The sequence below is a fragment of the Pleurodeles waltl genome, chromosome 5, assembly GCF_031143425.1.
Source record: "Pleurodeles waltl isolate 20211129_DDA chromosome 5, aPleWal1.hap1.20221129, whole genome shotgun sequence".
In the NCBI taxonomy this organism is placed as follows: domain Eukaryota; kingdom Metazoa; phylum Chordata; class Amphibia; order Caudata; family Salamandridae; genus Pleurodeles; species Pleurodeles waltl.
Genome location: NC_090444.1, coordinates 773,094,997 through 773,239,175, shown reverse-complemented (window position 1 = coordinate 773,239,175; position 144,179 = coordinate 773,094,997). Strand labels below are relative to the sequence as shown.

The following is a 144,179-nucleotide window of genomic DNA, read 5'->3' as shown; positions in this document are numbered from 1 at the left end:
TTCCTTGAGGTTGATATCAGAGTGGGTTTCATCTCCTTGCTCGCTGGGTGGTTTGTTGGTTGAAGGTTCTTGTTCCACAAGGTGAGTGGGGCGTTGGCTCGCAAAGGAGAGTTTGTGTTGACGTGCGTCATGCTTGTCCATGTTCGTTGCAAGAGAGAGTCCCATCATGGGGGAGAGGGGAGGCTGATGTTTGGCCTATATGGCAGGTGGGCTGGGCAACAGTTAATAGGGCCACTATGGTCCAGATCATGTGAAAAGAGGACAGAAAACCGCCAGTTGCACCCTCAGTGCCAATCTAGTGCCATGGCCCTGCTACGCCCGGTCACGGGGGGGCCATGCAGACCAGGGACAGTTGAGGTCCCACGGAGGAGAGGCAGAGTCTGAAGAGCGGCAGCGAGGCATACTTAAGGCAGTGTTAGGGGTGCATATGCAAGGGCTAAGCCCAACATGAGCTGCTGCTTTTGGCACTAGTAGTCCGAACAAAAAGGCCTGCGAGCCGGGCAGCAGGCAATAGGGCCACAGTAGTGCAGTTCTGCAAAGACTGGTAGAAGACTAGTTCACTGCAGCCCTGTAACAAGTCTGTTGCCCTGACACCCTGAGCAGGGACTCAGCGCGTGGGGCTTGAGCAGGCCAGGGGCAAATGTGGCCCAGCAGAGATAAGGCAGAGGTCAAAGAGCAACCACATGAGTCCCCAAAGGCTTCTGCAAATAGAAAGGGCCAGGCTTGACGATGTCTATATGCCTAGGCACTAGGGCAGGTGGTGCCGATCCTCCAAGGTGGGGACCCAGGTCTCACACTAGGAGGTCGCAGGGAGCAGCAAGGGGGCCTGCGTGCTAGGGGAGTAGTCCCAGTGTTTGGTGGTTGCAACAGGCAGTGATTGGCAGCAAAACAATATTCAGGGAGCACAATATAGGGACGCTGCACTCACCGACAGCAGAGCTTGGGGACCCATTTCAGTGTGTTGCAACCGGTCCGACGGTCAAGTGCAACTCAGCGATTCCTCAGTTGCACACAGCGCACCCACAGGAAAGGTTAGGCATGACAGGGTGGAGGGCAAGCTGGGTATCAGCAGTTCAGGGGTAATCCACGCCCACGTCCCCACCACTGTGCACACTCTTTGTACGACTCCCACAGCCTAAGTGGATGCAGGGGTTGTGCGGCTAGAGGTATCATCCTTCGACCACCATTCCTCCAAAGGGCCCCAATCCCTGTGTCATTCGAAGTGCCTGGGAGCTCAATGAGCCATAGAAAGTACCAAGTGTGGTCCCAGGAGGGGCGCGATCTTGCCGTGACTCACAGGAAGTTCCAAAGTTCTCGAAAGGCTCTTTACTCTATCCAATTTTTAAAAAAGGAGATACAGGACCCAGCTAATTATTGTGTTATTGCTCTCTTGGATGTTGAGGCAAAAGGCTTTGTCTCAACAGTCTTGGAAGAACTAGAAAAATGGACAGAGGCTAAGGAAATAGTGCCATTAAACCAAACCAGCTTCAGAGAAAATTCCGCAACCATGGATAATAATATCACCCTCTCTTATTTCACTCGAGATCTTTGCCAAAAAATCACTACCATTATTTGCCTGCTTTGTCGACTACACAACAGCATTCGACTCAGTGGACAGGAATTTACTATTGAGCAAGCTAAGAAACTGGGACATCCCAAACAGGCTATTAAGGGCAATAATCCTATTATATTCATCCACTTGGGTAAGGGTAAAGCAGCCGAATTCCACCATTAGCAAGGAGATTCCTACTGACAAAGGGCGTAAACAAGGACGTGTTCTAACTCCGTTACTATTTAATTTATATACAGCAGATATGTCACTGACGTTGATACAAGCAAACCTGATTCTCTTAAAAATCAGAAATCAAAAACTGACCTTGCTTCAATATGCTGATGACATTGTCTTATTGCACCATTCTACAACTGGCCTACAAAAAGCTCTAACTGCTCCGCACAGTTATAACACGACAAACCAAATGAAGACGAATGCTACAAAAACTAAAGTTATGTTTGGTGGGTCATCGAGGCATCAGCACCTTCACTGGAAGACGGGGCCACTTATCAGCACCACGGATATGTATAACTATTTAGGCGTTCAATTAAAAGCTAAGGAAACACCAAAAGCCCAACTTATGCATTTGAAGACAAAGGCTGCCTTTATAACAACAAGAATGTGTTAGCTAAACAAATTAATAGCCACCCTTTCAGCAGCCTTAATGCTTCAAACAATCAGTGCAGTTTTTTGCCAGCTCTGAACTATGGTTATGAAGCCTTCCCAGTCAGATTCTCAGCTCCGACTGATCAACTTCAGGTCAAAATGTACAAACGAGTATTTAAATTACCGCAATACATCAGAAGTCATCTGATAAGACTAGAATTTGAAAGGCCAGCAATGGGCTCTGATGGGGGATTTCCTGAAATACTATCACAGGATAGTTATGGCGCCTCCTAACACCTTGAAATCAGTTTTGCTTTTTATTTTTTAAACAAAAACAAATCCCTGGTCACAGCATCTTGAAACCGCTCTAAAGAAACTACAAATTGACCAGGCAGCATTGATTAAAATAGCACAGTTACACATCAACATTAAACCTACTCTGAAAAGACAGATAATAAATTGAGCAGCTCCCCAGTGCAGTCATCGCTGGTGCAGTTGAATACAAATACCACTCAATATTTGGCTCCACAGTCATACCTCAAAGTACCATCAGGAAAGCCTGCGTATCGTAAATAGCCTTTGCAAGACTTCTGGGTTTAAGGCTAAAGTAGCTAAACCCGAAATGGACTTATTTAGCCAACACAAAAGGCTGCAAGCTCTGCAACTACAAACTTGAGTCCTTTATCCATCTATTATGTTGCTGCCTGTCTCTGCAGAACGCACGACGCACTTTATTAGGACCTTTCTTTTGTCGTCATGGCATAAGAACCTGTACTGAGACCAGATTACTGGTGTTCTCTCTAAAGGAACCAGGGGACCTGGCTAAATTTGGGAAGTTTACTATGCTACTTCAAGCGCAGTTGAACAATCGTCTGACAAGGATTTAGATTTTTCTAAAAAATACTGTCATTCTATTTTTTAAATCCAATATGTTTACATGAATCTTAGCTTTAATTCTCTTATGGCCTTCTGTACGGTTACGGTTTGCACTCAGGCAAAGCTCCATTAACAATTTTAAGCACATTTTACTTGCATAGAACTTGACAGGGACGATCGCCTTTTTGTGCAACACTATTTTAACATATGCCTTTTTTTTAACACTTTCATACTCATATTGTGTTTCTTTCTTTTTTGCAATGGTTTTAAGCAATCTCGCAATTAAATAAAAGAAATGAACACACCTTTTCGTATTTTTGTTTTTTATTTTGAGAGCCCATTAAAATTAATGAGAACACCTACAGTGGGGCGAATCCCAGAATCAGCAGGAGAGTGCAAGCAGCTGGTTAATGTCAGGCAGGCAGGTTTGGTATTCATTCCTTGATGCGTCTCTCTCTCTCTCTTCCTCCTCCACCCTCTTGTATCTTGATTAATTTTAGCTGAATAGCAAAGGTAGGAAACATCAAGCACCTGCTTTTTACACATCTAAATAGAAAGTGAATATGTGAACTTTGTCATGCCCTCGAGGAAAGTATAATTTGTTCACCATTCAGTTAAAGTTTTTCTCTCTTTCGTCTACATTGTTTATTCTAAGTTATGGAAAACTAGGCCGAAGCAGCAATAGTGTCAGTGTGCCAGACAGTAAATGAGTGTAAAAGACAGATCTGATTAAAGTATGTAGTGAATAATAAATAGCAAAAGAATAAGAAAACAAGAGAATATGAGTGTAACAAGGAGGTTGTGTATGAAAAGAGCGAGCATTGAGGATAACAAAGAAGAGAATTACAGTGAGAGGGAGTGACCACGAATGTGTTTGTGCTGTCTCTATTTTCGCCGCTCTGCTTTCCTCATCAAACTCTTACTTCCACACAGAGACCGATGCATCGAGGAAGAAGGCATGACTATAGTGCCCTAGCAATGTTTGCTCAATCATCCAGTGCCCCATTAACTAGTGGACAGGAATCCTGTGAACCACTCATTTATGGCAGACATTAGGTAGCCCTGAAAGTGATGGGAAGAAACCTTGTGATCCAGTAACCTAGGGAAGCCAGAATGCAGACACTCTATGGCATAATGACTGATAAACACCTAGTATATGCCCTAGAAAAGTATAGGCAGGTGAGATAAATCCTTGTTTTAACTAGGGACTCAGCAGTTGGCCCAATTGCTAAAAGGCAAGGAATATATGCACTGGTACCTGATGCATTAGGATTGTGTGGCCCAGTAACCGATATTATATGGCCCAGTATCTGATAGTAGCCATTATGTGACCTGCTACCTCAAGTGCAGGCATTTTATATCTCAGTAACTTGCACACCTTTCATGGCTCATATTGTGTGACCAATAACAGATGAACACTGTGTTCTGTTCAGAGTTATCAATGATCAGGTATTCTGTAGCACAGTGGCTATTAGACAAGAAAAGACTGAAGTGCTTGCCCTCTGTGTAAAGTGTAATCACAGAACATCATTATATATTATCATCTACATATTTAAAGTTTGGCTATATTCTAAACACCAGCAGATAGTATGACTGCACTGTTCTTCCATATTCTTTTGATTGCTTTATTAAGAAACATATTTTGCTAGTAATTACCTGTGACTGAATAAAAGATGCTTTATTTTTTAGCTGGCATATACATTTTGATGGTCAATATTCTGGCTGTGGCACTTTTTACCTGGGCATAGTACCTGTTGTTGCATACATTTTTTGTGTGTTTAGATACGATGTGTAGTTTATTACATATAAAAAAAGGAATGCTTTGGACTATTATATGATTTTTTGTGCCAGACAAATTATGTGTACAGTGGCTATTACTGAAGTGTTGGGACACTTTTGTGAGTTACCAATTTCAACAGCATTTAAACCTAGCATCATTAAGCCAACATCATTAAGAGAATGTGCTCTAAAATGTTCACTTTAAAAAAACTTAGGTAGCTAGGAAATGGATGATCCTAAAGGGGGATTCCCTGCTTCTACACCTGTCTTTAAGCACTAGATGGTTCACCTGCATAGTTGCATATCACATCACTCTGTTGCCCTTACAGCCGAAAAAAGTGTGCGCACAAACATTACCCAGCTGCACATGGGGAAGAATAATTAGAGGGAACATTGCTTATAAGTCCCTAGTATATGGTGCAGGATTGTACTGAGTGATAGTAAGTTAAATGTCAGTAGGGGGTGATAACAATCATTTGTGCCACTACCACAGTGACACAGGGAAATCGACTCTAGGCCTGCTACTGCAGCTTTAAATCTGCAAACTGTGCATGGCAAAATAATTCCTTTTTAGGCAGGGCTCGAAAAATCATAAAAATGTTACTAGACCTGCACTGTCGAGTGACTTAAATAATCTACTCAACCTAACTGTAATGTACGTGACCCGTAAACGGGTCTCTAATTGTGTGATCCTAGGCAAATAGTTTACAGAGTTGCAGTTTTCTTAATTCTCAAAAATGATTGCACCTTCAAATATGCAAGCTCAGCATTTCTGCAGTACAAAAAAAACCTATTTTGTTTGATTGAGTAGACTAAAGTTTGCTGCATGCATCACAAGAATCTAGTCCACATACCCATGAGGTCTAGCCCACATAACCTAGGACTTCTTTTAGTTTACTAACAACGTTGCCATCAGGGCAGGAGTGTTTCTCAGTTTCTTTAACCCCTTCTGTGCCGCGGACGTAGTGGTTACGTCCTGCGGCACAGTGCTGCTGTGCCGAGGACGTAACCACTACGTCCTCGGCACACAGCCCAGAGGGAGCGCTCTCGCTCCCTCTGTGGGGTTCCCCCCCACCCCCCCAAGTCAGGGATGGAAGGGGAAGCCCTTCCCCTCCCACCCCCGACCCCCCCCCCCCCAACCCCCCCCCTGTGACGTCAGCGCGCGAGCGCGCGCTGATTAGTCACAGGGTCTCCCCCATCGCGCTGGAAGCAGAGCTTCCAGCGCGATTGAAAAAGAAATGCTTTTGCATTTCTTTTTCAATCCCATGGGGGAGGCCCCGAGAGGCTTCAAAGGGAAGGAAATGTATTTCCTTCCCTTTGAAGTCTCTCACAGGTTTCAAAAGCTGGATTGCTTGCAATCCGGCTTTTGAAACCCCACTAGACACCAGGGATTTTTTTTTTTTTCTTGAAATTGGCAAAAGGGAGCGACCCCTTGGGCAAGGGTCGCTCCCAGGGGGGCATTTTTTTAGGAAGGCCTTTTCTGCCCCCCCTGGGGGCAGATTGGCCTATTATTAGGCCGATCTGCCCCCAGGGGGGGCAGAAACCTCTAGGCACCAGGGACCATTTTTTTTTTTTTTTTTTTTGTGATGAATTCTTTTTTTTTAGGTGGGGAGCGATCCCTTAGGCAAGGGTCGCTCCCCTACGGGGCAATATATATTTAGGCCATTTCTGCCCCCCTTGGGGGCAGATTGGCCTATTTTGATAAGGCCAATCTGCCCCCAAGGGGGGCAGAAACCATTAGACACCAGGGAGTTTGTTTTTGCGCGCGAATGTCACGCAACAAAGCGATCCCTTTGGCAAGGGTCGCTCCCAGGGGGGGCAATTTTTTGGGAAGGCCTTTTCTGCCCCCCCTGGGGGCAGATCGGCCTATTATTAGGCCGATCTGCCCCCAGGGGGGGAAGAAACCTCTAGGCGCCAGGGCAAATTTTTTTTGTGTGTTTTTTTTTTTTTGTTCTTTTTTTTTTTTTTAGAGATGGGGAGCGACCCATCAGGCAAGGGTCGCTCCCCTGGGGGGCAAATTGTATTTAGACCATTTCTGCCCCCCTGGGGGCAGATTGGCCGATTTTAGGTCAATCTGCCCCCAAGGGGGCAGAAACCACTAGGCACCGGGGATTTGTTTTTTGGCGCCAATGTCACGCAGGGGGAGCGACCCCGTAGGCAAGGGTCGCTCCCGGGGGGGGGTGGGGGGGCAAATTTATTTTAGGCCATTTCTGCCCCCCCGGGGGACAGATCGGCCTATTATTAGGCCGAACTGCCCCCGGGGGGGGGCAGAACACTAGGCGCCAGGGCAATTTTTTTTTTGTGTTTTTTTTTTTTTGTTGTTTCTTTTTTTAGAGATGGGGAGCGACCCATCAGGCAAGGGTCGCTCCCCTGGGGGGGCAAATTGTATTTAGACCATTTCTGCCCCCCTGGGGGCAGATTGGCCAATTTTAGGTCAATCTGCCCCCAAGGGGGCAGAAACCACAAGGCACCGGGGATTTGTTTTTTGGCGCCAATGTCACGCAGGGGGAGCGACCCCGTAGGCAAGGGTCGCTCCCGGGGGGGGGGGGTGCCGGTTGGGGGGGCAAATTTATTTTAGGCCATTTCTGCCCCCCCGGGGGACAGATCGGCCTATTTTTCGGCCGAACTGCCCCCGGGGGGGGGCAGAACACTCTAGGCGCCAGGGCAATTTTTTTTTTGTGTTTTTTTTTTTTGTTGTTTCTTTTTTTAGAGATGGGGAGCGACCCATCAGGCAAGGGTCGCTCCCCTGGGGGGGCAAATTGTATTTAGACCATTTCTGCCCCCCTGGGGGCAGATTGGCCAATTTTAGGTCAATCTGCCCCCTAGGGGGCAGAAACCACTAGGCACCGGGGATTTGTTTTTTGGCGCCAATGTCACGCAGGGGGAGCGACCCCGTAGGCAAGGGTCGCTCCCGGGGTGGGGGTGTGGGGGTTGGGGGGGCAAATTTATTTTAGGCCATTTCTGCCCCCCCGGGGGACAGATCGGCCTATTATTAGGCCGAACTGCCCCCGGGGGGGGGGCAGAACACTCTAGGCGCCAGGGCAATTTTTTTTTTTGTGTTTTTTTTTTTGTTGTTTCTTTTTTTAGAGATGGGGAGCGACCCATCAGGCAAGGGTCGCTCCCCTGGGGGGGCAAATTGTATTTAGACCATTTCTGCCCCCCTGGGGGCAGATTGGCCAATTTTGGGTCAATCTGCCCCCAAGGGGCAGAAACCACAAGGCACCGGGGATTTGTTTTTTGGCGCCAATGTCACGCAGGGGGAGCGACCCCGTAGGCAAGGGTCGCTCCCGGGGGGGGGGTGTGGGGGTTGGGGGGGCAAATTTATTTTAGGCCATTTCTGCCCCCCCGGGGGACAGATCGGCCTATTTTTAGGCCGAACTGCCCCCGGGGGGGGGGGGGCAGAACACTCTAGGCGCCAGGGCAATTTTTTTTTTGTGTTTTTTTTTTTTTGTTGTTTCTTTTTTTAGAGATGGGGAGCGACCCATCAGGCAAGGGTCGCTCCCCTGGGGGGGGCAAATTGTATTTAGACCATTTCTGCCCCCCTGGGGGCAGATTGGCCAATTTTAGGTCAATCTTCCCCCTAGGGGGCAGAAACCACTAGGCACCGGGGATTTGTTTTTTGGCGCCAATGTCACGCAGGGGGAGCGACCCCGTAGGCAAGGGTCGCTCCCGGGGGGGGGTGGAGGTTGGGGGGGCAAATTTATTTTAGGCCATTTCTGCCCCCCCAGGGGACATATCGGCCTATTATTAGGCTGAACTGCCCCCGGGGGGGGGGGCAGAACACTCTAGGCACCAGGGCAATTTATTTTTTGTGTTTTTTTTTTTTGTTGTTTCTTTTTTTAGAGATGGGGAGCGACCCATCAGGCAAGGGTCGCTCCCCTGGGGGGGGCAAATTGTATTTAGACCATTTCTGCCCCCCTGGGGGCAGATTGGCCAATTTTAAGTCAATCTGCCCCCAAGGGGGCAGAAACCACTAGGCACCGGGGATTTGTTTTTTGGCGCCAATGTCACGCAGGGGGAGCGACCCCGTAGGCAAGGGTCGCTCCCGGGGGGGGGGGGGGGTGGGGGTTGGGGGGACAAATTTATTTTAGGCCATTTCTGCCCCCCCGGGGGACAGATCGGCCTATTATTAGGCTGAACTGCCCCCGGGGGGGGGGGGGGGCAGAACACTCTAGGCACCAGGGCAATTTTTTTTTTGTGTTTTTTTTTTGTTGTTGTTTCTTTTTTTAGAGATGGGGAGCGACCCATCAGGCAAGGGTCGCTCCCCTGGGGGGGGGCAAATTGTATTTAGACCATTTCTGCCCCCCTGGGGGCAGATTGGCCAATTTTAAGTCAATCTGCCCCCAAGGGGGCAGAAACCACTAGGCACCGGGGATTTGTTTTTTGGCGCCAATGTCACGCAGGGGGAGCGACCCCGTAGGCAAGGGTCGCTCCCGGGGGGGGGGGGGGTTGGGGGGACAAATTTATTTTAGGCCATTTCTGCCCCCCCGGGGGACAGATCGGCCTATTATTAGGCCGAACTGCCCCCGGGGGGGGGCAGAACACTCTAGGCGCCAGGGCAATTTTTTTTTTGTGTTTTTTTTTTTTGTTGTTTCTTTTTTTAGAGATGGGGAGCGACCCATCAGGCAAGGGTCGCTCCCCTGGGGGGGGCAAATTGTATTTAGACCATTTCGGCCCCCCTGGGGGCAGATTGGCCAATTTTAGGTCAATCTTCCCCCTAGGGGGCAGAAACCACTAGGCACCGGGGATTTGTTTTTTGGCGCCAATGTCACGCAGGGGGAGCGACCCCGTAGGCAAGGGTCGCTCCCGGGGGGGGGTGGAGGTTGGGGGGGCAAATTTATTTTAGGCCATTTCTGCCCCCCCGGGGGACAGATCGGCCTATTATTAGGCTGAACTGCCCCCGGGGGGGGGGGGGCAGAACACTCTAGGCACCAGGGCAATTTTTTTTTTGTGTGTTTTTTTTTTGTTGTTTCTTTTTTTAGAGATGGGGAGCGACCCATCAGGCAAGGGTCGCTCCCCTGGGGGGGGCAAATTGTATTTAGACCATTTCTGCCCAAAGGGGGCAGAAACCACTAGGCACCGGGGATTTGTTTTTTGGCGCCAATGTCACGCAGGGGGAGCGACCCCGTAGGCAAGGGTCGCTCCCGGGGGGGGGTGGAGGTTGGGGGGGCAAATTTATTTTAGGCCATTTCTGCCCCCCCGGGGGACAGATCGGCCTATTATTAGGCTGAACTGCCCCCGGGGGGGGGGGGGCAGAACACTCTAGGCACCAGGGCAATTTTTTTTTTGTGTTTTTTTTTTGTTGTTTCTTTTTTTAGAGATGGGGAGCGACCCATCAGGCAAGGGTCGCTCCCCTGGGGGGGGCAGAAACCACTAGGCACCGGGGATTTGTTTTTTGCCGCCAATGTCACGCAGGGGGAGCGACCCCGTAGGCAAGGGTCGCTCCCGGGGGGGGGGGGGGTGGGGGTTGGGGGGACAAATTTATTTTAGGCCATTTCTGCCCCCCCGGGGGACAGATCGGCCTATTATTAGGCCGAACTGCCCCCGGGGGGGGGCAGAACACTCTAGGCGCCAGGGCAATTTTTTTTTTTTATTTTTTTTTTTTGTTTCTTTTTTTAGAGATGGGGAGCGACCCATCAGGCAAGGGTCGCTCCCCTGGGGGGGGCAAATTGTATTTAGACCATTTCTGCCCCCCTGGGGGCAGATTGGCCAATTTTAGGTCAATCTTCCCCCTAGGGGGCAGAAACCACTAGGCACCGGGGATTTGTTTTTTGGCGCCAATGTCACGCAGGGGGAGCGACCCCGTAGGCAAGGGTCGCTCCCGGGGGGGGGTGGAGGTTGGGGGGGCAAATTTATTTTAGGCCATTTCTGCCCCCCCGGGGGACAGATCGGCCTATTATTAGGCCGAACTGCCCCCGGGGGGGGGGGGGGGCAGAACACTCTAGGCACCAGGGCAATTTTTTTTTTGTGTTTTTTTTTTTTGTTGTTTCTTTTTTTAGAGATGGGGAGCGACCCATCAGGCAAGGGTCGCTCCCCTGGGGGGGGCAAATTGTATTTAGACCATTTCTGCCCCCCTGGGGGCAGATTGGCCAATTTTAAGTCAATCTGCCCCCAAGGGGGCAGAAACCACTAGGCACCGGGGATTTGTTTTTTGGCGCCAATGTCACGCAGGGGGAGCGACCCCGTAGGCAAGGGTCGCTCCCGGGGGGGGGGTGGGGGGACAAATTTATTTTAGGCCATTTCTGCCCCCCCGGGGGACAGATCGGCCTATTATTAGGCCGAACTGCCCCCGGGGGGGGGCAGAACACTCTAGGCGCCAGGGCAATTTTTTTTTTTGTTTTTTTTTTTGTTGTTTCTTTTTTTAGAGATGGGGAGCGACCCATCAGGCAAGGGTCGCTCCCCTGGGGGGGGCAAATTGTATTTAGACCATTTCTGCCCCCCTGGGGGCAGATTGGCCAATTTTAGGTCAATCTTCCCCCTAGGGGGCAGAAACCACTAGGCACCGGGGATTTGTTTTTTGGCGCCAATGTCACGCAGGGGGAGTGACCCCGTAGGCAAGGGTCGCTCCCGGGGGGGGGGGGGGTGGAGGTTGGGGGGGCAAATTTATTTTAGGCCATTTCTGCCCCCCCGGGGGACAGATCGGCCTATTATTAGGCCGAACTGCCCCCGGGGGGGGGGGGCAGAACACTCTAGGCGCCAGGGCAATTTTTTTTGTGTGTTTTTTTTTTTTGTTGTTTCTTTTTTTAGAGATGGGGAGCGACCCATCAGGCAAGGGTCGCTCCCCTGGGGGGGGCAAATTGTATTTAGACCATTTCTGCCCCCCTGGGGGCAGATTGGCCAATTTTAAGTCAATCTGCCCCCAAGGGGGCAGAAACCACTAGGCACCGGGGATTTGTTTTTTGGCGCCAATGTCACGCAGGGGGAGCGACCCCGTAGGCAAGGGTCGCTCCCGGGGGGGGGGGTGGGGGTTGGGGGGGCAAATTTATTTTAGGCCATTTCTGCCCCCCGGGGGACAGATCGGCCTATTATTAGGCCAAACTGCCCCCGGGGGGGGGGGGGGGCAGAAACCTCTAGGCGCCAGGGGAATTTTTCTTTTTTTTTTTCTTTGTTTTTTTTTTTTAGAGATGGGGAGCGACCCATCAGGCAAAAGTCGCTCCCCTGGGGGACAAATTGTATTTAGGCCATTTCTGCCCCCCTTGGGGGCAGATTGGCTGAGTTTAGGTCAACCTGCCCCCAAGGGGGCAGAAACCACTAGCACCGGGGATTTGTTTTTTGGTGCCAATGTCACGCAGGGGGAGCGACCCCGTAGGCAAGGGTCGCTCCCGGCGGGGGAGGGTGGGGGTTGGGGGGGCAAATTTATTTTAGGGCATTTCTGCCCCCCCCCCCCCTGGGGCCGGCTGAGCTACAGGCCAAACACCACAGGTAGGCACCTTGCAAAAAACACCTCTGTTTTCTGTGAAAAAATATGTTGTGTCCACGTTGTGTTTTGGGCCATTTCCTTTTGTGGGCGCTAGGCCTACCCACAGAAGTGATGTACCATTTTTATCGAGAGACTTAGGGGAACGCTGGGTGGAAGGAAATTTGTGGCTCCTCTCAGATTCCAGAACTTTCTGTCACCGAAATGAGAGGAAAAAGTGTTTTTTGGGCCAAATTTTGATGTTTGCAAAGGATTCTGGGTAACATAACCTGGTCAGAGCCCCGCAAGTCACCCCATCTTGGATTCCCCTGGGTTTCTAGTTTTCAAAAATGCACTGGTTTGCTAGGTTTCCTCAGGTGTCGGCTGAGCTACAGGCCAAAATCCACAGGTAGGCACTGCTTTTTATAAAAAAAATGTGATGTGTCCACGTTGTGTTTTGGGCCCTTTCCTTTCGTGGGCGCTAGTCCTACCCACACAAGTGAGGTATCATTTTTATCGGGAGACTTGGGGGAACGCTGGGTAGAAGGAAATTTGTGGCTCCTCTCAGATTCCAGAACTTTCTGCCACAGAAATGTGAGTAACATGTGTATTTTTAGCCAAATTTTGAGGTTTGCAAAGGATTCTGGGTAACAGAACCTGGTCCGAGCCCCGCAAGTCACCCCTCCTTGGATTCCCCTAGGTCTCTAGTTTTCAGAAATGCACAGGTTTGGTAGGTTTCCCTAGGTGGCGGCTGAGCTAGAGGCCAAAATCTACAGGTAGTCACTTTGCTAAAAACAGCTCTGTTTTCTGTGATATGTCCACGTTGTGTTTTGGGGCATATCCTGTCGCGGGCGCTAGGCCTACCCACACAAGTGAGGTATCATTTTTATCGGGAGACTTGGGGGAACGCTGGGTAGAAGGAAATTAGTGGCTCCTCTCAGATTCCAGAACTTTCTGCCACAGAAATGTGAGTAACATGTGTATTTTTAGCGAAATTTTGAGGTTTGCAAAGGATTCTGGGTAACAGAACCTGGTCCGAGCCCCGCAAGTCACCCCTCCTTGGATTCCCCTAGGTCTCTAGTTTTCAGAAATGCACAGGTTTGGTAGGTTTCCCTAGGTGCTGGCTGAGCTAGAGGCCAAAATCTACAGGTAGGCACTTTGCAAAAAACACCTCTGTTTTTTTCCAAAATTTAGGATGTGTCCACGTTGCGCTTTGGGGTGTTTCCTGTCGCCGGCGCTAGGCCTACCCACGCAAGTGAGGTATCATTTTTATCGGGAGACTTGGGGGAACGCTGGGTGGAAGGAAATTTGTAGCTCCTCTCAGATTCCAGAACTTTCTGCCACAGAAATGTGAGGGACATGTGTTTTTTTAGCCAAATTTTGAGGTTTGCAAAGGATTCTGGGTAACATAACCTGGTCAGAGCCCCGCAAGTCACCCCATCTTGGATTCCCCTGGGTTTCTAGTTTTCAAAAATGCACTGGTTTGCTAGGTTTCCTCAGGTGTCGGCTGAGCTACAGGCCAAAATCCACAGGTAGGCACTGCTTTTTATAAAAAAATGTGATGTGTCCACGTTGTGTTTTGGGCCCTTTCCTTTCGTGGGCGCTAGTCCTACCCACACAAGTGAGGTATCATTTTTATCGGGAGACTTGGGGGAACGCTGGGTAGAAGGAAATTTGTGGCTCCTCTCAGATTCCAGAACTTTCTGCCACAGAAATGTGAGTAACATGTGTATTTTTAGCCAAATTTTGAGGTTTGCAAAGGATTCTGGGTAACAGAACCTGGTCCGAGCCCCGCAAGTCACCCCTCCTTGGATTCCCCTAGGTCTCTAGTTTTCAGAAATGCACAGGTTTGGTAGGTTTCCCTAGGTGGCGGCTGAGCTAGAGGCCAAAATCTACAGGTAGTCACTTTGCTAAAAACAGCTCTGTTTTCTGTGATATGTCCACGTTGTGTTTTGGGGCATATCCTGTCGCGGGCGCTAGGCCTACCCACACAAGTGAGGTATCATTTTTATCGGGAGACTTGGGGGAACGCTGGGTAGAAGGAAATTAGTGGCTCCTCTCAGATTCCAGAACTTTCTGCCACAGAAATGTGAGTAACATGTGTATTTTTAGCGAAATTTTGAGGTTTGCAAAGGATTCTGGGTAACAGAACCTGGTCCGAGCCCCGCAAGTCACCCCTCCTTGGATTCCCCTAGGTCTCTAGTTTTCAGAAATGCACAGGTTTGGTAGGTTTCCCTAGGTGCTGGCTGAGCTAGAGGCCAAAATCTACAGGTAGGCACTTTGCAAAAAACACCTCTGTTTTTTTCCAAAATTTAGGATGTGTCCACGTTGCGCTTTGGGGTGTTTCCTGTCGCCGGCGCTAGGCCTACCCACGCAAGTGAGGTATCATTTTTATCGGGAGACTTGGGGGAACGCTGGGTGGAAGGAAATTTGTAGCTCCTCTCAGATTCCAGAACTTTCTGCCACAGAAATGTGAGGGACATGTGTTTTTTTAGCCAAATTTTGAGGTTTGCAAAGGATTCTGGGTAACATAACCTGGTCAGAGCCCCGCAAGTCACCCCATCTTGGATTCCCCTGGGTTTCTAGTTTTCAAAAATGCACTGGTTTGCTAGGTTTCCTCAGGTGTCGGCTGAGCTACAGGCCAAAATCCACAGGTAGGCACTGCTTTTTATAAAAAAATGTGATGTGTCCACGTTGTGTTTTGGGCCCTTTCCTTTCGTGGGCGCTAGTCCTACCCACACAAGTGAGGTATCATTTTTATCGGGAGACTTGGGGGAACGCTGGGTAGAAGGAAATTTGTGGCTCCTCTCAGATTCCAGAACTTTCTGCCACAGAAATGTGAGTAACATGTGTATTTTTAGCCAAATTTTGAGGTTTGCAAAGGATTCTGGGTAACAGAACCTGGTCCGAGCCCCGCAAGTCACCCCTCCTTGGATTCCCCTAGGTCTCTAGTTTTCAGAAATGCACAGGTTTGGTAGGTTTCCCTAGGTGGCGGCTGAGCTAGAGGCCAAAATCTACAGGTAGTCACTTTGCTAAAAACAGCTGTTTTCTGTGATATGTCCACGTTGTGTTTTGGGGCATATCCTGTCGCGGGCGCTAGGCCTACCCACACAAGTGAGGTATCATTTTTATCGGGAGACTTGGGGGAACGCTGGGTAGAAGGAAATTAGTGGCTCCTCTCAGATTCCAGAACTTTCTGCCACAGAAATGTGAGTAACATGTGTATTTTTAGCAAAATGTTGAGGTTTGCAAAGGATTCTGGGTAACAGAACCTGGTCCGAGCCCCGCAAGTCACCCCTCCTTGGATTCCCCTAGGTCTCTAGTTTTCAGAAATGCACAGGTTTGGTAGGTTTCCCTAGGTGCTGGCTGAGCTAGAGGCCAAAATCTACAGGTAGGCACTTTGCAAAAAACACCTCTGTTTTTTTCCAAAATTTAGGATGTGTCCACGTTGCGCTTTGGGGTGTTTCCTGTCGCCGGCGCTAGGCCTACCCACGCAAGTGAGGTATCATTTTTATCGGAAGACTTGGGGGAACGCTGGGTGGAAGGAAATTTGTGGCTCCTCTCAGATTCCAGAACTTTCTGCCACAGAAATGTGAGGAACATGTGTTTTTTTAGCCAAATTTTGAGATTTGCAAAGGATTCTGGGTAACAGAACCTGGTCCGAGCCCCGCAAGTCACCCCTCCTTGGATTCCCCTAGGTCTCTAGTTTTCAGAAATGCACAGGTTTGGTAGGTTTCCCTAGGTGGCGGCTGAGCTAGAGGCCAAAATCTACAGGTAGTCACTTTGCTAAAAACAGCTCTGTTTTCTGTGATATGTCCACGTTGTGTTTTGGGGCATATCCTGTCGCGGGCGCTAGGCCTACCCACACAAGTGAGGTATCATTTTTATCGGGAGACGTGGGGGAACGCTGGGTGGAAGGAAATTTGTGGCTCCTCTCAGATTCCAGAACTTTCTGCCACAGAAATGTGAGGAACATGTGTTTTTTTAGCCAAATTTTGAGATTTGCAAAGGATTCTGGGTAACAGAACCTGGTCCGAGCCCCGCAAGTCACCCCTCCTTGGATTCTCCTAGGTCTCTAGTTTTTAGAAATGCACAGGTTTGGTAGGTTTCCCTAGGTGGCGGCTGAGCTAGAGGCCAAAATCTACAGGTAGTCACTTTGCTAAAAACAGCTCTGTTTTCTGTGATATGTCCACGTTGTGTTTTGGGGCATATCCTGTCGCGGGCGCTAGGCCTACCCACACAAGTGAGGTATCATTTTTATCGGGAGACATGGGGGAACGCTGGGTGGAAGGAAATTTGTGGCTCCTCTCAGATTCCAGAACTTTCTGCCACAGAAATGTGAGGAACATGTGTTTTTTTAGCCAAATTTTGAGGTTTGCAAAGGATTCTGGGTAACAGAACCTGGTCCGAGCCCCGCAAGTCACCCCTCCTTGGATTCCCCTAGGTCTCTAGTTTTCAGAAATGCACAGGTTTGGTAGGTTTCCATAGGTGGCGGCTGAGCTAGAGGCCAAAATCTACAGGTAGTCACTTTGCTAAAAACAGCTCTGTTTTCTGTGATATGTCCACGTTGTGTTTTGGGGCATATCCTGTCGCGGGCGCTAGGCCTACCCACACAAGTGAGGTATCATTTTTATCGGGAGACGTGGGGGAACGCTGGGTGGAAGGAAATTTGTGGCTCCTCTCAGATTCCAGAACTTTCTGCCACAGAAATGTGAGGAACATGTGTTTTTTTAGCGAAATGTTGAGGTTTGCAAAGGATTCTGGGTAACAGAACCTGGTCCGAGCCCCGCAAGTCACCCCTCCTTGGATTCCCCTAGGTCTCTAGTTTTTAGAAATGCACAGGTTTGGTAGGTTTCCCTAGGTGGCGGCTGAGCTAGAGGCCAAAATCTACAGGTAGTCACTTTGCTAAAAACAGCTCTGTTTTCTGTGATATGTCCACGTTGTGTTTTGGGGCATATCCTGTCGCGGGCGCTAGGCCTACCCACACAAGTGAGGTATCATTTTTATCGGGAGACATGGGGGAACGCTGGGTGGAAGGAAATTTGTGGCTCCTCTCAGATTCCAGAACTTTCTGCCACAGAAATGTGAGGAACATGTGTTTTTTTAGCCAAATTTTGAGGTTTGCAAAGGATTCTGGGTAACAGAACCTGGTCCGAGCCCCGCAAGTCACCCCTCCTTGGATTCCCCTAGGTCTCTAGTTTTCAGAAATGCACAGGTTTGGTAGGTTTCCATAGGTGGCGGCTGAGCTAGAGGCCAAAATCTACAGGTAGTCACTTTGCTAAAAACAGCTCTGTTTTCTGTGATATGTCCACGTTGTGTTTTGGGGCATATCCTGTCGCGGGCGCTAGGCCTACCCACACAAGTGAGGTATCATTTTTATCGGGAGACGTGGGGGAACGCTGGGTGGAAGGAAATTTGTGGCTTCTCTCAGATTCCAGAACTTTCTGCCACAGAAATGTGAGGAACATGTGTTTTTTTTAGCCAAATTTTGAGGTTTGCAAAGGATTCTGGGTAACAGAACCTGGTCCGAGCCACACAAGTCACCCCTCCTTGGATTCCCCTAGGTCTCTAGTTTTCAGAAATGCACAGGTTTGGTAGGTTTCCCTAGGTGGCGGCTGAGCTAGAGGCCAAAATCTACAGGTAGTCACTTTGCTAAAAACAGCTCTGTTTTCTGTGATGTGTCCACGTTGTGTTTTGGGGCATATCCTGTCGCGGGTGCTAGGCCTACCCACACAAGTGAGGTATCATTTTTATCGGGAGACGTGGGGGAACGCTGGGTGGAAGGAAATTTGTGGCTCCTCTCAGATTCCATAACTTTCTGCCACAGAAATGTGAGGAACATGTGTTTTTTTAGCCAAATTTTGAGGTTTGCAAAGGATTCTGGGTAACAGAACCTGGTCCGAGCCACACAAGTCACCCCTCCTTGGATTCCCCTAGGTCTCTAGTTTTCAGAAATGCACAGGTTTGGTAGGTTTCCCTAGGTGGCGGCTGAGCTAGAGGCCAAAATCTACAGGTAGTCACTTTGCTAAAAACAGCTCTGTTTTCTGTGATGTGTCCATGTTGTGTTTTGGGGCATATCCTGTCGCGGGTGCTAGGCCTACCCACACAAGTGAGGTACCATTTTTATCGGGAGACTTGGGGGAACATAGATTAGCAAAACAAGTACTATTGCCCCTTGTCTTTCTCTACATTTTTTCCTTCCAAATATAGGAGTGTGTGTAAAAAAGACATCTATTTGAGAAATTCCCTGTAATTCACGTGCTACTATGGTCACCCCGGAATTCAGAGATGTGCAAATAACCACTGCTCCTCAACACCTTATCTTGTGCCCTTTTTGGAAATGCAAAGGTTTTCTTGATAGCAATTTTTTACTCCTTATATTTCAGCAAATGAATTGCTGTATACCCGGTATAGAATGAAAACGCACTGCAGGGTGCAGCTCATTTATTGGCTCTGGGTTCCTCGGGTTCTTAATGAACCTACAAGCCCTATATATCCCCGCAACCAGAGGAGTCCAGCAGACGTAACGGTATATTGCTTTCGATAATCTGACATTGCAGGGAAAAGTTACAGAGTAAAACGTAGAGAAAAATTGATGGTTTTTTCACCTCAATTTCAATATTTTTCTTTTTCAGCTGTTATTTTCTGTAGGAAACCCTTGTAGGATCTACACAAATGACCCCTTGCTGAATTCAGAATTTTGTCTACTTTTCAGAAATGTTTAGGTTTCTGGGATCCAGCATTGGTTTCATGACCATTCCTGTCACTGACTGGAAGGAGGCTGAAAGCACAAAAAATTGCACAAATGGGGTATGCCCCAGTAAAATGCCAAAATTGTGTTGAAAAATTGGGTTTTCTGATTCAAGTCTGCCTGTTCCTGAAAGCTGGGAAGCTGCTGAGTTTAGCACCGCAAACCCTTTGTTGATGCCATTTTCAGGGGAAAAACCACAAGCCTTCTTCTGCAGCCACTTTTTCCAATTTTTTTGAAAAAAACGAAATTTTCACTGTATTTTGGCCAATTTCTTGGCCTCCTTCAAGGGAACCCACAAAGTCTGGGTACCTCTAGAATCCCTAGGATGTTGGAAAAAAAGGACGCAAATTTGGCTTGGTTAGCTTATGTGGACAAAAAGTTATGAGGGCCTAAGCGCGAACTGCCCCAAATAGGCAAAAAAAGGCCCGGCACAGGAGGGGGAAAAGGCCTGGCAGCGAAGGGGTTAAACACTCAATTTTAATATATTTCTAAACCATGAAGTGGTAACATATTGTCACCTACACACAGTAACTTTCCACGACATGTCCAAAAACCTCTCCACTGACTTGCAGCTTTAATGATAAAACTAACAATCTGAGAAAATTGGGTTTCAGAAAACATATCCTTTGCACATCAACATATAAAGTATTCTGGTTTGTTTTCATCCTATCAAAATATTTTGTCATCACACAGAAATATGAAAAAGGGTTTTCACAACTACTGAAATGTATTTTGAAATGTTTGCACTGTTGACTTAGTCATTTAAATGTTGTGTGTCAGGAAAATCCTGACACTCTATATCCTTTTATTTTACATCCTAAGCATCAGGTCAAACAGTTCACCTTACAAAGTCCTGAAACTACAGTCAGAAGGAAAATTAATTATAAGAAAAACTGACATTTGACGTCTGTGAACACAAAGCAAATGTGACATAAGAACAAGATTTAAAGGCATCTTTTATTGCCCTCGACTTTTCAACTAACAGAACACCTGTTCAGTGTCAACTCGCCAGAAGGGACGAGTAAGTATTAAAAATAGCTTGACCTGATCAAATAAGACTCACCAATGCGAGTGGTCGAGTGGATTTTTTTTTAGCCCTGTTAGGTCTGTGGGCTTTTAACCATACCCATCACTATCACTCGTTCATGTGCTTGCCTTTCAAAAATCCTTTGCCATTGGTAAATGCTTTGTTTGTCCCTCCTTGGGGCAGTTTTGTTACTGCCTTGGCCATCGACCCTGTTACATGGATAATTGCACGTTTGCTGATACTTTTGACTGCAAGCGAACTTCTTTTTCCTCCTGTGTCTGTTCTTTGCACTCATGGTGGCTGTAGCACTTTGAATTGACTTGCTTATGTCAACTGTTTTACTTTTTACTTTCAATTTATAGGGCAAGAAAAGTCCAGTTAGGAATTTACAACACTAATAGCTCTAACCCGAGCAAACGCAAGACCCATTGCTTTGCAAATGCTTGTTAATAATGTCTTCAGGTTAAAACCTTCTTTTTTTTTTTTAATATTAGTAAGCCACCTCAAGGGAAGGCCTGGATAGCCCACCAGCCAGGCTGCTTAACAGGGCATGTTTCTTTTGTATCTAACACACCATGAAAGCATCTTGGCTGATTTCACTGTAGCAAGCCTAGTGGTACCATTGGCTAACATGGAGTTTTACTAGCCACCACACTGAGTGCTAACTTCCATTTGGGACCACCAAAGATATTTTTCCAACATATCTAGTTAACTGTTGTATTGAACAAGCATTGCTGAAATTAGATTAGGCAACTTTTAATGAAATGGTGACTTTAGAAAATCACCACTCTTGCCCAAACATTTAGTAGCCTTCCCTGTTTTTTTTGCAGCACTTTTCACTTGAGACAGCATGCTTTCTCCAAGAATGTGTGAAGTGCTCCCAGGAACAGAAAACAAAGAGTATTGCGAAAGAGAGAAGATATGACTTCCTCCAGCAAGAAGACTACTGGGCGGTGGACACAGATGGCCCAGCTCGAAAGAGGCTACTGCATCAGTGAAGCAAATGACAATCAGACCTTCTCCTGCCTGCTTCTGTGTGTAGATCGACAGACTGGCATCTCATCGAAAGGGAAAACCCTGTTGCAGAACTAGGTACCTAGGGGGAGTGACTCATTATGCTGGGTACATCCCAGGGGTGTGCAGAGAACTCCTTCCAAGAGAAGAAAGTTTTGCCATCGTGGTTTAGGGTAGAGAGGGGTATCCTGGGATTGTCTGTGGGTCAACCCCCCTGCCCCCCAGGAAAAAACAAAGTAGGAAGGGTAGCTTTGTGGGAACTACTGCCCCATTGACTAGTGAGACCTCCCCCTTGCATTGCTTCACACTTGAAACAACAGGACACAATGCTAAAGAAACTCAGCACTCTTAATACGAAGTAATGTATTTATAAAGGCACTTCCCAAACATCAAATGAAAGACAAACATATAGAAATAAGTATATAAATCAAGTGATCAAGACTTAAGATATCCCAGCAGAAGAAATGTATGATACATCAACAGCACATATTTACATGAACCAAATTAATAAGACTTAGAATACATCACAGATTGAGTTGCAGTCAACATCCTTGCCAGCGACTGGGGAGTCCTCAGCAGTTGGGCAGCAAGTCTCTGTAGGGACCACCAAAAGACCCCTGAGCAAGGTGTCCATTCCACAGGTGCGCTCCTGTCCGAGATTCAATTCTCACCGCCTTTTATACCTTAAACAACTCATGGAAAGAGTTCTAGAAACCCCCTCCCTTCTGTTATGAAATTAAAGCAGGCTGTACTTGTCTGCCTCAAAATCACTTGCAGGAGCTGGCCAGGCTCCTGTGTTTGCTCTGAGGAGAAAGAGTTGTCCATTCCTCTGGCAAACACAAACTCAACCTTGTGCATGTTGTTAAATGTGCATCCCAAATACCATGTTCCAGCTCTGTACTTCCGAAGAGAAAAACAGCTGCTGCAGGACACAAAATGTAGTTTGATCCACATAGCATCACACCCTACCACAAACAAGAAACCAGTATAAAAGTGGCAACTGACAACAACTGTCCTCAGATCATTGCTCAACTGGTAAGAAGACAGGAGGAGGACTGTCCTGCTGCTCTGGACCCAGCAAAGACAGGCTTCACCTAGCAAGCACTGCACCTGTTGAACTCAAGGGGCTAGGAAAGAAGACTGTGTCTGATGTGCCCACTTGTGGAAGATCTTCATTTGTGCCCAGAATTGAGGGGCAACTGCCCTGCTGCTCCTACAGAAGCTGCACCAAAGACTGAACAGCACCTGCTGAACCGAAGGCACTTGCCAAGAGGACTGTTCCCTCGGTGGGCAGTTGTGGAAAAAGGATCCACTAGTACCAGGTCTGAAGAAATGACTCCAGGAGCTAAGTGGCTAGCCCCTCTTCAACACTAGGAACACAGAAGCTGAGGGAAGCCTGCACTTGAGGGCGCACCTGCCCACCGCTGGATGCTGAAATGCCTGCTGGGAGACTGAGTCCTAACCGGCACAAGGTGTCCCCAAGTCCATAAAACTCGTGGTCATTGTAAAAGTGAACCGTGTTCATCCTGTAAGAAAAATACTCTCACCTGTAGACAGTGGCGGTTACTGGACAGCAGTTAACCAGTGGCAACTGGACTTCAAGGGGACATAGTAGGAGAGGAAGTCCTGTTGCTGGAGAGGACAGCTCACATTTGTGGACTCTTAGGTGGCCCCAGAAATACTCATCCCATCTTGTCCGCAGCTTCAGCATCTTCTCTACATGCCCAGCATCAGGATCAATTCTTTGATGCAACCACAATCCTGGTGAAATCTTCTGTGAGGACTCTGAGGCTGCTGAACCAACAGTTAACTGTCCCCCTAGGCCTGAGTGGTCTTCATGATTAGCTCCCAGCCTGTTGTAGCCAGTCCAAGAGAGGACTGATAGTTGTCCTGGCCAGTGGTTCGTGAACTACTATGCAGATCACAACGATTTGTTGGAACTTAGAAGAATTTACTTACCTTTTAAAAATCATATCTTTGGTTCTCCTTAATAGATTTTTGTCATCTTGGTACCTAAATTAAGATAAAAACACACTATTTTTATAAACTCGGTTTGGATTTTTATTGTATTGTGTTTTTTTCCTGGTGTTTTGGTATCTCTAAATGCTTTATACTTGTTCCTTTGACTAAGCCTGACTGCTCAGGGTCACAGCTGCCAGGACTAAACTATGTGTTCAATTAAAGAAACCTGACTGGGCCTGATAAGAGATTGTGATATTATTACTTGGTGAGGTCTCACAACCACACAACATTACCAACTTACCTACACCAATCCTGGTTGGATCGGTAACAAAACAAATAAAAGCTCTGCATGATGTGCACAATTACAAACTGACAGCCGTGCAAAGGTTTTTTAAAAATTATTATTTATCCATGCTACATAGCATCAGGGCTAAAAAAAACATTGGCAAAGCCAGTAAGTCCTAAAGACAAGACCTATTGGCTTTGCCAATTTTTGTTTTCAAAGCTTTCTCCAGTCGGAAAACATATATGGTCCCGCTGGAGAAGATCAGGATCACTTGTTTGCCTGCAGTCTCAATGGCATTTCAGCAGAGAATGTATGCTTCACATAGTTGAAAATTTACTAGCCACCACTGTTGATGATCTGTTAGTTGAAGGAAAGCACTTACAGGGAATAAGGAAGAATAGATGTACTTGACTCCTCTCGGCTCAAATTGTATATGATTTTCATATTTAGGTATTGATTTAATCTGTGCATTTCTATAGGACAGATGAATGGATATGTTTTTGAACTCTACCCAGAGGTACTCATTAGGAAATATGTTGTGGGCAATGGTTTGAAATGTAAAATTATAAATACTCAGACGATCTTTCTAAGCCCTGCAGACATATTTGCTTATCCTGCTGTTGTTGTATATCATGTTATTCAATTGTTGCCAACCCGCCTAAGTTACTGTGAGTAAATTGTAAATATGAAATGGAAATACATATATAAAATTACCTTTATTCCTTCATTGCTTGTTCTGTTTCTCATAAAGCATAACTCCTGCTAATTATGTAATTTTTATGTGTACAAAAAATAAAGCATTATATTTCCTCCTAGGTGTTCGATGACTGCCATGAAGGTGGTGACATTTCTCCTTCAAACTGTATCTACATGACTGAGTGGTTTGAATTTTAATTCTGAAAACCGCCTGAGCTGCCCCAAGGAAATCGAGGCGAGTTGTTAGTTTTCACCGCGAGCTGCAACACCATCTAACTCTTGGGAAAAAGAAAAAACTTGCACATGCTTTGGGTTTGTGGAGTATAATGTGACTGCGGTTTCGGCTATTTATTTTACGTTGGACACACCGGAAACAATTTTACCCTTTCAGAGCTGAACCTTTAAATACGTGAACAGCTTCAGTTAGAAAAACTTCAGGGTGCAGATAACCCTCAAAGAACGGAATGGATTCCTATATGAACTGATTATAACACTGCAAACACATTGTTGATGGGGTTGAGATATGAGCTCACTGGCCACAGTTCGAATTTTTAACCGTACCTCCAAATGAATTGTGTGTTGCCTCAGTGTTAAAGACCTTCTGTTAGAGCGTTTTATGTTGATTACTGAATGGTGTTAATTAATAAAATCTGGAGATGAATAGGAGGCAATTATGAAATGTGCATGAATGGATTGGCAGCCGAGTGTAATGTTTTTGAGGGAGATGATTTTAACTGTCTTTCAGAAGTGCCTTCCATCTTTTAAAAGCCTTAGCGTATTTAGACATCCATACTGGGCCTGCAAGATTGGTTTGTAATCAAGTGCTTCATCTGACCAGGCCGATAACCAAACCGTTTTTTTTTATAGTGAAAAAAAGACTGTTCTGATTTGAATAGGAGAGGTTTATTCTCTGGCTGCAGAACCAGCATTGAGGTGTTCCAGACAGTGGATCTGGCTGAGGCTTTGCAATCGCAAACCATCCTCTCCATCCACAAGTGAAAAAGATCCGGACAGGAGACAGGTCTTTTTCCTACCTTGCCCTCTTATATTGGAATAGATTACCTCTTCGTATCGAATATGTCCAGGTCACTCTACATTTCGCCAATGACTCAAAACAGTCCCATTCTGATTCTATTTTCGTAGCTTTATCTGCGATTCTTGCTCCGTGCCGAGATACCCCTTTCAGGAATGATTTGTTCATCCTAAAAGTTATATTAACATGACATAACATAACCCCCATGCACCTCTAAATGAGGCACGGCTACGATTTTTGCAGATTCCTAGGAGCCAACATCCTCTAATTGACCCACTACATTTTGATAGATTAACTTCCTTAAAATGAGTAACTTTCTTGGTTTTAAATGGAGTGGCCCAACAGTGAATCGGCCATGCATTCACTTCTCTGAAACACACTGGCTGTTAGGAGTCATGTGGGTTTCATTGATAGGGACTTGCTGACTTCACCTCTTGGTCAATGAGAGCCCACTGACATGTAGAAGCCATACTCATGTGCATGTGACATTTCCAACCCTCAGTGTGGGATACAAATGCAATTCAGTAGGAAATTGATGAAAGCTTGCCTTTGCAGTATGCTATGTGGGACCTGATTCAGTGGCGGTGGAAATAGGGCCGTGGGAGATGTTGCAGTGCCCCCATAACACTTTTAAAAGTTTAGCTACAGAATGAACAATGCAGGTGTCCTTTAAATGTGTTTGTCTTAGCAGCATTTATTGTGTTTTAAAGACAGCCTGTCACTTAACCACTATGTTTTTAGTGAGATCATGTTATTGGCCAGTACCCTCACTCTAAAAAATTGTACCAGCACCACTGCCTGGAATACAGGCAGCAGTCATTTGTCACCCCTGGGCAGTGGCGTAGCGTGGGGGGTGCAGGGGGGGCCGGGCGCAACATCTTGGAAGAGACTAAATCCACGGGTTAGGGGGCGCAAATTACTTGCCTTGCCCCGGGTTAGGGGGCGCAAATTACTTGCCTTGCCCCGGGTGCTGACAACCCACGCTACGCCACTGCCCCTGGGGCAACCTTGTACATACCCCTGAGCCAATACAGGGCTGTTAAAAGGAAATTATTTTATGAAGTGGGGATGTAAGATATATCTGCTACTTCAAAAAAAAAAAAAAAAAAATCACACTCACCCCAACCCCCACCCACCCTCATTCCCTCCTCTTTCTATCTCTCTCTCTCACACATTCCCCAGGGACAGTGCAGGTGTGTTTGCATAATGCCTACTCACAATGGTGTTTGCGGCTAACCCTCAGCAGCACTAGCCTCACACCTATGGAGACTATGTTTGTGTGAATCTGGTCCAAAAATATGATTTCACTATTCCCTCTACCCTGCAGTTACTTTCTCGCACATTCACCTACACAGCGAATGACAAATTTGACAGATGACATATGTTTTAGCAAAACAACCTTCATCATTTGCGTTCGTACTTTATTTAAGAATTGTGCAATTTCAAAGGAAGTTTGTGAATTATTAAAACAGGCAACATGGTTTTACCTCTCGACCTGCTAGAAACAGAATGAATGTTTGTGATCTATCTACTCCAAATATTTATAAATGCGGCTGAAAACATACGTTTTCGGCCAGTATTTGAAAATTCAGGCAGCGATTCAAAGAATTCAATCACATTGTTTAAGCAGTTTTTGAACTGCACTGACTAATTCATGGAATTCAGTATTTTGAAAGTGGCCACGGTCCACATATTTATACAATTCAGATCCAAGTTCATCGGCAACTTCCTGTTGTTCTCTCCATGGAAGGAAAGGATCGTCTGTTGAACCGAACTGCACAATGTGACGGCAGTTCGACTTTATCTTCTCCCACTGCCATGGACGATTAAAGTATCCTGAAATGGAACAAAACATACAATTTGAGGTCCAAATAAGTTATGCAATACTGATGTGTTGTACTTAGTGCAGCAAGTAACATCAAATGGAAGCTAGAACACTTCATTGTCAACTGTATTTCCACAATCTAATGCAGATTAGGCAATCTGCCATTTAAATGCGTAAAACAAAAGACAGCCACCATACAAGCACTGGCAAGACCAATAATGTATGCAGAAATGCATACCACACATTTTTAAGAAGAGGAAGGCATGTGGTGCAGTAGTGCAATAGCATTCTCTTCTTCCGACTCGCCCTTGTCAGATTGTGGTGCATTAGTCTGACATGACTTGTAGCAGCCTACTTAAAAATACCTGGCAAACGTCAGAAAAATGGTTTAACAGATTACAGCCTACAAACACATAACTTTTACAAGTCAGAAAGCCAGATATATTTTGTTGGATACTTATAAAAGCAGATCCCTTGTGAACTTCCCCAGGCAGCAAACTGGATCTGGAAAATTTGCAACACCACCTGCACACTGGCCTCTGTTGTGACCCTGTCCCACCTCTGGACTTAATACAGAGCAGCGTTAAGTAATCATTCATGATGCTCATTTCTTTTTTCCACACCCTCTCATGCAGATCTGAAACTCTGCTCCTGACATTTTCGGTTCTTTACTAGATTTTTCCAAACTCCAAATGATAGTGTAGAGGGTTTAAAACCATGCCATTCTTCTTATAACTCCACAATGTCTGCCTCTAGTGCCTCGGCGGCAACTCCACTTCAAGTCCTGCAGCAAAGGCTCCCTGGTGCATCTAAAGGCCATCAGGGAGTTAGAAGCCAAACTTTACTTCATCTAACACAAGAAGCAAGGCGGTCCCTTTCCAGCAAGTGAAGTTGTGCCTAGACCAATTCCTGGTTGCCATCTTCAGGTAAGTTAAGGATACGTCCAAAAGAAAGCACAGACATCTATGCAAGGCACCTCTAGTCCACAAGAAATCACAAATTCTGTGCACTAAAGGGACCAACCCGGCTCTGACATACGATCCAGAGACAGTTCTACAGCTGATGCACCCTGAAATCCCTGGCCACACAAAAACAGAGGCCCTCAAGGCAGCCATCATAAACTTCCATGATAATTGTGGATCCCTGTATCATGATCTAGGGCCCCGTAGATCTGTTAGAGCATCCAGTTTTCCTCCAATGAGGAATGGTTGGATTCTTCCCCTGTACCAACTGATTTTGTTTGGCTTCATTCTTTCATGCCTCTGGACTTTCGCTCTACATCAAACCTTTTAATGCAAGATCTGCTGGTTGTTCCAGGACCTGTGCAAGTTCTGGCTCCAGTTCCAGATTACACTCTTACTCTGTTAGTAGGTCTGGAGCAACAGTGGCCAGTGCACTTCTTATATAGCACTCTATTACCAGGGCTCAGTGCCATGTTGAGGATAATTCTCCAACCTGTATAATTGCGTTGGTAGCAATATTTCAAGAGGATGGAAGCCCTACTTTACTCTGACCAATGCTCTGGAAGAACTGCAGCATGTTCCTCATAATGATGAGTTGAAGGCTGATTAACTTGATCCACCTAGATAACAATAATGCTGACCTATAATTTGAATTACAAAAAGCCAATGACTTAGACACATCACTGGAAACATAACTGACTACATTCTAAGGGGTCCCAACTGGGAAGAGTGCAATTTTGCATCTGCAGGTGCCCACTGTGGAGGCAAAGGGTAATCTTTTGGCAGAAATCCTGCAGTCTCAGCAGTTAAATTCAGAGTTTTGTGCTTACATTTAACAATGCTCGATTGAGCCTCTCATGGTAGCCCGGTCCAGAGGTCGCTCAGCCATGCTAGTGAGTCGCCTCATTAGTCAGTTACACAGACCTGCACTAGGTGATCTAGGCTTTATGACACAGCAGACAACTTCCAAGAGTCTTATAGTTCACACCCCTAAAGTAATGTTAATCCAGTTCCCCCTGCACTACTGGACAGGTAGTTCCAGAAAACTGCCTTTGTGGGCATAGGAATATTTTCTTCAGCTAGCTTTGCACTCCAATCATTAAATGTTGTGTGCCTCTTGGATCGCTACACCCATGCCTTCTGAGTGAAAATTAGCCTGCCTTTTTTTAGAGGATTTATGAGCCTGGATTTTCAGACCTCCTTCACCAAACTGTGCACAGTGGCTAGGATGCTACACAGCATATTTTGAGGTCGAGACAAGACTACGGAAAACCAATTGTAAAGAAAAGTTCAAAATTATGACAATGGCCAAGGTCTTGGTAGACTTCAAAGAATGAACGGGGTCCTTGGATGTACAGGACACGTAACTGGTGTACCCATCCTGCAGTACCGCCACTTTGTAATAGAGGCATACTATTTACAGTTCACTGACCTCAGCCCTTCATGTGCTCACAAAGATTTTGTCAGTAGTTGTGGCACAGCTTCTTAGGTCGGAGATACATGTAGTCCAATAACTCAAATGGCTCCTGAAGGTGAGCTCGCCTTATCTGGTCTTAGACCACATGCAGTTAAGTTTTGTTGTGTCTTCCTTGGGTTTCTCAATCAGCGAACAAAATCCTACCTTCAGCCTGTCCGGAAAATTATATTTCTTCAGACCATCAGGGACAAAGAGGCTTTAATGGCCTTTCTGCCCTTGCAACGAATACAGGAAATTGTCTATGATCTAGATGTTTCAAGAGCAAACACTTGTTCTGGCCTTGATGGTTCTAAGGCTTTCTAGCCATATGGCACACAGACGGGCTCTCACCTTCAGTAGGCCCAGCCCTGCAGGTAGGGGGCATTTGGACAAGATCCGCATTAAGGACAAAGCAGCCCAGGCTCTGTAGAGGCGGATGATGAATGCCCACTGGATATGTGGCAAACCAGTCTCCTTACCCAAGTCAGACCTTATAGTAGTGTCAGAAGCGTCATTTCTGGGCTGGCAGAGCATATGGAATAGGTGCTGATTGGGAGCTTCTGGTTGCCAATGAAGTCACAAAATCACATCAGTCTTTTAGAGGAGCCTGCAAACTGTTTTCCATCAAGAGCAGGGTAGTCCCAGTCCTGACCAGTAATACAAATGCCATGTGGTACTAAAACAAGCAAGGCAGAGTTGAGTCCTGTGCACTGTCTAGAAACTCAGGGACATATTTATCAAACAGTTGTGTCGCCCTTGCGCCACGCAATGGGGCACAAGAGGGACGCAACTTTAAGTTAGATTTATCAATCTACAAAAGGCCACCTTGCGTGGCCTTGCCTGGCTTGATACATCTCAAACAACGCAGCACAAAATGCTGCATTGTACTCTGCCCTGGGAAAGTGTTACAAGGGTGGATTGTGGGTGTTAGTACACAACCACTCAGGGATTTTGGCACATTCCTAATTTACCATTACTGGTAGACCTAGGGATGTACCAAAACATTAATCCTCCCCAGGTGAGACGTAACGTGAAGAAATATAATTATTTCTTCTTGTTACTTCCTCTTTCTATGTGTGCTGCACTCTGCAGCACACCTAGCAAGAGAAAGATGAATCTCAGAATTGTTTTTGTGCAGGAAGGTCCCCCTTTCTGCACAAAAACAATCCTGCTTACAACGCAGGCATCCTTCCACATGGTGCAAGGGTGCCTGCATTGGTGCTGAGCAGCATATTGTGTGCCAGCTCGGGGAAAAGACAGGAAAGTGCTGCATAATGTTAGATTATGGTGCATTCCTGCCCTTTCCCTATCATACAGCACAGCGACTCGCTGCGCTGCATGATTTTTTAAAAATAAATATGTCCCTCAGAGTCTGCGGCAGGGGCCAGAACCTCGCAGGATTTCCAGGCACGCTATCTCAACATCGGGCAGGCTAACTCAACAGGCATCTGTGTCCAGAGGCGGTACAAGACAATTTCACCAAATGGGGTGCACCCTGAGGAGATAGGTTAGCTATTGCTGAGAAAGCTGTATGCTCAGACCTCTGTATCCTAGAGTCTCCTATTTAATGAAACTCCTCATGAGCTGTGTTTTGCCTTCGGTGGGTTCAGGCCTCTTTTACGCTTTTCATCCACCACCGCCTAACCTACTGCTTTTGAATAAGCTTTGGCTGGACCCGGCTCAGTTCATTCTGATAGGCCTGGAGGATCCAGGGCTCTGGACTCCTGTATTCAAGAATATGCTTTGGGAGGACCTGGTGTCCTAGCAATTGAGGAGTGTCCTGCATCCTAGTTGCCACAATCTACCAACAATTTAATGCATGGAGGTTGAGCAGAATCAGCTATGAAGTTTTGATCTTTCGTTAGAGATGTTGGATGTAATTTTGGTTCCTTTCATCCACTAAGCTAATTTATTGTAGCTGTCCGTCTAAATTTGTCACCTGATGCAAGGTGAAGCAGGTTGATCCTCTATAAGCTAAGCTGTATGATGTTATTCGCCTCCTTTTGCTTCAGGCAATGTTAAAGGCTACTTATTGGTCTTTTTTTTGTTTGCTGTATCCGCCCTCTTTGTGCAAGTCACTCCTTGGAATGTGTTTTAAGTGCTTTTACGGGTTTCCCCCGCCTCTTTCATTGTGCCACCAAGTGCTTGGAATTTGGTCTTTAATTTTCTGATGTGTGCTCCCTTCAGGCTGCTGCACAGTTGTACCCTGAGGCTCTATAACATGTTCCTCACTGCTATTACTTCTGTTCATTAAGTGAGTTGCTGGCAATGTTGTAGTGGCCTCCGTGTACCACCTTTTTCCACTGATAGATTTGTGTTTCAGATGTGTGCCTGTTAGCGTCACCTTTTCTTTTGGGTGAGTCCTTCATGGTCTTCTCTCAGTCACGTACCTCTAAGGAGGAGGTCAGGCCGCAAAGGTTGGATCCTATGTGGTTCCTTAGTTTTAACATAAATCGTACTATGAAGTGCCTAGAGGATGCTAAAGAGGGATTTGGGGTGGGGGGTGTAATTGATGTCCAGAAAAGGACCTTGCTGTGTTGGAATGTCCTCTGGGTGCAGTTGGTCCTAAAGATATCTGCCTGAAGGCCTTTGGCACGACTTTCTCAGCACCACGGACACTACTACTGTTCTGGCTCATGCTGTTCCTATTTTGGATATTCATCAGACTGCCAATATGGCCATCCTTACTTTCACCAAATATTATTGCATCACCTCTAGTGCCCATTCAGTTGTGCACGATTTCCTGGTGCTTTGGGATCAACTCACATGGTGAGGAATCTATGGTAAGACAAAACCAACAAAACAAATTATTTACTTTTAATAAGTAGTGGAGAATACTCTAACTGCAGATTCTTCATCACCCACCCTCCGTCATGTTATGTAGAGATGCCTTCTAGACGTTATAACTTTGTCAGTTAGGGTTTACACACTGTAGAGTCAGCCATGCTCATGTCAGCTGGCATGCAGGAGATACTGCAGAGTTTTCTGTATCAAGTCTTGCACATAAAGACCTTCACAAGGTGAGGAATCTGCATTCAAGAACAGTATCCACCAGAAAGTGCTTTTCAAAAGACAATAAAAGTGGCTTTGTGTTTTATGTGTAATCATCAAATTCTTATCACATACTACTACCTAAGTGGTTGATTAAACATTCACAGAATCACAGACATAACACTGCAGTGAAGCATGTGTAACTTGTCATATTACTGAACACTCCATGCTTTCAAGTAACTTTAACAATAAACAAGGTTGCGTCAAAAGTGACTGGAACACCAGTTTACTAATCATTATTTCCTTTTTTTGCCAAAGTGTAATTAGGCCTACACTTCCAGGAAACACATGAACCAGGAGGAAAATGTGTCACGTTTGATTTCATATAAACATTCTGTTTGGTATAAATCTAAAACCTAAGTTAATGTCGCAGTTTCAATTAGACCATCCCCGGCCTCCTTATATTTGGGGGCAGGGTAGGTTCCAGGGAGGCATGTTCCATCATCATCATCAGCTAGAACCCTCTCTTTGAATGTGTATTATTGGTACTCTCACTGAAAATAAAAATATCCTCCACCCTGTCAAGTGAGGGTGCTACATACCTTGTTGAGCAGGTAATTAAAGGAAGTCACAGGTTTCTCTTAAAGAAAGCAAGTTTGGGGCCCCCAGCAATAAATGCCCACGATACTTAGGCACAGATTTATCAAATGTTTATGCAACACAGCAAGACACTTTGCTGCGCTGTATGAAAGGCAGAGGACAGGAATGTGCCATATTTAATATTATATGGTGCATTCATGTCCTCTCCCTGCACTGGCTCACAATGTACTGCCTTGCGCCAATGCAGGCACCCTTGCGTCATGGTGCCTGCATTATAGGCAGGATTGCTTTTATGCAGGAAGGCAAGCGTTCCTGCACAAATCCACTGAGGATTTTCCTTCATTCTATGTGTGCTGCAATTATCATCAATATGCAGCATTCCTCATTACACCCCTCTTGAGCAGGCTCAGCATTTTGACATATTCTCAGGTCTACCACTCATGATAAGTCTGGAAATGCGTCAAAATCCATCAATGAACGCGTGGAACACCCATACTGTACCCATAGAAGGCATCGCTGCTTTGTGGTACTCCAGAGTTACCAAGATCTCCGGGCCACACAAGATGGCCCTGCATTGCTAGGTAAATCTGACTTTAGTGTTGCTTTACCTTGCGTGATACAAAGGCGACACCAGCACTGTGATAAATCTAAGCCCTGAGTCTCCCACATTTCACTGATATGCATTGGCCTTGGGGTGAATAGGGAGTGGGGGGGAGAGGAGACTTAAGGTTTGCCACCCCCACCTAACACACAACCCCCTTGCCTCCCCCCCCCCCCCCAGTCAGCAACAGGACAAGCATGCAAAAAGCCTCTGTATCACCCCATGCTCAGCCGTGGCTAGGAGGAAGTGGATAGCACACAGGCTTTACCTTCAGCAAGAAGGCCCTCAGTCTAAAATAATTGTCGTGGAGTTTCATTTAGGACAACTGTGGCTTATAATTCAAAAGCTGAGCAGTTTGGCAGACGCCCTTTGAAAAAATTGCCCAATCTCAAGGCTAAGCCAAGTCAATCAATCAATCAGTTTTTGTAAAGCGTAGCTACTCACCTGTGAGTGACGCAAGGTGTGGTGGTAGGAGGGGGGGGGGGGGGGGGGGCCTCATCCGAAAAGCCATGTCGGATGGTGAGTGATGGGCTTTGTCTGAGGTGCAGGGGGAGGTTGTTCCAGCTCTTTGCTGTGATGTCGGTGAAGTATCTTCTTCCGGCGGTGTTTTTCGAATGCGAGGGATGGTGACCAGGGGCATCTGGGTGGAGCAGAGGGATCTGGCGGGGGTGTGGAAGGAGACACAGTGGTTCAGATAGGCTTGTCCTGTGTTGTATATGGCCTTGTACGTGTGGGTGAGTAGCTTGAAGGTGATTTGTTTCTCGACCAGAAGCCAGTGGATGGTCCTCAGGTTTTGGGAGATGTGTTCTTGACGTGGTAGGTCCAGGATGAGTCTGGCAGTGGTGTTCTGGATGAGCTGTAGTTTTTTTTAAATGTTTCTAGTCGAGATGCCGGCATACAGGGCATTGCTGTAGTCGAGCTTGCTTGTGAATATGGCGTGGGTGACTGTCCTGCGACAGTCTGCTGGGATCCATCTGAATATCTTCCGAAGTTTGCATAGTGTGTGCCAGCAGAAGGAGGCGACTGAGTTTACCTGACAGGTCATGGATAGGGAGGAGGCTGGAGCTCCTTGTTCTTCTTCAGAAAGGAGTCTTTGGATAGCAGGTCCTTGTGTAGAGGCTGTCCTCTGGCAGGAACAAAGTGTATCCAAATCCCCCCTCCAAACAAATAAGAAGATACCACTGCAGGAAGAAGTTGGAATGGTGTTATCACAATGCTTGCATTTATGCACCCCCATAACACAAGTGTACCAGCAATATTCACAAAGCCTTTTATAGCTCTCTATTCTTTCTAATGTATGCAAATGATTACATCAAAATTAGCTGCACATGAAGTTTACAAACATTACATTCCTTATTCCAGAACTTTCTTGTGCCACTGCAACAAAAAGGTGGGTTGGTCCACTTTTGATGTTGAAATAAACATTTTGCACCACATATCATCCCATCAGGCATATTTTACTTTTATGCAGAGGAGTAAGGCAGTTCTGGGATTGGAGAAGAGTTTGGCGGCCCCCCCAGTAGCCAGCTGGCATGCGCCACGTATGGGGAGGCATTATGTTATAAATATTTATCTAAAAAAAAAAACAGAGTCCCCCACCACCCCACCCCCAACCAGAGCATCTGAATTACAATCTACACTGAGAAGCCAGTAAGCAGCGCTGATGGGTGGACCTGGGCACCCCTAAGAACTACAATAGCCCATGGATCTGTCCGCATGGGGTGAAAATAAGTTTATAATACTGCTTTAAGCTCACCCCATGACAGCTTTAGAGTAAATGTAAAAGACTGCTTAGGCAGCACCACCTTGCTTGGTGCGATTATGGCATCTGGAGAGTCAGCTGGAGAGTCAGCTGGTGCAAGACCAGTTGTGTCTAGGTGAGAGGCCATGACTTTGCACATGAAACAAATTGGCTACTTCTCTTGACATTGTGTCTGGGGGGGTTAGCCTTGAGCCCAAACCATGATTGCTGCCACTCATGTGATTGCAACTGTTTTTTCTTCAGTGGTCTCCCAACCCCAACTCCTCCCACCCCAACTAAGCTGATGATCACAGAGATGCTCAGTGACACCCCTGTTGTAAGAAAGGGAGCCCTAGTGAGGCAGCATTGGCATTCCTTGTGTCTGGTACCCTAAGGTGGTCTCTTAGGGTCTCTCAGGGGGCCTGGGTTGTAAAACTGCAAGCCCACACAGGTGGTGTGTACCACTTTGCTGTCGAGTCCTGGGACAGAACCAAGGACTGTACACCTCCGAGTCTTGGGACTCCCAGTTATCCCTACAGGGAAGCCCTCACTGGCTACTAGTGCTGCCTGCATGCAGAGGATAAGGTGCTGTGGTAAAAGTGTGGACACATTGATGTCTTGAATCAGATTTTCCACAGGCACCGGGTGAAGTGACTTTCGGATCACCGCGCTGGATCCACTGCGCATCTCATACTCCTGAGTTGTTTGGACGGAGGTAGGGTTCCTACACTTGTACTCACTGGTGTGGCTCATTATAATCTCTTTGACATTGGGCATATCTTCCACTCCCCACCCAGGTGGTCCTTCCAGAGATTTAGTCAATGGTATTGACGACCACCTGTGTGGACGGTGGCACTGATCCACCTACTGTTCATTCAAGTGACTTTCCTTGCTGCCCTCAGATCAGCTTGTGTACCCCCCACACCTGATTTGCACAAGGGACCAACTGTATTAGCTCTGCTTGACACCATGGTGAAGAACCAGGCACCTGTTCAAGGAGTGCAAAATAAGATTGACAAATACACAAAGGCTGCCTTGGATTCAGCACCGGAGCACATAGCAACTGCAGACGACTTTTTTGATGGAAACCATCCTAAAGCAATTGAAGTCTCTGGAACTGCATGGAATCAAAGATACTGAGGTGTGTGCAGTTGTCATGGTGCTCTGGCAGGACTGGGTAATGTGGTGGACAGAGTGACTGAGGCGGAGAGTTGTGTGGCCATAATATAAGGCACTGCCCAAGATTTAAAGATCAAGGTAGCTGACCTTTCCTCAGCTTGACAATCCTGGAAGATCACCCCAAGGATGCAGAAGGACAATCAAAGGAAAAAATCTCCACTTTGTGGGATTTTTTAAGGTGTTTGAAGGCACCAACCCAGAGAAATTCCTGGAGCAGTGGATTACTGTGTTGATGCCCACGGACTAACTTGCCCCAATTTTTATGCGGGAACAGCCACACAGGGTGCTGGTGCAGAAGCCAAGGTGAGGGGGACCCCCTGCACTCTCATTACCAGAGTCCTGAACTATAAGAGACTAGAAAATAATTCTCACGGTGGCCAGACCTACTGAAGAACCGCTATACTAATCCTCAAGATTATGATGTTCCCACACTAATCTAATCTTGAACAAAAGGAAATCCTTTGAAGAAGTTCAAGTCAAACCAAAGGCAATGAATGTTACACGCGTGCTTCTTTTCCTTGCTAGACTCAAGGTTATTCATGATGCCTGGATGATCATCTTTTACACACCTAAAGTGCCCTGGAGCTAGGCAGTCGAGGAAAAAAAAATGTAGAAAAAAAAACACCAAACTCAGCCCAGATCGTAACCATCAATGGTCAAAATGAATGGATTAAGAGAGGGACAGTACTGTTATTTGAAAAAGGGCATCCCCTTCAGTGTAGGTATTCCAACAAACTTGCTGGGGTCTAAATGTTCCTTCATGGAAAGATTCTGGTATGACCAGAGATATTCCACAGCAGGTATACTAAGAGCTCTAGAAACACTGCCTGTTACATAGATACCTACCCTTAATGATGCCACAGGTGACATCCGATATCCTATGGCACTATGATGCAATGATGGGCAGAATGGAAAGAGGGAATGTAAATTATTTCATAAGTATGGGGAACACAGAAATAAAGGTATCCATAATTAATTTCCTCTTTATGTAATGTAGAAACACCCCAGTCACTAAATGCTGTATTTCCAGCTCTTCCAGCAATTGATCTCCCATAGATTAAGAGGCATATTTATGCCTGGGTTTGTGTTGCTCTTGCACCACACAAAATGGTGCATGCGCTTCAACACCACCAAAATATGATTTATTATTCCATGGGTGTTCCCTGATTTAACAGAAGCAGTAGACCTGGGAATGTGCCAAAATGCTACACCTTCCCAGGTGAGGTGTAACAAGGAGAAATATTTATTTCTCCTAGTTTTTTTTTCTGCAGCACACATTGAAATAGGAAAGTGTCTTGGGGGATTGTTTGTGTGCAAGAAGGTGCCCTTTCCTGCACACAAACAATCCTCCTTACAACACAGACACTCTTGGTGCCAGGCCAGGGACAAAGGCAGGAATATACCATATTCCTTTTAGTATGGCACATTCCTGCCTTTTCCTGTCACACAGCAAGGTATATTAAACATTACGAAGAACACACACTAAGAAACGTGAGAACCAATAGACAGAAGAATTAACACATGAGGCAGAGAAAGAAACACCCAAAACCTTTAGCATGATAATAGATTCTTATTCTTTTTAACTACCAATCAACCAAATAAACCCTTCATCTAACTTAGCAACTCCTCTAAACAGAGTCTGAAAAGATCACTATATTTCTTCTGACTAGAAGTACGTTTGGGTGTTTCTTACTCAGTACATCCCCTACCTTCACCTCTACATTGTTTGGAGCTTTAAGTGCATCATAATAAACTTTACTTTTTACTTGCACTCCCAGTTCTTTCTTCCTACAAGAACTCTCCGTACTTTAAAAATTCACCTCTTGCTCATACTTACTGACTTATTAAATCTTTCAACCATGCTGTTATTCTGGGACTGATGTGACATATCCCTTGCCTCTCCAAAACCTCAGTCATCTCCCTAGGCTAACTGTTCATCATTATCTGGAAAAAAAACATTTCTGATTACTCTCATTAACAAACAAACCAGAAAGAAATCGTATCACTGATGTTGTGAAAATACTATGCCCACCTCAGTCCAAAGATAAAACATGTCCATCAATAATGCCAAATATGTAGGCAACCTTTCCAACGACACAAGACCTACAATATCCATGGCTATTTCTCCCACAGTTCATTAGGTAAATCTCTACAAATTATAGGCGCTATACAAATTGTTTTGGTCTTATCACCCACTCTGAACAATCCCCGAACGTCCGCACTTTCATTCCTGGGTACCACTAAGAATATATCAGTTTTTCTTTGGTTCCACGTATTCCCGTCCCACGTGGCCTGAATTTAGCAACCTCTTCCTCAACGTCTCAAAAGGCACATCTCTAAACTGCCCTGAACAACATCCCATTCATTATCTGCTTACAATTCTCTATTTATTTTCCCACGATACTTAAACACGTCATTCATTCTTCTCTCCCATTAGTGGTAAGAAACACACAATTTTTCAAAAATTTATTTATCTCCATCTCCTCTAACCACTATTTCTTGGTTACACAACTACACAAACCTTTACAACATCTTTTGTCTGCCAATATCCTTCATCTTCTGGTCAGTAGAACCAGTCAACCAGGAGAGACTATCAGCTTCCATATTGACAATGTCTGGTATATGAGTGATAACAAAATGGTAATCTTGCAAAACCACAATCCCCTAACATATACGTGATGATACAAAATCAAAACTTTTTTTATATATATATATATATATATATATATATATATATATAAACAAAGACTGTGCGGAGTGATTTGTGGTTTGATAGGACTTCAAGCTTTATATCCGATGGAACTGTTTCAACTTTTTTTAATCACCCAGCACAATGGAAAAACATATTTTTCTATTGTTGAATACCTCATTTCCGCCCCTTTTATTGTGCTTGAAGCAAAAGCTATAGTTATGTCACTTCCATCCTGTTTCTGCTTTAAAAATGCACAAAGTCCTTTGTCACTGGCATCTGTAATTAGATAACAGGGCAAACCAGGAATTAAACTTTTACAAATTCTGTGCATGGGCAAGAATTTGAGGTTTGCAAGTTCTTTCCAACGTTCCTCAAGCCACAAAACACTGCTTTTTTCCCACAACAATTTATGGAAGGCACAAGATCTACTGGCAAAACGAAGGACAAACCTTGGCCACACTACATAGTGGGCTTAGTATGTTCTCAGTAAAATAAAACCTAAAAGTTATTTCACTGTGTAGGCCATGCTAGTTTTTCGCCTAAACAGACCTTAGTAGGATTACTATCTTTAATTTCAACCTTCACTTGGGTAAATGCTAGAAACAAGCTGCAAAGTTATTTCTTTATTGATTTTGACAATCTGATATAATGGTGAAATCATGATTTTTGATAACTGAAGTGGGGAAGTAACTTTGTATAAATATGCCTTCAGCATAAAATCAGTTCTCCCACTGATCACATTTTCAGGGCTGCAATAATGAGCCTTTGCTGAGAGAGTTAACAAATGACTAAAAAGACAATAACTCTCCTCAGAGCATAGGACCAGGAAATGGGTGTTAACTGCTGATCACTTAGCAGAAATTAGCCAAAAGGGCAGCTTTAACGCGTCTTCTCGGCATGGAAATGCCAAAGATGCTTCTCCTATTCATTCCCATGACCCTCCCAGAAAGCTGAGCTCCAGTCACAGTAGGAAAAACTTGTTTTGACCTGTCAGGTGGGAGGAGAGCTCATTGAAATAGGAGATAGGCTAAGCACCTGAAGGCAGACCTGTCTGGTGGCAACTGGGTTCTCCCATCTTGAATCAGGGGCTCCTGGGTGATTTTACAGTAAGGCGAAGAGGAAGTGCTGAAAAGGGTGTTGGAGGAAGTGTAGGAAAATAATAAGAACTGGATCTTGGGATTTCTTCAATGACTGGATTAAGCACAGGATAAAACTGACACCTCAACAGCAACTGCCTAAGTACATTCCTGGACCTGGGAAGACTCAAGCTAAAGAATACCAGATGGAAGAAGACGCCTGACTCCTACTGGAAGAAGAGGACTTACTCAAGGACTTCTAGCAGAATCCAATGACAGGACCTTCCCTCCGAGGGTCAAGTTGTTGGCCTCCAGTTTACCTACTTCAGAGACATACAAGATGAAAAACTCGATGTCAAGAAAGCCGTACTTACCATAGAGGACTGGACCATGAAGCAAACCTGGCTGGGGAGAGAAATGGTGCACAGGCACCTACTCTAAGGAGCTTGGGGGACTTCAGGAAAGACAAGAAGTAACTTTTCCAACACTTGGAGACTTGAGGGCAAGTCACCTTGCTGTGCTGTCCTTCATCACAGGAAAAGGGAAGGAATGCACTGTATTTATCCTATATGGCGCATTCCTGTCCTTTCCCCCTGCGCTGGCACCCTTTCGCCAGCCTAGTGCCAACGTTGGCACCCTTGCACCATGGTGCAAGGGTGCCTGCGTTGCACGCTGTATTGTTTTTGTGCAGGAAAGGACACTTTTCTGCACAAAAACAATCCTGAGAGGCTTTTTCCTCCACATAGAAAGGGGAGCAGATGAAGAGAAAATGATATTTCTCCTTATTATGGCTCTCCTTGGGTGGTATCTTTTTGGGGTATTTCCAGGTTTTCTCTTTGGTAAATCTGGAAATGCATAAAAAACCATGGGATATGCATGGGAACTCCTGCGCAGTGTCCATGGAAAGCATCTCTTGTGCAGAATAAGGCAACGCAGCGATTTGCACTGCCTTGCTCCATATTTTTTTAAGCCATTTGAAGCAACACAAAGTGGCTTAACCTGGGTTCAAAAATATTACTTTGGGGTTTGTGCCAAGGATGTACTACGTTGCATAGTGCAAGCATGGAGCAAACCTCTTATAAATGTGCCCCCAAGTCTATGGATAAAATCTTTGACCAGGGTGACCAACTTGGAGCATACAAACTACACTCCATTGCAGCCGAGTTGAAATTGCACCTACGTCCCAGTCTACCACAAACTGATGTTTTCTTTAGTGGCACTTTATTTTTTTCTTGGTGCTTTTTACCTCAAACTTTCAAAATTCTTATCTGTGGTCCTCATGAACCACTTAATCTGTGCACCTTTTTACTCATTAAAGACATCTCTATTTTTCTAAATCGTTTCAGAATTTTTTTTTTTTTAAACTTTAAAACTGTTATAACTGCTTGAACCTAACACACATTTTTGCGAGGATTGTCTTTTGCTTGTGCCACAGCTACCACAGGTTGAACAGAGATTCTCTCAGAAACATAATCAGAGATGGCCGAGGTACCCCTGCTCCCCAATGAATAACCACATTCCTTAAACTAATGCTTTCAATGACTACAATTGAAAAATCCCAAATGTCTTCCTTCAGTCATGAGTATAGAAACAGCCTATTGCAAATAAAGGCCCTGTAACTTTAGAATGTATCAGTAATAGACATAATTCCAACATGAATCACAAATGTAAAGAACATATTGAACGCACAATCTAATCTACACGGTTACTGTTCAAATAGTAATGTGTAATCCTCTATTTTTAGTCTCATCCCAAACAAAGATGGTAAAAAGCCCAAAAGCCTGCAAGACGAGCTACATGCATACATACTATGACATTTTCTGAAATCATCTCCTATAGGTTCGTGCTGTAGGTTCCAAATTAATTTTCTAGTGAAAGCTGAGTGCAGGCCGTTATATAGAAAATCTGAAATCAGATGTGTTGAATGGAACTGGAGGCCACATAACTCCCTTAGTCAGGAGATGTAGGAGGCTGGCCTGTTGTGTTGTGGGTACCTATGGTACTTACACCTTATACCAGGTCCAGCTATCCCTTATTAGTGTAGTAGGTGTCTACAAGCCAGGCTCTCTAGAGGTAGCTGTGGATGAGCAGCCAAGGCTTATCTAGGAGACGTGCAAAGCTCATGCAATACCACTGTAGTCACACTTAGTACTTATACACATGAAAGAAAATACAGTGTTACAAAAATAAAGGTACTTTATTCTGGTGACACAAATACCAAAAATACCATAGAGACTATACTCCTTTAGGAGGTAAGTTATACACAAAGTATGTACACTAGTATGCAGAAATAGGCATAAGAACAGTTAGAAAACAGTGCAAATAGTGAAGATCACAATCGTCAGAAATAGGCCTAGAGGGAGCACAAACCATACACTAAGAAAGTGGAATTCGAAAGTTGGTCCCCTGCCTAGGTAAGGGTAGTGTGTAGAGAGGAACTGGGAGTACTAGGAAAACCCAAAGGTAAGTGCCACAACCCACTCCAGCGTCCAGCAAAGCAGGAGTAAATCACTAAGTTTCCCAGAAAACAAACACACACCCCCACACCCCTCTCCCTCTGTCTCTCTCTCTCTCTCTCTCTCTCTCTCTCTCTCTCTCTCTCCCTCCCTCCCTCACTCCCTCCCCCCCCCTGCCAAACAGGTGAAGAAGAAAAGTCAGTACTGCACCCAAGAAGATGAAGTCTGGTTCCTGAAGGATGCAAGTGATGTTCCATGCCGGATGGAGGATTGCAGTCGGCTTTCTGTCTTCGGGTTCCGCTAACATGCCTTGGCACATGCAAAACTCGCAGTTAGCGGAAAATGGGCCTGCCGGGGACCAGGAGGGGGCCCTCAGCAACACAGAGCCTACAAAAGCCCAGGCAGCACTCACCAGTCCCACAGGACAGGGACACGAGCGTTTCAGAAGAGGCCCACGCAGCATTATGAGAAAGGCTCCCACGCAGCTGGAGAACCACTCAGGGAGCTGTGCGTCACAGGAAGGAGTGCTGGGGGGGCCGGAGCTGCAAGAAGTACAAAGATCTTGAAGGAAGGATGCCAACAAGCCTTGGCAGCTGCAAATGATGAGGTGCACAGGGTACTATCCTGCGTGGGCTTACCTCCACCAAAGTTGGAGGAGAGGACCATCGGGACCACTTCAGTCCACCACCCATGATGCAGGATCAATGCAGCTCAGCAGGAGAGGAGATTCACGCAGCTGCTCACCGTTGCAATTGGTGCCTGCAGAAGCAAGGGGGGTGACTCCTTCACTCCAACGGAGATTCCTTTGTTCTTCTGATGCAGGCTGAAGACGGGCTGTCCTCAGAAGATGCATGACCGGGGAAATATTGCAGTTGCTGGAAGGAGCCGGAGTTACAATGTTGCAAAAGGGGCCTTGCTTCTTTGTTGCAGCTTGTAGGGTCGTGAAGAGTCCAAATGCAGCTTCTTCGGTGAGATGTCGAAGTGGAGGATGCAGAGGATTCCTGCTGGAGTCTTGAAATCTGAATCTGAGGACCACCCAAGAGAGAGACCCTAAATAGCCCTGAAAGGAGGATTGGTCATCTAGCTAGGTGACTACTATTAGGAGGGGGCTCTGACTTCATCTGCTGGCACTGGCGACACAGTTGCTCCCAGAATTCCCTGCCAATCTTGAATCCAAGGTTCACAAAACCCAGGGACCCTCTAGAGTAGCTCTGAGCACCACCCCTGGGGTGGTGATGGACAAGGGAGCGGTCACTCCCCTTTCCTTTGTCCAGTCTCGCACCAGAGCAGTGACGGGAGGGGGGAATGGGGGATTCTCTGAAACGGTGTACACTGGTTTACGCAAGGAGGACACTAAATGTGCCCTTCAAAGCATTTCCAGTGGCTTGGGGAAGCTACCCCTCCAAAGCCTGTAACACCTATTTCCAAAGGGACAAGGCATAACACTCCTCTCCCAAAGGAAATCCTTTGTTCTGCCTTCCTGGGCTCGAGCTGCTCGAACAACAAGAGGGCAGAAGCCTGTCTGGGAGGTGGCAGCAGCTTGGGCTGCCTGGAAACCCTCAGAAGGCTGAAACGGCAGTACTGGGGGTCCTCCAAGGAGCCCCCAGAGTGCACAGAATCATACAACCAATGCTTGCAAAAGCCTTGGAGTATGATTCCAACATGTTTGCTACCAAACATGCCTATGTTCAGAGTCATCATTATGTAGCTCGACATAGTTAGTGACCTATGTCCAGTACACGCATAAAATGGTGTCCCCCGCACTCACGTAGTCTGGGAAAATGGGCTTGGAGTTCGTGGGGGCACCTCTGCTAGTGCACGGGTGCCCTCACACACAGGTACTTTGCACCCTGCCCTCTGGGCTAGAAGGCCTGCCATAGGGGTGACTTATAAGTAACCTGGTGTAGTGAAAATGGCAGTGAAAGGGTGTTTGCACCTTTTCATGCAGGCTGCAATGGCAGTCCTTCAGAAGCTTTTGCATGGGCTCCCTATGGGTGGCAAAATATATACTGCAGCCCATAGGGATCCCCTGGAACCCCAATGCCCTGTGTACCTAGGCACAATATACTCGGGCTTATAATTGGGCACCAGTTTGCCAATTGTGGGTGAAATACAGACTTTTGGGAGAGAGAGCATAATCACTGGGGTCCTGGTTAGCAGGATCCCAGTGAACACAAACACACTGACATCAGGCAGAAAAAGGGGGTAACCATGCCAAGAAAGAGGGTACTTTCCTATAGAAGAGGTGGCTCCTCAGATTTATTATACCCTGCCATTCAAGTAAGCTTTCTCTCAGTTTCCTCCTCACTCTTTTACTACTTTAATTAAAGAGCTGATGGGTTCACTCCTAAAGAACTACAGATAGTAAAATAACTTGTGACTCCCTAGTCATTTTGACACTAAGCATTTCCTTGAGAGCTCCTCCGGCTCATTCAGAAGGCGTAATCTTCCATGACAAGAAGATCCATTTCACAGCTAAAGGGAAGAAGACAAAGAAAATGACAGGCTTCGAGATACAAATTAAATGCAAAATAGAAGTCACCTCCAGTAACCGTAAAATGGAGGAAGTCAGTGCCGAAATACTGACCTATTTAGAACATCCTCTTAAATTGGACATTAGGCAATACACAGTGTTGGGACAGGTTGTCTTTTCCCATCGTGGGTGGGATGGAGAGTCAATTGATAATGATATGCCATAAGGAAAAGCCAGAACGCCGCATTTTCCGCCTAAACTTAACCGTAGGTAATTACATTCAGATGGGACTTCCCATAGCTCGTTAATCGCACACAAATTAATTGCGTCTAACGGGAGGACCGAAACACCAATAAAGAGCGAAAAACTAAACACATTACATCTGCTACTACTTCGATTTCGAATGTTCTTCAAGACATTATTTTTGAATTCTGAAGTTACTAAAGCAACTTCAAATGATGTTTGTTTCACAATTTACTTGCCAGATATTTTCAGGGTTCGGACTGTGCACTTCGCAACCAAGCCCGCTCTTGGCTAAGCTCGCCTCACCCTGTTAAAACCTTGCCCGTCCCACGTACAAGAAGGACTTACCACTCTTACGCTCGTTGGAATCGCCCAGATCCGACGTGTAGGCGGACACCAAAATAATAGCGAACACCTCGTGCGTCTCAGCATACCTGAGGAAGTGAAATTAGAGAGTCAGCGGAGTCGCACAACGGGCGTCAGTCACCTGAAGCAGCACAGGTGTCACGTTTCCAAAAAGTTTGATTTCTGAAATTCATTCTTCGGGAACAGCGAAAAAGGACTGATTTAGAAGGGAGAACAGAGTCATCTTAGGGCAGAGTAATGCCATGATATCGGATGCCCATCAAATAAAAGATGCGAAACCTCGCTGTCCCATGACTAGGTTTCAGGAAAAAAAAGCGAGCCGCACCTGTGTCAACGGGGGCCGCTATTTTGACCAAAGGAATTCAAGTAATTTAATTACCCCGGAGCCTCTTGCTGTTTGCTGCCTCGCCCCAATGACGCACGGTGCTCAGGGCAAAACACAACATTTACACTGTGGCGCAGGTGACCTTTACTGGATGCACGCAACGGAAAACAATCACACCAAATTCCCGTCACACTGCACAGTGCAAACGCCTAACACGTCAGTGTCTTCGAGGCACCGCCGATTTAACTCACTGCATGGATTTGGGTTTGACCTGACTGACATAAATACAGTGCCTGAAAGGGATCCGTTTGAATTTCAACTTTTAATTACTGCCGGGCCTGAAACCCCAAGGGACCCAGTACACTTAGTCATGCATACTCCAAAGGTCTATCATACTAGTACCACTGGTTGGATACCATTAGTGCCTAGAATCCGCACAGCGGAACATGCTCTCTCCAAACAGATATTATATGATATACTCATATACTCAGCAAAGAAAATATTAAAATAAATATAACAAACATGGTATTTACCTCATGGCAGCTGCCGCACCAGAACTGTGTCCAATAATTATGGTTCGTTCATCACAGTGCAGCTCGGATTCCATAAAAGGTAGCCAGATGGTTTCCCTTGCTGTATCTGAGGTTCAGAGTCCGAAACAGAAGTTATGTTAGAAGTCTTCATCATCGTGTAAATGAACATTGCCTGATGAAAAAAGGAATTGGCTTGTACTCATCTAACATAGGTAATCTATAGTAGCCTACACAGCAAACAAACATTAGCAAAGCCAAAAGGCCTCGCCTAAGCGAGCTATCGGCGTTGGCAATGTTTTGTAGCCATGCTGTACAGCAGTGTGGATGCCTTTGCAGAGTGGTTAAAACTAATTTAAGACAACGCTTATTTTATTTTTTAAAGTGCATCAACGCTGGATGCATCCGTCTTTTTCATCCTTATTTTAAGTCATGCTGTAGAACAGTCATACTGCTATACAGCACGGCTACAAAACATTGCCAGTGTTCAATGCCCATGTGTACAGGAAGAACAAAAGGCAGTGGCAGAGCCAAACGTCTCAGAGATTAATCCAATTGGCTTTGCCAATGGACGTCATTTAGGGGTCGCAGCAGCGGCCCCTGGCTTGCCCTTTGCGACCCCTGACCTCAGAGCTGGAGTACAGTGGTAGCTCATTTTAAACATATGGTTTTAAATGTAGCGTGCATGCTTGCAGGTGTGTGGGTGTGTGTGTCTACGTGACAGTGTTTGTAGGTGTGAGTATGTGTGTGTGTGTGTGTGTAAGCAATTGTGTGAGAGCGAAATTTAAGGATAAAGGGCATGTGATGGGCACGCAATGTCACTTCCGCTACCCTGGTATGTTGGCAAATTGACTTTAATGGCTTTGCCAAAGCTTGTTAGGGGTCTGCACAACACCTGGGTGATTCTGAGCAAATTATTTAATCTACCCATGTGTGGAAAAAGTGAAAAAAATTAGATTTGGCAAAAAAAATCCTATCACATAAAGACAGCAATTACACTCATATCCATGTCTTAGTGAAAATGCATTTGGAAGCAGATACTGTCACAATAAAAACAGATAACATATATTGTCAGAATAAACATTCATTTCAAAGGAGGAAAGGGCTTCTTTGAAGTGCCTGTAGCATAGTAAAATATAGGTACAAATGGCAAGAGGTTCAACAAAGACGACCAGGAAGAAGAAAAAATAAAAGTATCCCAGTCACAGCGCACAAGTATCTCAATCACAGCGTTTTCAGTGGAAGGACAGCAATCAAGCTGAAGCAATCAGTACTTGGTCCATGCTCCAGTCAAAAGAAGAGAATGTGAAGCCAGCACACAATGGCTAATTATAAGGCAACAAATAAGTGTGACAATGAAGCCAACCAATGCGTGAGCTGCAAGTCCCTTGTTGTATACAACATCTCTCAAAAGTGAGAGCACATGCAGTGCATGTGCTGTCACAGGGGACAACTCAAATATTGAACTGTCACTTAACATTTCATGTACATAGAACAGTGATTGCTACTGAGCAGGTCCCATTGAGCAGGTAACTATATGTATAGAGCGGGTCTACCAGTAATGAGTAAGTAAACTGAAAGATCAGTGGCTTCCCAGATCACAATGGGCTACTTGACATATGTCAATCAGGGTTCTGACCAGCCCACAGCACAGAAGTGACCCTATCAGATGTAATTGGTAATATCAAACACGAGCTAAGGGACACATGGCACTCGTGGTGTTTCAAGGCCTTTCTGCAACATTTGATACAGTGGACCATAATATACAGTAAACAGGCCATAGCCATTGGGCAAGGGTCCAGGGAGCAGAAAATAAAGTGTTAATCGTTCTGAGTGATAGCCTCAACACTATGAAATTGGCCTATTTAAATCCCGAACAGAAAGACTGGTGTGTGCAGCTCCTCGCAGATCTCCACTTTACCCCTACATTAGGACTGTTCACCACATCATATGCAAGAGGCATGGAGTTTCAGAAATACACAGACAGCAGATTGTGGTTGGTCACATAACTTTATTGGGTTGCTTTAGAAAACTACAGACCGCCATGAGAAAAACAACTGGATGAAACACAAACCTCTTCAGCTAAATAATCAAAAACTGAGCTAATGCTCCTCGTTTACTCTAAAGTAGACCCATCCAGCAATTGCTGTCATGCTGGTACGTGCACTACCTCACCAAAATCAAGACTTTAGGGTTACTTCGCATCCTAATCTCACCAAGACCTTGCAAGTAAATTCAGTTCACTGTAGCATTCTCTTCTCCCCACCACCTCTGAGAAGGAAATCCACCTTATCTTGTTCTGTCTTCCATGCACTCTTGTTGGAGCTCTAGTAAATTCAATAAGAAAAGAGGAGGACAACCCAACAACCCTCTGGAGGTTTGGTACTAGTATAAACTAAATCAAACAGCACTTTTCAGGGGTCCTCTACATTAACTATCACCTAAACTTATTCCCGAGGATGGCCTTGTGTATTCATACAAAAGGAGACTGAAACGTTGAAGCACTTTTCACTACTTTTATTTAGATCAATCAACATTGGGACATACCCTACTCTACAGTGATACTCTCCAGGAATGTTCTTTATATTAAGAGTGAATTACACACTCCTGTGCATCAGTGATTCGATGGATGGAAAGATGTACAACTAACATGCTAGATAGGCAGGTGTTTCTTGTTGTTCATAGAAACCCTTGCTAGCCCTTGCTTTAATACAGTTCAATTTGTGCTTGGCATCAAGTTTGGTTAGGTGTTGATGGAAAAAGGCAACAAACCTCTAAAAGCAGACAACAGAGTCCTCTTTAGGAGCCTTCGCTTATTCTTCTGCACTTACTTAGCCTCCACTCCTCTCTACCTTATGGACAATGTGGCTGGAGAATGGGGCGATATTAGAGCTCTCTCTCTCTCTCTGCTGGCCTTTTCAGATGGGAGAGGTGGCCAAAGAATCCAGAGTACAGTGAATGGTTAGGGCCCATTGGGGATGGGGTCTTAGTGACCGGTGGGCAGAAAGTAGATGAATGGGGGTACATTTACCTTCTAGATATAGGAAAAGAGTACCTGCAGGTAGAGATTGTCTGAAGTATCAGAGCAAAACGCAGCCTTTTTGTTATAGAAGGGGTAATGCTAAAGATGTAAGGCAAGCACCGATTGTGGGACGTTGGTAGAAAGAACATGTGTTGTAATTATCGTTTATATAATGTTATTTCACTATTTAACCCATGACGTACATATTATTCCCTTGTGTGTTTGTTTTTCTTTCTCCCTTTACCTCTTCCTGCTCCCCTTCCCTTCCCTTCCTAGTAATTGGTATGTTCCATTATGTATTATGACAGTTAAACTACCACCTGTGAGGTTTGTCTGAGGCTGTGCTCTGGAGGCTTTATCTTCAATCTTATTAAAAGCTTTGCATCTTCTTTGAGCGATCTCCTTTTATTTTAACAACCTGTTAATTCCAGAGGTCCTGGATAAGGGATGGGTCCCAAGTGGGAGGTCTGTGAGGTGGTCAGCAGGTGGTTTAGCAGAAGCCTGCTCGTCCCACACTCTAAAAAAAAAAAAAAAAAAAAGTAAGGTTGAGCCTGGCAATACAGGGACAGATGGGACAGGAGGAGAGGTGCTCGCACTAGAGATTCAGTGCAAACGTCCTTTTTCATTAAACCCTTTCTCTTCCTTGCTGTCTTGTACCCTCTCTCCCTTGTGCTCTGCCCAGCAACACACAGTACGCTTCTCCCTTGTCATCCACGATAACAGTCCTGTGGGCGAACCGCATCAGTTGCCCAGAGCTGCAGAGGCCTCTTTAGGTCGAGCACACAAGCGCTTTGACCTGTTGTAAGTATTGTGGGCTTTTAACCACGCCCATCACTTTCACTCGTTCGTGGGCTTGCATTTAAAAAAAAAAAATATATAAAAAAAAAGAAAATCACCTGATGTCATTCATAATTGCTTTACGTTTGTCCCGCCTTGAGGCTGTTTGTCACACCTTGCAGACTGGCTCTGTTATCTGGATTACTGCACGATTGCCTATATATTTCAGTGTGGGCGAACTATTATTTTTGTGTCTCCCCTTAGTGCTGCTTTTCGTCCATGGCACTCACAGCGTGAACAGTGTGTACTCGATCGGCGGTACTGAATTGCTGGTCATACTGTTCACAGTTACCAAATCAGAGTCATTTCTTCTGGCTCTCCATTTAAAACACTTGAAATTGGTAAATGCTTTACGTAAAACAGAAATCCTCAAAGGAAAAGCAGCTCTCCCAGCACAGAGGAAGAGCTGATACTACAATATTCACTGCACTCAGGAATGTCTGACCCATAATGCTTTGCATGCATTCTTTTTAACAACAGTTTTACCCATAACTCAGCCCATAATAGTCCTAGGACAATGGGACCACCACCAAATCATTCACAACAACAAGCTCTTTCTGTCTAGGTCATCTCTAGGTCCCCACACTATATTAGTGGGGACCCCAAAATAATAACCCCTCCCACCATTCAGTGTCTTTTTAAGCATTTGCATGGCTGGAACTTTTGTTTTCTAGCTAGGAATAGCTTGTGTTTTTAAGGCCTTGTTTGTAATAACATTGCTATAGGCCTGCTGCTCCTGAAAATATGTAATGCACTATGCTCTCTAGGGGCTAAATATGGTTCTCTGCATTATTTATTGACATGTTCTTTTCATGTAGTTATGCCCTCTAGGAGGCTAATTATTTAGTTAGAGGACCATGTTTCTTACAAATGCCATTTTCATTGTGGTGTCCTCTAGGGGCTGTTCTAGGCATTACAGTCATATCAACATATTACAATATTTGTGGCACAGAAACTTGCCCCATAATGCTTTGCAGGGCAATACTTGTACAAGTCTGTGGTGGTCCTAGGACAATGGGTCCACCTTCAAAACACTGACCGCAATGGGCTCTTTCTGTTTACATAATCTCTGGGTCCTCACACTATGTTAGTGGAGACTCCAAAATAATACCCCCTTCTACCATTCAATGTCTTTTAAGCTTTATCATGGCTACAACTTTTGTTTTACAGCTAGCAGAAGTTTTATTTTAAAGGTCTTGTTTGTAATATCATTACAGTGGGCCTGCTAGCCCTACACAACACTCTCTGGGAGCTAAGTATATGGTTAAACACTGCATTACTTTATCCTGTTTTTTCATGTGGTTATGCCCTCTAGGGTCTAGCAATGTGGTCATATGACCACATTTCTTATAAATGATATTTTTGTTATGGCGCCCTCTAGGGGCTGTTTTTAACATTAGTTTAATGCCCCAAAATTATTTCTGATAAAGGTTCAAATGATAATTGTATATGTTTTAATAATCTCTCCTTAATACAATCATGACCATAAATCAGGCCAAATTAACAGCTTTATTACACTATGACTGTTTGAAATGTTCCTCCTTTGTGGCTGTCTTGTGTCTTTTTTGGGGGAATTGTGTTAGCCAGACAGAAACTCTGATAGTGAAAGTGGTATGCCTTGGAATTAGCATGGCATATCGAAATTAGGATGCTAAATGGCAACATTTTCATTTTTGATGCACCTTTCACCCAGACACCTACAACTTACAAGGCTGTGGCTTTTAGGTAGTTTACAGGAGGCGGCCCACCTATAGATGGGTGGGTGGATCTGGGATAGGGTCAGGAGCACAGGTGGGGGAGCATGCTGGACCTTCATCACAGGTATGTGCAACAGGAAGCATTGCAATTTTAGACATTAATTTTCAAAAGGTGGGGGCAAACCGTTATGTAGTGCTTCAGTCAAGTTGGGGTTGGGATTACAGGGACTCAAGGGGGGATCTGGACAGTCACAGAAAGGAAGGGGCAGAGGAAGTCAGGTTGCATTGGGTACGAGCTTGTACTCCGGTTAAGGTAGATGTTATGGAAAGATAGGTATGTTGTTATACATAGCAGGCAGATGCAGAGTTGTTGCTTAAAGGCTTTGCTGATAATTTTAAGTTAGATTACAAGGGTCCTAAATCACAGACATATATGGAGAACCTAAGTCTGTAAGAGAACATCCTGATGTGGCTTTACAAAAGTTGCAGGTGGAAGTAAGGGACGGTACGTTGAAGGGTCCCTTTGATGATTGGCCATTGGATAACTTTATTGTGTTCCGGAATGGGGTTGTATCCAAAAAACAGAAGAAAGTCAATTCTGATTAATCCAACACTTGTGGTGGCCCGAAGGGAAGTCTGTAAATGATTACATTCCAGAAATGCTTTCTTCTGTGCATCAGCAGAGGATGCAGCAGAAATGGCGAAGAGTGCTGGAATTGGAGCGTGCACAGCAGAAAAAGAAAAGAAAATCTACTTTTCGGCTGCTGCCGGTTCATCTTGATTATGAGTTGTTGTGCATCGATTTTCAGGACAAGTTCTATGTTGACAAAGCTTTGCCAATGGGCTGCTCTATTTCTGGTGGCATGCTTGAAGAATTCAGATCATTTTTGCAATGATGTTTTTCTAGCAGTGTCTTGTGGTGTTGTGCTTACTCATTACTGAGACATTTTTTTCATTGCCGCTAGGCAATGTGGTGAATTACTGTCAGGCCCTACAAACATCTGAGGCTTTAATGGAGGAGTTTGGTGTGCTTCTGGTGCCTGAAAAGACGGCGGTCCAGTGGCCACCTTGACTTTTTTGGGACTAGAGACTGGCTCTGTGGCTATTGAAGTACCCCAACCAAGGGACACAACTATAGTGATTGCTGTTTTGTAAGAACAAATGTTGCAGAAAAAGATGCCAGTGTGGTCTATACAGAAGGTATTGGGACACCTGAATATTGTATGTTGGTCTGTGAGGGCCGGCAGGACATTTTCTTGACTATTTCTAGATATCTAGGGCTAGTAATGGAAGGTCAGTGGCTGCCACATCAGAGTAAGACTGTCTGCAGAAGCGAGGACAGATCTGAGGATGTGATTGGCAGTTTTGAGACATTTCAATAAATTGAGTTTGGAGAATCTGAGAAACAAAGCGTAATGGAGTGTGCTCATTTTTACGGATGCAGCTGGTGGGACATGTTTCAGTTTGCACTGGCAAGAAAAATGGTGTGCAGAGCAGCGGCCAGCATGCTGGAAAGTATCAGGGTGAAGTATTGCACTTTTCGATGGTTTTTTGATCCTTGGTGGTGTCTTTAGTTGTGTGGGGACATTACTTCAGGACTGGAAAGTTTGTGTAATGTTGACGGTATGGCATTGGTTCACAAAGTGAACAGTGAGCAAAGGATTTGAGGGTTTTTCATTTGCTGAGAATGTTTGCTTTAGTCTGCTTACAATTCAACATTGTGTTTAGAGCCTAGTATGTGCCAAAAGTAGATAATGAAATTGCAGATACAACCTTGTTTCAACATCATCAGTTATAGAGAGAGTATTTCTAGGTCTTCTCATCAGTTGTATACCCGGGTTTTGCCCTCTGGCTGATTTCAACAACTGTTTTTTCTCGAGGTAAATCAAAAGAGAAAGAACAGTTACTAAAATAAAACGACCGAGGCTCGCCACAGTTGATATAATTGGCATACTGTGTCATGGCTAAGGGTCGTAGCTGTGTGTTAAGTATTCATGGGACTATGTGACAAGAAACAGGTGGGGTCAGGTGTTGTAGTGTATCATTGCAGGCTTGTTTGTATTGTAGGAGCTAAGATAGGCACACCAATTAGGAGCGTCTAGGGAGGTTTAGTGCCATCGTTGGGGGGTGGGGGAAATGAAGTCTCAAAGGATTGTACCCCAGTATGTGGCCAGTGGATATTTCTGCAACCTCAGATTCTCATCCCGGTGTAGAGCTGTGCTCTCAGCCTGTGCCTATCTAATTGCCTCTGATTACAGGAGTGAAGGAGAAAGTGGTGATATCCATTTCATTGCCACTGTACGTTTCACCAGAATTAGTGCAGGGTCCATGAAGCAGGTCGTCACTTTTTTACGTTTGGAATGTGGGAACAGGCCCAGAAGACAATGCTATGCCGTGTCTTATCTATCTCTGCCCGTTGTCCGAGCTATAGCTAACAATACTGCATTCCAGTAATTCCAATTGTAATCTGCACGTCCAGAACATGTGTCATGTCAGCTGAATCAGCTTTACAGTATGTATATTCGTCTGGGACAAGAGGGCAAACCTGGTGTACGCATTGAGGGGTCATGTCGTCCTTGTGAAAAACGCAAAATTGAATATATTTGAAAAAGGAGTTGCAAGCTAGGGTGTTCTAGGGCTTTGAGCCACTCTGTAACATGGAATGTTTGCCCCAGGGCATCTTCCCAGGTGGTTCATAGTTTGGGTGGCATCCTCCGGGTCTCTCGCAAAGCCTAGTATAGCCATGTCACCAGGCGCTTAGCGTGTCCCACCAAGTGGTGTGTGGTAACAGATTTTGATTTGGTTTTGGACCCTCCCCCAGTGCTACAGCAAGGTCGGCCTAAGTGCCAGTAAGTCAAAAATGCTCCACAAGGGAGGTTGTGTCGATTGAGGAGGTCGTGGAAGGACATCAATGTCCCATCAGCAAAAAAGTCACCCAAAGTAGTGATACCAACCATTGTCCCAGGTTCCAGACTGGCTAAGGTTCAGCTGCCTATTGGGAATAAGGCTGGGAGGTTGCAGCCCAGAGGAACCCCCTATTCAGATATTGCTGGACCGTCCTCAGAAGGAGTGATTCCTAGCTTTCTGGCTGGTTATCGAGGAGCAGCAACTGGTTAAAATGGCCTTGGTGGAGCACTATCAGAGGGAACCCCAATTCGCCCACATGGTATCCAGCCAACTAGAGGGCCACTCACTGAAATTGAGACGGAAGATAACCATGAGTGAAAATGGGGCTCCCATTGCACCATGCATTGAGGAAATTTGCAGTGTATGCACTGCGACCCGCTTCCTATCATTGCTCCAAATTAGCAGAAGCAAGAGGGAGTCCAGATCACAGAGGGTACATGTGAGGATAGTGACCAGGAGGTTGGAAAAGAAATAGAGTAATCAGGGCAGCATTACCATCTTTGACAATACAACACGGCTAGCTACAGAGAGCGGTAAGGGAACCCAAAAGTCTACCTGAGTTCCAAGAAAGTGTATGTCCTTACCAAGGTTTCCCCCTAGGAGATGCTCCTTCCTGTGACAGATTTTAATCCAAGAAATCTAACCATCTGGGGAGCCATCCACAAGGCCACATATCGCAGCTGAGAGATCTCGTTCAACAGGTTTTGCTGCTGCGGAGAAGAACGTAGTGGGAGGTACAACGAAGTCAGGCCAACAGACAATGCACCTTGGATTTGTCTTCGGTCGGTTCGTCTGCCAATTTTTGGTGAAATTGTTTCTAAGTCCCAAGATTTATGGCTAGGTAGAAGCAGCACCTCTAACACTACTTTCAGGGGTCTAGAACCTGGGGGAACCATGGGGGGAGGAAGGATGAGCATTCACTCCAACAGAGAACAGGTGCAAGGTTCAAGATCCTTGTAGCTTGTTATGTCCTTGTAGCTCTCTAAGGAAGCAAGCCAACACCCTTGGAGTCCCATCTGGCGGTGCTGAGTTCAAGAAGATAGTCCAGTTGTCCTTTAAGCAGCAAGGCAGGCTTCAAGCAGCAGGGCAGCCATTTTGGGAGCAAGACAGGCCTCAAACAGCAGGGCAGTCCTCTAGTAGCAGCAGGATAGTCCTTTGGGGAACAAGGCAGGCCTCAAGCAGTAGGGTAGTCTTCAAAGATCAGGGAAGTCCTTCTAAAGTCTTCCACAGCTCCAGATGTGTACCAAAGGGTGCTTCCGAGGGTTAACTATTTATACCTGATGCCGTCCTTTAAAATGACGGAATTTTCTATGCTACCCCCACATCTGGTTCTGAAAGGTTATTCCCCTGCCAAGTCTCCAGAAAGTCCGGGGTGACAAAAGAGTAGTGATAGGTGCCTTTGTGTGTGCTGGAGGCAAGCCCCTTTGAAGTGTAAGAGTTGCAAAGAACAGCCCTGCCTGCAGCCATCCTCTGCAGGATGGCCCATCCTGCCAGCACCTAGTATCTCACTGTCTTTGAGGGACACACAAAGTCAAACAGCAAAGCCATTGTCATGTGACTCAGGACACTGTCAGCAGGCAACAAATGGTTAGGACAAGAAAAAAAAAAGCTTTCTAAAAGTGGCATTTTCGGAATTGTGATTTTAAATCCAACTTTACCATTAAATAGGTTTTTAAATTACAATGCATTGGAGTCCAAACTTGACATACCTATCTGCCCCCAATCAAAAGGTAGCACTTATTAAATTAATAAGGTAACCTAATATTATCCAATGGGAAAGATAGGCCTTACAGTAGTGAAAAACAAATTTAGGAGTTTTTCATCACTAGGATATGTAAAACGTAAGAACACATGTCCTACTTTTTAAATACAATGCACCCTTCCCTATGGACCTTTCAGGCGTACCTTAGGGGTGACATATGTAGGTTGTGAAAGGGAAGGTTTAGGCCTGGCAAAAGGTTTATTTTGCCAGGTCCAAATGGCAGTTTAAAACTGCACTACAGGGTGCAATGGCAGGCCAGGGACGTGTTTTATAGGGCTACTTTAGTGGGTGTCACATTGGATGCTGCAGGCCCACTCGTAGCAGTTAATTTACAAGTCATGTGTACATGTAGTACCATATATAAGAGACTTATAAGCAAATTAAAATGTGCCACTCAACAGTAGGCCAACTTTACCAGGTTTTAGGGGGAGAGCGCACAACCACTAGTAAGAAATGGTAACGTGCATAGAGTCCCAATGCCAAAAAAAACGAATTCCGAAAACAGGAGGGGTGAAGGCAAGAAGACCGCACCAAGGATGTCAGGTCTAAAACTTAGGTTTAATTTGGGTAGATAAATGCAAGTACCCATGAGAAGCAAAACCCATCTATCAAAATACCCAGACAAGGCTTTGCAACAAAAATATAATGCCACCTTGAAGCAGGAGCTAGCATGAAGAAATGTTTTCATTTCTCCAAGCGTACCATGCACTGCACGTGTGCTACTTTGTACAGCACACACACACACTATATGGAATATTTAATAATTTGTATAGCCATAGGATTTTGTACTGGAAGGGAATACGTCTAGTACAAATCCCAAGCTAGACAGCACACAACTCTGCATCATGGTGTAGCTGTTATGCAATGTTTGTGAACCAGTGAGGGGGTAGTGAGAAGCAGTAGGCCATTTTATTCCCATAATTATTTGTTGAGTTTTATTGGAATATACTACAATAAAATCATCAATGAAAAAAGAGGAGACAAATTACACTCCTAATTGACAATAGTGCTCAACTGCCACATTAACGTTTCACTTAGTACCTTAGCTGGGTCATCTGGAACACAAGAGAACGGCATCTGAATGTCTAAGGAGAAGAACAGAAGATAGTACCTATTAATAATATCAATTAATAATGAAAGTGACCCAGCTCTGTTAGTCGCAATTCTGCATGCATAGAATATGCTTCAGGGTAAAGAGCAGGAGATCCAGTCTGGGGAGGGTATTGGGGAGGGTGGGGGAGGGGAGTGGAGCGTCCACTGAATAATGGGACAAGACAATTTCTGTGAAAATTATTTGTGTGCGTTATATGTTGTGGTTGAAACGTGGTTGTAAAAAATAGGGGATCTATCATTCTTCATGAGTTCTTCTAATGTCTGCCATACTTTCTGTGAAAGCTTGGGGTAACCTGGCAACGCCTCCAGAGAGCTGTGGGCGCTTCTTAAATATGATCCCAAGGCCCTCCATGTGTGATAAGATAAGGCTTTAAATGATTTCCATTCTGTAAGAATAATCTTTCTGGCAATGGTTAAGAGAAGATCAAGGAGAGTTCTTGTGTGTGTTAAGATGTAGAGTAGTCGATGAGGCCCACGATCCCAAAGCAATCATCAGGAAGTTTAAGGTGATTTTTGATTTAAACATTTTCAAATGAAGACCAAAATGTCTTCATGTGAGTGCTCTTAAAGAACGTGTTCCAAAGAGCCTGGGGCGAAATTGCAGTTCCAGCACTTATTGTTGTCAAGTCGTTTTAGCTTATGTAGTTGGTTAGGTGTCCAGTGCAGTAGATTCATAATAAACGCTATAGACTGTGCAAGTGTGGAGATCACCTTATACCATAGCGCTGTGTCACAGATTTTCGACCAGTTTTGTCCTGAGAAAGGCTCAATGTGTAGGGGTTCTAGCTGTATAGCCCACTTCACCTGTATTGGTGTTGGAGACAAAGAGTTTGGAATGGTTAGCATTTTGTATATATATGATGCTATATGTCTGGATGAGTGCCATGTTGCTAGGTAAGACACAATGTGGGAGTGGTGGAAAGGACCCAAATTAGATAATTTAGCTTTAAGTTTCAGGAATGTGTAAAAGTCTAGGTTGGACAGGTGAAAAAGAGATTTTAGTTCTAGGAGCGAGGTGTGGAGATGACATTATATAAGTCTGATTACCCAGAAGTAGGCTATTTTTAATAAATATCACTCAACGCTTCTTTGTCTCTCTTGTGCAATGCAGTATAGCAACTTTGGTTGCTGCACTAAGTTGCACTATAAAATAATACATCTGGCCCTAACCCTAGCACTCTCAAACAGGTGGTGACAAATGCACTGAAAAATAACTTTGTGTCATTTCTCTCCCCTTACTTCACCTCACCGCTTCTATCTTAAAACTTTCTTAATCCTTTTCTTAATCTCTCCTTCTCTTTATCTCTCCTTCTCTATATAATTTCATTCTTTCTCTCTAAGCTGTACCTCAAATCTCGCACAATATACCCAATATGCTTCACTCGACTTAATTTCTCACTATCGCTTTCATGACCTCGCCTCGCTCTCTGCGCCTACCTATATGTTTATCACTCTTAATCCGCTGTCTCTACAAAAACTTTCTCTACCTGATCCCTCTCTGTACTTCAGTTCTTTTTCCATCTGACTTCCCTGTATCTTACCTTCATCTACTTCACTTCTCACATAACTTCATTTATCTTTACCTCATCTGTCTCTCCATCACTCTACTACCTTAATTCTCTGCACCTCTCTCTGTCATCTCTCTAAATTACCACTTCCCCCTCACCGATCTACCTAATCTATCTGTCTCACAAATCCCTCACTTCCTCACCTGTCTTCCCCACTGATGTCTGTCACTACCTAATCATCCTAATCATTCCTTTTACCGCACCATAATTTCACTATCTGACCTCTCCACCTCCCCTTTCTCTTGTTCTACCTCTGTTCACACTCCTTCAACTTTCAATGCACTTTCTTCCTTTATGGCCACCTCTAGTTGTCTACCTCTACTCCTTTTGCCCAACACCTCCTCTCTCTCACACACACAGAAACACATATCTCTCTTCTTAACCCTCAACTCTCTCTTAACCTCTCTTTAGAGTTCTCTACCTCACCATCGCGTCCTCATTGTTTTTTTAACTCTCTACCTATGTATAAACTTCACCTCTTTCTCCATTTCACATTTGTCTCTCAAGTTCCTCTTTTTTCTCCACATCACATTGCTCTTTCTACCCTGGATCCATCTCTCCTACCTTTCTCTCTTCCCCACTACTCTTCTTACCTGACCCGTTTTTCCATATCTCTTCTCATTTTACTCTCTCCAACTTGCATCTCTTCTTTTTTCCTCCAGTCTCTGTTTACTTCCACTTCATACATTACCTCTCGCTCTACATCACCCATGGGAGTACCTTACTCCTCTGCCACTCTCTATATTTCCTTCTCCCTGTTTCTAGTTCCTTATACCACTGTTAATCTTTCCTTTCTGATTTCCCCATTCTCTACTTTACTTCTCCCTACCTCACATATCTTTCTAGATCATCACTACCTCTAAGCCTTTCTCCCTCTACATCTCTCTACTGCTGTCTTTATGTCCATAAGTCTCATTCCATCTCCTGAATCCTGCCCCATGCCCATTCCTCTTACTGAACAGGGTCAGGGGTAACTGTATACTATAGCCAGAGAAGATGGATAAGGCAGGGAAACATACATTTGTAAAAAGTTATAAAATTGTAATCAATGGAATAGTGAAAATTCTCAGAGCATTTTTTTTTTTTTTTTTTACTTCTGCCGCAATAATGATAGTAGTGTGGGGAAATATACTTCAAGCCTAATGTGTAAATGATTTTCTTTAATACTGTCCACTAAACATGTACAAGCTGGTTAGCCAGTGAATTCTACATAAAATGTTTGCTACTGCAAGTAAAAAAAAAAAATCTATATTCAAATTCAAAAGCAAATGGCTTTATCAGTGCATGTGCAAGCTTTGTTTGGTGCTGTTTGGCTGGCTGACCATAGGCACTAAGCTTTAAAGTATAATCAAATATTGTTTGGCACTACAAAGGCTTGAATGAGCTGAAAAGGGGTAATAAATGAAGATGTGTTCCAAACGAGGGAGTGGGGGACAAAATATATCTTGTCCCGGGCTCCACAAATCAGAAAAATGTCACTGAATAGAGGGTGGGCAGACGGGTATGATGAAGCACATGGACAATGGAGAATGGGTGGTTGGAGGAGAGGAAACTCAAGAACAAAGGGCGGTGGGCTTATGGTTATGAGGAAGCACAAGGACAATGGTGGAAAGCAAGAGCGGCAACAGAAGGTGGGCGGGTGGTGGGGAAGCAAGAACGGCCACTGAGGGAGGGAGTGCGACGGGAGACATAATTGGACGAGAAAGAAGAACACAAAGCGCATGATGGAGAATGTTGGAAAAAACATGCACTTTTGTACATTGCTCAAACAAAACAAAAAAAGTAGCACCTGAAAAAAGGAGCAACTGACGGACACAAGTAAAAGTCAAAGCTCCAGGAGAGGAACAGACACTAGAAGAGGAAGGAAAGCCCACCAAAGATGACAAATAGCAAGCAAAGTGACGATAAGGCCAACAAATGGTAAGCAATGGCTGGACTCTAAGCCCACTGAAATCTAACAATATGTCTTGCAAATGAGTGTATTAGCAATCTTAGGTGAGACCTAAAAATAAATCTGACCTTGTGTGATGTAATCTGGTGCTTAGTTGAAGCACTCTAATGCCACAGGACAAATGTGTGCTATATAAAACCGCAAAGAATACAAATAAATAAAGTATAACATGGTGGGTGGAGGGTAGGGCAAGGGCTGAGCAGGAACGAGATGAGCATGTCCAAAGGAACAACAATCTGGTAAAAAGAAAAAAAAGTAATTGAGGAGTGAGGGAGGTAAAAGGACTATGGTGAGGGGAAGAGTTCAAAGAGGAGGGAAGGAGACAGTGGTTAGAGTGTGGATTGAAGAGATGGCACGAGTGACTTGATTGCGATTTTGGGACCTGATCCGCATCTCCAACTTGACAGATGTCTGGAGGGATGGTCTATGCGCTCCTTCCAGGGACTGGCAGATGACTTCTGCCTCCATCACTCCCTGTTCTATCACTTTCTATAGCTGAGGCATGCCTTAAAACCCTCACAAGGACAGACTGGCCGCTCATCCCAAATTCAACTCGCTGGAATGTGAGCTGGTGACTGATGCCCTGGGTGGGAGGATGGGGACGGGTGGGCAGGGGAGGCGGGAGGGGTGTAGTGAGGATATCCAGGCTCTACAAATCACTGGTTGTGAACGCACCCAACCCTCAGGGGGGCCTTGAGATCCAGGTGGAAGGAGGATATTGATGACTAGGACTGGGTGGAGGCACAGTTGGCCCCAAGGGCACTTACAATATCCATGAAACTAAGTCTGATACAATTTAAATATTTTCATAGAATCTACCATTCCTCAGAACATGTGTTGTGCATGGGCAGGGCCTGAGACCCACAGTGCCTGCCTGTTGCTTCTCTCCAGGCACCTTTTATCACATAATATGTACGTGTCCAGTGGCACAGGTGTATTGAGCCTCGGTCACCAGTCAAATGGGCCGGGTATCCCATTACACTTTGAACCTAAAATTATCCTACTGGGAATAATGGACTCTGTGGGGCACAATCCCAGCAAAGGCTTACATTGTGGCAAAGAGGAATCTTGCTAGGCACTGGAGGGAGGAGCGGGTCCCGACAATATGGGGATGGATACATGGAATGGACCTATGTGCAGCATTGGAGAGACTTGTCTGCAAGGTGAAGGGGGGGAGGGGGGGGGGGAGGGGGGGGTCCCACAAAAGTTCTACTGAATCTGGGGTGTGGGTGGAAAATTCTGATTCATGATGTATGTACCCACTTGTAGTGCGCATGATTATTTGAATCTGTGTAACCATACTGTTTGCCTCCTACCACCGTTATATATGTCTCCCTGCAATATGCTTCTTTATGTTGCTGCTTACAAGATGACCTCGTGGTTTGAGATCAAGGTGTTTACTGTACTGTTTATGTAGAAAACAATAATAAGATTTATAAAAAACAAAGTGTGGGATGAAACCAGCCTATGGACTAGGCACAAAAAGGCGAGGAAGAAGGAGGCACAGAACTGAAAAGAAAGAAATTGCAATGGGGCCTAGAGGGGAAGGAAGGGAAGCAGATGAAAATGGGACATGATGCGATGGTAAGGAGTAAAGGGGCCAGCAAATGAAAATTAAGGGTGAAAAGGAACATGGTGAGGGGAATAAAGTAAGGAGGATCAAAGTGGAGAGGTGGGGTAAGATCAGGCAAGGGGACACCATAATCCAGTTCCACATTCAACTTGGTAAACAACAATTCTAATACTAAACATTGCTAAATGGAAGCATTGGAGATCTTTGGAGAGTTTCACAGTGGAGAACCTCTTAAGTGGAGAGGCTGAAGAAGGAGGGTGTCATTTCCTATAAAGGTGTAAAAGCTGTCGTTTAAAAAATGCTACATATGCACAATTATGTACAAAAAGGGAAAATCGTTTTTTAAATCAGCGTTTTCCATTCGCATTAGTTCTGCCTCGTAATTTCAAAATTGTGATGCAATCATTTACCCTGAACTTTCAAATCAGAGGTGATGAGCCCATACTTTAGCGAGAGGGCTGGAGATCCCAAGCTTTAACTATGCTAAAATGGCTGCCAGTAGAGAAACCAAAACCAGAGAGCAAGGCAACGAGGTGGCACTCCAGCGCCTAATTTGCGCTAGTGGTAGCAGGTAGAGCCATAGGGACTCTGTTTTTGCGGACCGAGGATTATTCTCCCATCATTTAACTTGACCTACAATAAGAGAGAAAGGCAGAACGGGGAAAAGAAATTGGAACAGAACGACGGAAAAACAGTGACAAGCGTAAAAAGCAGGGACGAAAATGAACCTGCTATAGTGAGATAAACGGGCAGGAAGGAAAAGGAAGTGGATGAAAACAAGCATTGGCAAAGTCAAAAGGTTACGCCTGCGCAAGCTATATTGAATTAGTCAATGTTTTCACATATGTTGTACATCAGGGCGGGCTGCTGTGCAACATGACTGAAAGTAGAGAAAATAATAGCGGTATGAGGTGGCCAATGTTGTCCGCATCACAGCTTTTTTTTTTCCCTTTACTTTGAGCCATGTTGCACAATAACCAGCCCTGGTGTGAAAAGTGTCAAAAACTTTGAAAAAAAACAATAGATGTTGCATGTTACATTGTTCCCATCACCCCAAATAAAGCCAATAGGTTCCGCCTATTCTCGCTTAGGAGCTAAAGTTTGGTCAGGGCCACTAGAATTAAGCAACAGAATGGTGACCAGTCCAGCTTTACAAAAGGCCTTTTACTGCACAGCAATACGTGTCACTGCATTTTTAGTAACTTTTGAACAGTTGGGGCTTGAAACAAAATTTGTTTTTTCTAAAATATGCAAATCGCCTATACCAAATCTATTTGTCTTTGTCAATGTTTTTTTTATATGGTGGTTATCAACTGAATTAGATACTCGAGTGTTTTGTGAGTCAATGTCTGATTTAAAGATACTTTCCCTCATTTTGGAGCAAGTAATGGAGCAGTTTAAACATCCATCCACTAATTATAAAATCACCACAGATTCACTCAAGCTACCCGTAGTCCACACACGTACCTAACATCCATCCATTTATCACCTACTCATATCACACTATATAAAGCTGAACTTGCTTTTAATTCCACTTTCTTCCTCCCTTCCGATATGCCCAAAGCCCCTGCATGTAATGAATGCAAAGATAGCTACTGCACCTGCACGCTGGGTAAGCTCTTTTAGGCACCTTACGCACAGACTGCTGCCCTGTAAGAAAAGGACAGGGAGTGGGGGGTTAAGAGGGTGGAGTGTGCGTGGATAAGTGGTCCAGACAGGGGAGTGTATATGAAAGGCCATTTGGGCAGGGGAAGTCAATAACATGGGGTCAGGAATACCACAGAAAAGTGAAACTGCAAGTCCCAGAACGCATCTTTATACCGGATAAGAAATGTCATAACTGGCTGAAAATGTCACATATCATAGCGACACATTTGGAAAGCTGTTCACCTGTGTTTGCATAACTTAATGCTGCGGTACAGTCACCAGCCAGACACCAAGCTCCTAGCAATTGAAGTGAATCATCCATTGTTCGTGGGTCCAATCATGCGTACATTAGAAAATGACTTTGAAATGTGGAATATGATACATTTTGTCTACAGGTCTAACTGTTGGTTAACAGATTCTAAGTAAATATAAAACGTTGTGTACATTATTTTTTTTATGCTAGGGATTGGGAACATCTTTCAGTGTAAATACTTGTTTAAATTGCATTGCGTGTGAGTGGGAGGTGTGGTAAGCCAATAAAAAATGGCCAAGTTGCTTTGTGCTAAGTTATTGACACCTTTGGCCAGTCATGGCTTTTCAGCCAAAACCAATTTGATTTCTGGGACTTATAATTTTATTGTTGTCAAGAAACGAATGGCCACATGCAAAATAAGGATTTTAAGATGGTATCTGCTGAACAAGCTCCAGCGTTCCCAAATGTGCAAGAGGAATGATGATTTTGCAGCATGAAACTTTTTCTGGATTCACATGCTGTGCATCATTCCGGCAGCTAGTGGTAGTGTCTGGAATTGTCTCCCCCCCCCCACCCCACCTTTTCAGGGTCGAGCCTGCGTCGCATGCGCTTGCGCTTCGCTAAGTGAGACGCTTTTGTAATTAAAAAGGGCTCGGAGCCCTGTCCACGTCACGTCAGTGTTGTGTTTGGCTTGTGGGCTTGCCTGTTAGAATCTGCTTGATTTCATTAGTGGAAGGCACGCATACGTCATGCCTTTTCCGGTGGATAGCCCCCCTCGAGCGCATCGACGAAGTACAGAAAACATGCGAGGCTCACTGTTCTCTGTCCGGCTCGTGGACTACTTTTTCTCTCTTTTCCCAGCGTGATCTTGCTTGGCAGAAGTCGAGCGCTTTACATAATATCGACCCTGTTTCACAGTTAATTGCACTTTTTCCGGTTAGTACATAAATGCAATTTTGCCGATAGGTTTCATTACCAGTGAAAAGTCGGGTTAGGAGTTTACAACGCTATCAGCTCTAACACGAGCAAGCGCGAGACACGTTGCATTGCAAATGCTTGGTTTTTTAGTTTTTACTTGTGCATCGTCGACCACCATTTATTTGGTGCCTGGTCTGTCCCCTGTATGACATCAGATAGCAGCCCGGAATTTCCTGTGCGTGATAGCCATCTTCAGATTCTTTTTTTCTGACGTTGGGTCTGTAAGCCAAGAAGGAGCTCTGAAGTTTTTTTGAGACAACGCCGAAAAGACCAGAAGAAATTCGAAATTTCTTAAGAAGATAATGCTGAAATCAACAACAAACGGAACAAGGTGAGAACCGGACATATCCCCCAGAGGGGACGCTGACGGTATTTGCACGGGCCAGGAGATTGAAGCAAGATAAAAGTCATGGAAAACACCCCATTTAAATTCTGCCCGAACTGCCATTATATATTTGCCCAGCACGACGCGCACAAAATCTGCAAGCTCCACCTTCCAAAGGTCCAGAGAGACAAGGGCTGGGAAGCCTGTGCTGCCTTTGTAGCAAAAACCCTCAGAGCACGCCAAAAGCAGAGGGAAGAACAGCATGCAGAAATGCAGAGCAAAAGACACCAGGAGTCACTGAAAGAAATAGGCCTATCCAGTGATGAAGAAGATCAGGTGGGAGGCACGGAGTCGACCAACGGAGGGTCAGACGTCGAATTTCTTGAGGGGGACACCAAGGGAAAACGCCCACCAAAGAAGATTACAATGGATGTTGAAAAAGGGCACTAGAAGGTTAAGAAAAAAAAAAAAAAACGCCGAGAATTTCGAAGGAGAAAATCCTTGAGAAAAAACACCAATAGTTAGCCCGTTGTCCAAGAAAACGACAGTCGAGGCCAGCCACGAACAAAAGAGCCTGAAGGATCCTAGGCCAGGGATACCGAAGAAGGCCTGGCACTGAAAGGGGTAAAACCCTCCACGGGGAAAGAGACCCCGAAACCATCAGAGGAGCAAACACAGAACGAATGACCATCAACAGCACAAGACATCAAAAAGTCATCAGAGGTGGAGAAAAAGAGGCGTTGTCTAGAGGCTGAAATGGCAGCGCTCCTGCAAGGAAATAAAGAGTCTGACGATACACTAAAGCAATTCTGAATCCCACCAAATCCCTTGACAACCACCGACGAAGAGGGCGAGAGTGTGCTCTAGGCACCGGCAACCCCCAAGCCTCATGAAGAAGGGGTGGAGGGGGAATTCTACTACCCCAAAGAAGAGAAAGCAGCAGGGAGATTTGAGGACGATTGGAATGAGCTTGAAACGGAGAGTCAAGAAGAGGAGGTTGACAGCTACCCGTTGAAGCCTTCGCCCCCGACAACATCACATGCTATAACAGCTTAGTGAAGAGGGCAGCAGACACATAGGGAGTGCCCCTGGAAGAAGTGAAGGGAGACTCCATGTTTCCTACTGGAAACCCCCATGCCATTAAGCAAGGGAAACCTCCATCACCCCATGCTACCCAGCAATCTGGACCAGGGTAAAGAGGCCTTCAGATAACCTGCAGCAGCAAAAGGAGTGACACTGAGGGTGGAGAAGAAATACAAGCCCTCTCCAAAGGAACCCAAACAAATTCAAGGGAACACAGTGGCTGACTCCTTCACTGTCACAACAGCAAGGAGAAGGAGCAACACCCACACCTCTACAGGTCCCCCTCCAGAAAGGGAAAGCAAAAAGCTGGACATGGTGGTGAGAAAGAAGCCACAACACAGTGGTGTATAGCGAACTCAAACACCCTTCTTAATAGATATGGCCACCAGCAGTGGGAAGAGAGTGAAGAATTAATGAAGAAACTCTCAGAAGGAGATAAGAAAAGAGCAAAGGCAATCATACAGGAGGAGAAAACCAATGCCTGCCAATAATCAGCGCTGGACGCCGCAGACACAGCCAGCAGGCAAATGTGCACATGCACAACACTAAGGAAGCATGTATGGCTCAGGATATTCAGCTTTAAAGCTGAGGTACAGGCTTCCATAATAAACAAGCTCCTCACTGGAGAGGCCTTATTTGGCCGAGAGGTTTATGAGCCCTTGCAGCAGATCAAAAAGGACAACGAAACTGCTAAGGCAATGGGGGCACTCCAATACAGAGGCAATTTCAGAAGAGGAAGCACCACCAGAAGGCCCACAGTAAGGGAAGCCTTTACAACAGGACAGCAGCAACCGGCCCAGGGGAGTACCCAACAAGGTGGCCAACCGACGTGGTACCAGCATTGGCAACATCCCGCAAGACAGCCCTTTCAAGCTACAGGGAGAGCGAGGAGCCAACTCCCCAGGGGAGGAGGAATGGTCAAGTGAGTCACAAATACCCCCAAGCCATCCCACAACACCGCTAGGGGACAGGATAGCACAGTACGCAGAGCAAAGGGAAAAAACTACTACAGACAACTGGGCTTTACATTAAGGTCAATCACGGACCTCTGGTTCATAATCAAATTTCTCCACTCCAGCTTTTCAAAATGACAACCCTACAGGAGGTAATCCCACTCCTGCAAAAGGAGACTACATGGCAACCACAGACCTTTAGGATGCCTATATGCACATACTGATTAACAAGGCACATAGAAGATACCTCTGGTTCGTACTAAAAGGAGTTCACTACCAATTCAAGGTCTTACCCTTTGGAATAAAGACTGCACCAAGAGTTTTCACAAAATGCTTAGTGACAGTTGCAGGATTCCTACAAAGGAAGGAAATTCACATATACCCCTGCTTAGGTGACTGGCTTATAAAAGCACATTCAAAGGAGAAATGTCAAAGAGATACCAAAACAGTGATCACAACCCTACAAGAGCTAGGGTTCAGCATAAATCACAAAAAAATCAACCACAGCAAAAAAGGATCTTCTTAGAAGCCAGACTCGATGCAAGGAAAGCACATGCTTACCTTGCCCAGAGGAGAATACAAGCGATCACAGAGCAAACTCACATTCACCAGAAGGGACAATCTCTGACAGCGGGGACAATCATGAAGTTGATGGGCATGATGGCATCATGCATTCCCCTCATACCCCATGAGAGACTCCACATGAGACCATTCCAGGAATGGCTGACCAACAGCTGATCACAAACCACTGGGAGTTGGGAGGATCTAGTGGTTGCAATAGAGAAAATACAGAAGGAGACACTGGTGGGCATCCAAACACATAACAAAGGAAAGACCTTTCAAGACAGAAACTCCCTCAGTGACCATTACAACAGACACATCCCGCAAGTGATGGGGAGCAGACACGGGCGAATTAAGAATCAGGGGCCAATGGAAAAAGACGGATGCGATAAAATACATCAATTTCCTAGAGCTGAAAACAGTGTTACTGACCCTAAAAGCATTTCAAACGCAAGTATCAGGAAAGACAGTACTAATCCAAACAGACAATACAACAACAATTTTCTATTTGAACAAACAAACAAGGAGGTACAAAGTGCTTGACCCTAAGCAAGCTAGCCCAGGAAATATGAAATTGGACGATACCACAGGCAGGGGATCAACCTACAGACAGGTCACGTACCAGGGAAGGACAACATCGAGGCAGACTGACTGACTGAGCAGACAGGAAAACAGCACACACAAATGGGGGATAAAACAAAGGAGCCAAGAAAAAATCTTCAGGATTTGGGGCACATCAACAATTGACTTGTTTGCATTAGCAGAAAACAGAAAATGGCAACACTTCGCCTCCAGGTTTCCACATTACCAGTCAGAAGGGAATGCCCTGTCACTGAACTGGTCAGAGAGATTTGTCTACACCTTTCCCCTGATTCTCCTAATAACAATGGTACTGGAGAAGGCACAGAAATTAGGGACAAACCTCATCCTCATAGCTCCTCAGTGGGCCAGACAAGCACGATATTCAAACCTACTCGAGCTGTCCAAGGGACAGATGATGAAGATCAAAGAGTAACAGGACCTACACACAATGCTGAAGGGGCAAGTACTCCACCCAGAACCAGCAACACCTAACCCAGCAGCATGGCACCTGAATACATAGAATTTGGGCACTTAAATCTACAACCCAGAACCATGGAGATACTAAAGAAAGCTAGAAACAAAGAACAAGAAGATGCTACACATCAAAATGGAAGAGATACCTTCTATGGTGCACAGAAAATAATACCCTAGAAGCAACATCCAGGCAGGAAATGGTTATAGTCTCACACACTTGCTAGACAGCGGAGCGGGAGCAACTACTCTCAAGGGACACTTGGCAGTAATCGTGACCTACACCAGAGGAGCGTTATGTAAACTTTTCTTCACAATACCTGTTATAAAAAGGTTTCTGGGAGGATCCAAACGAATCGCCCCTCCAAGTAGGACACCAGCCCCGATGTGGAGCTGAAACACAGTGTTAACACAACTTATGACAAAACCACTTGAACCAATGCACAGAGCTGAACTCCAGTTTACCACACTAAAGACCACCTTCCTCATAGCTATCACATTGCTACGAAGCGTACACGAAATTCAAGCGCTTACAATACAGGAACCATACATGCAAATCCACAATCTCGGGTTGAACCCCCAATTCCTACCTAAAGTGGTGAACAAATACCATGTCAACCAGCCCAAACAATACAGTTGCCAGTCTTCTTTAAGAACCCACAAACACAACTGGAAAGAAGACTACATACTCTTGAAGTAAGAAGGGCACTAATATACTACTTGGAGGAGACCAAGCGGATCCACAAACAAAACCAGTTGTTTGTCCCATTTGCCAAATCCAGTAAAGGATCCCCCATCACACAGAAGACTATAGCACAATGGATTGTGAAACAATCCAAACAAGCTACTCAGCAGCTGGCAAACAACTGCCTGACCATCAAAAGCACAATCAGCAAGGAAAAAGGGCGGTCCACTAGCTTTCATGGCAAACATACTTATCATAGACACTATCTGTGCAGCATCAACATGGACATCCCCGCATACATTCACAAAACATTATTGTGTGGACATTCAAATGCATAAAGAAGCCAAAGTGGGGCAGACAGTACTGCAACACCTGTTTGCAAGCTCATCACTTCAACACAACCAACCCAAAGAAAGGAGAAAACTGCTACACAATCTGATGCACAGCATGTGAATCCAGAAAAGGAATCATGCTGCAAAACGAAATGGTTAGTTCTCAGTAGGAGTAGTTTTTCACCCTGAAGAGTTTTCTGAATTACATGCGACAAACCCACCTCCCTGGAAATGAGAACATCACAAACAGGTGGGGAAGAGGTCTAATGTACATAGAAGCAAAAGAAAAAAAAAAGAAAAATTGAAGATGGCTACTACACACAGGAACTTCCGGGGCACTGTCTGAGGTCATACAGGGGGACAGACAAAGCACCAAATGGTGGTCGCTGACGCCCAAAAAGAGAGAAGAAAAAAAAAAACACAATTATGGACCCAAGCACTAGGTGGCAGAATGATGCACAGCATGTCAATCCAGAAAACTCTTCTGGCTGCAAAACTACTCCTACTGGTAAGTAACCATTTCGTTATGTTAGAAAACTGACGAAGGTATGTGTCCCTGTGTAACTATCCCCTGAGCCTTGCGCTGTTTTAGAGCCATATCTAAAGCACTTTAAGTAGCGATAGCTCAATTACTGCGAGGAGACTATGATTATCAAACATGCGGGTCACGGGCTGGGTGGAGGAGCAGCCGTGTTTGCATAGTGCCGGGAGAGAGAACACTGCTCTCTCATGGCAGTGTATGCAGCACTATAGCAGCCCAGAGGAGTGCCTGGAAGCACAGCATGCAGGAAGGCAGGACGGACTCAGACTGCAAGCTACGTCTTGAAGTTAGAAGTATTGGGCTTTCTTCTCTTTTATTTCAATGATGTCTAGAGGATAAATAAGCATTAGCAACATCAGTAGACCTGAGTTTAATGTGCAAGCGCATTCATTAGCACAGTGGAGCAAGACATAGGCGAGGGCACTTGCAAGATTATATCGAGAGAGCTATAGTTATATATCAGTCCCTCTGGTTGTAAAATACAAGCTCCCCAGTGGAAGCAGAAGGATACTTCCGAACAGCCATCAGCCCTGGGTGAGAGATGGACACTCCAATGACCTGAAGCAAGTTGTGAATGACAACCAATGGCTGATATAGGCTTGTGGAAGAAAGCCAGTGGTTGAATGGTGGGTACTTAATGCCCACTTTCTTTATACAGCTAGCAACCAGTCTGTTTGACAACTGCGCTATCTTAACTCAGAACTACAATGGCATATTTATAGGACTATTTCCTGATCATCCAGCAGATGGCATAAGGTGCAAACCATAAATCTGTGAAAGATTCCACTTCGAACAAAAGATAAAAAGTCTGAGGAGTACACATGAACGTGCGCAGGCAGAACGATGACTTCATTCAGAAAACAGTGACCCAACAATATTGGCTAAAGTGCAGCGCATTTCAAAAAACATTATCAGATTGTGAACTGCGAGCGTTATTAGCCACTATTTACTTCTTGCTTATTAACTAGTTCCCCCACTCTTTGGGCCTCTCTGAGATGTGGGAAGGTCATTGATTTGTCGCAGTGACATAGCTTCATGCCTGCTTGTATGGAGTGCTTGATAGGAAATGAAAAAAGAAAAAAAAAAAATCATACGTAGTAGCCAGTGGAAGGTCAGTGGAGAGTGACAGGAAGCTGTACTTGGTCCAAGCTCCATGTCAGGCAATGACGACAAAGCAAGAGCGGAAGGGAAAGTGGACAACGTGGAGACAACGTGCTGGCCAATCAGAAGCACCTACATTAGAACGACGTTGGAATAAACCAATGGTAAGTTCAGGTAAATAAGGGGCAAGCTCTAAGCCCATTTTAAGATTTTTTTTCTTCGAGTTCAAAAGACTTTGCAACTGCTGCGCAGGCGAATCCTAAAAAGCATGAGGTGGAATGAAGACCAGCAGTCTTTGTATTTGGCACCTCCAACATTTGGCAGGCCAGCCGTTGACTAGTAAGAAATTGTTGAGCACCAACATCTATCATTTTATAAATTAAGCACTTGAACACTCGTTGCCTTCAGGCTCACATTACATAGCTAACAGTAAGAAGAACATCCATATACATTTCAAGAATGGTAGTGGAAGGCACCAAATCTAGAGGTATTCAGAGCCTAGATAGAGGCTAGCGACAGAGGCGAAATAGACACAGTGACAGTAAGAACCACAAACAACCAACAAATAAAAAGGGACCCATAGACTCATGGAGGAAAGTAAATGGGGGTAAATACTTTAACTATTTGGAAATTGTTGGCTACTGACAAATCAGTATTCTGTAGAGGTGTGTTAGGTTCAACATTTTGTGACATACAGGAAGCCATGGTTTGTAGCTGAAACTAAGTACATTGCCAGCTAAGATACAAAATACAGAAGGTATCTGAAGCTCAGGAAAAAAGTGAAAGTCCGGCTCTTCCCGAGATAAAGACAGATATCTAATCAAGCATTCAGACATAAACAAGCACTGCCAAAGACAATAGTTCTTAATGATTATGTAATGCATGCAAGATGTTGTGCAGCAAGTTTGAGGGAGTGGGGGGGACGGAAGCATCTGAAGCAGGAGGTCACGCCCTTCTGGAAATTTGCGAAAAGACACTGGTTTTTCTTTTTAATTTACACGAGTTGGATCAGTAAATAGAAATAAAGCAAAGAAGTGTTTTTTTTAGCGGGATGCGAAAGTACACCGAGGGTGAGGGTGTGTGAAAGCAACACTGAGGGCAGATGTAAGCAACATGGAAGGAAGGCGAGTGGGCAGACGCAGAACTGAGGACGAGGAAGAAGTACACAACACATAGAAAGCAATGTGGACCACAGGGATGGAGAAGCAAAGCACACAGCACAACACCAACATTGAGCATGGGGAGAAGGTCACAGGTGAAAGAGCAACACAGAAATGGGCTGCGGGGTAGATAAGTACAGGAGGGAAACAGCTGGACAACACACACACACACTGATTGCCTAAACGAAAAGAAGTTGTGTTTCAAAAGTAAGCAGTGGGGGGGCACACGGTTTGAGGCCATGCTGCAGGAGAGAAGCAAACACAAAAAGAGGAAGGAAAGCCCACACAAATTATTTAATAGAAAGCAGGGAAATTAGAGTGCCAATAAAGCGAAACAATGGAAAGCAGTTGGTGGGCTCTAAGTCCACTGTTAGCTGACTATAGATATGTTCACAAACCGAGAACTTGTGCTTTCTGGTAGGTAAGACCTAATGAGATCAACTACTGAAGTTAAAGCTGCTCAACCCTCGAGCCTGAAAGCGTGAAGTCTCTCAACCCTGGTTTAGGCTGAGACCGCGCTTCAGAAGGAGAGGACCAGGGGACTACGGCAATATCCTATTGCGATGGAGTGGAACGCTCTACTATTTCCGGGAGCAACATACATTCACTCTGAACCCATCTCAAAGCTCACTCCCTCCTGCCTTGACAACACACTGAATATTCGGAGCCCTCATTGGTACTACTCCTGTAGTCCTTGGCCACCGACCATGGTCACTGGCCCTCATCTGCCTCGCTTCACACATGTTATGTCACAACCTTTTTGACTGTGTGTACAATCATCACGTTATTGCACTTTGCCCAGGGAAACCTTCCCTCTCCACCCCAACATAGCTGCCATATTTTGCCAGCTTGCCCCCGTCTTGCTCATTTCCCTTACCTTCATCATTAGGCAGTTCGTGGATTGACCCATAGACACCCGGCCTCCCACCCTCCACCAATTCCCTCAGCTTATTCACCCTTTCGGGTGGGCCTATGATCCTTTTCACCTACTAATTTTATTACCTGAATGGAATAGGATTGTATTGTACTATTACTAGTGCATTCTATAACAAGCAATAAAGAATATGAAAAAAACTGAAGTTAGAACAGAACACTGAACGAAGAGTGTAGTGTTCTCTCAGTGATCCAGATAAAACATTTACATACACGTGACTGTTAACTAAAGAGTCTTGCTCCCAGATTCAGGTTTGTATCTGTCACCAGTCAAACCACAATTTAAGCCCACAGAGCACGCTGCAAAGGAGTGTGAAGTTTATGTTTTCATGTTTATTTGGTCTTTGGGACAGGTAGGACCAAACCCCCTGCCACACACACCCTTTGGCTATTAGTTTACAGTACCATAATATGAACCAGGGAAGGACACTGTCTGAAGTTAAGGTAATATTTGTGTCCACATGTTGATTCTGTTCAAACATGTATTTATGGTTCTATAGTGCAAAGCCTTTATCATTAGGGTGAGTGCTCTAAGGAACTGTTATAATCTCGGACTGCACCACTGACAGTAGTTCCAATATAAAAATGTGTACACACGTTTGAAAAGCTTAATAATATGAGGCTATGAATAATGCTCCCAGAATGCTCTCTGATTAGATGCAAATCTTAAAAAGCAAGATTGATGATTCTTTGCTTTCAAAATAAATTGTTCAACAAAAAAAATGCAACTAAGAAATAAATGTATTGCTAAACTAATGTGACATTTTAGGGACCATTTCTTGAAAGCATCATTTAATAAAATGTGTTGATATGTGCTAGTATTTCCAAAACAAATGTTCACAATCGAAAATCAGTGTGAACAGTGTCAACAAGAATATGGGGAACATGAAAATAAACAAGCATTGGCAAAGCCAATAAGTCTGACACTGGTGGTCGGCTTTTTGGTTTTGTTAATGCATGTCTTGTTTTGACATGATTTTTCTAAACCTTTATTGTTGTGGGAGCTGCCAAACCCTCACCATTATGACAAATGTTGTCACTCACAGTCAAGCCAGCCAATAAAGAAATAGAATTTAATAATATATATACAAAAGGTCTTGGTTAATATCAGATCTGTTTCAGGCCTGATTCTTACAGAAAGTCACATACGTGCACCCAAGGTATACGAACATTGCATTAGTACAGATGTACAGCTTTCATGAATTCACAAGAATTTACAGAAGTAGGCCAGGAAATCGTACTCCTATACAATATTTGTGAGCTGACTTTGAGCATGAGCAAATGTACATGTGTAGATTTGCTCATGTGAAAATGTATTGTGCGTTTATGAGTTCACTTTACCTTTAACCACTTTTTCCCTAACCCTGGAAGAAGTTTTGATTCTGCCCTTCTCAGGAGTAAATTTCCAACCTTCCACAATACGGGAAAAGATTAGAGAAGAGTTAGCAAAAAACCCTAAAGCATGTATGTTAGTAGGTTTGCACCGATTCAAAAGAGCATTCCAACCACTGAAGTGTTGCCTACAGCTATCTCCAGCCTGTAGAGCTGCAGAAAAGTGGCAAAGTGAGGTATTTGCTAGTATTCAAACCATACTATAATATGAGCCCTGGCATAATCAGAGAGGCTATTATCAAAGCTCTGATATGAGGCTGATGCCTTAATTTGTCGAAGCTGTACATGGAACCAAAGAGAAAAGTGGGTTTCTTGTTTTACAGGACAAGTACACTAGTGAAGCAACCTGTCCCATGGACAAGTAGATAGTTCAATAAATTCCAAACCCCTGATCCTATACTGTGAAACAACAGTTATTAATCCATCTAATCAGAGCTGAATGGGAAGCGGAGATTGAAATAACATTCACAGTTGTGGAATGCGCAGCTGCATTTAAATATGTAGCAAAGGTAACTATGAACGTTCAGCTGAAAATTTTACAATTCAAATATCTACACAACACAAATTTATCCTCAGTAAGACTAATCAAAATATTCCCCACAATACCTGACATATGTCCTAGATGCGCAGGCTCAGATGCTACATTCATACATATAGTATGATCCCATGCAAATATTGGGAATTGTGTCACAATAACCAACATGCTTTCATCCTGAATAAATAGCAAAAGAATTACATCCTACAATCTGCCTTCTATGCATAATGCCAAGACCCAAGCATGCCAGAATGTTGTGCAGTTTTTCAGATATAGCATCAGCACTGGCTAAGAATGCCATAACTGTTAACTGGAAGTCCTCACAGACATCTGAAATTTATAAATGGAAATTGGAAATGCGTGGGCATACGCCTCAATACCACTCCTATGTCTCCCCCAATGGAATTCTGTGGAACTGACAGAATGGGACACTATCCTACCCTAGATACATCCCAATCTGATTTGGACAGAGGCCAGCTTATTTATCCTGAATACATTTGCATGATGTACTGCACCTGAGTTCTTTATGATGTGTTCACTGTTGTACTTGCAGAGGTCTCCCACATACTTAGCTCATATAGGTGACTAGTCATAATTGCTATTGGTGGCACACAGTACAGTGTGGTGCCTGCATATATTACAAAATAGTATGTTTATTGCTCATATTATAAAACAGTTTAATGCACCACATGCACTGTATTAACCTTTTTTTTTCTCTCTCAGAAAACCTATATATATATATATATATATATATATATATATATATATACACACACACACACACCACTTTGTATTAAAATATCAAAGAGAAATGGCATCTAGGGCTCAAGGAAATCTGGCACTTAGTGCTAGCTGCTTGGGGAACTTCAGTATAGTCCACCCTTGCAGAGGCCACTCTTGTCCCTTACCTTAATCAAAATTGAACACTCTAAAAGTATTCAAAATTCTATGAAACTAACAACAGCATTCTGCTGCCTTTTGTCTAGGCTCATACAAAGATCAGAGGCATACATAAGGGATGATTGTAATGCAGACCATCTAGGCAGATCTTGGTTCTCTCCAGACCAAAGTTTTACTAAGTGAACAACTAAAGTGGTGAATTAAAAGTTTTGTCAGTAATCACCGTGATGAAAAATTTCCTAGCTATCATAACGGAGAGTTTCAATTCTATTAAGGACAAGGAGGCGGGGATTATGCTTTACTTTCTTTCCTTTAATCAATCAACAGCAGAAGCTAGAAGCAAAAACAACACTTCCCATAACACCCTGGGATGGAACTACAAATTTCAACAGCCAATCCACATCGTCTACAGCCCATATCCTGATGCCCCTCCTTAGGTACTTCCTCTTTTTTGACGCAAGATGAGGATAATGGAGGAGTCATTCCCCTTTGCTTGCCTGAACACCTACAAGAAAGGAAACCACAACATCTGAGCAGAAATCTAAACTACAGTCATCTTAATATTCGCTACAAGAAAAGAAAACATCAGTTACAGGCCCCAAACACAGCATTCAATTGACATGTTATGTAGTTTTATAAATTCTGAATACTTTACTTACTCCTAACCAGAGCTCCCGTACAGGAGAATACTATCCACCGGGTAGGTGATGAGACAACATTAAAAAGCTTTTGAATGGAAATAAGTAACTGCCTCTCCTCTGGGGGGCGAATATCCTCAGTCGCATTCTCATATGCCTTGATGCATTGTACCACTCACAACTTAGGAGAACTATCAAAAGCAGGGTAAGCAATTATTTTTGTATCCATCTGTGTCCTCCTGGAGACATGAAAGGTAACCCCTTGTAGTTTAAAAACCCTACGGAAAGGTCCAGGGCTTGAACATCAGAGACCCTTCTGCAGGAAACAAGGCACAAAAGCATTGCTCACTTGGCCGATATTTCCTTCCTTGAAAGGTATTCGTTTGATTGCCAGAATTGGAAGAGATTAAGAACCAAATTGACATCCCAGAAGTTTGAGTATTTGAGTTGGGGAGGGAGAGCAAGGCGAATACTTCTTAGCATTTTGCACACCAAAGGATGTTCTCCTATCGGTAAACCCTGAATAGGAAGATGACCCGCCGAAATAGCCGAGCATTATGCATTAACGGTGCAATAAGCCATTCCCCTGGATGTCAAAGAAGCCACGAAATTCAAGACTGGGACAACATCGCATTCCATGGGATCTTCTTCCCATTGAAGACACCAGCGTACCCACTTTGTCCATGCAGTTTTGTATCTCTTAGAAGTGTTGTCTGCCCAGGCGTGGGACTCTCAATTTTTCCCTGAAATCCTCCAGGCCATGTGAAGAAGACGGCCTTGGAGAACCAACGGGTGACTCTGGCCCAGAGGATCTTTCAGAATATCCGGATCCTGGGTTAGAGGGATTGGAAAATCCCAAGAAAGATCCAGAAGAACCCGAAACCACACTTGAGATCTCCAAACCGGAGTGATCATTACCACCTGCGTCTCCTGTCAGCACACCTGTGCCGCCAGGCGCGTTATCATGGCAAAGGGGGGAAAGGCGTAACCCTTCTCCTTGGACCAGTCTTGGAGAAATGCATCCGTCGCCACAGCCTGTAGGTCCGGCTTCCAGCTGACATAGCGGGACACTTGGTGGTCCAGCCTTGATTCAAAAAGATTTATTGTGAAGGGACACCACAGTTCATTGAGATTCGCAAAACCCCCCGGATCTAGGCACTACAAACTCGTGTCTGGCCACTTCCTTGACCACCAGCTATCTGAATCGAGGACCCTGGAAGACATTCCACCATAACGGAAATATTGTATGTCAGACAATATGCCCAAAGATATTTGGCCAGATCCGCCAGGACCTTAGACCTGGGGTCCTCTAGGTGGTTGATGTAGCGGACTGCTGAGCAATTGTCCATTTTGGGTAAAACCGAAGAATTTGCCCTGTCCTTGATCCAGCACTGAATGGCGAAGGAGCCTGCCAGCAGTTCCAGGCAACTGATGTGTAGAGTTTGTTCGGCAAATGACCACCTTCCCCGGTGAAGGACTCCCCGCAGCGAGCTAGCCAACCAGAGCCGCTGGCATCGGATTCTGTGATTATGTCTGGATCGGAGCCGAAAATCGCTCAGCCGTTCCAGGCCTCCATATGAGAAAGCCACCATCTCATCGGAGTAGGAGAGGCCTTCGTGCAAATGAGAGGCTTTCAGGCACTGTAGAGCCCTGTAGTGTAGGGGCCCTGGAAATATCACCTGTATGGAAGAAGCTAATAGCCCCACAATCCAAGTAATCTGGCGCAGGGATGTCTAGGGCCTTGAAATTGTCTTCCTTAACTCCCAGCGAATCTTCGCAAGCTTGTGAGATGGCAGGCTGAGAGTCTTGTTTACAGAGTTTTTGACAAACCCTAAAAAGGTTGTCTGTCTGGAGGGAATCAGAGCCGACTTCTTGGCATTTATCAAGAAACCCTCTAGAAGAGAGATGGTGTACTGTAGCTGCTCTCGCAACCTGTGGGGGCATTGAATCATCGTCAAGAGGTCATCTAGGTAGATGATCAGACGCATTCCCCTCGCTCTGAGATGTTCCATTGCCGGCCTCAGAACCTTGGTGAAACATCAGGGGGCCGAGGACAGGCCGAACGGCAGAGTCGTGAATTCGTAGACCTGACCCTTCCACTAAAACTGAAGAAAATTGCGATAGGGGAAAAACATTGGCACTGCAAGGTAAGCGTCTTGAAGATCCAGGCACACTATCCAATTGATGGGGCGCTGAAGATTGCGCAATAGGTGGATGCCTTCCATTTTAAAGTGCTGATACAAAAGCCAGCTATTCAACTCTCTCAGGTTGATTATCGGACTCTGGCCCCCCCATCCCGTTTGTCCACCAAAAAGATGTTGCTTAAGAAACCCCGAGGATGAAGAGTGTTTGGAACTATAGCTGCTTTCCGGCACAACTCCCTCACCTCTTGGTCCACCAAAAGTTCCTGTGAACGGGTGAACACCAGGGGGCGCGGGCGAGAGTCCTGAACAGGAGACCTGAAGAATTCTAGTTGAAAACCTCTGATGGTCTGAAGAACCCATGGGTCTGAGGTAAGGGACTCCCAATGATGTGCGAAAGGAGCCAGCCTCTCCCCAACTGGTATGAAGACCCCGACATGACACTCACTGGATTGGGAACCTTGGAGTTGCCCCGTAAGGATCCTTTGGCTCCTCTGCCACATTGACCCCTTCTGGTGGGGAAGAACTATCTGTATCGAGGTTGCTCGACTGCCCTGCGTGGGGCTTGACCTCTGGCGGGGCCTTGAATGTAGAAACGGCCGGTCAAGCGCCCTCTCCCATGACCAGCTGAGACGAAAAGGCACAGCTGAAATATATATATATATATATATATATTTGTTTTTTAATCGATGACTGCGCCTTGTCAAGTGATGTAAAGGTAGTGACAAACTTGGACAATGCTTTTATGAAAGGGTCCCCGAAGAGGTTTCCCTGAGCCACCAGCCCCGCCTCTACGGAAGCAAGGTCCCCTAACTTTGGATCCACATTAATCAGGAGCGATCTGCGCCTCTCCGCTGAGAGCCCACAGTTCGCATTTCCCAGGAAGATTATAGCCCACTGGGCCCAACCGGACACCACCTCAGGGGACAAGGGTGTATCCGTCGCCTTGGCCTGCTCCGCTGGCTCCAATATCTTCGTAAGGGGTCCAGAAATATCAAACTGCTTGTCCCGACAGGCCTGCCATGCCCGGTCGATCCCTTTTTTGGGGTCCTTATGAACTTTTGTAGGGAGGTGGCCATTCTGGGGTCTATGTCTGGGGTATAGGAGACCTTCCCCGGAAGAGATGGGTGAGGGCATTCCGCCCTCAGCCATGCTCGAACCTCTTTTTCCAGGGGCCTGCGCAACCTGGCAGCAACGTATGCCATGACCTTTTAAGAGGGGACCCATTCGGAGGAGCAAGGATGGACTAAGTCCTTAGGGTCTAACATGTCTGATGACCCTGTTGGCAGTTGGAGCTCCGAGGGAGTTTGGGTTGGTCTCCAAGGCCTAGAGGGGCCTGCCTCATCATTGGAATCGTGTGGGTCATCCTCTTCAGGGTCCGCTGACAGCAACAGGGAGAGAGGATCGCCATCCAGAAGGGCGTGCTCAGCAAAAGCCTGCTTCATCTTATCAAAAACTGCTATGTCCAGCCCGCCCTCCATCTTGCGCTTAAGGGGACGTTGCGCTGATTGCCCCCAATCTCATGATCCCTTCGCAGGGAGAGACAGGTTAAGGGGGGGCTGGGTATGAATACGCCAGCTGGAGAAGCCTCCTCTCCAATGGCTCAGTGGTGGCTGCCACCACCTGTTGGATGGACGCATCCACTGCGTCACAGAACTTATCAACAGGAAGGACCGAGCTGGTCTCTTCCTCCACATACTCGTCGCCTTGCATAATGGGCGTAAGAAAATACATCCTACTGGGCACTGAAAGACTATCCCGGTGGAAAAGCGGAGAAATGCCTGAGACTCGCTCAGGGTTTCCAGCTGGACAAAGCCCAGCAAATATCAGGCACAGCATGCAATTGAATAGGGGAGAAACTCCTACAGGATTTCCCCAATAAAATAAAAAGGACGTGCTAGACGATTTGGGGTAACCCCCTGCGGCAAACCTCCCTTTGGGAGACACAAGGGAAAAAGAACGCCCGGGCCCGGCCCCTCGACAGTGGTGGAAAAACGCTTACTTGCACATGAGAGATGTGCTCACCAAGAGCTTTGCAGCTCAATACAGACCTGGAACAGCCAGGCGTCTGCCGCTGCCAAATACCAGAGGCACATCGACGTGCCTGTGCCTATTACAGACCCACATAGGGCATTAGGGCTTTCGAGGCGTGCAGGGTTTGGACATGTTTCTGCGGGCTCACGCTGCTGTCTCATGTGAGTTAGAACACCCTTCGGCCCTCTGCAGGCACGCAGGGGCACCGCAGCACCTGTCGGGTGACCAAGCTGCGGGTGGGGTCGAATAAACACCCCCAGCGGCTCTCTGTGAAGAGGAAAAAAACAATTAGTGAGATGCTTCAAGGCTTACGCGCGCATTAACAGAGAAAGCCGGAATTGTTTGCACAAGTAAAGAAAGGGCACTTTTCTTCTGCAGTAGTAGACAATGTGGATTGGCTGTTGACATTTTTAATTCCATCCCAGGGTGTTCTGGGAAGTGTTGTTTTTGTTTCTAACTTCTGCTGTTGATTAAAGGAAAGAAAGTAAAGCATAATCCTCGCCTCCGGTCCTGACATAGAACTCAAGATGTGATCAGCAGAGTAATTTATAGCAGCCAGTTAACATAATCTGAGCTTGCCTTAAACCTCACTCATCCTTTCTCCATCACACCTATGCGCTGCGGCCACACAATAAGAGCATCATGCTTGTCACTCATGCAAGAAACTAGACAAAATGCTACCCACGTAGGCATACAGCAAATACAATACCCTTCCAAATAGGCACTCTTCCATTGTGTTTCGTGTTACGTGTCTGATACTGTTCCCAACAGTGCATATGAGGCACTGTACAAATGCAGCTACAATCATTTCCAGGTCAGTATGCAAAGTAAACCAACAACAGAAATACATACACAATTACATTATAGTCAAATATTTACTAGACAAACTACCACACTATCTCTTGCTGTAAATGTTACTGTTGAAGGATGAGGGAACAAGTCAAAGCACATTAGAGGTGATCTCCCACAACAACTTGGTGTGCTTCTTTTACAGGTGTGAATGATACACAGAAAGTAGGTAGAAATGCACTTTGGAGAAGACAGACCCTGAGCACGATTCCTATTGCGTCCCACAAGTACAGCAGAAACAAGTGCAGCATTGCTCAGATTAGGTGTTGCTTTCAAAATCTCCTTCCCAATTTTGACAGAGGAAAATGTGTCTTTATTTGGAGAGGCAGGACAAAAAGCAGGTGTAGACCTAAGATACAACATAAATAGACTTTATAATTACAAATTATAGTCATGCCAGCCATCATTTCCAGTTCTGTCATGCAACATGGAGTGATGTGAAACAGTCAATCACGGAATATGGGAAAATAAGCAGTCAAGTCCCAAGAAGACACACACATTGAAAACATAAAACTGGAGATCATATGTGAAATTAGGTCACTCACTTCTGCACGATTCTGGGGACATATAGGTAAAGACTGTAGACTTACATGGATCTGGCATATCTCGAAGGAGACACTCGAAGTTGGGTATCTGTAGGGAAAGCACACATTTTAAACAGAGAAAGAACAGACTGTCAGAGTACATACAGAAGGACACTGAGGGCCTCATTAAGACCTTGGTGGAGGGGATTTCTCCATCCCAGAAGTGACAGATATTCCGTCAGCTGTTTTACAAGTTCCATAGAATATAGTGGAACTTGTGATACGGCGGACGGGATATCCGTCACGTTTGGGACGGAGTAATCCCCTTCGCCAAGGTAGTAATGAGGCCTTAAGACGTTATTTTGAGAAGCATGTAATCTTTCTGTAGGGTGCCTACTAATTTGCTTTTAGTGAGTCTGCACCACTTGTAATCTGACACCTGGTAGACGATTATAAACTAGTATAATCTTTTCATTGACATGTCCATATCTTTCTCTCATACCACGTGTCATGTTCTTGAAGTCCAGTAAAATGAAAATCTGGTGGCATTCCGATGCCAACTCTCCAGAATGTCTGATCTTGTAATACCATATATGAAAAGTTATGCTTATCGTCCTCTTGGCATACACTTAGTCAAATATATAACACCTATCTGGCTACCACCCGCCAAAACCACATAAGAAAAAATACGACAGAATGAATCAACTAATGGATGGCTAGGGGAATTGTAAAATGCCAACGGCCAACTGAATCACCACTAGACACAGAGATCGAGCTGCAACACTGGCTGATATGGCCGAATGGTTGGTAAAGGAAACAGGAAAGATTTCAGGGCTTTCTAGAAGGGAAATTGTTTTTCAGTATCTCGTATGGGTGAGGGATGTCGCACAGTTCAGCACCAGGAAAGAACAAGCTTTGGCAATGAGATATTTATATATACTGGCTGCTCCCAGTTGCCATTTGTTTAATAGTCGATCTAAGATAGCTGGCACCACTCAGAGAGGTCTATAGTAAAAAAAAGAAATCATCAGTGCACCAATGCGCTTGTGTGAAGAGCCGGAAGCAATTTGCTGCTTGGCTGTCAAAAAAAAAAAAAACATTTAAAGAAAGTAATGGTGGTGGTGCAACAGAGGAGAAGGTGTGGGAAGGGGTTTAAGGAAAGTTACTGAGGTGGTTAGGAGGCCCAAGGGAGAGGGCTACATGGAGGTGGGGGGAGAAGCATATGAGGGAGATGGCAACAAGGTCGACGGAGAAGCACACAAAGGAGAAAACACTGCAAGTTCACAGGAGAGAAAGCAAGCGATCACGAGAGAAACAATCATTTGCAATGCAATAGGTCTCACGTATGCTTGAGTTAGAGCTATTGGCATTGTAAATTCATAACTGGATTTTTCTTGCACATAAATTGGTCAACCCTGCCTCATAATTTCATCTTTTCTTGCCATATAATTACAGTGGCCCTGCATATAACTAAAGCACTTCCATTTACCTTCTTCCTCTATCTGCAGCAAAAATGAAAATTTTGCCATTTAGCATCTTAATTGAAATCTGCCATGCTAATTTCAATGGAATACAACTTTCACCATCCCACCATCAGAGTTGCAGGCTGGCTAACACAATTCCCCAAAAAAAACACACAAGACAGCCACAGAGGAAACAATAAACTAGAAAGGTCACCCAATCATATCTAGAGTGTTCAGTCATAGTTTAATAAGGATATTAACTTGGTGTAAATAATGGTCATAACTTTAATAAGGAGAGATTAATAAAACACATACAATTATATAAACCTCATCAGAAATAAACCTTTGGCTTTAGACGGTAATGTTCACAACAGCCCCTAGAGGGTACCATAACAAAAATATAATTTGTAAGAAACATGGTCATGTAACCGTATTGTTAGCCCCTAGAGGTGATAACCCCATGAAAAAAACAGGAGGCAGTAATGCAGTGTAACCATATACTTAGCCCCTAATTGATATTTTTAAAGCTAGCAGGCCTACTGCAATGATATTACAAACGAGGCCTTTAAACAAAACTTCTCCCAGCTGTAAAACAAAAGTTGTAGCCATGAGAAAGCTTAAAAGACACTGAATGGTGGAAGGAGTTATGGTGGGGTCCCCACTAACCTAATGTGGGGACCCAGTGATGATGCAGACAGAAAGAGCAAAGCATTATGGGGTGAGTTTTCGTCCCATGAATATTATAGAATGTTGACTGCAATGCTCAGAACAGCCCCTAGAGGGCCCCACAATAAAAATAGTATTTGGAAGAAACATGGCCATGTAACCATGAGCAAAATGTATTGTAAAAGTAATACCCTGCAAAGCATTATGGGACAAGTTTCAGTGCCACTAATATTTTAATATGTTGATATGACTGTGATGCTTAGAACAGCCCCTAGAGGACACCACAATGAAAATAGCATTTGTGAGAAACATGGTCATGTAACTATGTAGTTAGCCCACAGAAGGCATAACCACACAAATAGAAAATGGCAATAAGTAATGTAGTGTAACCATATATTTTATAGTTTTCGTGCCACGAATATTATAGAATGTTGTCTGCAATGCTCATAACAGCTCCTAGAGGACCCCACAATAAAAATAGTATTTGGAAGAAACATGGTCATGTAACCATACAGTCAGTCCTTAGAGAGCATAACCATATGAAAAAAGAATGGGAGATAGTAATGCAGTCTAACCATATATTTAGCCTCTAGAGGGCATACTGCATTTCACATATTCAAGGGTAGCAGGCCTGTAACAAAAGTTCCAGCCATGAGAGACAAACACTGATTGGTGGGAGGGGTTACTATTTTGGGGCCCCCACTAACCTAGTGTGGGGAGGCAAAGATGATGTAGACAGAACAAGCACGTTGTCGTGAACGTTTTGGTTTTGTAAAAAATAATGCCCTGCAAAGCATTATAGGTTGAGTTTTCCCAAGTCAGTGAATACTGTAGTATTGCCGCTGTCACTTTGAGAATTTCTGTTTTACGTAAAGCATCCACAAATTTCAAGTGTTTTAAGGGGATAGCCACAAGTAACGACTGATTAGTTAACTGTGAACGATGTGTGCAGCGCTCCAATATTGCAGATCAAATTCATACACTGTTGTGCCTGTTCACGCTGTGAGCGTGATGGCAGCCATGCAGCACGAAGGGGAGAAACAAAAGAAATAGTTTGCCCACGCTGAAGTATATCGGCAATCGTGCAATGATCCATGTAACTGGGGCAGTCTGCAAAAGGGGACAAAAACAGGCTCAAGGTGGGATAAACGTAAAACATTTAGTAATGACATCAAGTGATTTTTGAAAGGCAAGCCCACAAACGAGTGAAAGTAATGGACATGACATGGGTGCAGTTATAAACCCACAATACGTACAACAGGTCAAAGCTCCTGTGCGCTCGACCTAAAGAGGGACTCCAAAACTATTGTGTTTCAGTCCCATCCCTATCCTCAACCATGCACAGTGTGCGAGTCAAGTAATAAGTCATTGCGCACAGCAAAATAGCCTACACCACAATTTCCCATGCTTTTGTCTGAACTGTAAAATATTAACAGCAGAAAGTGCCAGCGGCGGCCACTGCATATGTCAAGGGGAGAGGTGGAGATGACGACGACAGGGAAAACATTTACAAAAAAAAAAAAAAAACACTTACCTCGCACCGCCCGTCTCCCACCACCTCGCTCTTTTTGTGGTGTCCCAGCATTTGCTGGGACACAGCATGTGCTCTCCAGCAATTCTGGCACTGCTTACATACTAAACATGGCATGTAAGCAGCGTTAGGATTGGTCTGGGCAGCAGTCACTGCCGCTCAGACACAAATCTGGGGTCTGTGCTGTTTCTCCAGCCCAGTTGTGTATACAGCCGTATTGGAGAAAAATAAGTGCACATGTGTGTTTGGCCGCCCTCACACATGCGCACTTAGTGCACTCTCCCCTCCTCCCCTCTGCCACCTCCCGTGGACCAGCCCGACCCTCCCTGTTCACTCTGCTGGCTGAGCCAGCAGATGAAAAATTATGAAAAATAAAACAATAGCAAGCCATCATTTTATTTTTCATCTACTGGCTCAGCCAAGAGGGTGACGCCCCTCTGCCACTGCGGAGGAGCCGCCTCTAGCATAGTGCACTGCTGCACATGGGCATACTTCTTCATTACATCAAACATTCTGGCCTCATATATACCTTTATTTCAAGTTGGAAACCTGTTGTGTGTCTGCGACGCTCTGACAAGTCAAGGGTGGGTTGTAAAGGTGGAGTCTGTTCAAAAGTCGAAAATAAACTTTTTTGTTTTGCAGTTTTATATAGCGATTGTTTAGAACGCTTTATATGAGCATCAGATACATTACACAAGTACTTAGTCTTTTTTTTTTTTTAATATAGACGTGAGGATATTAAGTGGTTTGCCGAGAATCACAGGATGTTGAACCGACGCCGGTACTCTAACCTGGTTCCAGAGCCCCAAAGTCGGCACATCTGGCAGTAAGAGAATAATCTTAGGTTAGTCATTGGCTGCTAACATCTGCTGTCACTTTGAGACTCCCAACAGAAACAAGTCCACCTTTCAGCCTAAGTCTGATGTGAGACTACCCATTAATAAAGTGGGTAATGATCACTTCTGTTATTTACAATACTTACAAGCAGCTATGACTGGGGTTTTACGTAAAAAAACAAGAAACCAACGATTTTGTTAAAAGGAAAGAAGCGGGGCACGCATAATTGTCACAACTGCTTTCTATATTTTGTATTCCTAATGCAGTAGAAAACAGAAAATGTTAAGAAAATGGAAATTAACTATTCTAAATATCTAACAAGTGTTGATGGGATGTGTTCTCGTGCCAGCTTCAGAGACAAAATATCTGCTTGAGTATCGCTCTCCATCAATTAAGCTGATTTTGTGTTCCTGTGCGTACTTCATTATTTCATTGCTTCACACAGCCTGGATTTTACGGTTTACCAAAATTCCACCATGATGGCGAGGGATTTGGTTTGGTGTTTGTGCTTTAAGTATTTTGCTGTACGTTATCAAAAAAGTATGGAAGCATTTTTCACCCCTGCGTCTTCTGCCATTTCACTTAACCTGCTACCCACGTCTATAAGGTGCTACACTATAACAGTCCTGAGCCACTGTTTCTTTCTACTACTAGCAGTTTTCTTCCTTCAAGATCTCTTCACCTGCCCAGCTGCTCTCACTGCTGTCTCCTTATCGTCCGGCACATCACATACAGGCAGGCTACCTCACTACTGCGCCAGATGTGAAACTGCCCAGCCAGCAACCTTGTAACCTCTCCATGCATAATATTGCATTGCGGGACAAGTTGGAAACAAATGCACTCTAACGAGTGCTAGAGGTAAAAGAAACAAGAGAAGGGAGAAAACGAGCACTGGCAAGGCCAATAGGTCTCGTCCATACAACAGCTATTGGGTTTGGCAATGTGTTTTTGCCATTTTGTACACCAGTGTGGCTGCTGTTCAGCATGGCATGGACTGGCCAAGAGTGGAGTGGGTGGAGTAAAGTGTAGAGATTGCATTTGTTGGCATAGTGTCGTAAATTGGATTTGTTGAAGTGGACTATCATAGAGTTGAGTAGAGGGGAGTAGAGTTCAGTGGCTCAGTGGCAAAGAGCTTTGTAGAGTGCAGTGTCGTGGATTGCAATTGCACAGAGTAGTGTTTTGTGGGGTGGAATAGGGTGGAGTGAGTTGGAGCGGACTAAGGTAGTGGTATGAACTGGAGTAGGTTAGGGAAGACTTTTCTGGGGTACAGTGGGTTGGATTGAGTGGAGTGGGTGGACTGGATGTGGGTGGACTAGGTGGGTTAGATTAAAGTGATAGGACTGCAGTGAGGTAGATTGGATTGGGGTGGGGTACACTGGATTAGAGCCGAGTGGGGTGGATTAACTGGACTAGAAAACAGTGGATTTGACTGCACTGGAGAGGGGATTGTATTGGGATGGTGTGAATTTGATTGGGATGGGGTGGATCGGACTGGAGTGGGGTGGACTGGAGTGGGGTGGACTGGACTGAGGTGTGTTGAATTGGAGTGAGGTGGACTGGATTGAAGTGGGGTGCACTGGAGTATAGTGGATTGAATGGAGTGAGATGGACTGAACTGGGGAGTGGATTAGACTAGGGTAGAGTGAGGTGGACTGGAGTACAGTGGGGTAGATTGGACTGCAGTGGACTGGGGTGGCTTGGAGTAGGATTTGGGGGGGTAGATTGGATTGAGGTTGATTAGGGTTGGGTGGACTAGAGTGGGGTGGATTGGATTGGGTGAGGCGGACTGGTTTAGAGTGGGCTGAATGGATTGGGACAGATTGTTTTAGATTGGAGGGGGCATACTGGATTGGGACAGATTGTTTTGGAATGGATTGGGGGAAAATTGTTTTGGAATGGAATGGGGCTGATTGTCCTGAACTGGAGTGTGGCAGATTGGAGTAGGACAAACTGTTTTAGATAGATTGGAATGAGGCAGATTGTTATGAATTGGAGTGCGCAGATTAGGATGGAGCAGACTGTGGGGTAGATTAGAGTAGTGCAGATTGTTTTAGACTGGAGTGTGGTGGATTGTATTGTAGTAGGGTGGTTTGGGGTGCAGTGGATTGGAGTGGAGTGGATTGGTTGGATTGGTGTGGGGTGGATTGTATTGGAGTGGGGTGGATTGAAGTGTGGTGAACTGAGATGGAGTGGGTGGGTGGGGTGAGATGGACTGGATAGGTGTGGGGCAGATTGGAGTGAGGCAGATTGTTTTGGACTGGAGTGGGCACATTGGAGTAGGGAAGATTGTTTTGGATTGGAGTGGGGCAGACTAGAGTGAGGCAAACTGGAGTGGGGAAAATAGTTTTGGATTGGTGTGGGGCAGATTGGAATGGGGCAAATTGTTTTAGATCGGAGTGAATAGATTGATTTGGATTGGAGTGGGGTGGACTGTGGTGGATTGGAGTGGGATGGATTAGAGAGAGAGTGGGGTGGATTTGATTCAGGTGAGGGATTAGAATGGAGTGGGGTAGATTGGATTGAGTTGGATTAGATTGGTGTGTGTGGTGGATTGGACTGGGTAGGATTGGGGTGGGGTGGATTTGAGTTCGGTGGGTTGAGGGTGACTGAAGTGTGGTGAACTGGGATGTAGGGGGGTGAGGTGGATTGGATGAAAGTGGGGCAAACTGGAGTGGTGCGGATTGGGTGGGGCAGACTGGAGTGGGGCAGATTGTTTTGGATTGGAGTGGGGCAGATTGTTTTGAACTGCAGTGGGGAAGGCTGGAGTGGGATGAATTGGATTGTGGGGGATTGTTTTGGATTGTAGTGGGGCAGTGTGGAGCAGATAGAGTAGGGCAGACTGTTTTGCACTGGAATGCAGTGGACTGGAAGGTGGCAGACTGGAGTGAGGCAGATTGATTTGGATTGGAGTAGGGCAGTCTGTAGTGGGGTAGAATGGAGTGGGGAACAATATAGTGAGGGATTGTTTTGAGCTGGAGTGGAGCACACTGGAGTGAGGCAGATTGTTTTGAATTGGGGTGGGGCAGAATGTAGTTTGGCATATTGAAGTAGGGCAGATTATTTTGGATTGGAGTGGGGCACAATGGAGTAAGGCAGACTGGAGTGGGGCAAACTGTTTTGGATTGGAATGTGGCAGATTGTTTTGGACTGGAGGGGGGTAGATTGTTTTGGATTAGAATGGTGAAGATTGTTTTGGATTAGAGTGGGACAGACTGTTTTGGATTAGAGTGGGACAGACTGTTTTGGATTGGAGTGGTGTGGATTGGTGGGGGAGCGGGGTGGATTGTATTGAGGTGAGGTGGATTGGAATGAAGTGGGGTAGATCTGATTGGAGTGGTTATGAGCGTTTACCACACAGGACCTGTTTCATGTGGTGTTTACCATGCAGGTCATGAAGAGCAGGGAGCATAACACTGTCTGCATTTCTGTAGCATCTTGAAACTTGTTGGCATGATTTTTGGGTGTTTTTTTCCTGGCAGAATTAGAGAGGGAAAGCAATGATGATGGGGGAGGAGGAAGAGGTGGGATGTGGACAGGGCAAGCAACACCGGGGAAGTAACAAGGTGGACTGGACCAACAACAACACAGGTGTGGGATAGGGGGTGGGGCAAACAACAATGTGGGGCGGGGAGGGTGAAAGGAAGTGCCAGTACAAGGGAAAACAGTTCTTCTGAAAGTGGAGAGCAGTGAAAGGACACTGGTCAAGGAAAGACTCACCCAGGCCATTCTCTCATGTAGGGACAAACACAGGAAGAGGAAGTGACGCTAGGATTCGCTAACCAAAGATAAGCAAATAAATGACAGTGACAATAAAATCAACCAGTGGAAACCAATGGAGGGCTCTAAACCCTCTGTAAGTAAAAAATATCCTGCACGCAACAGTGCATCTGCTGTCTCAGTCGAGACCTAAAGTATGAGGCGTGGGTGGGGGCAAACTGTCAAAAAGATGGCGTTGCCCACAAAACATCCTGAAGGACATAAAAAAAACTGACTGCACCCCAAAACATTTATCAGTGCTATGGTGAAGGTAGGATAGTGTTTAAAGAGGGAATATGAATATTTCCTGCCTGAGCGGAAACAGCCTTTGCCATGCAGAGTTTGCCATGCGGGCCTGTATCACGTAGTGTGTACCATGTAGTTAATTATTTATACCTTTACCACTCAGTACTTTAGCATGTGGGTAAGATTTTCTTAATAACATACTTTTTATGTAATTTTATGTAAAGGGAGCTACGGTCATTTTAGGGTTCAGGGATGGGCAGAGGTAAAGGTATTATTACGGTTTAGGGATGGGTATAGGTAAATGGAGTCAGTGATTTAAGGGTTACAGCATCAGAAGAGGTAAAGGGAATTAAAAGTGATTTAGGCTTCCATTATTGGGAAGGGTTAAAGAGAGCTAAAGGGTGATTTTAGGGTTCAGGGATGTGCAGAGGTAAAGGGAGGTCATGGTGATTTTTAGGGTTATGAAGTGGGTAGAGGTAAAGGGAAGCAAGGGTGAATTTAGGGGTCAGGTATGGGTAGAAGTAAAAGAAGGTAATAGCGAATATAGGGTTAAGGGGTGGGTAGAGTTTAAGGGAGGTAAGGGTGAATTTAAGGTTCAGGAGTGGATAAATATAAGGGTGATTTTAGGGTTCAGTGGTGGGAAGAGGTAAAGGGAGGTGAGGGTGAATTTAGTGTTCATGGGCAGGTAGACTGCGTGTGAAAGATGCTTGACGGGGATTATGTGTTCAAACAGGCTCAGGGGCACAGGAGGAAGCCACTTCACCAGTGCCATCGGAGGTACCAAGGTACGGGACGCGCATGGACAGAGCCTGGGCCAAGGGCGGGCCCATGCTGCGCCAACCAGTGCCAGGAAGAGCCGGGGAGGGGCCACACTGCTCTACGGCTGGACATTTGCAGCCTAGTGGTAAGACCATTTACCCCCGCTCTTCACCTGCCTTTTCTTGATTGTTTGCTGAGTGGGTCTTGTGTATCCTCATCAAATTAAGCAGTTAGGGATGTTGAGCCCAGAAGGACACATGTGGGCCATCTAATATTGCATTATCCAAGCAATTGCAAAATGATTATTTACCTGCCCCTTGTTGTGACTGGAAAATGGAAGGAGAGCAAGCTGCGTGCTTCTGGTCTGTTTGATTACTTGCAGATAGAGACTTCTTGTTACTCCTTTGCTGGCGTTTCATAATTTTTATTTGGTTAGGCAGGGAGTCAAACATTTTCTTTTTTACCTGGGACTTGTGTAAGGGGGCTGGGGGGTTACAAATATAATAACAGCCTAGTGCCACATACTGATTATTAGCTATTTGAGTTTGCTATATCCCTGTCATATAGATTCCAGTTTGTATTTCTAGGTTGGTGGGGCTGTAGCTTTACTTACTCAATTGTGTTGCCGTTTTAACCTCAGATTGGACTTTTTCAAAGCTCTGAATGACACTCTTAAGCTGTTGCCCAACCAGTATTTTGTAAAGCGTTTTTACTGTACATCTCCCGAATACAAACTGATGGTTGTCTAAGATCTTCCTCTGATTGTGTTTTAACTTCATTGTTTTTCAGTTAGTCTACAATATTGTCAATTTTGTAACACCTTACATGTACGATTTGTGAATTTATCTAGTTGAAATGGGAAAAAGAAAGTGTATAGAAAAAACACTCTGGTGAACCTATTAAAAAAGCTTCTGGTTATTCCTCTAAGAACTGTACCTTGCAAGATATAGAATATAGATAAATCTCATCGAGGAAGTGGAGCATATCTTGAAACATGGTGCTTCAAAAAAACCTGGTGCAAACCCACAAAAGTCCCAAGTAGCTCCCTTATTTAGAATCCTCGTACACTATAATGGGGGTATTAAATATGGCAGAAGGGTGTCAGCTAATAACACATCTGTACAGAGCTCTACGCACAGACAAATGGACAGAACCACTGCGACTGGAAGATACATGGCAACATCTCTGCAACAAGCCTATCACATCAAAAGGCTGGTGCAAAGTACATACTAGGGTCCGTAAGGGTTCTACCTGTGCGCGATTCAAACAAACACATTATAGCATTGTGCATATGGTATACCTCTCCCCTCAATGTTTACACACCACTTACCCGGACAGGGACCTCCACTGCCCCGCTATGGCGCTGCTGAGGTGGATTTTATACAGTTGCTTTGGCACTGCACAATGGTGGTCCCATTCTGGGAGGCGGTACTTTCTTGCATAAAGCACAACACAGGATGGGAAATACCGAGGAAGATCACCCAATGTCTGCTGGTTCTGCTCCCTGAAAATCCCAAGAAAGCCCTGAGCAGGCGGTACACCTTGCTCTGGCTTAACAGTAGCAAAACAACACCAGGCTTATCGCCCTGATGACTGACAACTGGGGGAAAAAATCTAGTTGAATCGGCTGGGGCACAAGAGGCTCATATGAGGAGAACAAGTAGAAAAAGAGAGGCAGCAGATGGCCTGCTGGCATGGGGGACAATACACAGGCCTTATCTGAGTCCTCAAGAGCAGCTTTTTCCAAAGCTGAGGGAGATGGGGATGGCCCAGACCACACTCCCCTGGTGGACGGAGTAGATATATTTGGCCATGGCTGATGCACAACACACTCTTACTGTTAATGCTATAGGGTCTTCTGGAAACTGACAACATGATTGATGATAGAGGACACACACAGAGCAGTTTATTGTATATAAATATAGACCTGAAAGATAAATGGGAAGGGGTGGGGGACATTGCTGGAGCATTTTTCAGTTTATTATTGTTCTTTATGTCATATGTATAATCCGAAGTGATGCTATAACTATATTCCACAGAGAGCTTTATATATCGCTCTTCTCTGCCTGTGAGTAACTCCCCGTAATTTTGCATCTAAAACCATCAGGGGCTATTCTTAAAACACTTATCCTTGCCTACCGATGCTCTGATACCTGCTTATGAAGATGATATGTGTCCTGTATCGGAAAAATGCAACTATGATGTTCCTGTAAAGCACTGTCACTCTATTCAAATGCTAATAAAGAAATATATATATATATATATATATATATATATATATATTAGCTCCCTTATTTAACAAAAAGGCCAGTAAATCTAAATCTTTGCCCCCTCCAACTTCCAACCCTATATGAACAGAGAAGTTGGGCCTTTCCAGAACAATTAATCTTGTACTCATTCCAATCCGCCAATCTCTTTAGTACCAATCGCTTTCCCCCTCTGGCTCTGAGTGTACAGTCCTTTAATGACCCCGGTGCGAACACAGCTTCTACCTCCCAGCCAGTAGTGGCTGAGGAGACCAGTGCATAGATTAAAGAACTCTGGAAAGTCATCAACTCTTTGAGGGAAGAAATAACGGACCTAAGGGGAAAGGTACGGCTACTGATGGAATCACATCCTCCTGTTCCCCCGCCAACAGGTTGTAAAGAGGGACAAAGGCACCCTTCTATTCAGGGTGCTTTAACTTACTCCAATTCTTCACATACACTACAGATGACACAGTGGTGTCCCCCCCGAGTGCCTCATTTCGCCCTAGGACTGCTAGCAGGCAACTTCCATATTCTGCATCTGTAGCTATGTGCAAAAAACCTTTTAGGTCCAGCATGGAATTTCAATCTACCCATTTAAGTTCCATCAAAGAGAGAAAAACAAGAGTATTCCCATCTAACCTAGACCATCTACACATTCAACTAATCTCTACTCTAGCTGAAACTCAAAACCCCACTTCTCTATATTCATTTGAGCTTCATCTGCATTAACAATAACTCATACACATCGAGCACCATCATTTAGGTCTATGAATGCGAAATGTCAACGTACCATCCCTGTGAATTTCGGTGATTATAGAATCAAGGAACAAATTCTATCACAGGCAATCAAGACTAGAGTTTATAATATGCCAGAGTTTTCATTCGGAGTGTTCTCAGGCATGTCTATCATGGTGGCACTGCGCCGCAAAGAATTTGTAAGCCTAATTGACGACTTTAAACAACAAGGGGTGCCAGAAGGAATTGTTCAACAAGCAAAACAAAGTGTTTTTTAAGGGTTGAACACAAGTATTTCAATCAGTGGATCAGGCCAAAGGACGATAAGGGAGGAAGGGGACAGGGTTGGGTGCCTGATCTAATTGTAATTGCAATTTGTCTAATTTAACAAGAGCTGATCACAATTTTTATGAGCTAAACATCTCAGAATACAGGCCAAACTACCCAGGATACCTGGCTATATCACAGAGGCTTTTTATGCATCAGCTGGTGCGGCCCATTCACGGCGTGGCGATATTGATTACGCTGGAATTTAAGGGTGAAGTGTGCCAAGTTAAGCGAGACCACCAGGCTAGTTGGATAATTGTTAGTATCAAAAGGGATATCAGCTCTTAAACCTGATTAGCTTTTATGGCCCAATAGATGATGGTACAACTGCCCTGCAGGAGCTATACGATAACTTAATGACTCTCCCTGGCCTGCTGGTAATTGGAGGTGACTTTAATATTATACATGATGTCACTCTGGATTCAAAACATAAAAATAAGTCCCAAAACAAATCGTGCGCCTTCCGCTTTTAAAAAGGTTATAAAGGACTTAGCATTAATAGATCATTGGAGGGTTGCCCACCCTAAAAGTCAAGAGTTTGCCTGTTTTTCTAAAAGATTTAACTCAGCCTCAAAGGTAGATAATTTCTTGATTTCACATTCATGAATAGGGGCCAGGCTAAGATTGTGACTAATCCATTTTCTGACCTTTCGGTTCCATTGATCAAGCTAAGGCTCTCAACAAGAGATAGGCAACGACCGCACTGGTCATTCAATAAATCCCTGTTGACTGATAAAGGCAGGGTGGCAACCATCCAGTCCATGATTGACTAGTTCCTAGTGAGAAATATAGGCACCACAAATACATTTGTAGCAAGGGAGACATGTAAAGCCTTTATCAGGGGTGAAGCCATTTCAAATAGGGCACAGATTTCTAAGATAAGGAGGAAAACAAACGCTACTTTACAGTGTGAGCTAGAGCAGGCTAATCTGGCCTCTCTTCTGGTCTATACTTCGACTTCCAAAGCACATCTGGTAAAGGCCAAGCAAAATTTGAAGGAGCATTTTATATTGTAGGAAATTGTCAATCAAAACACATGCTTCCAACAATATTATGAGGAGAAAGAACTGGCACTTTAGGCCAGCTTTGAAAAGAACACGTCAGGACTTGGCCACAATCCCAAGGTGCCCCTGCAAAACAAGACCGTTCCCTGCCGTCTTAGTACATTCTTATCAGCCTAAGCCCTTGGAGAGAAAGAACACTCAAAATAAAAACATGAGAACATTGCCCAACTTGGAAAACTACTTGCAGCTTTTAACATGGTGGTGGCTAATGCTAAAATAAAGTCAATGGGCATAATGAATCTGGTGGTCACCAATGTGACGGTGTGCTGCTAGGCTAAGTGCAACGTGGAGTCAGCGTCAAAACACACATATCATTACAGGCACAAGGCCCAGAAGGCACATCACTATTGTGGGGAACACTTGAATATCAGTTACGTTTCCCAGTGTCTGGGTTATTGTCTCCCAGAAGTCCACACTGTCGGACACATCTACAGCATGTGTATATAAGTCCTCGTGACCAATCAGCACTTGGGACAATTATCTTGTTTAGTCAGATCTAATCTGTGTAGCCATTGTGGCGTTATATAATCCCTGTGTATGCACTTGTAGTGAATTAACTTCAGTCTTGCATTGCGAATCACTATTCTACAACTGCTTCGCATAGAGGCTTATTACCGGTCACCTAGTTCCCGGTCTATGTCACCCTCACATAATATCTTCAACTTCATCATGCGGAGCGCCGTGCGCAGAACAAGAGGATAAAAGAGCGATATAAGTTTACTTTCATCCTCCAAGTTTTGTAGTGCTTGGTTCAGTATGTGTGTGTGTCAGGCTCCTGCAGGAACCCCGGCCAAGCCTTCCTTATGGCCATCGGCAGTCCAGCATATGCTAGAAACCACCCATCTGTGACATCCCATTGAGTACAATAATCTACATACGACAGCATTCTCCCATCAGCATATAAGTCTTCTAAGCACTGCGGACCAGGATTCCCTTCCAGTCTTCCGCTTTGTAGCGGTATGGAGGGGCTTATGGACGTGTTCCAAGAGAACAACTTCTCCGAAAAAATATAAGTCTCCCCTTCCCTCCTCGTTGCTTGAGCCCAGATAGCCAGTAGTGTTTCGAGTTGTTCTGGTAAAGCCATTCTGCATTTACATGTTGCCAGGGGTAATGCTAATAAATTCCAGGGTCTGACTAATCTGGCCAGTATCTGTTTAACAGGGCCCCTTTCTGTATCCTGGAACCACGGTATCACATGTTGAAGATGAGCTGCCCAGAAGTACATCTTAAAATTTGGTGCGTGTAATCCCCTGAGCCGCAGGACCTCTAAGCTGAGTCTCACTCTCCTGTGTCCCTAGTACAGTAGTCTTAATAGCTCATCCATTCTACGGAAACAAGTCTCGGAAAGGCGCACTGGCATATGTTGCAAAACAGAGTAACCTTGCAAACATTATCATCTTGCTTATGGCTATGCGACCCACCAGCGACATGGGGAATCTTTGCCATTTACATACACTCTTCTGCATGCTATTTAAGAGTGTTTCTACATTTGAGGCATGCATTTTAGTCCTATCCGGGCTTAAGTGAATCCCTAAGTATTTAACCGGTGTCCTCTGCACTTGGGGTATCACCCCATGAAGGTGAATAGGGACTCTGTCTCCAACCCTAGTAGAGTGCAGCAGCAGACACAAGCACACACACTAAGCACTACATGAAGAGCGCATAGGGCACAAATTGACTCACAGGCAGAAGAAGAAGTCATACAGACTTCCCAGCCCACCTGAGTCCCACTTATACTGAAGATACACCCTCAACCACCATAATGGCCATCTCTGTATCACTGGACCTAGACATAAAAGCCTGATAGGGTATCCAAAAGTCTTACGGGTGGCTCCAAATTCAGGAGCAGTTTCCAATAGTTTTCTGACTGCGTGTTACAGTACACCATGTCCCTATGACACTCCTCCAGCATCTGGAGCAGTTCACGGGCCTAACGCAGCGCTATCTTACACCTCACAACAAGCAGACCGATGAACACCAGACGTCTGGTTGATCTTGGGACCGCTCTGTTGTACACCTGCAGCACTCATAAGGGTGCCAACTCTACATGTTCACCAGTGATCTCCCTGCCAGAACCTCTGCACTCCTGGGTAATACAAGGTGACATGACCAAATCCCACCACTGTCTCCTCAGCACTCCGGAGACAACCTAGACTGTCACATAAGCCATATTGAAACAGACGGGCTGGCATGTAATGCACCCTGTTGACATATTTGAAATACAGTAACCTGTGCCTGCTATTTAGAGAAACTGGCTTCACTACCGAGCAGCAATAGGACCACTGTTTGTCAATAAAGGCGATACTCGGAACCCTCTGACAATTAAGCCGAGCTTTTGCAGTCCTTGGTCATGGCACCTCCTGTGATATTGGGAGGGTGCCTTAACAATATTCTGAATATTTCTCTAGATAGATCGCCCCCCACCCCCCTTTTCTCCATAGGCCCAAACACCACACAACAGCAAGCAATTTATAAGCAGGCTGAAACACTGGCACCTATGAGACATCTGGCACCAGTATAACCCACAGGTCAGGATTCACAACCTCAATGTTAGTCTCCGCATTCCTCGTTCTATTCTTTTCACAACTTCCATGTTAGACTCCGCATCCTTGTGGACTTTTTTCTCACTTACCAACCTGGCGCCTGCAGCCTACATTACTAGAGGATGCTCCCTTTCATTCCAGACTACACGAGAGTGTGATAGACTAATTAATGCTGATACAGCATCACCCGGCACAGTGGAATGGAAGGCCTTTAAAGTTACAATATGTGGTCATGATATAAACGCCTCAATGGGTCGTGCAGAAAGCATTGGACACAGAGCTGCAATTCATAGAGCGCTCCTTGCTCCATCTTGAGAGTGGAACTGTTGCTCCTACAGGCAAGCACTCAGGCCCTTGATGCTGCTCGTGAGCAGCATGCAACATTACTTAAAAGACTGTGCTGTGTAAACTATGTGGCACATGCAGCAAAAATTCATGCAGACCACCACAAACCCCAGGCCTTGTTAGCTAGGCAGGTCAGGCAGGCTGATGCAAACAGTCCCATTGCTTCCATCTGGACTGCTAATATTCAGAATTAAATTGACACTGCTTTCCTTGGCCACTATTGGGCGTTATATATGCACTGTCGCAAAATTGTTCTCATGGGGATCTTGTGTTCATACTGGGTGCCATCACACAGCCATGTATTACTGCAGATCGGCAATTGGAGCTCAATGTCCCTATAACTTAAGAGGAAATACGAGGGGCCATTCATTCATTGCGACAGGCAAGATGCTTGGTCCTGATGGCTTGCCTTTGGAGTTCTAACAGGTGTACTTGGATCTACTTATTCCAAGGCTGGTGCAGCTGTACGAAACAGCCATTGCTGGGGGCAGACCACCTTCCATGCTTAAGGAGACTGTCTTTGTGCCTATCTCCAAGCGAGGCAAGGATCCTAATGAGAACTCTTCCTACAGACCCCTTGTGATCCTGAATATTGATCACAAAACACTAAGTGAGATCCCAACTGACCACTTGCTGCCCATTCTCTGTATGATCCATCCATATCAGAACAGCTTTGTCCCAAGTAGAAGCACCCTGCTAAATCTCCAAAGAGTTTTAGGAGTAAGGAATTTGTGCCCATCCCCGAGCAGCATGCTTGGCGTTCGAACTCAAAATAACATTTGACTCTCCAGGCTGGACCTATCGTTTTGCAGAGATTTGGCCTTGAAAATTGCTTATTGCAACTGATCAGACTACTCTACACAAACGATGAGCGAAGGTAAAAGCCTGGGCACCTTACTGCTTGTCCACTTGACATCCATTGCGGCATTAGTCATGGCTGCCTACTCTCCCCGCTCATATTTGCCATGGTGATAGAGCCCATTTCTATTTACCTATATCGAGGCTGTGAGACCTGGGGTATTCCCATGGCCGACAGAACACATGCGGTCTCCCTTTGCGCACACAAAATGCTGCTCTACTTTAGAGATGTCAGAGAGGACCATGCAGACAAAGCACAGATTCTTTGTTCTTACCACTGAGTATCTGGGTCTGAATTTTCTGGCATACATCTGGATATTTACACTTTTGCCAAATATGCCAGAGACTGATGTAGATTGTGGGGGCTGGGACATCTCTAGTGGCAGAGACTTATGTCTGCCACTTGAGAATTTGTACATACCATGAGGGGCAGGATTCACAAGATGACAACATCACTAGAGCAGTGATAGAGCTCAGAGGCCAGGTAGTCTTCTGAAGAAACCTTCCCTTATCTATCACTGGGTGGATAACGCTTGTGAAAGTTACCATGCTCCTTAGACTCTTACATTATTTTGACAACTTGCCCATGCTCCTCTCTACGTCATTCTTTCGTACACTACACATGCTGCTGGGCAATTTAATCTGAACAGGAGCTGCCTTTGAGTGGTGATGGCCAAGATGTGGCACCCCTACAGAACTGGGAGGTCTAGGGGGTCAGAACTTTGAGCTTTACTATTTGGACTCTCCGTTGCAGTGGTTTTGTCACTGGCTCTCCAAGCTGTACTTAGCAGACACAGCTATGCTCACAAACCCATTGAAAGTGGAGATAATCCAACTACCTTTCTCTGCTTGGGGTACAGCTAGACTACTTCACTCCTGCTTATTGTTGTAGCCCATGCATGCCTCAAAAGGGGGTTGCATCTTACAGTTCAAACAATTCCCTATGTACCTGCCCACTCTCTCTGAAGCCTATCGAGACAGGGACACACTGACCTCTCCAACCTTATACTGCTGGATCGTTGGTGGTCTCATTACCGTCAGTGATCTTTTTCAAGAAGGCGTTCTCAAAGAGATTACTCAGCAATATGACATTCCCACTGGGCATTCCAAACCTCTAATGCTTTGAAACAATTTCTCCGCTGGATTGGAGCATAGACCTGGACCAGGCACCTCAGCATGGTGTTTTTCTGTATCTCCATGTCATGAGCTATGGCAGGCACCTCATCAGATGATTGACAAGGACCCTTGGGGAACACACCTAGGTGCCTCTGGTTAGCCTTAGAGGCAAAAATGGGCAACAGACCTTGGGAGGGCCTTTACTGACAAGGATTGGGACAGAGTACTGCGTACCCTGATAAGGTGCCAAGAAACGCCAAGTTCAAGCTCGTCTAGTTCTTCCTTTTACAAAGAACTTACCTCACTCTTGCAAAAATAAATAAGTACTTTCCTGATGCAAACTACTGCTGCACACACCTTCATTTCCTTGGTGCTGACTTCATCTACGTGCTATGGTCCTGCCCCTTCCTTTCACAATATTTGAGTGGAGTCACATTGCATCTCTTTCATCACAAGAAGCAATGCACAGCTGGAAGGCTTGCACTTTAAAGCAGTTTCTGCGCACAATGAAGAACAATATTGCAGCCCACTTAACAGACCTTGCTTTGGAGCACGCAAAACTCATATTGACCTAGTACTGGAGGGTGAACGCTCTGCCATTGGTGTCTATGTGGTAACAATCGGTGGTGCTCTAGGCTGAAGCAAAGAATGGTGTACTATGGCGGGAGGACAAAGTATCCCCTCTCACAGGGGTGGAAAGCGATGCTTACAGCCTTCCAGAGGCAACATAGGAAATGTCACTTCCCCATCTTGAATGCGTGCCTTGCAGAAACGGAATGCTGCTGACTTTTCTGACTGTCCTCAGCTGAAAGGGGAGTCCATCAGAGTTGTATACTGCCTATGGCTGCCCCAATGCCCCTGTTTTGCATGTCTGCACATACATGTTCAATACATGACTTCAGCTGCCCTCCTTGCCCCCAGTAAGCCACCCAACTCTACCACTGCTGATAGTACTTCACCACACACTGGCCCTCGTTATTGTTTCATATGGTTTAGTCAGCTTTATGCAGGAAAACCTTCTTACAAAACAGCATCATATCTCAGTAACTATGACCTGGTTAATGGACTAGACACTCGTTCCAGTGCTCATAAATAAGAATGCATATGTTATGTATTGTCTGCATCATGCTTTCCATGCAATTACAGATATGCCTGCCCAGAACTGTTGGACAACCTAAAACTTAACAAAGATATAAAAAAAAAAAAATCATCAACATCACAATACCAATGACACCCCCCCCCATAGCCTGCAAATCAAAAATGGTCCAAACGTGTGCATGCACTATAATTCATGACACCATAATACTCCACACAAAACTATGCACATGGTCAACACCACAATCCATATGCCCTATTGACACATATTTATTTGCCCATGAACAGCCTCAGAAACACCAGAACCCTGCTAATTATCCATTTTGTCCAGATCAGAGGAAGCAATAGTGTATACAGAAATTTTAGTCCAGGGAAAATTTTATTTTTAGACCTATTCTAATCCCTTATCTGTGTTGCCCGCATTCTCCACCAAAACTGCTCACGCTATCTTTGATTGAAACGATATGAGATAAAGCACCTTTGCAGGATCAGACCATGTAGCTTCAAGAACGTATGCTGTACAGTGCCCCTAACAAAGTAGCAATTATCAAAGAAACCAGTAACATAAAGGCTAGATGTTCTAACATTAGGAATAACGATTTCCTAATTGTGATTTACTCTGAATCGCAATTAGGGAATCAGTACTTCTAATGTATGAAACTCTTCTGAGTTTCATTAGCGATTTCTACTGGGTCACAAAAAGACCTACCTCATGCATAATAATGATAGGTCGCAATCTGTGACCCATTAGGAATTGCAGTCATCACAGGGATGGTGGCCTGCTGAGCTCAGCAGACTATTGTGTCTGTGATTGCTTTTAAATAAAGCAATTTTGTTTTTTTATGCAGCCCGTTTTCCTTAAAGGAAGAAAGAATTAAACTTTGCAGTCCCTGGGACCACTGCTTGCTCTTAAAAAAAATATATTTTTTAATTCTCAAAGGGGAAGCTGTCCCCAAGCAACCTGTTACCCTTTGCAAATGGGTTGCCACCAGTTAAAATTGGGCATAAGGTATTACTGCTTTGCAACTGGAATGCAGTCACAAAACAGTAAAACACATCATATGATTCAGTCACAAACTAAACATGACAGACTCCAGGGCTCGAAAAATCCATTTGACCACTCCCATTGGAGAGTCTTATTTGATCAGATCGAGCTATTTTTAGTACTTACTCATTCTCTCTGGTGAGTTGACACTGAACAGGTAGAGTTCTGTTCAGTTGAAAAGTGGAGGGGCAATAAAAGATGCCGTTAAATCTTGTTATGTCACATTTGCTTTGTGTTCACGGATGGAGGTCAAAAGTCAGTTTTTCTTACAATTTATTTTCCTTCTGACTGCAAGTTTCATCATTAATCTGCCCATGCTCCCAACATCACTGATTCTCAGTGCAGCTTTCATCATGCAACTGCCCACATTCCTGACATTGAGGACTTTGTAAGGTGGACTGTCTTACCTGCATCTTAGAATGTAAAATAAAAGGATATAGGGTGTCAGGTTTTTCCTGACACACAACATTTAAATGACTAAGTCAACTGTGCAAACATTTCAAAATATATTTCAGTAGTTGTGAAACCCCTTTTTTATATTTCTGTGTGATGAAAAAATATTTTAATAGGATGAAAACAAATTAATACTTTATATGTTGACGTGCCTGGCAAAGGATATGTTTTCTGAAACCCAATGTTCACAGATTGTTAATACACTATATAGTTTTTATCAGCAAAGCTGCATGTTAGTGGACAGGTTTTTGGACATTTCTTGGAAAGTTACTGTGGGTAGATGACAATATGTTACCACATTTAGGTTTAGTAATATATTTTTTTAATTGAATGTTTAAACAAACTGAGAAACTCTCCTGCCCTGATGGCAATGTTAGTAAACTAAAAACAATCCTAAATTATGTGGGCTAAACCTCATGGGTATGTGGGCTAGATTCATGTGATGCATGCAGCAAACATTAGTCTACTTAATCAAACAAAAGAGGTTTTTTTGTACTGCAGAAAGGCTGAGCTCACATATTTGAAGCTGCAATCATATGTGAGAATTAAGAAAAAGGCGACTCTGTAAACTATTTGCCTAGGATCACACAATTTGAGACCCGTTTACGGGTCAAGTACATTACAGTTATGTCGAGTAGATTATTTAAGTTACTCGAACTGCAGGTCTAGTAACATATTTATGATTTTTGGAGCCCTGGACTGATATAATGAACAGCCCCACTGAAACAGAAAACACCTTGGACATTTACATTCTGGAAGGAAAATTTCCTCCGAGGGTCACCAAGAACAACATTATACCAAAATACTTAATCTGTGTACATTTTGTTGTGTGTGTGTGTGTGTGTGAGAAAGAACAAATGAAAATATTGCTGGGTTAAATTTCAAAATGGAGTCAAGACTAGTTTGGCCAAGTGCAAAAAAATACAATTCTGAAAGGCACACGTAAATCGGTATTGATGCATAATGTTCAGGACACCAGAAAAACATTATTTGTTAGTTAGAAAACATTAAAACATCTCTGACAGTAACATACCACGGAATAACAGAACAAGAGAAGTAGGGCCGCTTTCAGCGCGACTCCATGTGCTGTCGACATTGAGCCAAGTGGCTTTCAGCGCGACTCCATGTGCGTTCGACATTAAGCCAAGTGCAGCTGTGCAATTTCATCATTAACCTGCCGGTGCTCCCAACATCACTGTTTCTCAGTGCAGCTTTCATCATGCAACTGCCCACATTCCTGACATTGAGACACCACAAAGCACTGCCTCTTAAACGTGAGAGCCCATTGGTGTAACCCAATCCCACTAGGACAGCCAGCTATTAGAAGAACCTGTTTGGCCGGGTGGTCCATTGTAAGAATCCTGTGTCTGAGCCAGTTTATGAGCCAACCTGTGCTGTACCTCTTCCACGGACTGTTTGTACCATTAGCAGCTCTGGAAAAGGTATCCAGGAAGAGCGAATGGGCCGAAAGAGAGGTCAGTGAAGACCAAAAAAGTGACATTAGAGAGTCAACAGCTTTGGCTGCACAGAGCTTGGTAAACAGGGGAAGGACAGGACAGAACCTGAGGAACACAGATCCAAGAGTCTGATCCGATGGTCTCAGGCTAAGCCCTAGCCATATTTGTTTGAAGCTTGAATTTGTGATTACCCATTTGTGTGCTGCGTTCTCCTGAGGGAGTGCAGCACTTTAGAGTAGTTATACAGCTGCAGCAGAGTAGTCTTTTGTATTGCGTTTTGCCTGTAATCCATTAAGGCCTGGCACAGTATTAAGTTATTGTAATAATAAAGTACTTATCTTTTATTAAGATCATATATTGCATGCACATTGTAATTATTGGTATGCTATTTTGTGTACCATTGAGTTCTGAGACTCAGCCCACAACCTTTTTGTGAGTAGCCTTGGACTCCTCACCCACTGTCCAGACTGGAGAGTCAAGTGCGACAAGGGTGTACCTGGTACTAGGCATGCACACCTATAGCAGGTAAGGCCCCTGCACAGCAGTGGTAAACACCCATAGCCCCACGGTTGTGGCCGGGTAGCCCCTGCACGCCCATGTCCCCTGATGTGGGTCAGACAATTTAGATGTTGCAGGGTCCTCCTGAAGGTAGTTCAGCTGATTGGGTGCCGGGGCACAAGATGGTGTACATGCGGATGGATAACGTCTACCCACTTTCTTCATAGGGTAGCCCTAGTAAATTATGCTGAACTTGTTCCAGTGTGATTTTCTGACACCAGAACACATTCAGCAGCGCCCGCACATTGTCTGCTTTCTTTTCTGAGTAGCAAGGTGCATGCGCAGAGAGGACTTTCTTATTTTGCCTCTAGCTGGGCGAAAGACAAAAGGCATCAGTCCTCCTTTTGTTTGTTCAAGTGGCATCCTACCTCTCAAGACTATTACTTAGATGCCTGAGCAATGGAGGGGAAACAAAGGCACACAGCTTGTCATCGCCTTACAAGTAATTAAGAGAAACTACATTTTGGGGAAAAAACTTTAAACTTTGTTAAAACCTATATAAAAGAGATGTGAATGTATTTGAATGTCAGATGTATTGGTCTGGCTGAGTATTTAAATGAATAAACATTTTAATACCACAATTTTTCAAATTACATTTTGTAGCACTACTCCTCCCAATATAGGGTGTCAGAGCCCTTTATAAAGATGCACACATTATACATTGGCAATAAATCATACAAATCTGTACATCAATTTACAGGATGTGTTACATAAGTCAATGAGAGAATTATCCTGAAAGGGCTGACCAAATTAGGCGGCAGGGTTGACTAAATTATGCAGCACGAAAAGACAATTCATGCAGCCTAATGAGGAACATTTATTTCTACTATTACTTCATTATTTCGGAAAGTGTACAGTTTAACTTCATTAGTATCAACGGCATCTAAGTACAGAAATATGCAACAGAAGGTTGACCAGTCAACCTTTGCAAAGGGCCTTCCACTGCGCAGCAAATGTCTCATTGCGCTCTTAGCAACTTTATCTTTTTGAGTTAGAAGCTATTTTTTGTTGAAATCTGCTGATTATGCAACAGATGATGGATTATGAGGCAAATGCAGGAAATGCATAATTATGTGGTAAAAAATACACACTAAAAAAACAATCACATAATTTGAGTGGCCCATAACTGACTGTGCTGGGTTATGAGGATTGCCGTTTACGAACTGCAAAAACAAAAAGATATCCGAGTTAAAAGCAGTAACCCAGTCACCTATCTACATAAAATAGAAATCTGTCATCTGCATCAGGCCTTGCGAAATCTAATCATCCACTCACTATAGCGAATCAGATTGTAATTCATCAGCAATTTTTAGGCCCACTGACTCATCTGGCAAGAGAGCTCTAGCCGGCAAAGAACAGATTTGTTTTATTCGAAAAGTGAATGAGCAATATGATGACTTAAAATTTTGCTTTTATGTTGTCATGTTTGCTGTGTGTTAAAAAACAAAGGTTAAATGTCAGCTTACGTCTTCTTACAAATTGCCTGCTTATTTTAACCTGGAAATTAGTGTACAACATCCTCTACCTTTGCTGTGACAGAAAAAAGTGAACTGTCTGACTATTGTGCTGGGGTACACACAGTACAAATGAAAGGTTACAGGATGCAATCCTTTTCTAACACAAAATTGAAATGTAAATGTACTTTACAAATATTTCAAAATATTTTTAAATAGTTAGGAAAGCACTTTTTTGTAATTCTGAAGTGTGATTGAAGCTAAGATTTTAATAGGATTGTGTTGTGATCTTGGGAGGTCTCTGATATCATTGGATCAATGATGTCAGAGAATAGAATGGAGATGTTCAGGGGATTCTGTGGGAAGACGGTTGGGAGTGAAGGAAGAAGCAAGAAGCAGCAGGCACTGTTGTGGATGCTGTATTAATAAAGACTTACCATACGACTTCCGGATCCTTGGATCTACTTCGTAACAGATTGCTTGGTGATGTGCAAATGATAAATATTTGCTGAAACCTCATTTCCACACATTATAGTTTGTACGCTATATAATTGTGTCAAAGGGAAAGTTTGTGGCAATTTCAATGGAAATGTGTTGTCTGTAAATAACAGTGTGCTATCACACCATGCCTTTCCAATATATTTATTTAAAGTGAGTGTTTTTAAACATGAACTGAGAAACATTCCTGCCCCCGTAGTGATGACAATACTAATAATGATCTAAGAGTCAAGTCAGGGACCGTGTACACTTTAAGTGGGCTACAGATTTTTATGATACATGGAGAAAAGGCTGTCTTAAATCATACGTTTTTGTACAGTAGACATGCTGAACTCACATATTTGAAAATGCTATCATATATGTGGTATGGAAGAAAAGGGTTACTTTGTGAAAAAAATATCTGCCTAGGGTCACACAGTTTGAGACCAGCTTATGGGTAAAGTACATTACAGATAGGTCAATTAGATTATTCATGTCAATAGACCTGCAGGTCTGGTAACATTGTAATGATTTTATGAAGCCTGTGCATGTTACATTATATGCTTTGCAGGAAACATATTAATCCTCTATGCTACTTTGAGTCAAAAGTGACTAGACAAAACATAGATATCTCCAGCACCTGCATTAAATTGATCACCATGAACTATCTTATCATTATTCTAATATTTTCTGAGATGTACTGGGCATACAAAGATCTCTGCAGCAGCTGCCTTAGCCCATGGACCAGTTAAGCCAAAACAGAGTTACAGTCACGTTTATCCTTGATAGTAATTTCCTTGTGGCAGAGATTAAAAAAAAAAAAAATGAATACATTGACTGTCAAACTACTTTCATGCCTTCACCCCTCGCTACCCCACCCCCTTTTTTGTTGCCACGCCTTTACCCCTGATTTATTAGGTCCCTGGAGTAACGTTTTTCCACTTCGAGCACTGTTATAAACATTTCACACACACGCAGTACCAACTGTTTCAAGCCTCCCTCAAGTAAAAAAAAATCAGCAGGAAGAATACAGAAATATGTCCACCCTGCTCATCTTTTTCTGTTAACCGTTAATGCTTTGTCTTCCGTTCTCAGTGCACAAGGTTAGAGAATGGTGGCAGGCAGAAGCCACACCAAAGCTTGCCTTATGTTAGACTTGAGGGCCCAAGAAGACTTAAAGTGAGCCAGAGCCAGCTATTGGGCTCGAGCCTGCCCGGAGCTTTCAGTGACTCGCCCACATCTCGCTGCACGCCATTCTAAAATGTGAGTAGCCAGAATGTTGGTCTTTTTGTTCCCGAGCTCCTACACCTGCCTTAGCCACCCTGTGCCTTGCATTCCATTGGAGCTGGAGCACACACTACACATGGACAGAAAAAGAAATAAAGAGAGGAATCACAGTATCCATGGAATCATTCCAGAACATGGTAAGTACTCCTACCCCAGCCAGAATTCACCCCATCGCACTGCAAATGAAATACAGCACTTTATCTTTGGACAAAATGTTGTCCTTGTGAAGCAAGATCTGCTTGTTATGCAGCCTGATTTCAAGGAAATGTTTCTCACTCCAAAGGTTGGGACCAAGGGTACCATCACAATCACCCAGAGAAGGATTGCTTCCAAACACAAGCATCTTTAGAAATGGGTGAGCAAAACAATGAACAGGAAGAGAATGCACTCAGCCATGAACTTGGGAAGTAACTCATACAACAAAATATGCGAAGACGCTTCACAATTCGAAAAAAGAGTAGTTTGTTAAATTGCAGAAAAAAATCATTACAGTATTTCAGATTATATCACAGGTGTCAGTACGCCTTTCAGGGGGCCACAGGGCACAAAGGTTTACTGGGATCAACAATGGGGGATGAGGCCTTTCACTCCTGATGCAGAGCCCAACCAAGTGAGGCTCCTAAGCAAATGGACCAAATACCCCTCCTACACTTAACACTCAGTGGTAGCTATAGTCGAGCAGGCCAAGACTCCCTACACTTGGGGGGAGTATGACTACAGGTCAGTGAACAGGACTCATAACTCAAAGAGCGTACAGCAGTGTCAATAAATCCATCTCCAATCAAATAATTATTGTTATAATAAATATAAGTATTTTATTTCTAACTCTACACGTTCAATACATTAACACATTCCCTCTTGAGGTTGGGACCCTAGTGTTTCGCTAGGAAATCCCTGGCCCACACCGTCTTATTAATATGGTAGGTACTATTCACCATTCACTAGTGGCCACATCCAGGGAATCCTCACTAGTAGGACTTAACTCAAAAGTCCACTTGAACTCTTCGGAAAATAGTCAAAACTTCCCTGGCTCTGCAGCACCCTCGGTAGCAGGTCCCCCAATGCCCGAAACACCCATAACCACAGGCACTCACACTTTTCTGTTTGAGTTAGGAGAGTCAGCTGCATGTCAGTTTCTCCTGATCATACGTGGCCGCCTCCATCAGCGATCAGAGGTAGTCCTGTGCTCCTCCTGTATGGTAACTACGCTCCGCAAACAGGTCAGGGAGAGGTTGGGTTTCGATGCTCCTGGCTGGGGTACTGGTGATGCCGTGATGCACTCACAGGATCTCCTCAGCTCACGGGGGCAGCTCTGGCTCAATCCTCAATGCTTTGTGATGACCCATGGGTCAGACCTGTCGGGCAACAGCCCGATCCTCGCAACCACTTAGCTATCGGCAGCCCCCCGGCTTACGGGGTTGCTGTAACACTACTGCCAAGGCTCTGCCCCTCATCATTCTGTATTCCCCATCATGGTACCTCCTGGCATACGGGGTCGCTGCAAACTGTGCTGCATTGCTTAACTCATCCAGCAAGGCACTCTGCTTATGGCTATCTTCACAGGCCCACTCATATCATACAGTGGCTGCCAACTGGAATCTATACACAGGCAATGAACCGACCAATGCAGCAGCTGTCTCCTCACATTAGGAGTCCACTCGGCTGGGCTCCCAACTGGACCTCGCCTCCTCCGTCCTAGCAGAGAACACTGGTCTTGGCAAACAGGCAAGCGCTGGTGATCCAGACTACACAGCATGTGGTCTTGGATTCCCTGGGCGATGTCCCCTCCCTTGGCAGGGAGACTAGCGGGCTTGGCCCTCAGTCCTCGTCATAGGCAGAAGTCTTGCAGAGCATCCCCTCCTCACACAGCCCGTCTAGCTGCTTGGAAGATGACAAATTTTGGGGTCTCAACCTCTATTCTTATAGTCCATTTCCAGACATCAAATGTGATTTAGGGTCTGGGTATTTGCAGTTTTTTTTTTTTTTTTTTTTTCTTTTGAAGTGTATACTTTTCACTCTCTTCTTCCTTTTGAAAGGCTGTCTGTCACAGCAGGAGAGACTCAGACGCTAATAGTCCCACAATACAAGCCATGGGAGTGACTACAGTTAACAGCTGGATGTCACCCAAAGTGATATGTGCATCAAGGTTAATCTCTGGTTCCCAGCCCTTCTCTTTATGATTCCCTTATCAGCCCAATCTCCTTCCTGAGATGCGTCCAGGCCCTTTCCTTGTGATCGCTCAGTGAATCAAAGTGCATCCTCTGAAGTGTACATGGGGAATCCCTCTCTCCCTTCTCCAGTGTGTCCCACCCAGTTGAGAGCACGGTAACAATACACAAATCTGTCTGGAGAGATTCTGCTACTCCTCATGTCCTCACCAGACAGGTTAGGGCTTTCCAAAATGGATAGGTCCTCAATGTAATGCACCATTACAGGCATATTGGCACTCAGTGTATGAACACAGCATCTACCCTATTCAGTACTGTTTCCTACATGCATTGTGCCATCACGTACACACACACAGTCAGCCCACACATTCATTCTGTGAGCACTGCTCAATATCGTAGCCTTTCTGTTTGGTGCCATGGTGTGCTACTTGCAAACACACACACTGCCAGTACACACATTCCTAATGCGTGCACAGCACAACACTTCATTCTTCATGTACTGTGCTTCTCGCATCCACAAATACACCAAGCACGTGTTTTCACTGTGCACACACTGCACAGCACTACGTCTCTCACATAATGTATTGCCCTCCAGTATACATCCACCCAATATACGCACATATCATGCATGCGCTGCACAGCACTGCTCCATCCCTGTATTGTACCCTTCCCAGGCACAAACAAGTCAAGCACATAGACTTCACTCCTCCGCTGCACAGAACTCCATATCTAACTGATGTAGGCTACAGGTAAATTAAGCAACAGCAGAGGAATTTCGAAAAGGTAAGAGCCTTTAGGCCTCACTCTAGTGAGACAGGTTAAAAAGAGACCTGTTCACTCCTACTGATCACTACACAGTATGGTGCCACTACCTCGCTCGTGCTGCCCGACTCTTGGTGAATAAGAGGACCCCCTACACCATATATCACTTAATTATGTAGCCCATATAAAAGTAAGTTGTAGTTCACAATATTCTTACTTCAGAAAATTTATACTATTTTTAAGGAAAAGCACTCCATCTGTTGTACCCTTAATATTTACAGGATGTCTGATGTGTATGTGAACAGAAAGTGCCTGAAATTGATTCTTTTGTATTAAATTATTGTATCTATTTGCATAACCAAGTTAGTGAGGCAAAACAATACATAAACATATGCAAAGTGGAACAAACTTCAAAATTTCATACCAATCACATTACTAGCTCCACACATAAAAGGGTCCACATTTGAAAGTTATAGTTGTCCACAAATATAAGTGTCAGCATGCATAAGTGTCCAACATATAATGGGTTTCTTACAGAGAAAAAAAAAGAGAGAATAGTGTCCAACATAATTTATGATGCTACAGGTACACTGGGTCCCTCCTTGGGCATAATCCTTCAGATGTGGTGGGGCCCTAGACGGACAGGTTATATTTCTTTTGCTTATTTTGAATTGTGAATGAAGGAAATATTCACATATTATATCCTAGTGGTCTTCTAGTTTTATTTCACTTAGCTGACCCCCGTTCCATGTAGTAAAATACACCGAAGCATTTCAACCTCCTCGGTGGGCCTGGAATTCCTCTGGAGATCTTCCTCAGGGCACTGTGCGCAGTTAAAAGGGAAGACAATATAAAAAGGAACATGAGAAAATAACAAATACTCTTGCGTGGGAATAAGCGGACTGAGGTATAGTTAGTTTGATGAAGCTCACCGTACCTAAGGCTGGACAACCCCTCTGGATCCTTAACACTTAGGGATTCCTCAGGGCTCGAAAAACCATGGTTCGCAGACATAGGGTCTATGAGTTATTGATTCTAGAGTAGAAAATTGGACCTGGTGTGACAAGCACATCTAACTCCTTATATGTACTTAAAGAGCGCCAGTATAATGTTACTTCCAGTGGCCTCAGATCTCCTTGGAGAATCACCTGTTTGCAGGGGCCGGTTGTGCCTATAAATACAGATTGTTTGTTACTCTCACCGAGCAACTTTGTCCTAGTCACATAGTTATAATGTATGAAGGGTACGGCCTACCTTCAGATAACTTGGATATGAAAGTCACTGCCGGTGGGCTTCTTTTTTGGGGCGAGCGCAAACCGCTCCGTCCCCAGCTGTAATCTCTCTTTGGGCTTCTAACCACGCCCATGTCATATCAGTCACTTTAATTGGTTTGTGGGCTTGCCTTTTAAAATCCGCTTGCTCTCATTAGTGAAAGGCATGCATACGTCATGCCTTTTCGGTGTTTTTAGCCCTCCTCAAGAGCACCGATCAACTACTGAAAACATGCGAGGCTCGATGTTTTCCGTTTGGTTTCTGGACTACTTTTTCTCTTTATTTCACTGGGCAGTAGTCTAGCGCTCTGCATGACATTGATCCGGTTACATAGGTAATTGCACTTTTGCCGGTTACATAGATAATTGCACTTTTGCCGACAGGTTTCACTGCAAGCAAACTTTTATTTCCTTTTGTGTGTTTGCTTTGCGCTGATGCCGGCCGTCGGCTCGCTTATGTGAAACTTTTACTTTTCAGTTTATACGGCAAGAAAAGTCCGGTTAGTTATGTGAAACTGTTTTACTTTAAATTTTCAATTTATGTGGCAAGAAAAATACGGTTAGGAGTTTACAATGCTAATAGCTCTAACTAAAGCAAACGCGAGACCCACTGCATTGCAAATGCTTGTGTTTGAAACTGAGCCCCGTCGACAGTGTAATGTAATAAAGGGCCGCGCAATAGGGTTATGCAAAGCAACACACGTACATCTTGGTAGCAGTCTCAAGGGGAACTGTGTCAGTGCAGCCCCGACTTTACTACGTCACCTCGGTTTCGCGCTCCGTCCGGACGCGCGGAACCTGATACAAAATAAGGGAGAGTCCGGGTGGCTCTCTACATCCCTCCCATGTTTTACTTCACACAGAAGAGAAAAGAAATGTACATACAGGCCATATCCAAACAAAGAGAAATCCCACACCAGAGTGGTTAAGACTTGAATGAACAAAATACAAGAGAATTAGAAATGCAAGGATGAGAGGGAAACACAATAATAACAGAACAGAACAATGCCAAAAGATACCAAGTCCTGGGGATAATACCCCTCTGGTGAGCAGGCAGCGATGCCCCGACATTATTTCCTAGGGACCCAGGGTATAGACAAAGTCTTTGAGCTGGCTGTTCGGCACCGGGTTGGGGCCTAGATGATAACGTCCACCTCTGGAAAGTGATTCTTCCTGGCTAGCATTTTCACCCAGAGGGTGTCGTGCCCTGGGCACCGCTACCTTAGCATCCTCTATCCATACCTCCTCAGCCGGGGGTGCGACCATCGAGTCATCGACCTCTCCTTCCTTCTCAGATGTGACCGATACCCCTGCTCTCCTGAAGTGTGATACGTTCCTGGTTACCCTCTGCCTGCCTCGGGCTGCTGTTATCATGGCACCCCTCACACGGACGACCTGCCAGGGTTCAAGCTCAAACGGAGTTTGGAATTTCCCTCCAGGCTGGCGGTTCTTCACTACCACCATATCTCCTTCCTGAAAACCCCTGTATTGACCGCGCCGTCATTCAGTGGCTTTCCGATTCCTGCATTCTCGGCGCCGCTGGGTGGCTTCATCATCCAGCTCTGGTGATGTCCATTGAGGACCAGATGGGATGCAATCCCGAGGCGGAACTTTAAACATCAGCGCGGCAGGCGCACACACCCTGTAGTACAGTGAGGTGTCTGGAGAGAAGCACCCAGAAATTGCTGTAGACATTGCTCACTGTCTGCTCTTTGTTCAACACCTATTCTGAGGGCTCGGTTTAGAGTTCGCATAAACCTCTCAACGTCCCCATTAGCCTGCGGCCAGTAGGGCATGACCTTGCGATGATGTACGGCTTCCAGGTAAGACCGAAATTCCTGACCATGGAACGGGGGCCCATTGTCTGTTCTGACTTCGTCAGGGAGCCTAAACATGGCGAATGCCTTTTGAAGTACTGGCCTCACATTCTCGAACGCCGTGGATGACACAAAGTCAACAACGGGAAACTTTGTGCAGGAGTCAATGAGGACGACGGTCAGCTGCCCATCCGGGAAACTCCCAAAATACATACTAACTTTTGTCCATGGCTTCTGACTAGCCGGCTCAGTGATTACTGGGCAGCTGGGTGGTTCCCCTGATGTGATGACGCATGAATGGCATTTTCCCACCAATTCGTCCACCTGACTGTCCATGACAGGGAACCACACCTTTTCCCGCAGTCTCGCCTTGGTTTTCGCAGCACCTTGATGGCCCTGATGTGCTAATTCCACGACCCTGGCCCACAAACTGAGGCAGTACAATTCTCCTTCCTCGAAGAACCAATCCTTGACCATCCGTGGACAACTCATCTCGCACCCTCCACATTCCCTGCATCGCTGCTTTGCACTCGTGATTGGCCACTTTTGTCTTTTCCAGGAAAAGCTTCCATTTCCTGTGATTCAGTGCTTCTTTGACTTGGTTTAGTGCTGTGTCCACCTTGGTAGCGTCCACAATGTCTCTTACACCAAGGGCATTGGGACATGCCGATTGTACCACCATGTTGACAAATACCTCAGTGTTCTCCTCGTCTTTCTCTTGAGAGTCATCGGTCGTTATTGGGGATGGGTGGCGAGATAAGTAATCCGCGGGGTTGTTCACCCCCGGTCAATAGATGACAGTAAACTGGTAAGGTTGCAGCAGAACAGTCCACCGCTCTATTCGCGGGGTGCCAGACGAGGGCAACTGGCAAATAGTGCGACTAGGGGCTAGTGATCGGTCACCACCTGGAATTCTTGTCCATACAAATATGGGTGAAAATGTTTGCACGCCCACCAAATCGCCAAGGCTTCTCTTTCTATCTGGGCATATCGTGTTTCAAATGAGGACAATGCTCTGCTGGCATACGCAACCGGAACCCACTCCTGCGGGTTCTGTTCCTGGAGAAGAACAGCGCCAAGACCTACTGGACTTGCATCCACTACCACCTCGGTACGTCGGTGAGGGTTAAAGTAAGCTATCGTTGACTTGTCTAGTAGCGCTGTTTTGATGTCAGCAAACGCCTTGTCCGCTGTTGGGCTCCATTCCCACCGATGCCCAGTTTTTGTGAGCTGTCTGAGAGGTTCCGCCATGGTCGCAAGTTGCAGAATGAACCTTCCACAATAGGTTGCCATGCCCAGGAAGCTTCTTACTTCTGTGGGGTTTTTCGGAATCGGCGCTTGACGGATGGCATCAGCTTTACGGGGGTCCACTCGTAGACCATCTTTTGAGAAGACATAGCCAAAAAACTCCACCGACGTCTGATAGAACGCGCATTTCTTCTTGTGGAGTGTTAGACCTGCCTCCGATAACCTCTGCAGTGTGGCCCTGAGATGTCGATGATGTTCTTCTCTGGTTTTGGAGTAGATGAGGATGCCATCACTCAAATTGATCACCCCCTGCAGTCCTGACAGCATCTCTCTAATCACATTTTGGAATACTTCGGCTGCCGAAGATACCCCAAAGCTTAGTCTCTTGTATCATCGAAGCCCCATGTGTGTTGAAAATGTAGTGATGTTCCTACTATCGGGTTCCAGCTCCAGCTGATGATACCCGGCATTGAGGTCCAATTTCGAGAACCACTGTGCCCCATTCAGATCCACTATGATGTCATCTATCGTAGGTGTTATATGCCGCTCTCTTTTAATGGCCTTGTTAGGAATGCGCATATCGACACAGAGACGGATGGCGCCAGGTTGCTTGGGCTTCGGCGCTATCACCAACGGCAAGACCCATGGTGTAGGCCCTTCCACCTTCTCGATCACTCCTTGGTCTTCAAGCAGCTGTAGCTCCTTCTCCACTGCTGGCCAGAAATGGAACGGTACACGTCAGTGTCTTAGGGCAACATGCGTAACTCTGTGGTCTATGTGTAGCTTGACACTTTTACCTTTGAGTCGTCCCAACCCTTCAAAGAGCTGCGGAAATTCGTTAATCAGGCGTTCAGCGTGGGAGTCATATACTTGTCGCGCGAAGAATACTAATTCTATCTCTTCCGCGGTGTGGCACCCCAACAGAGTGCCTTGGTCTCCAGTCACCACGTAGAACCTTGCCTGTGTTGACATGCCCGCTGGATACTGCCACTTCCACCGTGCCCTTTAGAGGAAGCAGCTCTCGGCCCCTGTAGTTATATATTTTAGTGGGAGTTGGGGCGAGCGATGGTGTTGGGGTCAACTGCCTGAATAGAGTATCATCCATTACGTTCACGGATGCCCCTGTATCTATGAGCACCGTCGCCGATTTGCCATTAATCTGGATGTTGCTCATGGGTGGTTGTCGCTTTTTCTGTTGTCTCCCACCGGTGAACGAGATCACAAAGATGTCTTCGTCCTCGTCTTCTTCGAAGACTGGAGCTCTTTGAGCCGTGGTTTCGACAGATTCGTCAGTCTCTTTGGTTACGCTTCTAACCTTGGCGTCCCTTCCTTTCTGGTTTCCTTGCCAGCCTCTTCCTGACCTGCACACTTTCGCAAAGTGGTTGTCTTTGCCACACTTATCACACGTTTTCCCTTTCACCGGGCACCCCATTTGTGGTTTGTGTTCATACCCGCAGCTTCTGCTGGTGCGCGTGCTCTATCTGACAAAGTTCGTTTTGCGTCCTGGCGGTTGACGAGTTTGGATGGCGTCTATCTGCTCTTCTTTCACCTGGACTGGACGTGTGGTTGACGCAGCTGCCAGTGATTGTCCTCTTACTGCCTCCATGGCATCCGCCCGCACCGCTGGTAGTTCGTGTGACCGTGTCAAAACCAAGATGTCGTCGAGGGGCATGCCTTGTTGTCGTAGGATGAGCTTCCTTAGTGCATTCGATCGGCATCCCTGAATAATCTGTGCCCTAATCGCCTCTTGTTGATTGAGGCCTACGCACGAGCTTGCTAGCTTCCTTAGTCGTGCATAGAACATGTCCATTGACTCAACATCCGTTTGCTGAGCCTGCCGGAGTTTGAAGCGTTCAAAGTCTGAGTTCAGCTGTGGGTCAAAATGCTTGTTCAGGGCTTCCACTGCCGTGTTGAAGTCCGCCTTATCACCTGTGTTTGGGAGTGCATCGAACAGTTCTTGCAGCTCGTCTCCTCCCATGAGCAGCATGAGCGATCTGCACACGGCCCCGTCTGTCTCTCTTGTGGCACAGAAGTAGTTTTCTAATCGGTTTAGCCATAGGCGCCATCTTGGCGATGCTGTGGCCGAATCAGTTGGCAGAATGGGGGCAGCGCAGTGATTGAGTGAGCGAGCACTGGCGCCTGCTTGTACAGGCAGCTGGGGGTTCTCCTGCGGTGGGGCGCTCATTATGACTCTAGTTATGTGGGCGCTTTGCTGTTGTAATGCAGGTTCCTTTCTTGTAGTCTTTATTTAATGATAGTGGTATCTCTTTTTTTTTTTTCTCAAATGTTATTTCCACTATGGAGTGTTCTGTGTCCTACACATGGTGTACCACCTCTTCTGTCCTCTTTTATTTTCTAGGGCTGCACTTGGTTATTGTTATATTTTTTTTTCTGTTCCCTCTCTTTTTTTTCCACTTGGGAATTTTAGCCCTTTTTTTTTTTGTTTTTTTTTTTCCTTATGTCTTTTTACTTTTCCCCTTTTTTTTTCTTCTCTCAATGCCTTTTTGGGCTTTCTACCCTTCCTCCTTACTTGTCTGGGACTCCTGCCCCTCTGGCTCCGTGTGCTGCTGCTGGGGAGCACAGCCTGAGTGATGCGTTGCTACCGCTATGGGGTGTGCACGTGTGTGTTAAAACGCGCACAGCTCCCCACGTGGTATTGCAGGGCCTGCGGGGTGAGAGCTCTGCGTTTGATCCAGCGCCGGAGGTGAGGCCGCCTTTATTTCTGCACTTGCCGCGTGCACACCGTCCAGGCCGTTGCAAGGACCCACGGGGCACCGGGGCTCAGCCGGGAGACTCGCGCCAGAGGGGAGGTGGGGGTACACCACACCAAGCAGGGTGCAGAGCGCTTCTTCAGAGTTCGGTCGTGCGCACGCCTGGCCACACGTTCCTCGTGCTCCTTCCAGCGCGGCACGAGGGCGCTGTGCCAGTCGCGTTTCCTTTTTTTTTCTCACGTTCTTCGCTGCTCATCGGCCATAGTGGGACCGGTCTGCGACGCGGCAGTACCAAGACCCGCTCGTCACCACTGTAATGTAGTAAAGGGCCGCGCAATAGGTTTATGCAAAGCAACACACGTACACCTTGGTAGCAGTCTCAAGGGGAACTGCGTCAGCGCAGCCCCGACTTTATTACATCACCTCGGTTCCACGCTCCGTCCGGACGAGCGGAACCTGATACAAAATAAGGCAGAGTCCGTGTGGCTCTCTACGTGTGGCTCTCTACAGACAGCAGCACCTTCAAAGACAATAAAAATTCCAGTCGGCATTTATCTATTCCCTGGTGAGGCCCAGCTCTGGTGCACTTTGTGCTCGTCCAAGTGAAATCCATCTCTTTAATACACAGTTGTTGGAGGTCGTTTTTCCATTTTCCAGTTATCTAATAGCTGTCAAATTTAAGGACTGGTTTCCAAGGTACGTTTACACTTGATGTCTTCCTTTGTGAGGCAGCTTTGTAGCCTAATGTGGGAATAATAACGGCTGCGTAATCTTCCGTTTGCTTATTTATTTATTTTTTTAATCACCTCTTCATGCCCGCAATGATTTTTCATAACGTGGGCAGGCTGCGCGCAGCCTACGGTCGCTGCTGCGGCTCGTCGCCCTAGCCAGAGAGGCAGAGATATAGCACACTTCGGAGGGCGAGAGCGGGTTCATGGTTGTCATTGGTGGTCTGCGGTGAACCCTTACCATGTGACACATGATCATGTAAAGTATTTCGTTTTGAGTTGTGGGCAGTAACTATCCGGCCCTTTTTTTTTATTTGAAGGGGAGAGTACCTGCACTTCTTTAATTGCACTTCTTGTATTTGAAAGGGAGAGTACCTGCACTTCTCAGTAGCTGGGGTAGTGAGTACCTATACTTCTACAATTCCGTTTAAATCACTGGTTGGTGTCCCACTTTTTTTGTTCTGGGTCTCTATTTAACTCTATTTTTAGACTGGCCCAGTTCTCCGACGAGCCTGAAGTCATTAAAAAACATAATAATCGACATCAGGCCTATCAGCTCACACGGTGTCAGTTTCAGACCTTATCACACATCCGGAAGTAAAGAGCAAGTTTGTCACGGTGATCTGGACACCTTTGCACATAGTACGCTTGCAACTAATGCAGATTTTATTCTGCAGGAATCGATCGGGGCTTTTAAATCCATTCAGCTAATGTGAATCTGCTCCGAAAGACTTGGTTTTTGATGCAGAGCAGGCTAGATGTGTGTATTCAAAAAATGCTGGGGTTCAAAGGTCCTTGCTGTGTCCAGACACCTCACTACCTCTACATAAAATCATACAGTTGCAATTATTCCAGGTGTGGCAGGACTGTAGTATGCAGGGATGTCGGTACCCCCTTTTCACCCATTGGTATCTTCAACTGTCATTCGAATTCTGTTTCTCTCCACCTCGATAGGTATTTTTTATACTTTAACATTTTTATTACAATGGATATTGCCGCTATGTTTAAGTAGCACCATGTTTTCTTTTTTTCTGCCTTTAATTTTTAATATTTAAATTTTACATTTTGCATATACTTGCAATAATTAAAAAAATTATAACCATCGCACCAATTTGCCAAGACTAGAACTATTGGCTTTGCCAGTGCTTGCTTGTTTTCTTTTTGACTCCTTATGAGTGAGCACAGGTACAAGTTATCTTATCCTAGTATTTAAGAGAGGGGGGGGGGGGAGAGTAGAAGGTGTGTTGTGAGAAAGGGTAGTTCTAGGGTTTTATGCTGTATAGGGCCCACAGTGCATGGATCTGTTTAACCCTACAATGCATTTGTTAAGGACACTGTGTCTTTTGGGAATGTAGTCTTGTGATGTCCTGAGGCAACCATCTTTATGATAGCTTTAACCAGAACAGTGGCCATGTGATTCAGCCCTCTCTTACCTCCTTCTCCAATCAAAGCAACGTTGAAGTGTTATAAGGCCAAACAGGGATGAACACAGCTAGGGGAAGAAGGAGAGAGGTAATGAGGAGGGCCGGACTGGGGAACCAAAAGTAGCTCTGGGTAAAGAAAAAACAAAGCAGCCCCCTTCATCTACTCATGCTGTCTCGCTCTTTCTACCCATCCTTCCATTCACTCCCTCTTTCCTCTCTCTTCTTCTCTCCGATTGCTTTCTCTCTACCTTCCTCCTCCCTCTCTTTCGAAGCCTCCCCTGCCTGTTGCAAATAACCTTGAGGAGCTGGGGAAAGTGACAGAGGCACCAGGGGCAGCCCTGGGCTTTCAAAGACTGCCCCTGCAGACTCCAGCCCATAAAAAGAGGTGGTTTGAGCACGGGAGCAGAGCAGGACTAATCACTGCCAGTCGAAGTCAGAAGGGTGGTGAGTGGAAGAGTGGCAGGCCAGGCAGCAGGAGGAGGAGGACATAGTGAAACTTATTGCATGGTGTGTGGAACAGTGCAGGAAGAGCGAACATAAAACTGCCATTGGAGGATGGCAGGAAAAGCATTAACCTAAACCAATGTGGGATGAGAAATCAGGGAAACAAGTTGTATTTAAACATATGGCTGCTCATCATCTCGGTGGAGAAGGAAAACAATCTCGTACTCCGATTGTCAAGTCCAGTAAACCTCTGTCTCCAGTATTGTTTTGGCTGTTGTGCTAAAGTTACCTACACCATCTTAGGAGAAAGCACAGATATGCTTCACTTACAAAATCAAAATTACAATTTAACAGGACCTCTGTATTATCTTGCTCTTTCTCACGATTAGCCGTCAGATGTAGAAAACAATTAACCATCGATATCATTCAGGACAGCTCTGTCTCCCATTTCAAAGAACGCCTGCAAAACTGTCTATTCTATTTTTAAATCAATTAACATATCATGAAACCATAATATCCATCCGAGGCAGGACTAAAGAGGGGATGGACAGTCCTGGGCACTTATGTTTTTTCTTTTACTTTGCTAATACTCCTTTTTTAGAGTCAAGCCCATAAGCACTCTGGAGCCTGTTGTAATCTCTCTGGGGCTTTTAACCACGCCCACTCTTGCTATTCATTCTTTGTTGTGCTGGTCTTAAATGCTTCATTTTTATTGGTGCATTTTGTGAAATGTCCTTCTTAGTTTATGGGGGGGCTCAGCAGACAAAGTGAACATTCCTGAACATTTCTGTTGCCATCACACTATGTCACGCTTCCTCCTGTTACAGCGTGTGATGGCCCCTCCTCTGGTTTCGGTTTGCCTTACATCCCAGCCACGATCCTTTCCAGATATTCAGGCATGGAGCTAATAACTCTTGCGCTCATGGCAGTGGTGGTTCTTTGAATTAGCTTGCTTCTGTCAACTGTTTCACACTTCATTTTCAATTCATGTGGCAAGAAAAGTCCAGTTAGGAATTTACAGCGCAAATGCTCAAACTCAACCCGTTGCATTGAAAAAGCTTGTTTCTTTGTTATTATCACTCCCTGAACTGTGGAATGGAGAAACACAAAACAATATATCAGCACATTCTCTGTTTCATGGGAGAGGGCCTGCAGCTGCGTGCAAATAGACGAGTCCCAATGGGGACATGAAAGCTTACCTCTGGGTGTGCCGTTGAATTTTGTGGAAACAAGAGAACCCACTGTTATTGTCGGCGTATCTCTGTCATGCTCATCTAGTGTGCAGCGTATTCTTGAAAACAAAGGACCCAATTTACTGGGTGTTTAAGCTACATAGGATGCCCGGTCTGTACGTCATGCTGTGGAGTGGCACATGAGGCAAAAAAGTGGGTCTAACGCCCACACTGGATTTCTGGGACCCGTAGTGCTCCCGAGGCAGTCCTATATTCACTGTGTAGGGTAAGTAATTCTGAAATCACATCCTTGTGATGTGGATGATTTGTTAGTGACCATGACGCCTTGGAGCTCGCATTGATTAATATCGCCTATTTGGAATTTAAGCAGTTATCGTATAAGATGGAACCTCACTATTAACATCTAATTATGGTAGGAGACTAAAGTGGCCATAGGTGATAATGAACAAGAAGACCCTATCGAGCCTCTACACAGAAGTGGAAAGGGTTCTGGTACGAATTGGAACTCTAAAATTAAAAGGTATAGCTGAGATGGAGGTACTAATGGATCTAGTAGCCTGGATTAAGATTTTTTTTTACATAATACCCAAGACTAAAGTTCACAAGCGCAAGGCAGCAAAATGGTTTAATGAGGATTGTAAACAAGCTAAAGTCAAGTTAGTTACTGCAGTAAAGTGTGGAAACAGGATCCATATACTAGAATGGAGAGGATACTACAACAGAACGCGAACACAGGCAAAAAAACACTGGGAGGAGACTAGCTGGCGTGACCTAGCCAGGGCAGCCCTACTGAACAATAATCATACTTTCTGGCATCTTATGGCTAAAGGTGTACCCTTTGCAGTAAGCAATGACGATTCAAATATACAACCTCATACATGGGAAGCACATTTCCCTAAATTATATTCAGAAGGAAAAGAGCTATTAATAAAGGTAGATAAGAAAGACGAGGGAATTGTGACAGGCAGGGAGTCTCACTGTGGAAGAAACTATCGCAGCCATAAGAAATTTGACAAATGGGAACCCACCCACCTGGCTTGGACAGGATCCCTAGCGATCTCTCCAACTCGGAGCCCAGAGTTTGGGGTTACATCTTAAAAAGAATCTCAAATGCAAATGCCAGAGGGGCTGGTATCCCAGAAATGTAGAAAGGGGCAGAGATTATCCCCATTTTTAAGAAGGGAGCTATAGGGGACCCGGCCAACTACAGATCCATTAGTTTAATGGAAGTGGCACAGAAAAGTTTCAGTAAACAGTTACTGGTCAAAATCTAGACTTGGATGAAGGAATAGCAGATATTGTCACACCTACAAGCAGGGTTTAGGTCCAACACGAGCACTATCAACCAAGTGTTCAGGTTTCTGTTAATAATCTGGAAGTGGGTTTTGATTAGTAAAGACCACCTGCACGTACTATTCGTGGACCTTAAATCAGCCTCTGATTTAATACCTAGAGGGAAGTTATGGCCTGCTTTGAGGGAAATGGGGATGCCATCAGAATTATTTAATATAGTGATCCGCCTACACTAGTGGAACTTTGCACAAGTCAGGTGGGGCAGTGAAGGTAAACTGACAGAGCATGTTAGTGTCTCTTGAGGGGACCAACAAGGCTGCATTTTAGCACCAACCCTTTTTACACTATATAAGAATAGAATAATCAACAAGCTATATGATTGTAAAGGAGAACCCCCCTAAATTAGCAGGATAAATCAGTTCCAGCACAGCTTTCTTCTGATTACTCACTTCTAATATTTAAGACTCCAAAGGGCCTGCAAAACATCTTGAACAAGTTTACAGAGGTATGGGAGTCGTTCAGTTTACCAATCATTAGTCTCAAAACTAAGCCCCCATAAGTCTTTTAGGGGAAACTGAGGCTTGGATCTAAATACTTGGAACAGGTCAAAGAATCTTACTACTTAGGTGTGAGGCTTGCAAGTATTATGTCTTGGTCGGCCCAAATCCTGAAAAGCCAAATGTCTCTTCAACATGTTAGAGCCGCTGTGGTGAAGAATCTTACGGGATCAAACTATCACCCTGTTTCCCCTGTGTTAGAAATTTACTGTGCAAGGGGTTTAGGGGCTGTACTATATGGAGCAGAATTATGGGGCTTTGGAAATACAAAAGGGCTGGAGTAAGCTGGAAACAAATATATCAGAGCTACTTTGTCACTGCCGTACAGTATCCAACTTGTGCTGCTGCGCCTTGAACTGGGTTTAAGGTCTATATCAAATACAGCCATTCTGAAAGCTTTGCTATTTTTGGTTAAGGTCTGGATGGACAAATCACAGAACCCAAACAAACAAGCCGTGAAAGAGCTAAGAGCATTAGATGAGTAGGGGGAAGAGCCCTTGGCTCAAAAAATATGAAATACTGGCTGTATAAATTGGGTCTAGAAGATGCGTGGGTTAACCCGGATAAGCAAGATAAAGGGATGATAATGAAACTAAAAGGTAAGATACTGGGATTACACCCTATGTAAGTGGCTCGTAGAAACAACAGAGCATGGTCCCCTTAATGCTTTTATGGATTTTAAATGCACTCCATCCTTTGAGGTAATGTTGGATCAGATTGAGCCTCCAGCAGCTAGATCACTGTACCTAAAATTAAGATACAGTACTTTACCCGCCAATGCAGTAACTAGTAGGTGAAAGGGGGGCCCAACAAAAAGTTGCCCATGATGTAACAGTTCCTCTGAATCTTTTGAACATTTTATGTTCTTCTGCCCCGATTACTCAAGAACTAGGAGAAGATGGATAATTTATGTGTGCTGGTCTCTCTCTGTTTCATGGCACGTTGAGGCTATGCGTAGTTTAAGAAGCGAAAACACAGAGAGGGAAGTTTTTGCGGTCTCAAGATTCTTGATGTTTGCCAGCGCGTACATGGCAAAAAAATTAATTAATAAATAAACATTTAAGTTATCCTGAGGTCACAACCTAACTAAGTTCATGTACTTTTTGGGTCTTGTATTATGATAAGAACCCAAAAAGATGGGATTAGATATAACAATCTAATTGGCATTGGTACCAGACCCCGGCTAACAGAGTTGACATAGATTTCAAATTTTGTTTTCGGACGATTTGATAGCTTTAACAATTTGTAGAGGTTACTGTGTCTCCGATAGGAGACAGTTGCGTGCTCTAGCTTTAACTCATTGATGCATTAAAATATTGAGATGTACGAGCAATTTATTAACTGGTTACATTAAAGAGAGGTTGGTGATTGGTTCTTATTTATAGTATTTTATGGGAAGTAATTGCATAACCTGTTTTTACATGGATGCTAAATCTTATTTTTATTTTGTAATATAAAGTGTCGCATCTGTTTATTTTATTGTGGTTATGATCATATGCTGGTCAAATAAACTAAAACGTAATGCACAAGAGTGTGTGTAGTTTGTGTTAGTGAATAAACATGTGCAAGTTATTCTCTCTTATGAATAAACTCATACCAGACATTTTCTGAGAATATATAGTTGGAATAAGATTACAGAACAATTGCAAACTGTTTTTAAGGGCCACAAACAAACTACCAGTGACTTCAAGTGACTGTGAAAAGGGGTGCAGCACTATGAATTTGATGATGGTATCCATACAAAACTATCTTGATATCAAACGTCTTTCTTCGCTAATGTTCATATATCTCGTGGGCCCTCTTCTGTCTCCATTGCCATAAATTAACAGATGGCTGACTGCGCATCGCCATGTAGATGATAGTCATGAATTCTGCCCATCAACACAAAATATACTAGATGTATGGGATTGTTTAAAGTAATTTTGTTACCCACATGTTAAAGATTCAATTACATAATAGGTCTAATCAATTACTCATTCTTATGGTTAAACATCCTGTGGCAATGCAGCATGGTCTACAATGTGCGCATTAATATATCAGCACAATAGCCAGTTATAACTGTATCTTTCTCACGGAATATCATTTGTAATGCTCAGGATAACAAACGCAGTGTGAAACTCCTCTTTTTTTATAATGCTAAAAATGCTAAAATTGTCACTGTATAGAATGCTGGTATGTTCATTAGGTCGATAAATTTTTATAGGTCTGACATTCATGATTGCAATTTCTAGCATTTGTAATGCAATGCATGAACTGCGCTTTGTTCTTGATGACAGATTTTGCTCGCTTGTAGAACTCGGTGGCATGTCAACTGTAGTTAGTCAGACACCAAAGTTCATCCAAAATTGGGCTGTTAATTTCTTCAGACAGGGAACTTAAGTCACAGGCTTACGTTCTGATCAGCTTTCAATTGTTAAATCTTGGAATTCTCCCAAATTTACTTACGATAGATCTACAAAACCTATGTGTGGGGGGGGGTCTTAAGATCTGATCTCTTCTTGTAATGCCATACACAATGTTACACGTCGTGATGACGCTTGCATACTGCCTAACTTGGTTAGTCCCTCCACTTCTTTTTTTAGGACTTCATCCCTGATTGGGTGGGACAAGTAAACTCCTCGGGGGAGGATTCCCCTGGCTACTGAGTTGTTGGCAATTTATGTGTTATAAGAGGGTTGACTGATTTCCAGACAAGCTGGGAAGTTGTATACTGCTGGGGACAGGGTGAGCTGATTGTTCTGATGGGCACCTACTTAGGAATATAACATGAAATAGGCCGGAAACACTGGTCAGAGGAAATGAGGCTTAAGGACGGATTGATGGACAGCATTCAGGTATGGAACAGAGGGTGAAAGGTTTTGCGGCCCCGAGGGGTAGGGCGGTTGAGGCATTGTTTTATCCATGAATTGGTGAGATGATTGTCTATAGGCTGTAAGCGGAGCAGTCATTGACAGTCTTCTGTTGCGATACCAAATTGACAAGATCATAAAAACACGTTTCTGATATAGGCTTTTTGAGCCACAGCTAACATGAATATTCTTATCTGAGTTTGTATGGACTTCCGACTTCCCATACTGTTTATTTCCACTTAAAGCACTAGAAAACATATCAATTCTAACTATGTGACTCCTATCCGAAGTGGATCACTTCACTCACAACCACCCACCTTTCATGTAACGTGCGACACTTTGAGCCAGTACTGACTTTTTATCCAATAGCACTCACGACTCGTGTGCTGGGAATTGTATAACTTATATTTAAAAATGTTTAGAATAAAATCAAAGTCCCATAAAGCAACGTGCGATTGGTTGAAAAGTCAGGTCTTACCGATAAAACATGTTACGTGGAAGTACTTGCCAGCTATGTTTACGGCGCTACGAAGCATCATATCGGTGACTACAAACGCTAGCTACTACTACAACTAATAGTGTTTTAAGTATTTCTACGTGTCTTGCGCCCCGTCCATAAACTTACACTGCATAGAAACTGTATTTACACAGCGCTAACGCCTTCTGGCTGTGTAGAGGTTTAATACACCTAAATACACGTTGGCGCTGCTCAGTGAAAGCTCCACCGCATACCTTATTAAGCTGTTTCTTGGTCCACCCGTACCACAGGCAGGACTCCACGTGGCCCGCACCATTGCCAGGTACGATCACCGCTTTACTGGGGGTTCCTGGACCATTTTCTTCACGTGCCATATTACAAGTATATAAAACGCGTACTATTCACTGCAAGCGCTGCTGCTAAGTGAAGAAGACAGAGAGAGGCCGAGCCCACACAGTAATGCGAAAGGGCTAATAAAGCGAAATTAAAGGAGCTGTCAGTACTGGGCATGCGTTACACCGCAAACTGTGCAGTCTGCCTTTTCGGACTGAAAAGAAAACGAGCAGTGGCAAACCCAATAGGTTTCGACTTCGTTTTTAAAATCTATCGAATTGGATTAAAAAATATTAGAAACATTTTATAATAATGTTTGTTTTAAATTTGATAAACCGTTAATGGCTCATCACATTTAAAACAAACATTATATTATAACATTTTTTCTAATATTTGTAATCCAGTTAGATAGAAAGAAGAAACAAAGGCAAAACCTATTGGCATGTGTGAAAGCTGAATTCATTATGAATACATTTGCATTGATTAATAGTTAAGAATTACATGAATTAGGTTAATGTAGAGAAAATTGTGTGTCTTGCCAAATGTACCCACTTGAGTGGCCACTATAATGTGTACGACATTCATAAAGAATTTGCATTAATAGGTTAATTAATGTGCACATGCATAAATAAAATGTATTAGTGAATCGTACTAATGTATTAATGTTATGTGTTTGCTTAAAAATGTTAGGCATTGATTAATTATGAGATTTTGGGCCTATTTGAATGGAGTCTCATCTTAAGCTTCATGGCATGAATACACGTTTGTAAATGATTTTGTAAAACAGAGACTTAACACTTGTTCATTGTTTACACAGAGCTAACCAAATAGATTTGTAACCTTGCAGTGTTAAATATGTTGATGTCTTAAACCTTCTTGTGAGAACTGTCTGCTGAAATGTAGAATACTACATATGGATACAATTGTTACCTTGATGCGTGAGAAGCCAATGTTCCCAGGCTCTAACAAAGACTTCACTGACTAGACCTATGATTGTAACTAAAAAGTTATTTGACAAAACTGGTGATGGGAATGGGAGAAGAGGAGTCAATCATCAATGTGTGAAAGATTGTTTAGTTATAACAAAGATTTAGAAATACATGTTATTGGTTCTAATGTGAACACACAATATTCTGACCAATGACGATGTTAGAAAATACTTTATGGATTTTTAGTTTAATACCGATTGCGTTGGAGAAGGAGTTAGTCTTGTTCCAGTTCTGTGTGAGGAGCACAGCAGTTCCTGATGTCCCTTTTCTTACCTTTGCCTTATAGCTTCATTATAAATGCTATTGATGTTGTTTCTCAGCTCAATATCCTTTCTAAATTGGTTCACTTAACTTATAAACCAACCGTGGCTGAGCCAATTCCTTTCACTGTCCTTTGCTGACCACACAGATGCCCAACTGATAAAGAAATCACAGCTTGCTGATCCATTCAGGAAAGGTATAACAAAATGCTATTGTTTCTGTGATAGATTTTTGTTCTTTTCTTTTAGGTGCCAATAGCTATTTTGTTAGAGCCCTAGTTATATGCTTTCCAAATTAACTTTTGACTAAAATTATTTTGCAAGAAGCCCAAATATGCCATTCTAATTGGAGGGTTAGTTAGTGAGCCTCATGTTGACAAATGTTATCAACAAATAACTTACTTTTTTACCTGTTGAATCTAGATGTATGCTATCTCTATTGTTCAGTTATTGTTGCTATTAATTTGTACGGTAACCCTTGAACGTTTATTGATAAACGCTTTGGTTAGATTGAGATTTTTCCACCGCTTTGGTCAGCCTGTGTTGTTTGTATATGTCTATCATTTGGTCTTTAAATTAATTTACGTGATATAAGCATTGTTAAAATAGGGAAATAAAGTTTCTAATTTTGCTAAAAGGTGTGGTTAATTATGGCCACATGGGTCATGGTGTGTAAAAATTACTAACTCAAAGGTTCTGATAATTGATCTCTTGAACATGTTACACTGTTGCTGGTGACAATATGAGCAACGATTGGGTGCATGGTGGAATCACTCTAAGTGTAGTCAAAAGGTCCATCGAACCTCTAACGCACCCCCTTATGAATAAATTACTAGAGACCAAATAAGGCCAGACGCGCTCACACATGACAGGATGCGTCAAAGAAGAAAGAAGATGGCAGTGAAGAAAGAAAACAGAAGTTGGCATGCGGTAAAGAAAAAAGAGACAGCAGTGAAGAAAGAAGTCAGAAGACAGCATGTAGTAACAAAGAAGAAAGAAGACAGCATGCAGTAAAGAAAAAAGAAGACGGTAGTGAACAAAGAAGACAGAAGACGGCATGCGGTGAAGAAGAAAGAAGATAGCTGTGAAGAAAGAAGACAGAAGACGACATGGGGTAAAGAAGACGGAAGATGGCAAAGAAGACAGAAGACAGCGTTCGGTAAAGAAGAAAGATGACAGCAGCGAAGAAAGAAGACACAAGATGGCTTGCAGTAAAGAAGACAGAAGTTGACATGCGGTAAAGAAGAAAGAAGACAGCAGTGAAGAAAGAAGTTAGGACAGGCTGGAAAAATTGTGCGAAACTTAGCAGCAATGATGCCTCTTGAGCAGCAGTCTGGCATGTACAATCCCTGTGAGACTGGACTGTTGCTGGAGCAAAGGAATTTCAGTGTGCAGACAGCACAGCTCCACCAGCTCACAATATGTCCTCCAGAGCACCACTTCAGTTAGTGCTGAAGGCTTGCACTTGTTTGTGTGGCCGTGTTAAGTAAAACTTTGATTGCAAGCCTGAGATTATAGGCCCCTGTGGATTTCAACCTTTTTATGTTGTGGGTTATCTGTGTTAACCTACTCCGGCTCATTAATCTATGTTATTGCAGTGTGTTGGTCATAGCTGTCCACATGTGAGTTTGTGATCTTGCCGGCTACTGGTGTTTGATTCAGCTATCAACACGTGTCACTGTCTAATAAGTGTGTTAATGTGATCCATCTACCACAGGGTGTGTGTCTCAACTGTCTGTGTGACCCAGTTTGTGCTTGTGTCTTTGTGATTAGTCTCCCTAAATGTGTGTGTGGAATGGCCGCCCCAATCGGTGTGTAACAGTAATTTCTGAATTGCTCTAAAGTGAGGGTCCCGTCTCAAATGTGTAATACCCCACCTATCACAATATTCCATTGTGTGTCTGTACTCCCATGTAAACATACATAGTGTTATCCAAGTCCATGCTTCTGTTGTGACACCCAACCCCCAATTGGTCTATAATGTGGAGCAGGGACAGCAGAGGAACTTCTCAAAGAAAGAAAAAGTGCATACTTTCACACACAATGTAACAGTGCCTTCCCCGTGCCTCCAGAGACACCTCTTAAGGCAGGCATTTTACATCTGATAAAGAAACTACCATTTCAAAGTCTTTCTCTCCTGTGCTTTTAACATCCCACACCCTTCAGCTGAGGAAAAAACACCTCGGGCACAACTGCAACAATATAGGCCCCAGATTAATAAGCGCTTGTGCTGAAGCCAATGTTCCCATCACTTTTAGAGAGGCTTAGAAAAACACCCAGTGGCCATGTAAATAGACAAATCTAAAAATGAGTGGCTATTTTGCCACACATACTGTAGGTAACGTAAAAATGAGTCCACATTCATAGTGGCAATTGCCCCACCCACCACCCCTGCCCCTCAATTGACCAGTCTAGAGAAGCAGACTTTCGTAAATATTTGTATTTGATAGAACTTGTATTTTTTTTTTTACTATAAATGATTGAAAATCTTTAAAGTATCAGTTCGACAGTTCCAGGGACAGATAGAGGGGGTCATTCTAAGTTTGGCGGGCGGCAGTCGCCGCCCGCCAAACTTACGCCGGCAAATGACTGCTCCGCGGTCAAAAGACCACGGGGGCCATTCAGACTTTCCCGCTGGGCCGCCGGGCGCCCGCCAAGAGAGCGCCCGCCGGCCCAGCGGGAAAGGCCCTGCAACACAGAAGCCGGCTCCGAATGGAGCCGGCGGTGTTGCAGGGGTGTGACGGGTGCAGTTGCACCCGTCGTGATTTTCACTGTCTGCTATGCAGACAGTGAAAATCATGCTGGGGCCCTGTTAGGGGGGCCCCTGCACTGCCCATGCCAGTGGCATGGGCAGTGCAGGGGCCCCCAGGGCCCCAGGACACCCGTTCCCGCCATCCTGTTTCTGGCGGTGAAAATCGCCAGAAAAGGCTGGCGGGAAGGGGGTCGGAATCCCCATGGCGGCGCTGCTTGCAGCGCCGCCATGGAGGATTCTCCCAGCCGGGGCTAATCCGGCGGGAAACCGCCAGACCCGGCTGGGCGACCGCGGCTTTACAGCCGCGGTCGGAATACCACATAAAGCACCACCAGCCTGTTGGCGGTGCTTCCGTGGACAGCCACCCTGGCGGTCTATGACCGCCAGGGTTGGAATGAGGGCCAGAGTGTTTAAACTGTTTTTTTTATTGTTAATCTTAAAAGGTCTCAAGTTTGATAAAAACAGAATAAATGAGAACAAGCCACATGATGCCCATTTCGCAAATCCTAATAGCAGGAGCTACATTAGCTACTCTCTGTGCCTCAGGCAGACAGTGACAACTGAAGAAAACGTTTTCTTTAATCCTACTTTAACAACAGACCAGCTATGAATGACAAACAGGGGCTGAAAAACTCAGCAAGTCAACCTTGGGGTTTACAGTGCAGTGCAAACAGCTAGTTCACGTGCGGGGAGTGTAGACTTAAAAACACGGCAGTCGCTCGGCAACTGCATTGTTTACACCCTTCAAGACACTGGTTCCAAACATGCCGCAGTGGATTACCGCCACCCATATTATGACCCACACATACGTCACTATACAGCCACACAGAAGCCTGCCAGCCCAAAGGTGAGTGATGAACTGGTGGTAGCAAAACCTACACCATTACGCCAACCGAATACGCTCACAGCATTATGACCCACGAATCACCGTGGCGGACATTCAATGGCGCTAAACCACTGGCGCTACATACCGCTGCGCTCAAAATACACACAACCTAACAAAACTACACCACATTGGACAATTCAAACTATACACACCTGACACACATACACATATCAAACCCACACCACTATAAAACACACACCCACATTACCCACAATCCTTTACCAATACAAACAAGTGCCACAAGAGAGAGAGCAAGACCACAGACAAGACCACAGACACACACCACCATCTGCTATACACCATCCACGCACCCTACCTCACACACCCTAACACAGCACCCTCACCCACCCTCACCCACACCACTCACAATACACCCATGGCACTGCAACGACACCCCAGGATCTCTGAGGAGGAGCTAAGGGTCATGGTGGAGGAAATCATCTGGGTTGAACCACAGCTATTCGGATCACAGGTGCAGCTGACGTCCATTGCTAGGAAGATGGAGCTATGGTGGAGAATCGTGGACAGGGTCAACGCCGTGGGACAGCACCCCAGAACAAGGGGTGACATCAGGAAGAGGTGGAACGACCTACGGGGGAAGGTGCGTTTCACAGCAGCAAGACACCAAATAGCAGTACAGAGGACTCCTCCCCCAAACTAACATCATGGGAGGACCAAGTCTTGGCAATCATGCATCCTGAGGGCCTGGCAGGAGTAGGAAGAGAACTGGACTCTGGTACGTCAACTCTTTACTACTGTCACCCCCCCACCTGCATGCCATCACATACCCCCGCCCTTACCCTCATTCCCATCACTTCACCACCTCCCACATGCCCCAACATCACAACCCACTCATCCCAAGACCAAGCCCTGCATGTAACACCAATGCACAGACCCCCATCACTAAAGCATGCACATTAGAATCACCTAGCCCACAAAATCCCTACTCACACAAGCCAAAGCTGCCAGGGAAATAACAACCATAGAGGGCAACACACCCATGCACAGGATGACAAACACAGAAACAATAACACTGCATTTATATCCCCACAGGTCCCCCACCCAACGTCACTGGAGAGGAGGTGCCAGCAACTTCCAGTCCAACCCCAGAAGAGGCCCACAGTGATGACAGTAGCTCTGCACACCTGGATCTGGATGACCAACCTGGCCCATCAGAGATCTCTGGACAGTCAGTAACCCAGGCACAGTCCCATACCACCACAGAGCCTCCCCCCTCAGGAAACACCAGCACAGTACCCACCCAGTGGGCCCATACCTCTATCCCCAGGACACGTCAATCAGCAGTGTGTCCACCACTACAGGGACCCCAGGCCACCCCATAAACACAGGACGATGAGGGACCTGGGGCCAGTGGCAGTGGGCACAAGGTTCAGGGGACAGAGGCACAGGACAACAGGGAAGCTGGGAGGACTGCTGTGTGACAGGGGAAGGACAGGCCCAGGGAACCGACTCTCCAGGAGGCACTCACCAATATCCTGGGAGCATACCACCATTCGCAGGAGATGATGGGCCAGATCCTGGACAAGTTGCAGGAGACCCAGCGGCTGCAGGAGGGACAGTACCTGGGGATCAGGGAGGACTTGAAGGGCATCAACACCACCCTGGTCTCCATTGCAGGGGTGCTGGCAGACATGGCCAACACCATAAGGGAGGCAGTGGCACACCACCAGGTCCCTGACACTAGCCAAACCGATGAACAGCCTTCCACCTCTGCTGCCGCTAGTGGACAGGAGGCCCCGCCACAGAAACAACAGGCCACCAGCACCCCACCCCCTGCAGAAGGAGAACCACCCCGCAAACAGTCCCTGAGATCCAGGCAGAAGCCAGAAAACATTGCCAAGACCCCACCAAGAAATAAGACTCTCCTGATTGTCACCCTTGTGTCCCACTCGGTCACCCTTTCCACCTTGAACTGCCATTGCTCCACTTCCTATGCCCCCTTGGATAATGCACCTGTGATACAAATAGACTGGACTCTATCCTGAACATTCCTCCATCATCACCCCAGCCCATTGTATACCCCCCCTCTAATCATTAGCACTTAAATAAACACCATTTGAATAATTACAAGTACGGAGTCTGTCAAATCATTTAACCAAGTATTTGTTTAACAAGCTTTAAACACTGCAATATAACTGTACATTAATGTATACATAGGAATGACCTGTAGTTGGCTGCAGTCAACACACCAGGAGCGATAGTGGGGAACAAATATCTGAAAATAGAGATGTCAAAGAGTACAGTAAGTGGCCATAGAAGTGGGAAAATCAGCCTGCCAGTGACAATGTCAAACACAAAACTGTCAATGAAAAGTGAAGTTACAGTGTCTTACCTGTGTGTCATTGGAAGTATTGTTGTATTATTGCACTTCTGTTGTCCTCATCCTCCTCATCTTCACTGTCCACAGGGTCCACTGCTGCCACACACCCATCTCCAGCCTCATCCTGCTGCAGAAAAGGCATCTGGCGACGTAAGATAAGGGTGTGCAACATACAGCATGCCACGATGATCTGGCACACCTTCTTGGGTGAGTAGTTCAGGGATCCACCTGTTAGATGGAGGCAACAAAACTTGGCCTTCAGGAGGCCGAATGTCCTTTCTATTATTCTTCTTGTTCGCCCATGTGCCTCATTGTAACGTTCCTCTGCCCTTGTCTTGGGATTCCTCACAGGGGTCAGTAGCCATGAGAGGTTGGGGTAACTAGTGTCACCTGCAAATATCGAGGGACAACTTTTAGACACACACTAACCCTTAGGGCCCACACCATACCCATAAACCAACATCCCCTGGGTGGGAACCAGGGCTCACTTATTAGCCACACCTGGTGCCTCTGGAGTTGAGCCATCACAAATGGGATGCTGTTATTCCTCAGCATAAAGGCATCATGCACAGACCTAGGATACTTTGCATTGACATGGGAGATGTACTGGTCCGCCAGGCACACTGTCTGCACATTCATGGAGTGAAAGCTCTTTCGATTTCTGAACACCTGTTCATTTCTCGTGGGGGGGGGGGCAAATGCAATATGTGTACCATCAATAGCCCCAATTATGTTGGGGATATGTCCCACTGCATAGAAATCAGCTTTCACTGTGGCCAAATCCTCCACTTGGGGAAAACGATGTAGCTGCGCATGTGTTTAATCAGGGCAGACAATACTCTGGTCAGCACTATTGAGAACATTGGCTGAGACATTCCTGCTGCCAAGCCCACTTTCACTTGGAAGGAGCCACTTGCCATGAAATGGAGCACAGATAGGACTTGCACAAGAGGAGGGATTCCGGTGGGCTGACGGATAGCAGATATCAGGTCAGGTTCCAATTGGGCACACAGCTCTGCGATTGTAGCCCTGTCCAGTCTATAGGTGAGGATAATGTGCCTGTCCTCCATTGTTGCCAAGTCTACCAGGGGCCTGTACACGGGGGATGTCTCCATCTCCTATTCTTCCGTAGCGGTTGCAATCTAAGGGGCAAATGGTGAGTAGCTGGTCAGTATTCCATATTTCCAAACACTACACTGCATTGCATGTTGTGACTGTAACACAATATTTTTGTGTAGGCCCAAATGGTGCCTATGTGTACTGTGACACAGTCAGGTGCCAGGGCCCGCCCCCCCCCCTGAAATGGTGTCTGCCTGTACTGTATGGAGGGACAGGTGGAAATGAGCTACTTCCGCTGAAGTTGTGCGCAGTTGCGGGAGGCGCCCGAAAACTGCTGTGCAAATCCTCATTAGATACCATTGGGCCCTATGGGTTACAGTGGCCAATAGTGATGTACGCCTGCAGTTCGGTATGCACCGCCTCAGACGTGACCGCCATTTTCTGTCTATTCACCCACTTGCTACCTGACCTTCAACAGGAGAGGACCTACATCTCAAGTGCTGCTGTAACCTGTGCCTGGAACCGAAAGGGCCCCTGCCTTCACCGCTGCGGAGTTGGAGAGACTGGTGGATGGGGTCCTACCCCAGTACCGAATGCTCTATGGGCCTCCAGACCAACAGGTGAGTAAACTGTGAGCACGATGAAGGGGGCATGAATGCATGGAGTGCTGTGTGTGAGGGCCTCGTGTCGGGGGCGGGTTGGGGTAAGGGCCCTGGGCAGCGTGCTGCATGTATGGTGGGCAATGTCTGTGCGTAAGGGGATGTGAGGGCTATGGTGGGCCATGAGTGTAACATGCAGGACGGTCTGACTGGTACCTTTTCCTATGTGTATTTCTCTGAAGGTCAGCGCCCCTCGAAAAAAGGGTATATGGCATGCCATCGCCAAGGACGTGTGGACCCTGGGAGTCTACAGCAGGCGGAGCACCCACTGTCATAAACTGTGGGAGGACCTGAGACGCTGGGCACGAAAGACTCGGAGGCCCAGCTGGGGATGGCCTCCCAATGAGAAAGGGGTGCCCGTCGAACTCTGACCCCCCTGATGGCCCCCATAGTGGTGGTGGCCTATTCGGAGCTGGATGGGCGCTTGGGGGCATGACGGCAGCCACAAGGGTGTGAGTACAGTGCCCCAATTTACTACTTGCGTGTGGTGGGGTGGCATCTGGGTGGGGGATGTGGGCCTGTGGGGATGTGGGCCTGTGGGGTGCCCCTAGGCCAGGCTGGACAGTGCAGGGTAGGGCCCATGTTGGGCAGGGTCAGATGTCAACCTCCTCCAAAAAAGCTATTGTGACTGTTAGTGCATTGCCTAGTGCGTAGGGCTGTTCCCTGTGTGTGTGTGTCATGTACACCAACTGTGGTGTTGTTGCCGCCATTGACCAAGGGTATCCTTTGTCTCTCCCCCCCCTTTTTGTTTTGTCACCCTGTCCTTATGTGCATTAGCATCATCTGGCGGACCCGGCGATGGGGAGAGCTGCATCAAACAGGGCCCAGGAGGCCAAATCCACCGACAGTGAGAGCACCAGTGAGACGGAGGGTGAGGGGAGCACCACGGCAGAGACTGGAGGGGACAGTTTGGACAGTGATACCTCCTCCGATGGAAACTCCCTGGTGGTGGCGGACACCTCTGTGCCCACCCCAGGGTTGTAATGAGGGCCATAATGCCTCTGAGAAAAATTGTTAGTACAAGCATTGGTAACGTCAAGTTCAAGAAGTTCAAACATCTTTATTAGATTTACGAAAAAACATAAAAGAAAATGTCAAAATCAAACAAAAATACACATGCAAAAACATTAATCAGAGGTACAGGCTAAGATCGATCACATATCAATCCAGATGATCAGTTCCAGAAATAAAACATCATTATACTTATAGCACTTGTTAAAGAGTTCATGTACGTTTCTACTCCATGATTAATACACCTTTACTGCCATTTGTTTTGCATTCCATTGATTTTCTGTTTTCTTTTGCTCAAATTTGTTCTGAAACTAATTACCCTCCAATAAAGCCATCTGCAAATAGGAGAAAGATCGACATCCACATGTCGGAGTTTACACAGCCTGACCAAGTGTACATATATTGCGGATGATGCGAGGGTCCTGCTGTTTTCAGCCGCTGCAGGCCGCGCCGCAGAGGGCTGAGGAGTTGGAAAATTCAAGCTCGCCGTCCATGAGAGAAATCATAAGCTTGATGACGACTGTAATTTGCACGAGCCCCTGACAGTGCCATCATTTGCATTACTGAAGGGCCTGGGCGCAGACGCCATTTAAATGCATCTACAAACTCACAGAGGCTGCTTAATATCGCCCTCAACCTTGACTCAAATAAACAACAATCGTGTTTGGGGTATTGCACGCGAGAAACCTTTGCTGCTCTTAAGTCGGAATATGAAAAAAAAATGTTTTGACCCTGTTAGACCTGACAGCCTTTTTGGCGTCTCCCTGTCTTTTTGCTCTCTGACCTAGTGTTTTTATGGTTTACTGGCCTCTGTTTTTGCTGGTTTATTGTCTCTGTGTACTTTACCACTGCTGATCAGTGCTAAAGTGCAAGGGCTCCCTAGGTAAATTATACTGTTCATTAGTTTATCCATAATTGGCATATTTGATTTACTGGTAAGTCCCTAGTAAAGTGCACCAGAGGTGCCAAGGGCCTGCAAATCAAATGCTACTAAGTGGACCTGCAGCACTGAATGTGCCACCTACATAAGTAGCCTGTAAACATGGCTCAGACCTGCCACTGCAGTGTCTGTGTGTGCAGTTTTAATCTGCCTATTCAACCTGGCAAGTGTACGCACTTGCCAGGCCCAAACCTTCGTTTTTTGTACATGTAAGGCACCCCTAAGGTAGGCCCTAGGTAGCCCCATGGGCAGGGTGCAGTGGATTTAAAAGGTAGGACATGTACTGGTGTGTTTTACATGTCCTAACAGTGAAATACTGCCAAATTCGGGTTTCACTGTTGCAAGGCCTATCTCCCTCATAGGTTAACATGGGGGCTGCCATTAAATAACTTTAAAGGTAGATTTCCTTTGAGGGCAGATAGAAATATGGAGTTTGTGGTCTCTCAACTTACAATTTAAAAATACATCTTTTATTGAGGCTGGTTTTTAGATTGTTAGTTTGAAAATGCCCCTTTTAGAAAGTAAGCATGTTAGGAATGGGGTCTCTAGTTGGCAGTTGGTTTGCACCCTGCTCAAGTAGGAACCCTCACTCTAGTCAGGATAAGGGAGATACCCGCTCAGATAACCCCTGCTCACCCCCTTGGGAACTTGGCACGAGCAGTCAGGCTTATCTCAGAAGCAATGTGTAAAGCATTTGCACATAACACACAATAATAAATGAAAACACTACAAAAGGACACCACACCAGTTTTAGAATATCAAATGTTTATCTATATAAAACAAGACCAAATACAATAAGAATCCAACACACACTAATAAAAATGAATTTGCCAACTTCAAAGGCAGAAAGGGGTATAAGAAGAGGACCCAAAACCCCAGACTTTCAGAATCTTTCTGGAATCAAGAAGAACCTCTGCCCAGGAGAAGAGCCGAAGGAGGAGTACCGTCCCTTTGCTGTGATGCTTTGCTGGACTGGCCTGCAATTGCTGCTTCTGCCTATAAAGAGTGCAATGGGTGAACTTTGCTGTGTGTCCTGCTTGAGAGAGTTCTCCAAGGGGTTGGAGTAGAGCTTGCCTCCTGTTGGAAGTCTCAGGGACACCAAAGACTTCAGTTTTCTCGACCTGCAGCATTGGGAACTGTGTATATTGTGCTGTTCAAGAGGAGAAACCACTGTGACGCCGCCAAGGAACCCGCTGGCCTGCACCATGACCTGCCGACGCCGCACGGCACCGCACTGCCTCGCTTTGCACCGCAACCCTAGTATCACCGACGCCGTCATCAGATGACTTCACAGAGTCGCTGCTCATACTGTGACCTGTGGGCCCTGCATTCTGGCATCGCCTGCTCACACCGCAGCCTTGGCATTCCTGATGCGCTGCTCCCACTGACACCTGCCTTACTGCCTGCACCATGGCCTGTGGCCACTGCTCGTGAGGTACACGAAGCACTGTCCCTTCTTGCACGGCAGCCTCAGTCCACCGACACGAGCATCATCAACTCCAGTGTCGTAACCAGGCATCCTGCCTGCACCGTGGCCTGTGGACACTGCATGTGAGGGTCAGGAAGTACTGTCCTGTCCCGCACTGTTTGCTTCGGCACACCGATGACAGCGCTTCAGCAACGATGACAACACTGCCTGCACCGTGACCTGTGGGCACCGCACATCGCATCATCCTGCTTTGCACCGCAGCCCTGACGCCATCCACACCAGCGCTGCTGACTTCATCAGCCTGGAGTTCGATCCACAAGGTGCGTGACTTCATGGGCCCTATGACCTCCGCACCGACTCCGGAATCGACACCGCAACACTAGCGACACCGCTCTCTGGATCTCGCCGCAAGCATCAGGATGCCCTGCAATTCCAAAGGTACTGTTTTGCGAGTCTTCTCAACACCTTAACTGTCTCACAACGCCACAGCCGGCCTGAACTGTTGGTTTTGTTGATCGCGACACCGTGATAGCCCCAGGTGGAGCTATCGTCTTCAAGGAACTGTATTTTTGAGTAAATCTTGCAGAATTCATATATTTATCACTGTATGGTGGAATTATATCATATTTGGTTTTGTTTTATATAGATAAATATTGGCTTTTTAAAAAAAACTGGTGTGGTGTCCTTTTGTAGTGTTTTCACTGTGTTACTGTGTGTTATGTGCAAATGCTTTACACATTGCTTCTGGGAGCAGCCTGACTGCTCATGCCAAGTTACCAAGGGGGTGAGTAGGGATTATCTGAGCAGGTATCTCCCTTATCCTGACTAGAGTGAGGGTCATACTTGGACAGGGTGCAAACCGACTGCCAACTAGAGACCCCATTTCTAACAGACCCATTCTGCTTCTGACTCGTATGGAATGCTAGGTATCTATTAAAATAATAAAAATGCAAGGGGGAGTCATTTAAACAGCAAAAACTACCATCAGAAGCATCCAGCTGCCACGAGTGGAAGGGGACAGGTACCGGAAGTACTACTTGGGTCCAAGGCCAGTCTCCACGCCGCGATGACTGAGGCAAGGAGGAGTTGACCAGCAAAGAGCCAAGTGGGAGCCAGCCAATGGTAAGTAGACCGATGTGGAGACCAGGTGGGAGCCAGCCAATGATAGAAATTCTGAACAGACCATTTACAACTTCAATATAGGGGGCTTGTTGCTGCTTACTTATGAACTGAACGTGAGATAACATAGGAGAGCAAATAAAGCAAGCTTTATTTATTACCAAAAACGTAGGCTGATGGCAGTGGTTTAATTGGTATGAAAAAAGCATTGCCAAAGCCAATAAGTCTAGCCTATGTGAAAGGTACTGGTTTTCCAGTTTCATTTAGTCATGTTGTAGAGCAGCACAGCTTCTGTGCAGCATGGCTAAAAGTTTTTTTTTAAAGTTCCAACACAGGAATGTCAAGGTAAAAAAAAGCACTGTGACACATCCAGTACTAGCCGCAACATACAACACAATGCTTGTTTTTCCTTTGGTGGGTGGCGGTAGGGGGCAACACTGACAACGGAAGGAAGAGGAGTGGGAGAGATGAAGCAACACAGATAAGGGTTTAGGAGAATGGGAGGGAAGAAGCAAAAAAGGAAAACAGGGGAAGATAATACAAAAAAGAAAAATAGTACCTCAATCCCAGTGGCAGAAGCAGAACCCTAATCATGATAGAAGCAATCTGTATTATGTCCATGCTCCAGATGAAAGAAGAGAAAGTGGAGGTACGCACTGCCCAATTAGGAGGCAGCAAATGAGAGTGATAGTGAAGCCCATGAATGGTAACCAATTGGGTTGAAAACAATATCTCTTGCAAGTGAAAACACATGCGCTGTCACAGGAGAGACCTAAAAAGTTTAGGTCTGTAAAAGGATCTTGGCCTAAGATGTGTAACTATGACTACTTTCCAAGGGGCATGGCCTATATAATTAGGAAATTGACTTAAAACATACAAAAAAAATCAGTTTTTTGTACAAATACCAATCAGTATGTTGGTGCCTATGTGTGAACTTTCATCAAAGACATATCTCACAGTAACAGACAAGTACCTAAAACACGTCAAACCCATTGGCTTTGCCAATGCTTGTTATAAATGAGTAACAGCAATGATTTTATCGTGAAATAATCAGAATTGGAAAAATGTTTTTATTTTGAAAATATGAGCAAATAAAACATTGAAAAGTCTGTGGGAGGAGTGGTATTCTTCAAAGTATGACAAGAACGTTGTTCTTCCAGTCACTTCTACACCCCCTTTCTCCCCACACTGTACTGAAATCTTCCATTTGCACATATCACACCTCATCTGGTTCCTCTTTAGCACCCTCTATTAACTCTCTCCTTGTTGTGTGGAAAAATCTTCATGTAACAAGCCAATGTGTGATTAGGAGACTTTATTGGTATTTGTCTAGAGTAATAAGAGCCCACAACTGCATTCCTTGCCTCCTCACTGTCTGTCACATGGTGAGCCGTTCCACAGAACATCAAGGACGGAGTGAGCAAAATACAAGACAGACATTAAATGCCTACATTCTGTTTCTCGTGACATGGCATGGGACACAGGCAGTGTGCACACGAGTAAACATTAATAACGGAGTACTCCTCCAATATAACACCATCCTTCCCCTTATAACAAATAAACAATGTTGAAATAATAAGCGCACAGCAAACAAA

The 144,179-nt window shown here is 45.1% G+C and overlaps 2 protein-coding genes across 2 annotated transcripts in view; one reads left to right on the top strand and one right to left on the bottom strand.

The window, feature by feature from the left end:
- POLR3F (RNA polymerase III subunit F) overlaps positions 1-24,611 on the top strand; it is a 188,302-nt gene extending 163,691 nt beyond the window's left edge. Inside the window, exon 9 of the mRNA XM_069234734.1 lies at positions 24,066-24,611. Coding sequence (XP_069090835.1) covers positions 24,066-24,143 — 78 coding nt within the window. The 3' untranslated portion in view covers positions 24,144-24,611. The remainder of the gene's footprint in view (positions 1-24,065) is intronic.
- A 1,771-nt stretch (positions 24,612-26,382) lies between these two features.
- On the bottom strand, positions 26,383-129,253 carry RBBP9 (RB binding protein 9, serine hydrolase). Its single transcript, XM_069234735.1, has 5 exons — positions 129,061-129,253; positions 83,609-83,651; positions 46,498-46,603; positions 45,622-45,707; positions 26,383-26,814 (listed from the first exon to the last, which is right to left on the bottom strand). The coding sequence occupies exons 1-5, from the start codon at positions 129,178-129,180 to the stop codon at positions 26,588-26,590; spliced, it is 582 nt and encodes a 193-aa protein (XP_069090836.1). The 5' UTR covers positions 129,181-129,253; the 3' UTR covers positions 26,383-26,587.
- Between the last annotated feature and the right edge of the window lie 14,926 nt (positions 129,254-144,179).

What these genes read in the sequence shown, in the direction of transcription:
- RBBP9 (XM_069234735.1), bottom strand. Translation starts at nt 129,180, where the DNA reads ATGGCACGTGAAGAAAATGGTCCAGGAACCCCCAGTAAAGCGGTGATC. An exon ending in TCGAGATATGCCAGATCCAT is followed by an intron (nt 46,604 to 83,608) that starts GTAAGTCTACAG and finishes TCTGAACCTCAG; the next exon opens with ATACAGCAAGGGAAACCATC. An exon ending in GGTGCGGCAGCTGCCATGAG is followed by an intron (nt 45,708 to 46,497) that starts GTAAATACCATG and finishes TCACTTCCTCAG; the next exon opens with GTATGCTGAGACGCACGAGG.